Source organism: Camelus dromedarius, unplaced genomic scaffold (genome assembly GCF_036321535.1).
Source record: "Camelus dromedarius isolate mCamDro1 unplaced genomic scaffold, mCamDro1.pat HAP1_SCAFFOLD_114, whole genome shotgun sequence".
Lineage (NCBI taxonomy): Eukaryota > Metazoa > Chordata > Mammalia > Artiodactyla > Camelidae > Camelus > Camelus dromedarius.
Window position 1 is genome coordinate 5,917,410 of NW_026989787.1, and position 144,179 is coordinate 6,061,588.

Genomic DNA, 144,179 nt, shown 5'->3' on the forward strand with positions numbered 1-144,179 from the left:
AAAGTTAAGGGCATGAAGCTTTGAAAGTTTTCCATGTTATCAATTATACCAGTATTTCCTGATATAACCAGCCACCTGGTAGTTAGCATTGGCTACCATGAAAACATTCTTAAGCATGAATCATTCTCTCCTGCTAGATTATCTCCTTTTTTCTCACTTCTATCTCTCTTGAAACCTCTTATTCCTTGCTCCCAACTTCTTTTTTTAGTAAATACATACCTTAACAACTCCTCTTTTTTTTTTTTTTTTGGAAATACTCTTTCTTTCAAGATTGAGAAATAGTATGAAATATTTGATTTTCAATACTGACGTTTAATAGCAGTGTGATCTCATCGAAGTTTTGTCTCAGTCAGATTCAATCTGAAAATGAAAACAAATATGAGTATTATGTGAAAAGGGGTTAGATATGTGATAGCACTTCCCCATATTGTGTGTATTGCTGGGGTCATAAATTTCTAAAAGGGAGAATTGGAGGCTCATGGAAAAGACAATAACCAACCCTTTGAAGTAAAGCAGTTTGGGCTGCCCAAGTGGGTCTGCAAAGGAGACCTGGTGCAAAAGATTATGGAAAGCTGCTGTCTCCACATATCTGTTGGGTCTCAGTGGCTCTTGGTCAGCAAGATTTTCATTTGGGAAGATGATGTGGGTGTGGAGCCAAAGACAGCAAGAACTAGCTAGAATCCACATGTATCTCTTTGTTACTCGTACCTCTAAATTAACAGATTTCAGATGAGCTGCTTTATTTTCCCCTTCCAAAATTTGTAAAAAGAATTTCTTATTTGGGCCAGTTAACAAACTATCATACAGGATAGGGGATTCTTGTAAACTATTCTAGCTTAGCCAAGATGACAGTATAAAAAAATTGCTGCAAGTCAATTAATTTTCCTGTCCTTTAATTTCTTTATTTCTAAAATGTTTGATTTTGCTTCAGCAACTCAGTGTCATAGTTGTTGGAATCACATGTGAATATACACTGAAAATTACAATAATGATAAAAATTATTGTTGTTTCAAAGTAATTGTGACAACATATTTTAAAATGATTTGCCTAAACACATCAATCTGTGAAAATAAATATTTCATACATTTTAAAAATAGAAGCCTCTTGAAACAGTGTGGGCTTAAGTTGTCTTGTGTATATCTGCTTGTTCTATAGTCTATGATTGTAGATTTCAAATTTTTACAGTGCAGTATGCACAATTTACATAAAAAATTCAATAATCATCTGTTAACTAAATCCTTACTTGTGACTTATAAGATAATACATTAATAATTTAATGTTCATGACACATACAGACAAAGAGGTGGATAGCTTACAAATTCTATTACATGGAATTCTGAAGTTCTTGTACTACCAAGAAAATTATAAATATAGATTTGAATTTTATGTAACTGCTGCTCTGATAAAATTAGTTGGAAGGAAATTCAGTGCTTTGAGTTTTTAAAAGTTATGATTTTTAATACTTATTTACTTCAATTTTAGCTAATGAACAGTGGAGACCAAAACACATTTAAGCTGGTAATTTCTACTTCTGGCCAGAAACACATAGGAACTGTGTATAAATAAATGCAAATGCCATTAATGTATAGATATTTAAAGTTCTACTATATTTTTCTTGGAAATGAAGAGAACTTTCAAAATTATCTTTCCTAATCCTATCATTTGATAGATAAAAAAAGAAAATTACCCAGAAAAAGTAAGAAAAATTATATAGATCATAAATAAACTTTTTGTATAAGTTACTGAACTTTTCCTGTGCCTGCTTTATTTTATTATTGCTTTTTGTAATACAACTGACTACTTACACCAACCACCAATTGGTATATATTTTACCAATTGTGCACATATTTCTATGATTCAGTCATACAAATGTTGATTATGGTTTGTTCCAAATTCATTTGGATTTGCAAACCTAATCATAACTAAAACAACTGAGGAATTAGAAATTCATTTTAAACAAAAATCAAAGGAGACCTTGCAAGATACTATCCCAATCAAACCTATGGCCCTATTGCAGAAAACAGATTTTAACAAATCTGGGCTAGGCCTTGTTATGTACATGGTATATAGACTGAGGTTCAAACCACAGTGCCTGACGTTGGGAGTATGTGGTCTTATTAAGATAGTGAAAGACATGTAGTCAGTAGTTACAGAGCAGTGCAAGTATTTGACAATGACTGTTTCATAGGAGAGGCAGTGAAGAATTCATTTCTGTGTTTTCATCAGAGACATAGAGTTCAAAACAATGACTTTGGTCCTAAACTTAGGAGATTTTATACTACAATAAATAGTAGTAAGGAGGATGTGTGGATACATTGTGTTGTGCATGTGGGGGCACACACACACATGCCTGTTGTGGGCAAAGGTATGTGTTATTGGCAGGGTTAGCTCGTTTAGCCAATACTAAAAACAAGGGGTGGGACATAGATCCCAAGTGACTTTGTGATTTTTACTATTAATAATTCTAAAGAAAAACACTGGCAAAATAAGTAAAAATTACAGAGTTTTTCTAGTTTTTAAATCCAAAATCTGTTTATTTTTTCAAGCTACTGTTATTCTTAGTGAAGGGGAATAACAGTTCCTGCCTTTTACAGTGAAGGAATAGAGTATTCATGATGTGACTTTTCATTAAAATATGAAATTTTCCATCCTAAGGTCCTCAAAAATGAGTTATTCTACCCTGATCAGAAATGGTCCTCTGGGCATTGGCTCATATGGGATAATTTAATGGAATTTCACATTCTGTAATTGAGACTATATGTTCATCTAATGATGCCAAGCATATTTTAAAAACCCCTCAATGCTGAAGTTTCAGTCTCCTGCCATGATTGTTCATACCTCTCAGTGGATTAGTAATTCTAAATGACAATGCAAATCAAAGTGAATTTTCATATTGTGTTTACACCATTAGTGAAAATCTAATTAAATATCTAATAATTAATGCAACTCCTTCCAGGAGAGTTAATACATTAGAGAATGTCAATGGGGAATATCCAGTGGGAATATTACCTTCATTGTTGTGTTTCATATAGTGAATTGAGTGAATTATAGTGTATATTATATTTTATATGCATATTTTTTAAAAACTGTGTGGGCAAGACAATCCAGTTCTTGGTACAGTAATGTAACTTTCTTTTAGTTGGACATTATTATATTGATGTCTTACACCAGGTCACCCAGTCAGCTAGCCAGTAAACATTTAGAGAGTGCCTAATACGTGACCAGCACTGTGTTAAATGTTAGTGATATAGAAAGTGTTAATATAGAGACCTTTTTCTCAAAAGGATCTTTTCTTAAATTACTAACCATTATAATTAACTTAAACTTCTAATTTTCAGTGGGGAACTTTTGAGTGGAATTCAGAGAAGGTTATGGTGTGTATTACAATATCCTTTGGCATTCTATTTCCACATGAGGAGTATTTATCTTCTCCTACTTTTGGGCTTGAACTTGTAACTTGCTTTGGCCCATAGGCTATCAGCAGATATGATGTGATGCAAGCCAAGGCTTTGAAATGTGCTTATGCACTGGGCTTTCTGTCTTGTACTCTACCTCTACCATGAGGACATGCTGAGTAGACTGATTGGCCTCAAACAATTCAAAGGCATTTAGATTAGACCTGAACTGAACCCATGTCCTGGAACTAAACCTAAGTGAGGGCATCAGAGTTCTCAGCAGAGCTAGCCCAGTGGGTCAGCAGTTTGAGGTAGAACCCCAGATGAACAATTAGTCAGTGCATAAGAATACTTAGCTTTATAAGCCTCTAAGCTCTGGGATGTTTTGTTGCAGACCCATAGCTGACAGAAACAAATGAATCTGTGGTTTATAGTGATTGCAATAACAGATCTGTTTTTCTTTTTAGATCTTGTATTTAAAAATATTTACAAGAGTATAAATATGTGTTCTCTGTTTTAAGGAAACAGAGGCTTCATCATTATTTAACTATAATTTAAGAACCAAGCAACAAAGGCAGAAACAGTGAAAACATCAATGGTGTAAATGTAATAATATGAATGATTCTATTCTGCCAAATGTATCCATGACAATTTCTTAAGTGATCATCAAAGTATACGCAAATTATTCTCCTCGGAAGGCCCTGTAAGCTCCCTGTGTAGTTAACCAGTTTACATAAACATGGAAGACAGTGATGGAGTTGCTTCTTGATTTAAAAAAAAAGTTGTGTCAGCGTGTTTAGGTAATTTTTTAAAGTTGTGTTTGTGTTTCATCTGAGTTGGCTCAAAAAATGACAAATAGGCAACATAAATATAAAAATTCAAGGCCACTAAGTGAAAGAAATATGTGCTAGACTTAAAGCCATTAATATGCAATTGTTAACTCCTTAAAATAAAGCACACTCTTATTTTATATTATACACCTCTAGTCCTTAGAGCTATGTCTTTCATGATGTTGGTATATCATGTATGAGCAATAAATAGTATTATGTGACTCAAACAATGATCACACATAAATATATTACTAATGAAAAGTTAAATGTTTAGGGACCTTTGTATTGTTAGTCCTTGTATAAGTTACTAAATTTACTAAAACAACCTTTTCATGTACATATGTACATTAATAATAGAAAGTCATCTGGCATAAATTAACTGTATTTTCAGTGATTATAGTCACACCTCAAATCTCTGGAAGCAGTTATTTGGTACACTTTGACATGGACCTTTTAAAAACTAGATTAAATTATTAGTAACTGTAAAATCTCTGACAAGAAAATGCTTCTTTCAGGACGTTATATATAAATATAAAATTGAAAGAAGGACGTACCCTCCTGTGAGAAAAGCAAATGTAAATATCCATTTGTGTGGATTAGGTGAAGCAAGGCCCTAGCGTTCACTCTACATACTTTTATAGTGGGCGTTTTTTCACCGTGACTCTTTCACCTCAGGTTGACTAAATGTGACTTGTTCACAACTCAAAATTTAAATAGTTTGAGCTCATGTACGCCTTATGAAAAAAGCGAGATTCAGCATTGCATATTTAACTCTTAAAGTGTAAACTGTCTCATATTTACTATCACACAAAATAACAGAACAAAAATAGGTAAATACAATAGAAAAATATAAATCTGTAGGCAAAATTGACCTGTAAAAATAAATGGGATTATTCCAACAATGCAAATTAATTTGCCTGTATACAATAAATTAATGTAGTATGGCAAATTAATAGATTACAAAACTACAAGGGGAAAAGCAATTGATCATTTCAGAAGATGCAGAGAAAATACGTGATTAAAGTCCAATACTGGTCCTAATAAAAAGCTCTTAGAAAACAAGAAATGAAAGAACTTCTTTATTCTGACAAAGAATACCTGAAAAAAAAAAAAAAAACAACAAAGTAAACTATTGTGATGAATACAAAAAAGGTAAAAAAATAACTTCAAAATTAGAAACAAGTTAACAATAACCTCTATGACCTTTTCCATTCATCATTGTAAGGGAGGTACTTAAGACCTTAGTAAGAAACAGAATCAAGTGTATTATTTACTAGAATCTGAATGAAATAATCTAAACTGTTTATGTTAAAAAAACCAAAAAGATAGGTATAAAAAGAGTAGTTTTCAGAGACTAAGTATCAGGTGTATTTCTATGCCTAGAAACAAAATGTTAGAAATGCAATAAACAGATACAATTTTAACCACAGAAAAATATGAAGAAAAGAAATTCACCAAATAAAAGTCTTGCATGCCATCCGAAAAAAAAAAATTATGACTGTGTGGAAATGCATTAAAGATACAAAAGTAACTGGATAAATATAGCTTCTTCATGAATATGGAAAGCCAATATCTTAACCATATAAAATCTTACCAAAGTGATTCAGATTTAATCTCTATGATTAAATTCTGGCAGAGGTTTGAATGGTACTCAACAAACTTACTCTAAAATTTATATAGAAAAAGACACAGCCAATAATAGTCAAGTTATTCTTGAAGAAAATTAGGTGAGTGTAAATTCCAGCCATAAATATTAGCCAGTAACACTTAGCAGAAAAGATAGAAAAACACACAAATGTGAAACTTTAAGTTTAAACTTTAAACTTTAAGTACAAGAGATGTGGTGTTGGGGCAAGGAATAGCGACTTTATTTGGAAAGCTGGCAGACCGAGAGGATGGCCGACTAATGTCTTGGAGAACCATCCAGATCCAGTCACAATACAGGCTTCTTTTATACAAAACAAAAACAAAAACAAAAAACAAAAAACAAACAACAAAAACAAGGGAGGGTGTATGGTTGGTTGTTGCAAACTTCTTGCTGTAGAAATTCTTTGTTCTTGCAGCTGTCCATGTGGGTCAGTTCATGGTGTCCCTGTAAACCTCCAACAAACAAGTGTTATTCTCTATTCTGCAGCTTCTTATCTTTATGTGAGTGCAGAGCTAGCAAGACTAAGCCTTGGAAACAGGACACAGTGGTCAAAACTAAAGGAACAGATCTAATATAGAGTCAGATTTGTTCTCCTCTATTACATTAACTTCAGAAAATTATAATATCCTTATAAATTAAAGGTGTACACACACGAACTCCAGCAATTTTTTTCCTAAGTTACCTTCAACCTTCTGCATGTGTTCTGTGTTCACCAAGATAAATATACAAGTATGTTCATAACATCATTGCTTATAGTAATCAAACATTGTAAATAGCTCAAATATCCACTTTTTGGAAAATGGATTAATGGAGTAATTTCTAAGTTGCATTCTAAAAATTTCAGTTTTATAAAAACTAATAATTCTAAATATAAAAATTGTAGAAAAGTGAATGTTTCAGGGGAAATTGAACAAAAATATAACATTTAATAAATATAAATGGCAACTTAAACTAAATGATATCATTTTATTGATATATATGTGTGTTCAAGAAATTATAAAGAAAAGCAGGAGAATGCATTTTAAAATCTCAGGATACCTCCATAGTGAAGAAAGAGAGGTAAATAGGATAAAAATAAAAGCACATTAGGGGCTTTAATAATAAAGTACATGCTTTAGTTAATTTCAAAAAGAAGGTTCATAAATTTCAGTTAGCCAGACAATTATCCACTTTTGTTGTTTAAATTTTATCTTAGTTATTTTTGTGAAAATAGTACAACTTTAGCCTTATGAAATTTGTGGACACTTCCTTTCTGACTTACTACATAGTTACTTTTTGTCAATTTTATATGTACCTTTAAAAATATATATTCTGTGAGGTGTACAAATTGTTAGACAAAAGTTGGAAACTCTATAAGAAAATCCTCTCTATAACTTTTTTGTCTAATTAATCTACAAAGTTTCAAGGGATTTGTTTGTTTTTATTACTGTAAATCCTCTCACTTTAATTTTGAGTTTCTCAATATCCTGACATTCTTTTTATCAGTCTACCCTATATCTACATATATGAGAGGAACAAGACCCTGATGCCACAATCATTCTTCCCAGAGGAAGCCCATGTCCTGGGATCTATAGGACCCAGCAGCATATATAATTATATATTTATCTACACTGGCACATTATAATCACTCATAATTACCTTTGGACTCACTCTTGGTGTTGAATACTCTATATGTCTGGACAAGTGTACAATGGTATTTATCCACTATTACAGTACCACACACAATTGTTTCACTGCCCTAAAAATCCTCTGTGCTTTACCTAATCAATCTTCCCTTTCTCAAAACACTTAGCAATTTTTCATCTTTTTATTATCTCCATAGTATTGTTTTTTCCAGAATATCATGAGGTTGGAACCATATAATACATAGCCTTTGTAGATTGGCTTCTTTCACTTATCATTATACATTTAAGGATCTATATTATCTTTCTATGGCTTAATAGCTCATTTCTTTTCAGCACTGAATAATAATCCATTGTCTGATTGTACTATGGTTTATCCATTCTCCTACTGAAGGATATTTTTGTTGCTTCCATGTTTTGATAATTACAAACAAACCTGATGTAAATATCCTTGTGTAGGTTTTCATGTGGACATAGTTTTCAGCTCCTTTATGTAAACTGCAAAGAGTTGACTTGAAGGATTTTATGGTAAGAGCACATTTAGTTTTGTAAGAAACTGCCAAACTATCTTCCAAACTGTTTTAATCATTTTGTATTTCCATCAGCAATAAATAAGAGTTCCTGTTGTTCTACATCTTGGCAGGATGTTTGGTGTTGTCAGTGTTCTAGATTTGGTTAGTCTAATAGGTATGTAGTAGTAACTTATTGTTTTAATTTGTAGTTTCCTAATGACATATAATGCTGAACATATTTTCATATGTTTGCTTGCTATCTGTTATCTTCTTTGGTGAGGTGTCTGCTCAGGTAAATTGCTCATTTTTTAAATCAGGTTGTTTAATGTTCTATTGTTGAGCTTTTTAGAATTCTTTGTATATTTTGGCTAATAGTCTTTTATCAGATATATTTTTTGCAAATACATCCTCCCAATCTGTGGCATGTCTTATCATCCTTTTGACAATGTCTTTTGCAAAGAAAACAAATTGTAATTTTTTTAAAAGTTCAGCTTTGAAATTATTCCTTTCGTTGATCATGCCTTTGGTGCTTTATCAAAAAGAAAAGTGAACAAAGTCAAAATATGGACTAGATAATCCTTTAAATAACAGAACCAAATTTCCAAAGATGGAGCAAAATACCATAATGTACCTATAATATAAAAACCAGTTAAAATGACTAGTTTCTTGATATAAAGTAGAAAATACATAAAAATATATAATTAGAAAAAATTTAACTACAGAATAATAACTATCAGGAAAAAACAACAAACAGGTTGTTTTTTATATAATATTGGCAAAACTGGATTAAAGAAGACAGCTTCTTGAAATTTATGTTTTGTAGAAAAGTCATCCTGAATTTTATATTCTAGAAATAGCCAAAATATTATACAAGTATGAAATAAATGAAGTTATCTTCAGTGATATAAAGAATGAGGGGTTTAATGCCTGAAAAACACATCTGAAGGAAAAACAAAAGAAAGTCACACAAAAAAATGAAAATAAATGAACAAAGTTTTATGTGGAAAACAAAATAGACAGTCATAAATAAATTAGTCAATAATACATATGGATAAGCCTAAATTGAGTCAATTTTCCTATTAAAAGACATTAAAATGCATAGATTCTCAGATATTTGGGGGGAATCTCTATGATATTTGCAAGAGGAACACTAAAACATGCTACAAAAATTATTGAAAATAATATATGGAAAAAGAAACATCAGAAAGAAATACCTATTACTATAAAAAGTAGTTATATCAGTTTTAGATTTAAGCAACATAAAAGAGCAAGGGTAAATATATTGGAAATGTCATGTTTTATTTCTCAGTTTGGGTGGTAGAGTAATGGATATATATTTTATAATCATAACCTGTATGTATCAAATGTTTCATAATTTAGAAATGCAAATAAAATAATATAATCAAATCTTACTGTAATGTAACAAATAATTAAACTTTTTTTGCATGTAATTCCTGGGTATTAGTTATGTGTGTGTATGTTATATATATGAATGTTTTTGTCCTAGAATCAAATTATGCACACAATTTTGCTCTATGAACATTAGACATTCTATATTGAGAATCCCTTATGGTTTTAAAAGACTTTAAATATAATTAATAACAAAGTAAATTTTTATTTGTGAAAACCATAAGAAATATAATTACTCAGCTTTACTGATGCTGTTACATTGTTTTTAATGCTTCACACTGGCATTTTTCTATTAAAATAACCATTCTAATATCTCTTTATTTATGCATTTGAAACGACTTTAACTTTGTAATTAAATTCTCAAAAATCTTTAGTGAATAATATAGGTTATGAAATTTAGAGACAGAAAAAATATTACTCACAAGCCCATAATTAACTAAATTTAATCTTTGATATAGAGACTTCCAGAACGGAATCATTAAAAATATACTCAATATTGTAATCATAAATTTTGCACAGAAATTTTAAAATGTTTTACATATCCAAGAAGTCATTAACTCTGTTTTCCTTTTCTTCTTTTTCCCCACTACTTATACCTGATATGGATCAGTCTTGAAGGGATCATCAAGAGGACATGACTGCTGGAATGTGTTTCACTTGCCTTCTCTGAAGAAGCCCTACCAAGTACTTAGCCTTGTGACAGTAATGTGCTTGTTGCCAAGACTATCCGGACAGTATTTTAAAGCTTCTATATAAACTTTTAAGATTCTGGTGGGGTTGCGAGGAGACTCTTGTGGCTGCTCAAGACAAGTCTCATAAGTAAGTTATCTTGCTGATAAGACCTGTCACCCACTAAAATGCAGTGCTCTGCTTCTTTCTATGGCCTCTCCTTCCCCTCTGTGTTGGACCAGTTCGTGGATCATCAAGCAGACTGGGCTGAAGTACATCCTCCAGCAATTCTCTCTGTGAAGTTGTCTGGGTGTAAATTTTTTGGCATCCTTTTTATTTCTAGAAGTGTATTTGGTTATTATTCTCACAACTGCTAATTTGTCCAGATGCATAGTTTTAAGCTTAGAGTGATTTATCTTCCATTCATCATGATGAAAATGTCTCTCCTTACACAGATTCATTATCACGGTGGCCCAGTTTTTTTTTTTTTTATTTCAATTCGAAATTATATAGGCAGAGGTATCTTTTCATCAATTGTGACATCAATGTTTTGAACAATTTTAATATACATGCTGTTTACTGAAATAAAATTGTATAACATAAGAGTTGTGGGTTAAGTTTTATTTGGGGCTAAATGAGGACTATAATCTAGGAGACAGCACCTCAGGTGGCTCTGAGGAACTTTTCTGAAGAGGCAGGGGGAAACTCAGTATTATATATGTAATTTTAGTGAAGGGGAGTATGTGCAGTCAAACACACATTGAGTTCTTTTGCCAGTTATGAGGAGCAGACATCACTGTTAATGAATTTAGTGCTCTTCTAGATATAAGGAGATGCAAGAATTGGGGCTCATAAAATTTTCTCCTGAAAACATCTATCTGAATCTCTATTTTGTCAGTTTTCCCACAGCACAAAGTGCCCCATTCCTAATCTCCACCGTGAACTTTCAGGGAGTGTTGGAGGTCAGCGGCTACAGTGGCTCGTGATTGGTTACAGTACCAAGCAGAAGTAGATGGCAAATGGTATAAATGATTATTCTCCTTAACATTTTTATTTGAATTATTTTTGATCACTTTTTTCTCCATTATAATTTTATATTTTACTTGAAAATATAAAGACTTATGATTGATAAAAATTCACTGTTAAATCTTTTATTTGTAAATATTACAAAAGAAAGTTATTTTTGCTATCTCAACTTTTTTATACATTTTCTTTTAATTGTATCTGTGTTATTAACCATATAATAATCAATAATGCAAATTGATATAAAGTAACATGCATTTACAAAATCAAACAAGTTAGACTGAAATATCATTTTAAGAATTATTTTTATTTATTGGCATTTATTTTGAAATATTTTCAAAATAGACGTGATCCTCACTTTGTCTACCTGTAGATTCAATACCCTTTAACATAGCATTTATATAATCTTGTCTTACTTCTTACATTTTAAAAAATGTATCCTTTTCTTAGTACTTACTATTATTTTTTTAGGATAAATATATAGTTACCATTCCTTCTGATTCTTTGAATGTCTTAGTATTACTTTGGCTTAACTACAAACATAACAACCTTAGTGGTAACACAATTATAGAATTATAATATTTTCCTCAAAGCTTTATAGCTATTTCCATAATATATTGTGGCTAGTCAGTCTTTAATAGAAGAAGACAAGTCTATTCTTTGTTTTCTCTAGAGAAGTAATTTTGTTTATATTTTTTTCTGGTCCACTTTTAAATTTAACATTTTGAAATAGATATAGAAAATATCTATTTTGCATTATAATTAAGCTTTAAACATGGTATATTCTTTTACTTATGTTGCTATGCCTATTCCCTGCCCTGGGAACAGATCTGGGTATCCAACAGTTTGGCACATTTTCTTGGTTGTTCTCTGATTGCTAAGAGTCAGGTCATACCCATACTTTAGCAACTGCACTGGATGACTGAATTTCTAATGTTATTTCCTTCTTTTGAGCTGCAGTTTCATTAAATTTATGTATTATTTATTGTAGAAGCAAATAAAAGCTTATATTTATAGGTAAATGGCATAAGTTTTAGTGGAATGTGGAGGTCACAATACACATGTTTAGTTGATATAGATCTTTACTCTAAATAATGATGAAATTTTTTGATGTTAAGTTGCCTTCCTGCTTTCCTTCCCTCTTCTTTTCTTTCTTTTTGATTGGTATTTTTTGCTCTAAAGTTTATTTTTTTGGCAAAATCTTATTTGAATTGATACAGAGATGAAGGATACACACACACACACATAAATGTCTATATAAACTCTACTAAATAAATAATCATAAAATCCCTGTTTCTCAAATCAATTCAAAATATTTTAAGAATGCTGCTTTCCTTGAATTAAACTTAATTCTTCTCCTCACTTATTTATTAAGCAGCATTCCTTTGTCATGCAGTGACTATAGCTTTGTTCTTCCTGTAAGTAATTGTGTTTTATAAAGTTGTAAGCAACCAGAGTGATTTCAGAATTTGTTAAAGATTTACAAAAAATTGACATGATCTTAACCACATGCTGCTATTGCCAATATGCCCTTTAGAGTGATGTTTTTACTAAAAGCAATGTCTGACTCCTTCACGTTCCTACAATAATGGCCTTATTATTATACTACAAAAGATGACATCTTCAAACAAAAAATGTCTAACTCTATAACAATATTCCATGAATTCACTTATTACACAATATTAACAAACTGCTTAAAGAATGAATCAAAACCATGTAAGATATTATTTCTCATGTATTGGAAAAAAATTATACGATGAAGTAAATTAAATCTAGTAGTGTGAAAACATTCTAAGCCTTTCTAATGATAAAAACTTTAAACATAAAATATTCTACTTCAAATATGCTTTCAGAGATGTTATAAATGGTGAGAGGATGTATATATCATATATAGTTTTCTGTTTATGAGTTTGATTATATTATAGCAATGGAACAGTGTAATATTAAATTTTAAAAAATGCATATCAATTGAAGATATAAATTAACCTCAAATTTCGGTTGTAAATAATTTTATATTTAGCTTTCAGTTTTCTTTATGTGTTTTTATATAATTTCAGGAAAATAATTATCATATATAAATGTACACATCTGAGTCTTTATCTAATATGTCTCAATCTCAAGAGTTCTAAAACCCCTCAATTTCCTTCTTTCCTTCCTTCCTCTTTCCTTCTTTCCTTTCTTCTTTTCTCCCTTCTTTCCTATTCCTTTATTGGTAATTTGGGGTATAAAAGTTAATTGTTGGCAATATTTTATCAGAACTTTTAATGTGAATGAAGGATGAGATATATATACATATATACACACACACATATAGTGATGATCCAACTTGGAATAAATATTCCCATATTTCTATGAAAAATTATGAATGCATTTAACTATAGTATGTTATTCCTTAACATTTTTCATAATATACAGTATATGTACTTACAACTTTATACTGTGAACTTAATTGTTTAATAACTACCTTCATGCATGGAAGAGTTTTTATCTTATTATAACGTATACTTTAATAATGTGATAAAGGAGAATGACATGGTGTTAAGAAATTATGTTAATGTAATGGGCTTTATGAATTCACAAATTAGCTGAGCACTGAGAGTGATTGGAATTAGATAGGCAAATCTCTTGAGGGGAGTAGGGCATTGATGTGTAAAAGATTATTTCTGATAGTGAGAATACCATGTGTATGGCCCTGTAGCATGAGGGAACATTGTAAGTACGAGGATTGTAAGACGTATATCTATGGTAATGATCATGAAGGTGAACAAGGAGTGATTTGAGGCAACTAACAAGGGTAAGGCCAAATATATAACAGTCAGCATATTACAGCAGGCTGTCCGGCGAGCCGGCCCTCCGCCCGCGCCGCGGGGTGGGCAACCGCCCCGCGGGGGTCTCGGGCTCCCAGCCCACTGCCCAGCCTCCCCGCCACCCGCTAGGCGTCGTCCGGGGACGCCCCTCGCCGAGAGAGACCCTCAATCACAAGTCACCCCGCCCTCCCCACCCTCCTCGCCGTGCCACGCAACCCCGCCCCCGAACCGCCCTCCCGATCTCCCTGCAGTACCCCTCGCACCTCGCCGGGAAGAAGTGACTCCAGCAGCCGTGGCGGCTATTTGGGCCCAAGGGGCGGGCGCGGCAGCCATTGGCGGAGGCCGCTGCCTCCGGCTGTCAATCCCGCGACCCGGCCCCGCCCCACCGGCGGAGCGTGGCAGGACGCAGGGCCGCGGGGGCTGTCGGGACGGCTCCAAGATGGCCGCGCGCTTGGGGTCCGCACCTGCTGGCGGCCTCGAGCCCCGTTCACTGCCACCGCTGCTGACCGGAGCCGCCAGTAGGCCTGGCGACTCCGTGGGCTGTCCCCGCGGGGCGGGAGGCCGCCATGGCGACCCTGGAAAAGCTGGCGAAGGCCTTCGAGTCCCTCAAGTCCTTCCAGCGGCCGCCGCCTCAGCCCCCTCAGCCGGCACCGCCGCCGCCTCAGCCGGTACCGCCGCCGCCTCAGCCCCCTCAGCCATCACCGCAGCAGCCGCCGCCGCCGCCGCCTCAGCCCCCTCAGCCGGCACCGCAACCGCCGCCGCCGCCTCAGCCGGCACCGCAGCCTCAACCGCCACAGCCGCCCGTCCACCGTGGGTCAGGAGCCGCTGCACAGACGGTGAGTCCCTGCGGGTCCCTCCCCAGCCCTGCGCGGGTCTCCGTCCCTCCCTCGGCCTCCCCCGAAGGCCCCGAGGCGGTCCGGGCCCCAGGCCTCTGCTTTCCGGGCTGCGAAACTCGGGAAGGAACGGGGCTGTGTTGTGATCCGAGGCCGCGCGTCCCGTTCGGCTTCCTCTGGGCCACTCCCCACCCCTCTCCTTCTCCGGGCCAGGTGTAACATTTTGTCTTCCCTTTTCAACTGAGGGTTTAAAACAGTGTTTCAGATAACTGTCAAAACGCTATGCATGCAAAACCCTAGGTTAACTTAAGGGAAGGAGTAGGAGAGAAGAGGGGAAGGAGCGAAGTTCACTGGTCACTTCTGTGGGGGTGGGTTAGATGGTCACAGTGGTGAACGCTTAACTGCTACATGGCCCCGTGCGCTTACCAGCATAGTCGTTACTGTTACTAACCCCGGACAGCACTGGTGTTAAGGAGGCATGACCACGGACCGTGTGCTCATTGAGCTTAATTTTACACAAACTAAGATTTCCACAGAATCAAGACAGGCAGTAAACGCCAGCTGCAGAGGACAGCTTGTGCAGGGTTGGGGAACAGCATGGCATGATCAGAACTTTAGTTTGACTGGCTTGAAATGTAGAGAGAAAGGGAAACTTCACACTGATGAATCAGAGAGGAGATAGCTGTTTTTATTAAACTAAAATGGTTAAATGAGCCTTGTTGGTTAATGATTTGCCTTAGCAATGTGAATTTGGATTCTGAAAGTATTTTATAAGTTCTGTAAGAAGCTTGTTTTAAAATTTCAAAACTCTTAAGATATTAGAAGTTCAGTTTTATTTTATAAGAATTTTTTAAAAAGTGTTTATTTAACTCAATTAGAACTGAGTTCCTTTAACATAGACTTTATTATCTCATGTATTAATACCCTCTAGAGGTACACAATGAAAAATGTGATTTATAAACAGACACATACAGACACAAGGAAAACAGAGTATGTAGCTTCAGTAACAGTTTAAGAGAAAAGTCAGAAACAGAAATTTTCCCTGGTCAAAATATCAAAAAAAGCATCTGGGGCTTATATCCTTTAATTGATTTGAGCTCTAAATGGACAAATACACAATTTTTTTTTTAAATTGCTAAGAACAAGATTCTTTTTCACGTTGAATAATGATTTTGAAGTTTAAATAAATACCAACAATAGAGCTATGAGGGAGGAAAAATATAAAATACTGATTTTTTTTTTTAATCTCACCGTAAGGTGCATTCTTAAATACATAGGAGAGAACTGTCATGATTTGCGCAACTCGCTTGCAAATAGTTCAACAGTATTAACAATGATTGAATTTAGATGGTGGGCATATGGGAATTTATCATCCTATTAAACAGTTTTCTGTACTTCTGAGACTTAGAATAAAACATTGGAAAGAACCTGTTAGACATAATGCTCTATGTGAAGTAATTTGTTCCCTTTGTGAAATTCTAGGAAGGTTAAAATGCATGTTCATAACATCAAGAAAATCACAAGCATTTACGATGTAATCAGAACTACCTGAGGATCTGTGAAACTTGTTGAGTTGGTGAATTTTTTAAAATGTCTTAAAACATTTTGTTTTTACAAAGATTACAGGAGTAAGAGAAGATAAATTTTAATCAACTCTTAATATTTTTTTCCTGGTTGATGTGATATAATTAAATGTGGGGACAAAAGGTAAATTCTAAAAGGAGACACTACCTTGATGGTTTTCTATGGAGGAAACTCAAGCAGGAGGAAGTTTAATTTAAAAACATAAATTACTGCTCTTTATAATACATTCTAAGTTGTCACTCTTTTGAATGCCTTCCTTTCCAAACAGGTGTGTTATTCTGGGAGATCATCAGGACTTCTGGGTGTTTGGAGGTACTGACCTAACCAGTGGAACTGCTGATTTATAAGAAGTTGCCCAGAATTTTGGAAAACTGATTAGTAGAGGTAAATAATGTTTCCTGGGCAAGTGATGACAGAAAGTGACTTGAGTGAATTTTCCTTTGTTTTTAGGCAGATGTACCTAACCATGTATGTTAACAATGATTACAGGCTGGAGACCGAGAAGAACTACCATTTTTGCCAGCTGGGATGCAGAAAAATTTGGACTTCTGGGTTCCACAAATGGGCTGAGGTAACTAAGACAGAAAACGTATCTTCTTGGTCAACATGTATCTCAGGGTAATCACAGATGTGTTCCATTACCTGATATTGTTTTAATTTGGATAAATACTCAAGAAAATTTAAGAAATAGAGTTTGCTTTTGCTTTTACATCAGTTTGGTAAAACAGAACAACCTCTTAATTACTAAGTACAAACCAAGTTTTTCATTATTTTTAAAATATTTTAGTTTCTATTTGTATTTGTTTTGTGATAAGTAAGTAAAATCTGTAAGCTCAGAAAATAGTCAAACCTAGGAAGCTGCTTCTGACAAGTGAATTAGCTTATTGAAAATCTGATATAGATCCTTGGCATTAATTTTCAAGTTTTTACAGTTTCCTTGGATTTCTTCTATCTAGGAAAACAACATGCTCTTTTAAGATGGTTATACTCTGATTATAGTCTCTCCTTTATGGATTCCGTACTAAATTGTAACCATAGGTATATTTTACCATTTACAAAAGTGCCTGATTGGGAAGTATAATACAATGATTTTGTAAATTGAATTACTCTAAAATTTCAAGGATTTATTTTTAATTCAATTATGATTAATTTTCATTTGTCACTGGCTCTTAATGCTTTATTTTAAAGTGTCTTTCATAGGCCCCCTTCTTTCGTCTTCTTCCCTTAGGCTCTCTGTCCAGTAACTCTAAGTTCTTACATGTTCATGGTAGGCTTGTGTGTTTTTTTTAAAGGCAGGTGCACCAAAAAGCACTTTCCTGTGACTATCCTCTGTTTTGTTCATCATTTATGAGTCCAAATTTTATAGAATTGATTTGAAGGATGTCATATCTTTCTTATCATTGTGTCTGGTTTTTAAAATGCTTTCCTTCTGACTCATTTCTGCATACTTTAAAATAATAATATGAATCAAATAAGTATGGGAATAAAATCACAGTTACTTGTATCACATTTGATTCCATGTATATTGCAAAGCCTTATTATTATGTTGGTGTTATGAACATGCATTTCATAATACACTTATTTACATGAATCAGATCTTATTCATTAAGGTCATTTACTTTTAGAAATATGTAATTTCTTGTGAATACATGTATATAGAAATACATGTGTCTTTCTATAATTTAAGCAGCTTAGAATACAGATAAAATAAATCCAAGATACAAGATAATATGCCTTACATTAATTTAAATTCATGTGAGTTAAAAGACAATTTGAATATTGTTTCCCATTTTCTACTAGCTTCTTGATCATATTCAGCAGCACATTTACCTTTACATATATTTAAGGAATCTTTTTTATTTCTACTGTAGCTCTGTCATAATGGAAACTCTGCAGCAGAATCAGCTGTCATCTATCCCGTGTGGCCAAGTGCAGAGGTGAGAATTCTCATTTGTGGGATGACCACTCACAGCTTTAAATGTTTTTACTGTAACTGCTCTTATAAGGTAGCAAGCTAGAGAGAGAGAGAGAGAGAAACAGAGAGAAGAAGAGAGTTCTCTCTGCATATTCCCATGTGTGTGATGGCATTAGTCTTCTTCTGCTGTATTTTTCTAGAATGTGTGTGCATGTGTGCATGTATGTGTGAGGGAGAAATGTCTTGTCTTTGTCCTAATAGCCACTCTTCTCTCCCTCTAGTTTTTTCTCTATCCTCCCCTCCTTTCTTTTTCTTTTTCATCAATATCTTCTCTTTCAAAAAATTCTTGATAAATCAATTTTCCAACTTCCTCACTTTTAATATGGTAAAGTTACTTGGATCCCCAACGTCAAGGGATCTCATACTTTAATGTCTGTAAGGATTGCCAGGGACACCTTTTAAAAGTACACATTTCCAGGCCTTACTTTGAGCAGTTCTCTTCCAGTAGATCCAGGGTGAGGCTGAGCATCTCCGAGCCTTCCCCCTTCATATTATGGTGCAGGGGATCAGGGGCAGTTTTCCTCTGGGTCTCCGTGCTGTTGCTATGAAAAGTGGCTACAGCATCACTAATATTTTTCTTTCTTGTTTTAATTGCATTAATATTATCAAGCAGTTAATAGCATTTTCTTAAAATTATGGTCAAAGGCATAGGCGTTTGATTTATAATGGTACCTGCAAACCACTCTTTTACTGAATTAATTTGTTTGTTTTGCTTGTATTTCCACAATTGTAAATGCTGTGAGTTAAGTGACTGGTTTGCTTCAACTACAGGAGAATGTGAAAACACTCCAGGAGAGAGAGGTTGCATATATCAATGCAGACTCATACACAGAAGGTAAATTTTATTTCAGATTGTCATTAAATAGTATACCAGTATTTAAGTCTATCAACTCCAACTCATAAACTAGGATTATCCTCTTTCTATGAGATGCCTCAATAATACCTCCATTTCTCCATTTTACCAGAGAGAACATTATTATGATTCAAATGAATCAATATGATTCATAACTAAGCTATTGATCCTAATTTCTTTAGAATATTTCCCATTTGCCTATCTTGGATTACTACTTAAACCTTTAGTACTTTTGACATTCTTCCTGTGGAGCTATTTTTAAAAGTTGGGGTAAAATATTTCATACAGAAATAGTTCCTGTATGTATTGGACCAACTCTGAAATAAGCACCCACTACAGACTTCCTTTTGACCCTGACATGTGGCATGTGCATCTGTAGGCTTTCATCATATTATGGTTATTTCTAGGTAAGTGTCACAGGACACATGTTAGTTACTGACATGCTCTAGTCTAAAGTCTTGATATTGAATTGAATGAATGAATAAAAACATGAACATTATGGCCTTACCACTTCCTTTGCCAAAGACCCCTAGGTACTGCTGCCGTAATGAGCAATGGCCCTTACTGTTACTGCAGGAGCTGCAGCCTTAGCAGCAGAGTCCGCCTCTGCAGTCTCCTATCCCGAGTGTGTGCTGCAGCCTCTCTGGCTCCTGAAGAGTTATTTCCACCTTGTGTTTTAGTTTTAGCCAGACTGTTTGTCTGTCTGTCTATTTATCTACCTACCTATCTATCTATTCTAAAATCTTATTTATTTGTTTTTACTGAAGTACATTTGATTTATAATATTAGTTTCAGGTGTACAGCAAAGTTACACAGTTATATACATATACATATACATATACATATACATATACATATACATTTTTAGATTCTTTTCCATTATAGGTTATAATAAGATACTGAATATAATTCCCTGTGCTATACAGTAGGTCCTTGTTGTTTATCTGTTTCATATATAATAGTGTATATCTGTTAATCCTGAACTCCTAACATCTCTCTTCCCTTCCCCCTTTCTCCTTGGGTAACCATAGTTTCTTTTCTATGTCGTGAATGTATTTCTGGTTTGTAAATAAGTTCATTTGTATCATTTTTTTGTTTGTTTACATTCCACATATAAGTGATATAATTTGATATTTGCCTTTCTCTGTCTGACATCACTGAATATGATAATCTGTAGGGTCCACCCTATTTTTAATTCTCCAGGAATGATGCCTTCAATTTGAAATCTGTTATATCTTGTTTATAATTAGAAAATAAAGTTAGAATTAAATACAGGTTTGAAGTCCATTTGGAGGTGTTAAAATACTCTCTTATTTATTTTGCAGGCAATTATACCCTCAGAGTTGACTGTACACCTCTTCTTTTCCAGTTGGTATATAAACTGACAAAAGAGGTATGTAAATAGATCTGTCATAATGTTTTCTGTTTAGTAGATAAGTCAATAACTTTTGTTTTCTAAATTACTAATATTTAAACTGGTGACAGACATAGCTGATTTGTATAAATAACAAATCAGAATGAGCTTTAATACACTTCTTACGTGACATAACTATGAGAACAGTAGTGCTAGTCTCTGTTCTAATAATAGTTCCTAATAATTGTATACATTTGTTAAAATGTGCAGGGTCTATTGTTTCATGGGGCAGAGTCTCTTTGATATAACAGAAAGAATACTGAGCTGGGATGGGGAAGCCTTGGCTGTGAAGATTGCCTTGGCTATTCATTCATTCATTCATTCATTCAGCAAGTATTTATTGTGTGGTTACTATGTATCAGGTCCTATGAAATGAATTCTAGCAGCTACAGTGATAAAAGCACAAGGTTTCTGAATCCAAATACTTTATAATCTAGAGAGGCCACAGACCTGTAAATGAGGACTCATACTTCACTTGAATATTGGATACTATATACAGTGGAGGACAGTTGTGGAGGAGAGAAGTTAAAACCCTGGGGTAGCTGGTGAGGTTGGAAAGCATTAGAAGGTGTTTACAGAAGGATTAGTGGTTAGGCTGTAAAATGGAAGGATGTGAAAGTGGGGAGAAGGTTTCTCCTCAGAGGACACAGGACCTAATAAAGACATGGATGTGTGAAAGAACATTTCCCGACCTCTGGGTAATGCAATATAACCTAAATGTAAGGTGTTGGTGAAAAAGCTGGCAAGAAATGGGGCCTGACACATAGGCCTAAGTGTTCATAAATCTGGTGATGGAGAAATTAAAGAATCTTTAACAAGGTTGTATATTATCATTTTTATTCATTAGAAAAATTACTCTGTATCAGTGCATTGAATAGGTTAAGCTGTAGTAAGTCTAAAAGCAAAATGGAAATAATTCCACATAATTATTTAGCGCACAGGAGTTTATAAATACTAGTTATTGATGTAAAAAGTACTCTGAAAATGCTAATGCACTCTGAATCTCTAAAAATTATGTGATCTACTCATTGAGTATATGTGTGCTTCATTTAAATAACCCCCCATTATAGAATTTAACTGTAAAAATATTTCTTTCAAGTAGGTATCACTTAGATGACAGTGGGAAGTAGATGTCACATCTCTGTGGTCCTGTTTCCCAATCGCCCTTCATCTTGCCCTGTCCTTTTCACTGTTAGTGTCTTTAACATCTCATCCTCCCAAGTGAGCATTCTCCCATGCCCATCACAACTCCCACCAAACTGGGAAGCTTAGGTCCTTGATCCTTTTATTGAAATGTCCCATAAAAACATCTTATCTAAAAGCACGCTGTAAAGACAGCCCTTGTTGGGGAATCCTTCTCAGGAGATACACTTACACTCTGTCCTACAGAGGAGGCTCCTGCCTTTATAGGAGGGGTAGTAAGAATTTTAGAGCCAAGAAGGAGAAGCTTAGGTCTATCCCCTTTGTACATTTATTTAATAAGTATTAAATGTGTAAGTGGTTACCATAATGACAGGATAAATCAAACAGAGATTCTGCTATTAGTGTGTTACCTGTGTAGCCAGGAGAGACTATGATCAAGAATTTTCAAATCCAAGATAGAGATTAATATCACCAAAGTGAATACAGATAAAAGTGTGGGAAGCAAAAAATAAATATCTTAGTTTATTATTTTACATGTTGGAATTAAACAGCCTGCTTAATGGGAAATTGCAAGTTTTTTTCCCATTTTAAAGCCTCTTTTATGTTAATTTGAATTTAATTTTCATGCCACTTTATATACAATATTTTTGTCTTTCAGAGTTTTTGTTTTAGGTAGTTTTTTAACAGTTTAACTGGGAAATTAAAATGTATCTTTAGAAGTTACATTATCAGGATGAACTAATTAATTGTCCAGAAGAGAAGAGTGAGATTTTATAATCTTTTTTGATTTGATTGTCAGTGGAGGAATCAGACATCATTCATCTGGAGAAATGCTGTTGGTTGCTGAGGGCTCAATCCCAAACTGGATGATTTGATTTAGAGACATTTGGCCCATTGGCTTCACCACCAATTTGTCCATCTCTGAGTGAAGATGGGAATCCTTCTATTTTGTACAAATGTTCTTTGGTAAACACGTGAGCCTTGTTCCACCTTTGGAGCCTTGTGTAAGTCGGTTTGCCTTTCTGCACCTGAATATTCTCATATATAAAATCAGTTTGACCAAGACAATCATTATGAAACTGTGCTCCAGTGCGGTGCCTCAGCATCTGGTGCAAGGTCAGGGTGGTGGACACTGAATAGGCAAAGCTCTAGCTTCCACACGTGACCTCACCTCTTCCTCAGCTGAGTAGTGTCTATTGTATTTCTTTTATATAGAAGAAGGTTCCACTGCTGTATCCTTCTCCCACCCTTAAAAAATTAAGAAACCACTGGACTAGACCATCTCTAAGGTCCCCACTTAGCTCTAAACTTTTCACTACTATATATATATACTATATATATATATAGTATATATATATATTAAATGAGGTTTACAAGGAGTAGTTGTGGCTGATAATCACAAAAACTGTATTTGAAATCTGAAAGCTTGGGTTCTGCTTCTGATTCAGACCTTTTTAAAAAAAATTTCTTACTTTTAGCAAGTCATTTAACTACTTCTTAGCTTCAATTTTCTGCTCCTTGAGGGCACAGAATTAGATTCTTGAAATAGTCTGTATTCTTCAGGTTTCTAGTGTGTTTTAGAAATATTTGTTAGGGGAGCTAGAACAGACAGGGCTTCCACTTCAGCAGTGCAGTTATGTTTTTACCTTTTTAGAATTAGAGATTGAGAAATCATTTCATTTGAAAACAATGATTCCATTTATTTTTTATGAAAAGTTTAAAATCCACAGGATTAGATTATAAATTGCCCTTTATTTCTGAAATTTAATATATTTATGTATACAGATTAAGTGGTACAATGAAGACTGCAGTACAGAATTTCTTTCTCTTATAATATAGTGTGTTAGTTTTCTTTGCTTCATGAAGGAGCTGTATGAAGCTTGTTAATAACAACACAGTATATCTTTGATAGAGTTCAACTTTTCTTCTTCTTTTTTCCTTTTTCTTCTTAGTCTTTCCAAATTAGGATAATTGTGGTCTCTGACTTTTTTCCAGTTACATTTTTAAAATATACTTTTATTTTTTACATTCTACAATCACTTTAGACTTTTGGAATTAATATAAGATAGAGACAGGTAGGCAGACAAAACCAAACACTAAATGATAGTATTTTCTTCTAGGAAGTTAAATTTTGGTTATAATTATTCCAGGGGGGAAAAAAAAACTTCCTAAGACAGTGGAAACTACTGATAACTTTGAAAAACTAAGTCAGTTTATGCGAGTCATGCCTCCTTTCATAAGCATGTCATTATTAACAGGAAGTTTGTTGGCTGTGATTTATTCTGTGTTCCTATTTTACAGGTTTATTTAACGCTTTTGGTGAAAATCATGACAGCCACATAGATTTTAAGGAGATATCCTGTGGGTTATCAGCTTGTTGCAGAGGACCTCTGGCTGAAAGACAGAAATGTAAGTGTGTTAAACATCACACAATTTGGAAGCTATACAGAGAAATAAATTAGCATCCATTCATGTAAAAAATCATCTGATTAAAGCTTGAATTTTCATCCCTTTGGCAAATAGCAATCTCTTGCTGAGGTTTTACTGAGGTCAGTGTAAAGTTCAGTCATCTGTTCTTTTTTACTGTGGAGTAATTTAAGATCTTTGTTATTAATAATGGTTGATTTTCCAGATGAATGTACAATTCATGATAAATGAACTACATCATTCATGATGTGTTTGAAAATGTTAAGCATATAGAAAATATTTTCTGGTAGTCTATATAGAAAATTTGTCTTGCTTAACTTGAATTCCAACTTATTTTCTAGCACTGTGTATATTGATATTTTATTAGCAAAATTAAATTTATGATAAAACAATTTTATTAAATACTAAATTTATCTTTTAAACCTAGCTAAAATATTATAGCATAATTTATAAGCATATTACATTAATAAATCTTAAACATATTTGGTTAGGAAAATGCAGCAGTTTACATTTAATTGGAACCTAATTCTTATATATTCACTAGGGTCATTATCTCTGCATCTTTGTAAAATACAGCTTCACAAATACTGCATATTTTGGGTATGATACTTAATAGTTCAATATTCTTTAGTAATGTTGTACTGTGATGCACTCAATTTAATAGCATAATTGTTACACGGGTGTGTGAAGTAGATAATTATTTAATCTTAAAACTTTAGATTTCTTTTATCTTCCCTGATAGTATACCATTACTCTAACCTAGCTTTGTGACAGATTATATTTTCACATTAAATTTCTGGTATTAAAGAGGCTGAAGTCTTTTTTTCTCAATTGAGGTTAATTATTGTCTTAAATTTTTTTTAATTTATTTTTTGCCAGTGGACTAGTGGAAGTTAACCAACTAGACTAACTAGCAATTTTGCTGATATTGATGTTAATTAGCAAAGTGCTGATATTTCGGATTTTTAGCTTGTTGTATATAAACTTCATTGAAGATTTGAAATTGTTCTTAGGCAAAAATATTGGGTGCACATTAATTACATTGGAGAGGCAAAATCTTTATACAGTCATCTCTCATTATCTGCTGAGGATTGGTTCTGAGACCCCCTCAGATACCAAATCCATGGATGCTTAATTCCTTATGTAAAATGGCATAGTATTTGCATATAACCTATGAACATCATCCTGTATACTTTAAATCATCTCTAGGTTACTTGTAATACCTAATATAATGTAATTATTTGTAAATACAATGTAAATGATATGTAAATAGTTGTCAGTGCATAGCAAATTCAAGTTTTTCTTTTGAGAACTTTCTGGGAAAGTTATATATATATATATATTTTATATATATATATATATATATATATATATATATATATATATATATATTTTTGATCTATTGTTTATACCTGTGAATTCAGAACCAATGGATACAGGGGGCTTACTGTACCAGCTTTTTGTTGATTCTTAATGTAGATGGAATATTTTCAGCATTGTAAGAATCAACTCTGAAGTGATCACTTTTAAATATTAGAAATTAATTTAAAAGCTTGAATTACCTTCTCAAAATCTGTGAGATATTGTATAGTAACTTGGCCCTTTTTCAGTTTGCAAGAAATTTAACTTTAGATTTAGGTGAAGGATAGAGTTCTCTAAGCTGGCTAATGATATAAGGAGAGAGACTTGTGAAGTTTACAGGAATTCCTACAAGTTCAAAGGACTTTAATGACACAATCTCCTCCAAATAAGAACTTAATCCAGAATGTAGTTGTTTGAGGAAGTAAGTAATTTTACTAGGGCAGCTTGTAATAAAATGTATTATACTTCAGAATATGAAAGTAATTTCCCTCCATAAGGGTTTCTTTTCTTTAGTTTGCTTCAAGGTATTTGATGTTGACGGTGACGGAGTTCTTTCTAGAGTTGAACTGAGAGACACGTGGTTGCACATTTAGAGGTCTGGAAGGACAACTGCACCGATGATATCCTGGTAAATTCTGATTGCATACATCTTCTTGCATGTAAACTTCCAACAGGAACATAGAGTGAAGAATTTTTTAAAGGAGGTTGAGAAAAAGATTTCTTACTACTTCTAGGTTCTATATTATGCTACTCAAAATATTCATAGCCAAAGATGCAAAATTGGGAAGAGAATTTGCCTTAGAAAATTTAATAAACTGAATGTATTATTTAAAAAAAAATTAAACCATTGGAAAATTGTCATAAATTTTTAAGGTAAACAAGCAATCTATTTCTGTAATTAAAAAAAAAAAAAAAGAAAAACCTTGACCGAAAATACTTTATACTTCAGCTACTGGCTAATAAAAATGATACCTTCTCCTTCCTAACTACTGATTTGTGTTTCTGGATTTAAAGGAATTACACGTGGATGTATCCAACATTGTAGAAGACCCATAGAATGCGCATGATACCACAAAGGTGAGTCTAGCAGAGACTAATTTATTCTTTTCTAAAAATACATTATATTCTGAATTGCTATACATACCTTACGTATACATACTTGAATCTCTTCTACATCATCCCTGCTAAATGCTTATTTGGACCTGTCGTTAAAATACCTCCAAGTTGTCCCTAAGGAAAGCCCATTCCACCTTCAAACAACTCCATTAAGTGTTATTTACATAAAAACATTATATTTTATAAGCTAGGCATTTTATAAAAATTAAGTAGAGACAGCCCTTGCCATTTGTAGTTTATAATCTTTACTTCTCCCATTTTAATACATTATGGTAAGACAAAACTTATATTGAGCAAAAGAAGCCACAGAATAAAAGAACACATTGTACAATTCAATTTATATGAAGTTCTAGAGCAGAGACAGAACTAATGTTAATAAGTGTTACAATAGTGATTTTGGAGATGGGTGATTTAACTGGGAAGGACCATAGGATATCTGGGATGATGGAAATTATTTTTTATCTCAATCTGGGTGGTGTATATTGTTTAAAAAAATTTTTTTCAATAATATTGGTGAGGGTCTGTCCTAAGTTCTTTAATAGCAGCCAGAATAATTGTATAATAGCAGAAACGAGCATGTACTTTACAAAGAATAAAGCCTTGAATTTTTTTAGTTTCACAACATTTATTAAAGATATTATAATAGGTTTGCCTTAATGTCTATGTATCCCTGTGAAACTGAAGATAATCCATATATGTGAGACACATATGAGTTAATTTGACCCTTTCTATTCAAATGTTGACATGTACCAAGTAGCAGATGGTAGGATGTAGACCATAGTGGTCTTATACAGGCTTAGAAAAATAAGTAACATTTTTTTTTAATCACAAATCCAGAAGAAATCATCATAGTCTTATTAACTGACACTCAATAGAAATAAATAATAGAAATGAATTTTTCAGGGCTTGATCTTTGTTTGGCAATTCAGATAACCATCTTCATTTACTTTTCTGCCCAAAACTAAGGTAGCCATTTCTATTTGGTATATATGAAAACAGAAACATAGGAAAGTTTCTGTTAGGAAATACCTTATGTAGAGATACAATTTCCATTGCCTTTTTTCTGGGTGTTTGATAAGTATGGAGGTTATCATTGCTGTCTATTTTTGTGTAAGACCGAGTTTCTTCTTATGACTGTACTTTTGAACATTAAAAAAAAAGATCATTTAGCTGCTCCATCTCCGTGTAACCATAATAATGAAATGGTAAAAATTTAGAATACAATTTGGACCTTTCAACCAAACCTATTACCCATATTCACTGGTGACTAGACTGTGACAATATTACCCATTATTTTGTACCATTACATTGGTATTAATATACTTTAATGGAAGTTGCATCATGAAAGCCAATAAGTACCATCACAGTGCTTTAAAATCTTTTCTTATAATGAATGGTATTATATATTGAATGAATACATGAATATCATTAATAATAAATAATATTAAGTATCATTAAATAATAAATCATTAAATAATAAAAATATAATTAAGTAATAAATGCTAAGAACATTATTATTCATCTAGGATTGTTAAGGTGATTGTTCAAAACATGAAGTAAGAGGCATTTGGTTATATTTTTGCCTCCCAAGAAATATTGTCTACTGTATATAAATGTAATTTTTGGTACACTTTGACACCAAAAAAAAAAAAAATACTGCTTTACTCAACTTGTGAAAGTAATGTTAAATTTTATTTTGAGGAAATGTTAATATAGATACTCACTTATTATATATATTTAGTTCTTTTAAATCTCTTAAGAAGTCTAATAATGCCAGATGTTTTAAAGAAGATCTTAGAAAATTGTTAGGGTCAAAGGGCATAATCCAGAGAGTTTGGAAAAATGCTTTCAAAGTTAGTAAATAATCCTTTTTCTCTACCCAGAACCTTTTGTGGGTTCTGTTAGTAAACTTCACCTTGAACCAGAAGATACTGTGAGTTATTTCCCAGGTCTTACTGGAGGAAGATTTTTGGTGATAAATTGCCCAAGTTATGACTCACTACTTCAGAGTTGGGTTACTTTTGAACTTATTTTTGCTGGGCTACTTTTAGATGAACACATAGCATCTACATTAAATCATTAGTTTTCTTTCAGGCAAATGACCATTGCAAGTTTAATAAAACAGATTTTATTCAAATAATATAAGAAAATGAAGATTTAAGATGTTCTTATATATTGTTTCTCTTTCAGAATGGCCATCTTAACTCTAGAAGAATATCAGATCTGGAGTGTGAAAAATGTTCTTGCCAATGAGTTTTTGAATCTACTTTTCCAGGTATGTTTAAGGTAAATGACAGAGACCGAGGGCAGTGGTACCAGTAGTTCTACATCTTTTCCATTATGTAGTAGTTAGACAACTAGACTACAAACCATATATTGTCAAAAGAACTGCATTAACCTGTACACCACCTGCAGATGGTAAGTTAGAGCATGTGTGCTTCTCAGAGTCACAATGTGCATGATAGGAAAGTAGAGTATAGCTGATAATGTTTATCTTAGTAACTCATGATAGAGCAGATTATAAACACATAGAAAAGAATTTAAAATGTAAAAGCCATTATAATTTGCTATTTTTCTTTACTTTTTTTTTTTTTTAAGACCCTTCCTAACAAGTAACGCAGTGTGGACAGAGACATAGATCATAAGTTGGCAGCTGTAAATTTTTCACAAAGTATACAATCTTTCCAGTTAGGAGGTTATTTTAGATGCAAAGCTGTTTCTTAGTTTTCTTTTTTTTCTTTCTTTCTTTCTTTTTTTTCTTTTTTTTAATTTAATTCTTTAGAAGGCCCAAAAAAGATTGAAGGAGAAAGGAGGAAAGAAAAGCTGTCAGGGGTGAACATGAAATCATAAAACTTGCCAGATTTTAACTATTTTCCCAGTTAAAGTAGTTCTCTTTGCTCCAATTTAAAGAAACAACTTATAGTTTCCCATTTTTCATAGTTCTTCATAAATATATGTTGATTTAATAGTATTTTACAGGGTGTGAGTAGGGACAGACTGGAAGTTCAAGATTTGTAAATACTGACAGTATATATAGAATAGATAAACAAGTTTATACTGTATAGCACAGGGAAATATATTCAAGATTTTGTAGTAGCTCATGGTGAAAAAATATGAAAACAAATATACGTGTATTCATAAAGGACTGAAAAATTGTGCTGTACACCGGAAATTGACACAACATTGTAAACGGACTATAACTCAGTAAAAAAATAAAAATGAAGATAAAACTTTTAGAACACTATAAAAAAAGTAGTATTTTAAATTTTTTTTATTTTATTCTCCTTTTCTTATAAAAGCACCCGTATGAAGATCAATAAGACTTGATATCTTTATATCTATCATGATCCTCCATTGTAAATACAGAGTAAACTGCCTGTGACACAGCTATGTTAGAATAAATGAAAATTGAACTCTTCCTGACAGCTAATAACTAATGTATATTTAAAGCATATGAAATCTGATAAGCCTATGATACCCATTTAAATCAATCTGTTGCTCTACTGTCAGTTATCAGCCAGGATCTAAGTTGATGTCTTTATAAAACATAAATACATATAAAAATAATATAAACCTACTGTAAACAGAAATGACTTGCTTAGTAATATGAAAATGGTGCAGCTATTTTAATCTCATTTAAAATGATGTCCTCAATTACTTTAAGTTATCATTAATTATATAAACATTTTGACCACTTAAGTTTGTGTCTGAGTCATCTTGCAGCTCTTACATAGCAAAGCATTTTGAACTTTTATATTGCCTTTCCTATTTTCTAATGCTTATCAGGGACTTGCATAGGCACTATTTTTTCTATGACTCTATAAACAGATGTATGCCTGAGATTTTCTTTTGTGTCTCAGTGTCTCTAGCATTATATTACTGACAGATTTTTTGTTGGTTATCAATCTAATTTTTTCTTGGTATATATAGTCCTTTCAAATATATATATATATGTAGTCAGTTTACACTGTTGTGTCAATTTCTGGTGTACAGCACAATGCTTCATTCATACATGAACATACATATATTCATTTTCATACTCTTTTTCACCATAAGTTACTACAAAACAGTATTGGATATAGTTCCCTGTGCTATACAGTATGAACTTGTTTATAAATTGGGAGTTTGATTTGCAGGTACTAAATATTAACATTACATTTTATGATGCTCACTTTATCCCATATTCAGACATGCTTTTAAAACTTTATGTTCACTTAATATATAAGTAAGCAGACTTACTCTAAATTGTTTTATTTTCTGTCTGTTTCTAAAATAGAATTAGCTAGTAAATTCAATGATAAAAGCTTGAATTATACTTTTATTTTATTTGCCAAGATTCCACTCCTGGCTGACCATTTTGGGTATTTAAGTATAAAGTAAGTAAATGTCAGTAGAATTAGGAAACCATTCCTGTGGTAATATTATTTTCAGTCCTTTCAAATAAACTCAGTGCCCAATATTTTGCAGAGGAAGCATTCTAAACATGATCAGGGTCTTCTATCTTGTACGTTAGTCAGAAAGCGTCAAATGTTAAACAGTTTGATAAACAGAATAGTGCACCACACTGACCCCTACCTATATCCATGCTCTAATCCTGAAATCTGTGAATATGTTATTTTATATGGCAAAGGGGATTTTGCAGATGTATCAGGTTAAGGACTCTGAGACAGGGAGATTAGCCTGGATTATCTACATGGGCCTAGTCTAACAACAGGAGTCCTTAAAAATTGAAAATCTTTCCCAGCTGTGGTCAGAAAGATATGACTTTGGAAGAGGGATTAGAAAGCTGTAAAGCTGTTAGCTTTGAAGATAGAGGAAGGGCCATGGGTAAAGAAGTGTGGGTGAACTCTAGAAGCTGAAAAAGACAAGGAAATACATTCTTCCTTTGACCTACAGAAGGGCATAGTGCTGCTGACATCTTGATTTTTAGCCAAGTGATACCTGTTCCTGACGACCTACAGAACATTAAAACAATAAGTTTGTGTTGCTTTAAGCTGCAAAATTTGTGATAATTTGTTACAGCAGTGATAAAAATAAGTATAGGGGAGATAATCCAAATTTATGGATTGGAGGGCTCAACATTTTAAAGATGTCAGTTCCCCTTCAACTGATTCAAAGATTTACATGTGCACATCAAAATCCCCAAAAGTTAATTGTTGTTACTGTTTTTTTGTAGAACTTGACAAGCTGATTCTAAATACATGGAGAAGCGTGAAGGGCCAATAGCCAAGATGATATTAAAGAACAATGTTAAAGGACTTATTATAAAACAATATTAAGTCTATGTGATAACTACCTAAAGTTAGACATATAGACCAATGGAACAGTATTGAATTAAACCCTGTACCATACATGAACAGTAATTTTAGATAGATTATAAATCTAATAAATTTGAAACATAAAGCAAAGCATCTGGGGGAGGGTAAAGCTCCGGTGGAATGTGTGCTTAGCATGCATAAGGTCTTGGGTTCAACTCCCAGTACCTCCGTTAAAATAAATAACCTAATCCCCCACCAAAATAAAGCATCTAGAAAATAGTGTAGGAGATATTTTAATGACTTTGAAGTGGCAAAGAGTTCTTAAACAGGACACAGCACTAAACATAAAAGAAGAGTTTTAAGTTGGACTTCAGTAAAATTAAGAATTATTTTTATCAAGAGATACCATTAAGAAAGTGAAAAGCTAAGCCACACGGTGGGAAAATATATTTGCTATACCTATATCCAACAAAAGACTTGTATCTAGGGCATATAAAGAACAAAAACCAGTGGAGAAAAAGGCAGAACCTTAATATTAAAATGTGCAAAAAAATTGAACAGGTGCTTCTCACACACATAAAAAAATCCACATAAGCTATGAAAAGGGGCTGACCTCTTTAGTAATAATGGAAATACGTACTAAACCCACACTTGGAACACCATTAGGCATCCACTAGAATAGTTAGTTGTTAAGTGATACGAAGCATTGGTGAGGGCAACAAGCAATGGGGACTCTTACACATGGCCAGTGGGAATATAAATTCTTACAAATACTTTGGAAATAGGCTTTTTGAATGAAAGTTATATATGTATATGTGTGTGTGTATATGTGTACACACACACACACACACACACCCTATTACCAAGGGTAATCCATGTGTGTACCCTTCAGAAACTTCTTCATCTGAGCACCAAAGGACATCCAGAAAATTCTCATAATCACTATTTGTTATACCCCCAAATAGAAAATGACCCAAACACTTTTCAACAATACATGACCATAAGTGGTGGCACATGCATACAAGTTGTATACTTTAAAGCAATAAAAATAAATATACTAGTTTACAGAAAACACTAGTGGATGAATCTTACATAATTTTGAGAGGAAAGTATGGGACCAAAAATTTCAAAAGCAAAAAAGCCAATCCATGGTGGCTGAATTTAGGATGGTGAGTCCATCAAAGGGGTGCCATAGTATCTGGGAAGAAACCCAAAGTGGAACAGCAATGTTCTGTTTCTTGACTGGATGAAGGTTACATAGATGTGTTTACTTTGTGAAAAATCACTGAGCTGCATACTTAAGATGTGTTCACATTTAAGCATGTATATTATATTTTCATTTTTTAAAAAAATGTTTGCTTGCAAAAAAAGATATCCAAAGCCTAAGTATTTATTAGTAGGAGGATGGATAAAACAAATGATAGTATATTCAAATAATGGAATACTATTCAACAATAAAAATGAATCAACTACTGATACAAGGATGAACCTCAAAAGCCTAATTTATACATCTCATTGTCAGGTAAATTTTAACTCAGAAGGTAAACAAAACTGTAAACAGGCATGTGCCCTGGGGGGAGGGGTGCTTTAGCCTTTGTCTCCTCAGACCTGTGCCATTACTGGCACATCCCGCAAGAAGAGAGGCAGGGCTCAGCAACAGCTACCATCTCCTCCTGTGCATAGTGCCCGGGCGGGGGCATGGCTGAGGCCTGAATCTGCACGTGGGGGCTCCACAACCTCCTAGGCAGGACTGAGACTTGTTTATAGCCTGAGGCAGGGAGGATCTTTCTACCCTGACACCTCAGAGAACTTGTGCTGCCAAGAGAAACAAGGAGCTCAGATTTGGCACAGAGCGTAGGCGGGGCTGTTCCGCGGTCTTCCCCGAGCCCACCTACAGACCGCCTACCCGAGGCAGAGCAGGCAGCTGCACAGAGCAGCGGAGTGACCAGCACCAGGAGAGGGCACAGCACCTGACCACGGTGCTGGGATGGGGTGTGATCTGCCCACCTGCCTCCCCCTGAGCCCAGCATCTGACTGTGACATCAGGAGGGGGAGTGACCTGCCCGCCCACCGGGTAAGAGCTCAGCTCCTGACCTAGTGTTAGGAGGGGGCACAATCTGCTAGCCAACAGCCACTGAGAGCAGCACAGATGAGGGCGCCAACAGAAGGCCTATGAAACAGCAAGCTGAGTTCGCGAAGCAGGACGAAGACACAAAGACCTCTCGATCAAATCATTAAGGGCACACCATCTCCAGGTTAATTAGGTAACTGATACTCCTTAAGCCACGGTGCCAGAGAGATATGAGCAATGTGAATAAACAGAGAAACCACTCCCAATTAAAAGATCAAGAGAAATCCCCTGAAAGCATGATCAAGGAAATAGACATTGATGGCCTACTAGATCAAGATTTCAAGAAAAGAGTGATCAAAATACTGAAGGAACTAAAAGAAATATGGTTTAGGGATATAAAATATGTCAAAAATGAAATAGAAACTATAGAGAAGAACCAAGTAGAATTAGTAAACTCATTGGCTGAGATGAGAGCTGACCTAAAGGCTGTGCAAAGCAGACTAGAAAATACAGAAGAACAAATATGTGATCTAGAAGACAGGACAACAGGAAGCACCCAATCAGAACAGCTGAGAGAAAAACAAATAAAAAACAATGAAAACAATATATGTGACCTATGGGGTAATATAAAGTGTGCCAATCTATGCATAATAGGAGTTCCAGAAGGGGAAAAAGAACAAAGGGGATTGAAAAGGTATGGGAAGGACTCATGACTGAAAACTTCCCAAACCTAAAGAAGGAATCATATCCAAGCACAGGAGGCTCAGAGGGTCCCAAACAGGAAGAACCAAAACAGACCCACACCAAGGCACATCCTAATCAAGATAGCCAAAGTCAAGGATAAAGAAATGATCCTAAAGGAAGCAAGAGAAAAACAGAGTGAGTTACAAGGGAACCCCCATAAGGTTTTCAGCTGATTTCTCTACACTGTTTACAACAGCTAAGACATGGAAACAGCCTAAAATGTCCATCAACAGATGACTGGATAAAGATGTGGGATATTTATATGATGGGATACTATTCAGCCACAAAAACTGACAACATAACGCCATTTGCAGAGACATGGATGCTCCTGGAGAATGTTATTCTAGGTGGAGCAGAACAGAAAGAGAAAGAGGAATACCATATGAGATCACTCATGTGTGGAATCTTAAATATATGCAAGATCTTGTGGTAACTCACAGCAAAAAAAAAAAAGTGATAATGAATATATGTACGTTCATGTATAACTGAAAAATTGTGCTCTACACTGGAATTTGTCATAACATTGTAAAATGACTATTACTCAATAAAAAATGTTTAAAAATAAATAAAATAAAATATAACCTTTAAAATACTGTATAATGAGAGGTGTGATGTTCTAGTATCTGTTCTAAGAAGTACGTTAGACACACATAATAGCCAATGGTCAGAAAGATCACATGTTATCAGCTACCACCCCATGCAAATTAATGGCATTTAGTAGATATTCATATATGTGTGTACATATATAAAATGTGTATTAGTATATATGTAAATCAAATAAAATAATTATATTATAATCTAATGTAAAATCATATCAGCAAGCACACTGTGCTGACATTAGTGTCTTGGTGTAAACAGATTACAATTTTTCATTGAGTTTTCATAATGGGATAATATTGTGAACCAAGTGGAAATTGTAAAAAAATGTTACCCAAAAAAAAAAAAAAAATCCTGACTACATGAAAAGATGCACAGTTACTATAAGGGCTCCCCCCTTATTTACTATCAGTGTCAGAAAGTCTCTTGGAATAAGTTAGCAGAATTAAAAACTCTAAAAAGACACAAGAATGCACTCTCTGTTAAAGAAACCAAAAGAAAAAACAAATGAATGGACAATTAAGATCCTACAGACAAAAATACCAATTTTTATGGGAAATAGCCTTAATATAAAAAATAAGGAGATTATATTCTAATTTCACTTTTTGAATAAAGATATACAAAATTTAGCTGAATACTTTCGTATTTTGCACTTATGAAGAAAAAATGTATTTGCAATGAAAAAGCAGCCATTATCCTGCCTTTTGAGTATTCTAAAGTTTTAGGTTTGAATATATTTCATCTTAAATGGTCTTAAGCACTATGCACTGGTTGGTGTTTTAAAAATACCAGTGTGTGTGGAACTTCTAAAAGTGATTCAAAAAAATTTATATTTTTGTAATAATTTAGTAACGGCCCGGATATTATTTTTAACAAGACTACTCACCATGGAATGCTGCAAGATTTTTTCAATGAGTTTATATTCACACATGTTGAAGATTGTCACTATATTTTGAGAAAATGTCAACCATGGCAGTATTTTGACTTGAAAACGAGATAAGATGAGAAGCATATTTTAAGTATAAAATAAATGATTGCATGCCTTTAAAGACAAGAATGTAAAAGCATGATAAACTCTGACTTTGACACACTTAAAATATAAAAATTAACATAATGTGATTTTACACACTTGTCTTTAACCCTTTCAGTACTTTCTCAGCCCCTTTTCCATTACACCTGCGTCCCCGCTCCTGACCCGCGCAGTGTACACACCTCCAATCACACGGGGGAAGGGGGACCCGGGCGGTGAGGACCAGGGTCGCGGACACTCACACCCGCATCCCGGCTCCTGACCCTTAGTGTACACACCCCCTATCACACGGGGGAGCGGGGGCCCGGGCAGTGTGGACCAGGGGCACGGACACTCCAGCGGCCCGGATGGACGCGGACACTCACCCGCTCCCGGCGGGCAAGGAGAATAGTCGAAGCGGGCCCGCCAGCGCACCCGTCCCCTCCTGCCCAGCCGGCCGGGACCCCAGCTCGGTCAGGTCCACACACACCCCGGCAGAAAGCGGGCTCAGGCCGTGGGAAACCGGCGTAAGTTCAGACAGCGGGCGGGGAGTGTCCTCCTCCCGCGGACACGCAGGCAGCGCTGTCCTGGAGCCTCCATGGCGCCGCCCGCTCAGTCCTGAGGAAAACAAGCTCAGCCCCCAGGGAAGACGCTGGCTGCTGATGCGAACTGCGCATGCGCACCGCCACCTAAGACACGCTGGCTTCGCGCGCCCCCTGCAGGTCCTCGAGGGCGGTGCAGGATACTCAGAACTCACTGTAGAACACATGACCCCTCCCAGCCAGGATGCTAAATCACTGGAAATCTCAGTGCCCTGGCCTCTTTGTTGATGGCACTGGCGATGCTCTCATCCAGCCATGCCTGCTCTCTTGCCTGACACATGCCTCAGTCCTTGGAATCCCGCCTGAATCAGATTCTGTTCTGGAGGAAGGACAGGTGCAGAAGAATCTCAAAATTCCAAACTTAGAAGATGATCAGGAACCCAAACTCAACTCTGTCAACTCCCTGGGGTCCCCTGAGGAGTGTGGTTTTCTCAGACCATCTGCCCTGTGTCAGGAGCAGACCAAGCCTCAGGTAGCTTAGAGAGACTATCATGCAGCACATGCTTTGGACGGTTCTCAGTTCTGACCTGCATGATCTTGAGACCCTTTTGTAACTCCTAACACTGTTTTCTCATACCTATAGTGATGGTTATTGATGACTGAGTTAATCCTCTTACAATGCTGAGGTGCTGTTGTTCCTTGGATAACCGAATATTTTGAAGGGATCAACTGTTTATCACTTCCCCCTAATTAAGTATGTTTTTAAAACTAGAAATGTTTCAGGGGGCACTCAGGTCCTCCTCTTGCACCAGTTCCTGGTGTTGGCAGTTTCTGCTCTGAGCTCCAGATCCTGATCCTGCCGGTGGTCTATGGTGATGCCAGTGTGTGCATGCTCTTCCTTGTGCACTGGTGTGGAAAGGAGGCAGCCCTTCCCCTACATGAGGCTGCAACATGCTGACATTCAAAGCAGGCACAATGAAGAATCAGCTAGAGTTCCCGGTACCAGCTGTCCCAGGTAGAAACATCATTTTCACCACAGTGTTCCTGTGCTCCTATCAGGCCTTCACTACTCCCAGCAGGCCATGCATGAGCAATGTGACAGGTGACTGCCTGTCCCAGCACAGCATGGTGGTGATGATCCCACTTTATCTGTTTGTCTTTGGAGTGTCCCCACACCTCTCTGAGCTTCACTTTGCTCTTCTCACAGGCAGGCTTGTACAGGCATGAACCTCACAGGATTATGGTAGGTAGTCATGGTAGCTGCTCACCCATTGGCAGGCTCTGCCGAGAGGGCTGCTGGGAGTGCTGTGTGTCTTCACACTTGTCCTTCACTCTCCCCAATGAAAACACTATTGGCCTTATCCTTCCCTGGCCTGTGGCCTTTCTGTGTTTGCAAAAGAACATGGAAACAATCTGTTTGCAAAGAAGTTTTGAGGTTCTGTCCATCTGGTCCAGGAAATGCTGACTCTGCTAGATGTGCTGTTGGGTGAGCTCTCATGGGAGAGGCTTGGGCAGGATTTCCCTTGGCAATAAGCTGCCCCACCCAGGCCTTTCCATGATCCAGACTCCTGGGACCAGGGTGCAAATCCCCAGCTCCCCACTTGTCAACAATGTGACCTGGGCAACTTTCTCAAACCCAAGCTTTTTCCAACCAACGTCATCAGAGATGGGGGATAACAGGATGTCCTGCACAGAGTGTCTGTGCAGATTAAGTGAGGTAGAACAGACAGAACAGTGGTGGGGCCTGGCCCATTGGTTGGCAGAAGGGAGCTCACCATGTGCAGCTTTTTCCGCGGGTCACCCAGCAATCTGCCCAGAGGCTTAGCCACTCCATCACTATCATGTATCTGAAGTCCACTTAACCACATGGGAGAGAAACAAACACATATTCTGAGTGTAGCTGCCACAGGAAAAAGTGCATCTGAGCGGGGAGTAATACCAGAGGGTGATCAGGATGGTGGAAGATGCCCCCTTGGATTGAGCAGAGTGGAGCTGCACTCTGGAGCCTGGGGTTAGTGAGGATGGGCATGTAGAAATGCCCCTCTCCTTTACCCATCAATGCTGTGTCCTGCGGGTACTGAGTCCCACAATCGGTGTGCTGCTAGTGCCCTCAGCACAGAGAAAAACCCAGGGGTTCCCACAAGGCTTCGGCCACGTCCTCTGCTTCCTGAACTCCCATTCTGGTGACCGCACCTGGGATGCAGAAATGAGGTGAGGCAGGGGCTTGTGCTGTCAACACCACTGCTCTACCCTGGGAATCTGACACACAGTAGGTGCACGGTAAGTCATTGTTGAATGAACAGCAATACTGGGTCAAGTTTCTGTGGGTGTCTGTGCCCCCAGATCAGGGACCCCTCAGGGCCCACCTCACAAGTGACATGAAAATAATAATGCCACCAGGAGCAATAAGAGTTGCTCAGAATAAGTGGGCTTTTCCAAGCACTCTCCACCTGTTGCAAAGGCCTCCCAGCAGGGAAGGGGGCTGTCAAGGGCAACACTGCACTCTCCACTGTAACAAGGAGAAAGCCAAGGGCCACAGAGAGGAGTGCCTTTCCAGTGTCACTGCTCACTTTCCCACCTTTTGGGAGACTGGGAGTCTTTTCTACTACATTCTGGCTCTGAAGCCCCAATATTGTTTGGACATGTCTCCCTCCCTGGAGCAGGGAACCACTAAGTGTCCTGTCACTTGTCACCAAGCAGTCAGGCTCATTTCAGCTCATTGTGCCACCTGCAGTTTGTGCTAGTAGCAGGATCCTCTGGGAGACATCACACTCTCCCAACCTGAAAACAGGTGAACAGCTCACAGGTTTCCTGGAGAGGATGGTCACATGGCCTTGATCTGGCCAATCAGCATTTTCCATCCTCCCTGGCCACTGTGATTGGCTCAGGGCTGGGCACCAGCCCAATCAGGCTCCACGGAGGTCAGGCCTAGTTGCTGGAATCCTGGGAGCAGAGAAGTTCTATTTCAGTTGGGAGTTGAGGGGTGGTGATGTCAGCCTGTGGCAGTTGGTGACTATCTTGCTCTCGTAAAGGCAGAGCCATGTGAAGATGACACCAGTGGCAGAGCCCAGAGGTGGGGAAAGATGACTTCTGCTGATGTCACTGAGCACCAGGTACAGCCCTGCCTGAAGCTATCTCCCTGTGGATGTCTCAGTTAGGTAAGTCATTCTCTCCTGCCCTGTTTGCTTCTTTAAGCCACTTTTGTTTTCTGTCACTGGTTTTAAGAAAAAGTTTGACTATTCCTTCAAGCTGGCTAAATGGAGACCCTGGAACTGCAACAGTGTGGTGACAGGCAACAATGTGGCTAATAGACTCCAGAGGCCTCTGTTCAAACAGGGGATTGTAAATGACAAGGGAGAGTACACATGGCCTCAGTGAACAGACTTGCTAGTGGTAGCTCGCAGTTCCTGGATATTAGAGTGCATGCACTCAGCCAAGTCTCAGCCCTGCTCTCACACCTGCTAACCCATACATCTCCTCTCCCACCTGCCTGGCCTAGGGGCCTGGACACCCCCAGGCACCTGAAACAGCCCAGGGCTTTGTGTTGTAATTTACACAGGCTGCCCCTACTTCTGAGGGTGAGGGTGACTGGGTTCCAGTTTACAGAGAAAACAGACTAGACGGTCTCACTGGTGAGCTGTGGGGGTGGGACCCCAATCTACCATCTGACCTATGACTTCAGAGTGGACAGCCTCCCCACCCTCAGCCAGGATGCTTGCTAAGCCTAGGGGCTCAGGAGTCCTGCTCCCTCCAGCACCCCTCCTGGAGGTGAGAGTGGGGGGGGCTCTGCCCTATACAACATTCACCCCTGCAGGGGCACACGTGTGACCTCACAGTCTGTCATCCCTTCCTTATGACCTGGACCTCCTTGGCAGGGCATGAGAGGTGCCTTGATGTGTGAGAACTGCAGTTCATGGGTGCACATGTGGGCAGGTGCACCATGACTGAGAGGACAGCACCCCAATTTAAGCCCCCTGCATGCTCAGATGATTACATCCTGGAATTGAGGGGTTCCCAGGAGTCAGGTGGCCAATTCTGGCCTTAGGGGCAAATTCTTTTCACCCAGGAGGCTAATTTTTAAATTAAATTACACATTTACAATTCAATAGTCAAGCCCCTTTCTCAGCAGCCTTGTAGCCTCTCAGCTTTTACCTCTCGCTGTGACCATGTTCTTAGCTTCAAATTGAGTGCCATTATGGACATGAACATATCCCTGTCATGTGTCACCTTCAGAGTAAGGGGCCACCCAAAACTCCCCTCCCTTCCCCTTGTCGATACCTCCACACAGGGAGTAGGGCCCTTTCGATGCAGTTGTGCAAATGTGTGAGCTAAGGGTTTAGAATGACCAGGCTAGGAGGGGTCTGCCCCACATGGCATGGCAGGTGGGCTGGCAGGGGGTGATGGTTCACTTGTAAAACTCAGCTGGTGTCAGGCAGCGACAACAGACTGGCAGCCAAGGGCTCAGCTGGTGAAGAGTAAGCGGATTAAATGTGTTCACCCAGACGCCTCGGGGATGGCAGCCCTGGAGTAAGACTACAAGTGAGGAAGGTGGAGGGTCCCCAGTGCCTGGACCTCCACCTTGTAAAAATCAGGACTGAGATGTGGCTTTGAAATCAGAACACTGGAGTTCAAAGCTTCCCCCACCACTTGGTCAATAATTCAAAGCAAATGAGCCTCAGTTTTCTCATGTGTAAAATCGGAACATTGAAGCCTCTCCCTCTGAGGGTGTGGAGGGAAGTAAATGCGGTGACAGCAGAGCACAGGAGCTGTCTGGGCTGAGCCTGCACACAGGCAGGCCGTTGTTGCTGCCATGACCACCGTCTTCCAGGGCAGGGTCTGCACACTCTCCCTGTGAAGGTCCAGACAGTAAACATTCTAGGCTTTGAGGGACCTACAGTCCCTGTCACAACTACCACCCTCTGCTGTTGGAGGGCAAAGGCAGCTCCTGCAGTAGGTAGTCCAGGCTCGCACCCCCGCTTCCTGGGATAAGTATTCCTGAGATACAATTGTCACATAACTTTGCTGGCTTTAGGTGTGCAGCATAATGGCTTGTTACATGTGCATATTGTGAAATGATCACTGCATTAAGTTTACTTGACGTCTGTCATTACACATATTCACACCCTATTTTCCTTGTGATCAGAAATTTTAAGAGGTACTCTCTTAACAACTATCATATGCACAGTGCAGTGTTGTTAACTACAGTCACCTTGCAGTACATTATGTCCCCAGGACTTGTTTATCTTCTAACTGAAAGTTTGTACATTTTGATTATCTTCCCGTATTTCAATCACCCCCTGACTCACCTCTGGCAACCACCAACCTGATCTCTGTTTCTATGGGTTTCGGTTTATTTTATAGATTCCACATGTAAGTGAGATCATAGGTATTTGTCTTTCTCTGTCTTATTTATTTCACTTAGCATAATACCCTGAAGGTCCATCCAAGTTGTCACAAATGGCAGGATTTCATTTTTATTAATGTCTGAATAAGATTCCATTATATATACATATATATGCGTCACGTTTTCTGTATCCATTCATCTGTTGATGGACACTTAGGTTGTTTACATATCTTGGTTATTGTAAATAATGATACAGTGAACGTGAGGGTGCAGTTGTCTCATTGACATAGTGATTTCATTTCCTTTGGATATATTCCCAGCAGTGGACTTGCTGGATCATATGGAAGTTCTAATTTTAAATTTTGGGGGAGTCTTCTTACTCTTTTCCAGAGTGATGGCACCAATTTACATTCCCACCAACATTGCAGAAGTTTCCCTTTCCTTCACACCACCACCATCACTTGTTATCTCTTGTATTTTGATGACACCCACCCTGACAGGTGTGAGGGGATATCTCATTGTGGTTTTGATTTGCATTTCCCTGATGGTGAGTGATGTTGAGCACCTTTTCATGTACCTGTTAGACATCTGTGTGCCTTCTTTGGAAAAATGTCTATTCAGTTCCTCTGCCCACTTTTTAAATCAGATTGCTTGTTTTTTTTGCTGTTGAATTGTAAGAGTTATTTATATGTTTTGGGTGTTAACCCCTTATCAGATACATAGTATGAAAATACTTTCTCCCCTTCTGTCTGTTACCCTAACCTCTGCTTTCTGGATGACAGGGGTCCAGGCACTTGGGAATCTCTGCTTCTCACATGTTTCCAATGGTGGGTGGGTGAGGGCTGTGTTCTGATAAAACTGTGCACAACCGTGGGTCACTACCCCTTCTTTTAGAAGGTGGGCTCTGAAGAGTGCAGTGTGGGCAGGGATGTTTCCCTGAAGTCATCATTTGGATGGTCATGTGCCCTGGAACTCACATCTTCTAGCCCGGATGTGATGGGGGAATTTGCAAAGGGAGGACCTTGCAGTTAAGTGACTGACCAGGTGTTCTTGTGTCTTGTTGGAAGCACCTGGAAGAAAAGTTGTGTGGAACAGGGACTCCTCCAGGTCACAAGGCTCATTTCAGGCTTCTGGGATGCAGAGACCTGCTCTGAGCCACTGTCACTGAGGAGGGAAGTGCCTCAGGCAGGAGGGAGGGGTTGCTGGATTTCACTTGCCCTGTTTGTCAAGTATCAGCTCTGGTGATGTGTGGAACATGGGCTTAGCTTTGGGCATGTAAGAGGAGAGGTTCCTGGGGAAGGGCTGGCTTTTTCCTCTGATTGAGGTCCTACTGTGTGCCAAGCACAGCAGTCCTCTGAGTCAGAGCTGGAAAGCCAGGCACAGAGAGGTCAGGGAGTTTCCAGGTCACACAACATTAGGGGCATCATTAGGGTCTGATGCAGACCTGACGCCCAGCCTATATTCTCTCTCCTTTCCCAGGGCCATCATGATCCCACATGTCAGCATCACCCAGAGAGGCCCAGGTATGGGCACTGGGACCTTTCCTGCCTAACATGCCAGGAGCCTTAAGAGGGAGGACAAGACACTTCCTGAGTCCATGATGCCCAGAGGCTGCTCTCAACGAGAGGCCCAGCACACACTATTGGATGAATCCTAGCTCAGTCCTGAGTCACTCTGTCCTCCCTGCCTCATTTCTTCTGCCCACATGGGGCTGGAAACAGCAGCCACTTCACAAGGGTCTAAGGAACCTCCAGGATCCTGGAAGCAGCACCCTCACACAGGGAGCACGGTGGGGTCAGCCTCCATTGTCTCCTTAACTTTTCGTCACCTCTTTGCTGGATGAGGAGCCCTAGCGGGGCCCTGGCTTGTCCCAATTCTCACCACAGATCAGGGTTCAGCAGGGGGTGGTGTCCAGGCTGGACTCTGTCCTCTGCCCCTTCTGGGCACCCTCATTCCCCACAACTTGGCTGCCTGGACACTGTCTTCCAGGGGCCACTCTGTGCCTCCCACACCTACCTAGCATCCACCCACCCTGGGTTACTCCATCGCCCTCTGGCCCTTGGACACACACCTCCGTGTTTAGTGGAAATGAGGTGACGGACATGCTGGGCCTCCTGGACAGTCTGGGGGAGCCTGATATCCCCATCCTGCCCACCGCCCCAAGAGCCCAAGTTGGGGAGAGGGTGTGCCTCCATTCATACTCTGATTTGCTCAGATTCTCAGCATCTAATTTGCTGGGTGGATATGGAGGCAGAGGGATGATGTAAAAGCAGGAGACCTGGACAGCACAGCATGAGAAGGGGGCTAGCCCAGGCTGGTCTCATAACCCCCTTAGCCTTGGCTTTCTCATCTTTAAAGTGGGACAGACTATTTTGAGTTGAGCAGGATCCTTACCCATAGCCAGGCACTGTCCTACACGCATAAGAGATCACTGACTCCTCATGAAAATCTGTGGGGCAGGGACAGGCGTTATCACCCATTTCTGCAGAAGTAACTGAGGCACAGGGAGAACAGGGGAGGTGACCACTCCAGATTACAGAGCCCAGGCCATCTGGTTCCAGTGTCCAGGCTCATGGTCAGTGCCCACTCTGGGTTTCCTTCCTCCCTTCACCCTCCACTGGGACCCATGGCTGCAGCCTCATCTCAGTGTGATTGTTCATGGGGAGCAGGATGGGGGCTCTGATGGCCCGTTTCTCTGAGCACTGCTTTCCCAGAAGGCTCAAGGGGTTGACTGTATTCACTACTGGACACCCAGGCCTGGGCCCAGGCCAGCCACACTGCAAGGCCTGAGTCAATGATTGTTGAGTGAATACCTGAACCTCTGCATGTACCTGCATGTTGCTCCCATTTCCTCATCTCCACAGCTGGCTATCTGGCCAACACCTTATGTCATCAGGCCTCAGCCAGGGACAGTCAAGGGGACCAGAGCTGCTCATCTGGGGACAGGGAGCCTCAGGGGCCCTGTCTGTCCCAAGTATCTCCTGGGCCAATTCACATGGAAGCCCAGCCAGCTTCCAGGAACAGCAATCAGGTCCCAATCCTAGGGGTGTAGAGTAGGTCTTGAGGGGTGTTTCCTGAGACTGACTTTGTGTATGAAGTCGTCCTGGGTGTCAGGCTGCTTTCAACCTCCATTCCAGGCCCACACCCCTGCTGGCAGCATTGAGCTAGTAATAAAGGACACAGGCCGTGGGGCCAAGGCTATAGCAGGGCTCTGCTCCCTCTCTGTGGCTCAGTGTCCTCATCTGTAACAGAGAACTAGTAACAGGGCCAAGGGAGGGCTCACTGAGACCCTCCTCTGTAGCTTTGGTTGGACACTGCCCTCCCTCTGCTCAGTGCCCTTCTCTGTAATAGAGAACTAATAACATTTTTCTTAGCCCCTTTTGGCCCCATTTTTCTGAGTCTCTTTCCACATTGGGCCCAGGGCTTTCACAGAGATCACAGACTTGGGAGGTAATCAGAGTGTGGTCTCAGCCCTAGTGGTCCCAACTGAGGCCAGAGGAACTTCAGGAGGGGTGGGAATCCAGAAGTGCTTCATGGAGGAGGTGAGATCTGAGCTGTGTCCCCAAGGATGAGCTGTCATCCAGCTGAGGCCTGGCACTGAGCAGGACCCATGTACATGGTGAATGAGGGTGTGAATGAATGAATGGGCACCCCTCTAACAGAGAGTGAGGGGGAAGTCCCCCAGGCCAAAGCAGGAAACACAGGGCACCCTGGGGGAGCAGAGGGCGGGGCTGCAGTGTGATGCCTGCCTCACCCTTTATGGGTGTCTTGCCTCCACTTTAGCCTGTGTTCTGGTGGATTGGGAGCCCTTGCCTCTCCTCTGCTCCAGGATCCTACTCTTCATTCCCAGCAACACCCACCTTTGTCACCTCAGTGTCCCCAAGTGGACCTGGACCTGTCTTGTGGGAGATTGTGAAGAGGGATTTGGTGTGCAGCCCAAGACTGAAGTGGGAGGGAGAGGATAATAGGGACCTCCAGAGGGGATCATGGGCTGGGGGAAATCGGAGGGGTGGGGAAGGCAGAGACTCAGGGCTGAAGGATCCTGCTAATGGTGGCTCCTTCACAAGGGGCTTCACAGGGAGGAAGCATTCATGGGGTAAAGGCAGAGCTCAGTTTGGGGCTCGCTGACATGGAACAGCTCATCACAGAGACGTCCAGAGGAGCTGGATATAGGGAACAAAGGTGCCACTGATATCAGGGTCAGAGCCTGAGACCCAGATGAGGTGGGGTGGTGGTGCAGGGGAAGGGGCTTGAGGATGTCAAGATGTTCATTCATTGGGGTCCTCAGGGTGGGGACCTTCATGTTCATTTCACAGCCACCTGGTGCCTGACAGAGCTATGCTTAGGGAGGTCACTGAGTAGACACGTGCTGACAACCTAGATTCTCCTGTTTTCACATAAAGTCCCTGGTGTGAAGCCAGGTGGCACTCTTTAGAGTCATACACCCTCACCCCTGGGCTCTCTGTGTGCCTAGAGCCCAGTGGCACCTTACCTCCCACTCCCCACTGCAGGACCCTTTGCACACCTGCATTTCCACAAGCTATAAAACATCTTCTCTTGCTGTGTGTTTACCCTATGAAAACTCATTGCCCTAGGAAGAGAGGCCTCACATCCTGCCCTTATTAAAGTGGTAAAGCCTGTTGTTCAGAGAAGCCCCTGACAGATCTCACAACCAACCAGGTACCTGTGCATGAATTGATCATGCAGCCCCCTCCTCCTTGTGTGAATAGCACCCCCCCAATAACAGACCCCACACACTCAACCTTGGCGCTTGTGTAGGCACCTCTTGCCTGTGTGGCCTGATGTTGCCTATAGCAGTGTCCCTATTAAACTTTCCTAGACCCTTCTCAGACGCTGGTAATTCTTTACCAACCCAAGTAACTAGCCCGCCATTGTGCCCACAACACCTGAAACAGAATTGGCTAAATTATGCAGATTGATGATGCAGTTTAATTTGCTTTAAAGGTGAAATCAAGGTTTACAAATAAAAGCAACATACGTACTCAAGGCAGGACTAAGAACTCACATGGATAACTAAGACCCTCCACGCGCATCCCACTGTGGCCTCAGGGCCTTTGCGCTGGCTGCTCTTTCAGCCAGGATCTCTCTCCGCCTGCTTCTTGAACACCTTCAGGAATCTGCTCAAATGTCCTCCCTGACCTTATTTTTCTCCATGGAACATATCGCCTCCGGACATTGTGTATATTATACTTAATTTTCTCTGTGTCCCCCACCAGGCTGTCTGCTGCATGAGAATGGAGACCTGCCTGCTTCACTCCCTGCTGTGCCCGGTATATGGAACCCGCCCAACACACAGTAGGACCTCAGCGAATGTGTGACGTGTGTGTGATCACTGTAGGCCACAGACAAAGGTCTTCCCAGCAGTGATGGTAAGAGTCATTCATTCTCTACTTACTGAGCCCTACTGTGCACTGGATACTGACCTGGGTGGGAGGCATGCAGTGGATGAGACACAGTGAGCACACACAGCATGTTAGGAGGGACACGTGCTCTGGAGAGCACACAGGGCTGGGGGAGTGCAGGAGTGGAGGAGAAGAGGGTCAGGTGGAGACAGTGGTGGCAGAAGAGACAGAGAGGTGGGGCCCAGGTCGTGCAGGGCTTGATGGCTCCTGTGAGGGCTTTTCCTCAGGGCAGCGGAACCATGGCTGGGCGTGGAGCAGGGGCCCGGTTCCTGAATGCTAAGCAGGAGATGGAGCAGGTGTCTGCTTTGGAGATGTGCGTGGAAGAGGCTGTCCCTGTAGACTGTGCAGGCAAGGAAGGCTCCTCTGAGGGGGTGACATCTGAGCTGAGCCCTTGTATGGACCATGTTTCCACCTTCTGTAGACTGGATGCTTTCGTCTGCCCTGCAGGCCTATGCAGGACACACCCTGTTCTCAGTCACCTGGGCTTGGCCTCCTGCCTCCATTATGGGCCTTCCCACCCCAGAAGGAGTCCTTCTAGATCTAACACACTACCCCCTCCACTGGACTTGGACTCACACTGAGCCACTGTCCACCTGCCCAACTCACCCAGAGTCAAGTCCAGACACTTGGGGGAGCCCCTCCACCCCAGAGCCCATGAACTTACTCAAATGGCCAGTCCTCAGCCTGCTCACATGCCTCACCCTCCCCTCCTGCAGAAACCCTGTGACAGATCCTGTCCACAGCACCCTGCTCCTCCGATCCTGACCCCAGGCTTTCCCATGGGGTGTGACCCCGCATGGGGTGCAGTCCCCTCCTCCAGTCTGGTGAGTAGAAACTACCTTTTCTTTTTTCTTTTGTTAATATATTTATTTTTTAATTTTTATTTTATTGAGTTATAGTCAGTTTGCATTGTTGTGTCAATTTCCAGCATAGAGCATAATTTTGTCAATTGTGTTTACTCTTTCAAGAAACCATCTCTTGGCTTGATTTTTTCAAATGTTTCTAATATCTCTATTTTATTTATTTCCTCCCTGATCTTTATTATTTCCTTCCTTCTGCTTACTTTTGTTATTTTTTGCTCTTCTTTTTCTAATTCTTTTAGGTGGTAAGTTTGATTGTTTATTGCAGTTGTTCCTCTTTTTTGAGGTAGACCTGATTCTCTCGCTATAAACTTCCCTCTAAGCACTGCCTTTTCTGGATCCCATAGGTTCTGTGTGGTTGTGTTTTCATCATCATTTGTCTCACTGTGTTTTTTTATTTCTTATTGATTTCATCATCCACCCTTTTTTTTTTAAAGTAGTATGTTGTTTAATCTCCATGCTGTCATTTATTTCTCCTTTATTTTTCTGTAGTTAATTTCTAGTTTTATGGTATTCTGTTCAGAAAAAGTTGCTTCAAATATTTTCTATCTTCTTCAAATTGTTAATGCTTCTTTTGTGCCAAAGTATATGATCTATCCTAGAAAATGTGGTACGTGCACTTGGGAAGAATGTATATTCTACTTTATGGAAATATAATGTTCTGAAAATATTAACCAAGACAAATTGTTCTATTTTATCATTTAATTTCTGTGTTGTCTTATTAACTTTATGTATGGAAGATCTGTCCAGTGATGTTAATGGATAGTTAAAGTCTTCTACCATGACTGTATTCCGATCAAATTTTCCCTTTTTATCTGTTATGTATTTAGGTGCTCCTATGTTGGGTTCATATATGTTAATGAGTGTAATATCTTCATCTATGACTCCTTTAATCATTATAAAATGTCCTTCTTAATCTTTCTTTATAATCTTTGTTTTAAAGTCTATTTTATTTGAAATCACTGTTGATATTCCTGCTTTCTTGTCATTTCCATTTTTGTGGAATATCTTTTTCAATCCTCTCACTTTCAATCTATGTGTGTCCTTCTCCCTAACGTGAGTCTCTTGTATACAGTGTATTGTAGATACTTGCTTTATTATCCACTCTGCACTCTATATCCTTTGATTAAAGCATTTAGTCCATTGACATTTATAATAAATATTGATACATATGTGTTTATTATACTTTGAACTTTGTTTTGCAGTTGATTTTGTATTTCCTCTTTGTTCCTTTCATTTTCTTTTTGTGGTTTGATAATTTTCCTTTTTATTATCTTGGTGTCTTCTTAGTTTTGTGACTCTATTGTAACTTTTTGGCTTGTGGTTACCCTACTTTGTACATATATTAACCCATTACTATATCTGTTTGTTTTAAACAGATAGTAATATAAGCTCAAACTCATCCTACCAAGAACAAAAGAGAGAGAGAGAGAGAGAGAAACCTGTACATTTTCTTCTTCGCCTCCCCCACCCTTAATGATTTAGTTGTCCTCTTTTATGATTTCATGTTTATTCTGTTGTAATTCATTGTAGCAATCACCTTTCCAATCATGGTTTTCTCCTTTTTGTAGCATCCTGCTTCTTTTCTGTTTAGAGTAGGTCTTTCAATATTTCCTTTAGCATAGGTTTAGTGTTGCTAAATTCTTTTAGTTTTTGCTTGTCTGTGAAGTTCTTTATCTCTCCTTCTATTCTAAAGGATAGCCTTGCTGGATAAAGTATCGTAGGCTGCATCATTTTTTCATTCAGGACTTTGAATATTCCTTGCCCCTCCCTTCTGGCCTGTACTGTTTGTGTAGAGAAATCAGCTGAAAATCTTATGGGGGTTCCCTTGTATCTCATTCTTTGTTTTTCTCTTGCTGCCTTTAGAATCATTTCCTATTCTCAACCCTGGTCATCCTAATTGTAATATGTCTTGGTGTGGGTCTGTTTGGGACCTCCTTGTTTGGGACGCTCTGTGCTTCCTGTACTTGGATATCTGATTCCTTCTTTAGGTTTGGGAAGTTTTCAGTCATGATTTCTTCAAATACCTTTTCAATCCCCTTTGTTCTTTCTTCTCCTTCTGGGACCCCCATTATGAGTAGGTTGGCATGCTTTATGTTATTCCATAGGTCCCTTATATTGCTTTCATTGGTTTTTATTTGTTTTCTCTCAGCTGTTCTGTTGTCCTGTCTTCTAAGTCACATATTCATTCCTCTCAATTATCTAGCCTACATTTTACAGCCTTTAGCTCAACTCTCATCTCAGCAAATGAGTTTTCCAATTTTCACTGGCTCCTCTTTAGAGTTTCAATTTCGTTTTTTGACATATTCTCTGTCTCTATAGACAATCTCTTTTAGTTTCTTCAGTACTTTGATCAGTCCTTTCTTGAAATCATCTAGTAGACTATCAATGCCTATTTCATTGATTGTTCTTTCAGGGGATTTATCTTGTTCTTTTAATTGAGAGAGGTGGCTCTGCTTCTTCATCTTGCTTATATCTCTCTGACACTATGGCTTATGGAGTATCAGTTATCTACTGTCGTCCTTTAGGAGTTTATTTATTTATACAAAGTGGATGCAGAAATAAAACTAAGCACAAAGAAATTAGTTTTAAAAGCAGTATAATCAATAACAGAAGAACATATTGAAACAAGTTAACAATTGATTTGGGATGAATTTTTAAAACATTAAAGGAAGAAAAATATTTGAAAACAGAGTATAATCATAACAGAAGAACAAAACAAAGATAAAAATGAAATTGGACAAATTGAAAGATAATAATAATAGTATTTTAAAAGAAAATTTTAAAAGGGATTAAAAATAGAAATATAAAAATTATTTAAGAAGTAACATTTAAAAAGTAAAAGAAAATGGAACAGAAAAAGAAGAGAGGATGTTCACGTGGAGATTGTGTGCCCTTAATAATTTTATCAAGAGGTCTTTCTTAAATAAGTGTGGTTGCCAAGTCTTACTTCTGTGCCTTTTGTCTGTTATCCCTTTGGTTACGGATGTGGCCGTTAACCTGTTAACCAGAGCCTACCCTGACTATTGAATGGGGACTCCTATTTGTTTTGTGGTTGTCACAGCTCCTGCCCCTGCCTTGTTTCATGAACTCAGCTCATTGGTTCCAGAGACCCTCTGGTCACACCCTTGGTCTGTGCTGCTCCCAGTGCCTGTAGGTAGACATGTCACATCTCCTCCCAATGCTGCATCTTGGTGCTGCTCTCCTGCATGGTAGGTGGGCAGGGTGTGCCCCTTCCCAATGCCATGTCCAGGTGCAGCAGTCCTGCACAGTAGTTGGGTTGGTTGCTCCCCTGTTCAGTGCTACTCCCCACTCCACATCTGTTCCACACTCTGTAGGTGGGCTTGAGGCAATTGGCCACACCAGCCCTAGTCCCTGCTCTTTGCCAGAACTCTGCTCCTTGTTCATTTGTCTTAGAGGTGCGAGTTCATAGACGCACCAGGACAGAACCTTCCTATATGTCTGGGGATGTAAACAAGTCTCAGTCCCACCTATGAGGCTGCAGAACTGCCAGGTACATATTTAGGTTTCAACCCTGCCTCTGCCTGGGTGGGTATGATGGCTGTGGCTGAGCCTCATCTCTCTTCTTCTGAGAAATCACCAGTTATGTTGCTGTGGGTCAGCAGAGACAAAGGACAAACCTCCCCTTCCCTCAGGCAAGCCAGCAAAGTTGCCTTGTTTATTTTTTTTTCTTATTTTATGGGGGGCCCAGGCTGTTCTGATCTGTATACAATCCAAGCAGTTGTCCACAGCACACTGTAGTCCCCCAGGGTTACCTCTGTACAGTCAACCAGAGTCTGCTTGTATCCAGCAGCCTGTTCCTTCCCATCCCTGATTCACTTCTAGGTTTGGGGGTTGTTGACACACTTTGTGCCCATATAACTTAATTCTGTCAGTCAAGGGCGGTTCTGTACACATCTGAGCCTCAGAGGTACCCTGTCCATACTGCTGACCTCTCCGTTGGAAAGGGGGAGACCCAGTCAACCAGCACTATCCCTCCTTTGCTGCTCCCTCTTCAAAGGACCAACCCCAAGCCATTTTGCATTTTCTTCCTTCTTTTTTCCGTTTCTCCTACCAGATTGGTGGCACATTTCGTCTTTTGAAGATGGCAATGTTTTATCAAAGTTCAGCAGATGTTCTGAGTGGATGGGTGTGTCTGTGAATGTCAGTCTTGGTGTATTTATTGGAGAGGATAAGATACAAGTATCCTTCTACTCCACTATCTTGGCCTTTCTCCAAGAATATGCACTCTTAATAATTTTGTCATAAGGTTGTTTTTAATTATGGGTGGTTGCCAAGTCTTCCTTCCATGCCTTTTGCCTGTTATCCCCTTTGTTGGTGGTGTGGCTGGTGTTCTGGTGGCCTGAGTCTGCCCTGGCTATTGAGCAGGAGCTCCTTTTTTTCCTGTGGTTGTCACACTCCTGCCCATATTCTGCTGTGAAAACTCCACTTGCTGGTTCCAGAGGCCCTCCAGTCGTGCTCCTGGTCTGTGTCCCAGCATCAGTTTGTGGGTGGTCTGCACCCCCACCAGATGCCTGGTCCCAGCACCACACTTGTGCAAGGTAGTTGGCAGGTAGCTCCCCTGCCGCATTAGGTCCATGCTTCATAGGTGGACTCAGAGAAAACAGCTGCACTATCCCTCATCCCTGCTCTGTTCCAGAACACTGCTTCTTGTCCATTTGTCTTAGAAAAGCCAATTCAGAGAGGCATCGGTGTGTAATGGTCCCCTCTGCTTGGGACTGTAAACAAATCTCAGTCCCACCTATGAAGCTGTGGAGCCCGTAGGTAGGGATTCGGCTTTTGACCCCTCCTTCACCTGGGAACCATGAACCAGAAAATATGGTGGCTATGGCTGAGCCTTGACTCTCTTCTCCCAAGAAGTCTCCAATAATGGCACTGTGGGTCTGTGGACACAAAGGCTACGGATCCCCTTCCCCCCAGGGCACACCAGCAGTGTTGCTTTGCCTTTTTTTTTTTTTTTTTTTTTTGGATTTTATGGGGGACCCAGTCTGTTCTAATCTGTATACTCTCCCAGCCATGGCACACAGAACATTGCAGTCCCCCAAGGTTTCCTCTGTACAGTCAGCCCGAATCCTCTGCTCGACTCAGACAGCCTGTCCCATCCCACATCTGTTGGTTCACGTCTAGGGCTGGGGATCATTGGGACTCTTTGTGCCCAATTAACTTAGTTCTGTCAGTCAAAGGCTATTCTGTACAGATCCGAGCCACAGATGTTCCCACTCCATCTTGCTGAACTCTCCATTGGAGTTGGGTAGACCCAGTGTATTAATGCTATTACTCCTTTGCAGCTCCCTCCTCATTGGAATGGTCCTGAACTATTTTCCTTTTTCTTCTTTTCTCCTACCAGATTTGTGGAAAATTTTATCTTTTGAAGAAGGCAATATTCTGTCAAAGTTCAGCAGGTGTTCTGGGTGGTGGGTGTGTCTGTGGATGTCACTCTTGGTGAATTTGTGGGAGAGGGTGAGCTCTGAGCATCTTTTTTACTCCACCATCTTTCCTCCTCCTTCACTTTTTCTTTTGATTGGAACACTTAGTCCATTGACATTTATAGTAGTTATTTTATAGATGTGGTTTTATTGCCATTTTGAAATTTGTTTTCCAGTTGATTTGGTATTTCTTATTTGTTTCTTTCTTTTAATTTTTTTTTTCATTTTTGTCATATGATAAATTTCTTTTCTATAAGCTTGGTTTCTTTTTGGGTTTTATGACTCTTTATATACTTCTGATTTGTGGTTATCTTGTCTTTCAAGTATGGTAAACCCTTACTTCATCTGTTTGGTTTTAGTTGATAGTCATGTAGGCTCAAGTGCATCCTAAAAAGAAAGAAGACAAAAAGAAAGAAGAAAAAAAAAAACGGAACAAAATCTATATTCTCTTGCTCTCCTCTTTCACCTTTTATGACTTTGCTATTCTCTCTTTCTTTCTTGCTTTCTTTATTGACTTACTGACTTATTTATATCTTCATGTTTTCCCTTGCAATTCACTGTATTTATTGCATTTCCAATTATGGTTTCCTAATTTCTATAGCTTCCTGTTTATGTTTTATTTAGATTAGTACTTTCAATTTTTTTTTTACATTAGATTTAGTACTGCTGAATTCTTTTAGTTTTGCTTGTCTGTGAAATTCTTTCTCTCTCTTTCTGTTCTAAAGGAGAGTCTTTCTAGATAGAATATCCTAGTTTGCAGCCTTTTCTCATTCAGGACTTTGAATATATCTTGCCACTCACTTCTGGCCAGAAGTTTTTATGTAGAGAAATCTGCTGAATGCTTATGGGGCTCCCTTGTAACTAACATTTTGTTTTTCTCTCACTGCCTTTAGAATATTTTCTTTATCTTTAACTTTAACCATTTCAATTATAATATATCTTGGTGTAGGTCTGTTTGGTTTCTTCTTGTTTGGGACCCTCTGTGCCTCCTGTACTTGGATAATTCTTTCCTTCTTAAGGTTTGGAAAGTTTTCAGTCATGATTTCTTTAACTATATTTTCAATCCCCTTTTCTCTTTCTTCTCCTTCTGGGACCCACTATTATGCATAGGCTGGCGCACTTTATGTTATCTTGCTTTAATTGGTTTTTATTGGCTTTTATGTCTGCTGTATTGGGTTATTTCTTTTATCTTGTCTCCTAAGTCATTTATTCATTCCTCTGCATTATCTAGTCTGTTTTTGATTGCCTGTAGTTGAATTTTCTATTTTTAACTAGCTCTTCTTTATAGTTTAAATTTTCTTTTCAAAGTTTTCTGTCTCTATTGATAGTCTCTTTTAGTTCTTTCAGTGTGTTGATCATTCCCTTTTTGAAGTTTAGTAGACTATCAATCTATTTTACTGTTTGTTCTTTCAGGGGATTTCTCTTGTTCTTTTAATTGAAAGTGGTTCCTCGGCTTCTTTATTTACTTATATTTCTCTGGCTCTATGTATTTCTTCTAGACCCGTTTCTGAGCTGTGGTGTGTAGTAGGCAGTGTGGGAGCACGTCAGTTGTGAAGAAAAATAGGCAGGAGATTTCCACTGGGGAGTTCCCTCTGTGGTGTTGTCTGTCACCTGTTATGCAGACTTACAAAGTACTATTTGTTGATGTTGGCTTTATCACTGCTTTAGCTATGGGAATGTCAGCCACCTACTCTGGTGCCCCTCAGGTTCTGAGCCCCAGGAAACATCAGTGCAGATCCAGCAGTGTCAGTCCCTTGGACCTGCCTTAGCAAGTGTGTAGTCACACACATGAATTTGTGGTCCACTACAGGTTCAGCTCAAACCCCAATCCCGCATCCACATATGGAACCATACACCACCCTGTTGTAAATACCCTCACTGGCCACCCTTCTTGAGTCAGAACTCCACTCACTGCCTGTAAGTCCCAGAGGTGTGGATCCACAAAGTGACCAGAGAGAGCAAATCCACCCTCTCTGCCTGGGGCTGTAAACAAATCTCAGTCCCGCCTGTGAAGTTGCAATGGCACAGGATATAGATTCAACATTCAGCTCTGCCTTTGTGCAGCAGTGTTGACTATGACCAAGCCCCATTTCTCTTCTCATGAGAACACACCAACAATGGAGCCAAGTGGAGAAAGTGACTTTGGCACAGCCATGCATCATTCCTCCCCCATTATACCAACATTGGTGCTTTTTTATGAGAGTTTCAGTCTGTTCTGTTCCACACACACACACACACACACACACAGCCAGAGCTCACACTGCCCTCTAGTTTCCTGATGCTGCCTCTCTGCAGTGTGACCCAGCCCTCTGCCTGGGCTCTTCACTGAATCCAGTAGCCAGTCCTGGCTCATCCCTGCTAGTTCATGTCTAGGGCTGGTCATCACAGGGACCCTCTGTGTCATTATTCCCCAGTTCTGCCTGCCATGCAGTTGCCACTGTGTCCTCCAAACCTTGGAAGCTCTGCTTCTTTCCTAGCTGATCTCCCAGCTAGAGAGGTTGTGTCCCAGTGTGAGGGTGCCTTTCTTCCTATGCTACTTTTTCCCTGCAGGATCAGTCCTGCACTGAATTTGTCTTTTTTCTTTTTATTCCTTACCATATTTTGTGAGAATCTTCCTGTATTTCAAAATGAGAGACACTGTGCCAGAGTTCAGGAGGTTTCTGTGCAATTCAATGTTTTTGTAGATGTAATTCTTTGTGTATTTGTGGGAGATTTCAAGCTGTGGGTCTTTCTACTCTGTCACTTTGACTCCTTCAAATTTTAAAATAGGGCTAGGTCTTTCTTAATTACTCTCAACAAGCTGTTGTAGTTTCCAGCGTACATGTTTTGTAATTTTTCCTTGCCTCTATTGGATGCTGATTCAGAACATACACAACCTTCTAGAGAAACCTGTCCCACCCTGCCATTTGCTGCCAACTAGCTGGCCTGTGTCTGAGTCACCAAAAGGTTTTGTTCTTTATCTGATTCTTAATTCTTTAGAATTTATCATTTTACTCTCATAAATTCTGATTGTACTTGTAACAAATACTTTAAAATAAAAATAATAAACTTTATGCTGTGGATTCAATATGAATGAATCTCAAGTAACATATGCTTTAAATACCTTAGAATTAGTAAAGCAATATAGATACATTATGAACACTTGAAATGTTGCCTAAAGGAAAAGTGCAGAGATTTGCAAATCCCACCCCCAGAAGTGACCGTCATGAATGGCTTGGTGAACATCTCTCAGTCTCTATCTCTCTTATTCTCTCTGCCTCTGTCTCTAACACACCACAAGATTCATTTACATCTATGATGATTTGACACATATGTGGTCATAGATGGCATCTGGGATGTAGATGAAAGATTAACAAGCATCCAAACTGAGAGCTTCCTTGACATCAGGTAAAGACCTAGCAGTCATTTTTCCAGCTGCACAACAATCATTCCTCGATGTGAACCAGAACTGATGAATCCCACCCCCTCTCCATGAACATTAGTGTTGCTTCCAATCTCCTACTAGTTAAACCAGAACTGTGATGAACATCCTTGAAAAGACATCTTTGAAAAATTGTGCAAGAATTTTAGTATGATCAACAATAAGCATCAGCACTACTCGGAAAGGGGTGAACTTGTGGAACTGTAATTTATCCTCCATACTGTTCTCCCAGAGAGGAGTGTCTGTTCACTCTTCCCTCCAGGGGATCTACTGTGGCCTCTGCCTCCTCATGTTGTCACTAGAGCTGGTTGTAACCAGGCTAAAGTCCTGCCAGTGTGATGGTGACCAATGCTGTCTCCAAAGTGTGTACATCTGTGTGCATCCTCACTTGAGAGGTCAAGCACCTCTAATATACACTGGCCACCTGCATTTCCTCTTGTTGGAATTGCATGTGTTTGTTCTGTTTCTGTTTAGAACACAGTGTTTCAAGAAGTTTTTGGACCACAGGGATGTGAAACCTTTCTCTGACTTTAGGTTATGAAAAATGATTTTTCCAGGTTGTGGTTTGACTTTCATGGCTTTTGAATATTATTATTTTTTATTTTGTAGGTTATGTTTTGCCACAGGAAGAGCTAAGCATCTCCCTTCTGGCTCTGGTATCACACATAGAATAGCAGTGCCTATCTCGAGATTATGCATATAGTTACTAAAAATTTTCATTTTGTACATCTCATGTTTAATCCACCTGGGTTTCCCTTTCAAATAACCAAAATACTACTTCAAGTTAAAAAAAAAAAAACCAGTCCCTTGTTAAAATATGAGAGCAGACACAAACAGCCACCTTTTGTATGATTTCATTGATAGGGAACATCCAGGGTAGGGAAAGACACACAGAGAGAAAGAGGATTAGGGCTTGTCAGGGGCTAGGGGAGGGAGAAAAGAGAATGTGTGGTTTGGATACAGGGTTTTATTATGAGGAAAGAAACAGTCTGAAACTAGACAGTGATGATGGTTACACAGCATTGTGAATGCACTTAATACTCCTGAATTGCACAATTTAAAATGGAAAAACATCTAAATTTTATTATTGTAAACTTAAAACATAAAAATAGATGATACGCTAAATGACATGAAAGAAAACAAGGAAATTACAGAAAAAAACAAACAAAAATGATTCCAGGAGAAGGGAAGTAAAGTTCGGGTCTGGGAGTGGGTTGATTCTGAGAATTAGATGACAGTGTTGGTGTTTGCAGAGGCATCTCAGCCCGTAGGGGTGGTGATGCCTGAATTGGCTCTGGGTCTCATAGAAGTGTGTGTGTAGGTGCAGGAGGAGCTACAAGATCAGGCTCAGGGTCTCCCTGCAGGACTGGTAATGTAACCTGGCTCTAGGTCTCCTGTAGGGCTAGTCTTACAGTCTCCCTGCAGAGCTGGTGGGATGTGACACGGTTCTGTGTTTTTTGCAGGTGCAGGTTCGGGTTCCCCTGCAGGGTTGGTAGAATGGGACCCAGTCCTGTGTCTCCTGCAGGATCCAGCTCAGGATCTCATGCAAGACCAGGCTCAGGGTCTCCTTGTAAGGCTTGTGGAATGAGACCCCATCCTTTTTCTCCTGCAGCAGCAGATTCATGGTGTCCCTGCAAGGTTTTGCAATTTCACCCTACTCTGTATCACCTGCAGGAGCAGGCTCAGACTGTCCCTGCTGGGTTGTTGGAATATGACCCATCTCTGATTCTCTTGCAGAAGCAGGCTCAGGGTCCCTCTACAGGGCTAGTCAATTTTGTTCCAGTCCTAGGTCCCTTGCAGGTGCAGGATTGGGGTCTTCTTTCAGGGCTGGTGAAATGTGACTCAGCTGTTGGTCTCCTGCAGAAACAGGCAGAGTTTCTCCCTGCAAGCATTGTGGAATGAGACCCAGTGCTGGGTCTCCTACAGGAGCATGCTCGGGGTCTCTATGCAGGGCTAGTGGAATTGGACCTGGCTAATGGTCTCCCTGCAGTGCTGTTGGAATTGGTCCAATTCTTGGGTGTCTTGAAGGTGCAGGCTCTAAGTCTCCCTGCAATGTTGGTGAAATGTGACCCAGTTGTGGTTCTCCTGAAGGAACAGTCTCAGGGTTTCCCTGCAGGGCTGGTGGATGGGACATAGTCCTGGGTCTCCTGGAGGAGCAGGCTCTGGGTCATTCTAGAGCTGTTGCAATATGACCAATCTCAGGTTCTCCTGTAGGAGTAGGCTCGGGGCCTTCCTGCAGGCCTAGTGGAATTGGACACGGCTCATGGTCTCCGTGCAGTGCCATTGGAATTGGTCCAAATCTTGGATCTTTTGAAGGTGTAGGTTCTAAATTTCCCTGCATTGCTCATGGAATGTGACCTGGCTCTGGTTCTTCTGCAGGAGCAGGCTGATAAATTACCTGTAGGGCTGGTGGAATGTGACATGGCTCTTAGTCTCCTGCCAGAGCTGATTCAGGGTCTTTCCACAGGGCTGGTAGAATTGGTCCCAGGCCTGGGTCTCCTGCATGTGAAGGCTCAGGTATCCCTGCAGGGCTTGTGGAATGTGACTGGGTTTCTGTTTCCTGCAGGGGCAGGTTCAGAGTCTCCTTGCAGTGTTGCTGGAATGGCACATGGCTCTGAGTTTCCTGTAACAGCAGTCTTATGTTCTTCCTACAGGGCTAGTGGAATATGACTCAGACCTTGGTCACTTGCAGGAGCAGGCTAGTTTTCTCCCTGCTGGGATGGTGGAATCAGACCCTGTCCTGGGTCTTCTGCAGAAGCAGGCTCCAGGTCTTCCTGCAGGGCTGTTGGAACATGACCCCATCACTGGTTCTGCTTCAGGAGTAGGCACAGGGTCTCCTTGCAAGGATAGTGTAATTGGACCCAGCTCAGGGGTCACTACAGGGCTGATGGAATGTGACCTGGCTCTGTGGCTCCTGCAAGTGTAGGTTCTGTGTCTCCCTTCAGGGTTGGTTTAATGGGACCCATTCCTGGGTCTCCTGTAGAAGTAGGCTCAGAGTCTCCCTGCAGGGCTGGTGGAATGTGACCCATCTCTGGGTCACCTGCCAGAACAGATTTGGACACTACCTTCAGGCTGGAGGAATTGGGCCTGTTCTTGCATTTCCTGCAGGAACAGGCCTTGTTTCTTCCTGGAAGAATACTGTAATATGACCCATCTCTGGTTCTCTTGCAGGAGAGGCTCATGGTCTCCCTAGAAGGTTAGCAGAATTTGTCCCATTCCTTGGTCCAAGGCTCAGGGTATCCCTGCAAGGTTGGTGGAATGGGACTTAGTCCTGTGTCTCCTGCAGCAGCAGGTTCTGTTCTCTTTGCAGGGCTGGTGGAATGTGACTCCACTCTGTAGTATTTTTTGCAGATGCAGGCTTAGGGACCTCACCAGAACTGATGGCTCTTAGTCTGCTATGGGAGCAGGTGAGGGATTCCCTGCAGAGCTGGTGGAATTCATCCCAGTCCTCAGTCTCTTGCAATTGCAGACTCAGTGTCTCCCTGCAGGGTTTGTGGAATATGACTTGGCTGTGGGTATCCTGCAGGAGCAAGCTCAGTGTTTCCGTGCTGGGTTGGTGGAATGAGATCTAGTTCTGGCTCTCCTACAAGAGGAAGCTGGGATTCTCCCTGGAAAGGCTGATGGAATTGGACTGGGATGTCTGTCTCCTGCAGGAGCAAGCCTAGGGATTACCTGCAGAGCTGGTAGAATGTCACACATCTCTTGTTCTTCTGCAGGAGCTGGCTTATGTTCTCTGTGAAGGGCTTGGTCTCCCCCAGGAGCAGGTTTGTAGTCTCGCTACAGGGCTGGTGTTATGTGACCCACTCTGTTTTCTGCAGATGCAGTCTCCGTGTTTGACTGCAGGTTTGGTGGAATGGGACGAAGTCCTGGGTTTCCTGGAGTAGCAGGCTTACAGTCTCCCTTCTGGGATATTGGAATGTGACCCAGTCATGTGTTTCCTGCTGAAGTGGCCTCAGGATATCCCTGCAGGGCTGTTGGAATTGTGCCTCACTCTGTATCACCTGCAGGATCAGGTTTGTGCTCTCCCAGCAAGGCTGGTGGATTTGGACCTATTCCTGGGTCTCCTGCAGGAGCAGGTTTTCAGTCTTCCTGCAGGGCTTCTGGAATATGACATATCTCTAATTTTCCTGCAGGATCAGGCTTGTGGGTCACCCAGCAAGGCTAGTGGAATTGGACCCACTTCAAAGTCTTAGTGCAGAGTTGATGGAATGGGAACCATTCCTGGGTCTCCTGCAGGAATTGGCTCAGAGTCTCCCTGCAGGACTGGTGAAATTGGACCCATTCCTGAGTCTCCTGCCGGAGGAGGCCCTGCATCTTCCTGGAGGGATGGTGGAATATGACAGAGATCTGGTTCTCCTGCAGGAATAGGCTCAAGGTCTCCCTACAAGGCTAGTGGAATTGGACACATTCCTGGATCCATTGCAAGTGAAGGCTTGGGGTTCTTCCTACACAGCTGGTGGAATGTGATTTGGCTCTGAGTCTCCTGCAGGAGTAGGCTAAGGGCCTCCTTGAAAGATTGGTGAAATGGGACACAGTGCTGTGTCTCCTGCAGTAGCAGGCTCAGGTTCTCCCTACAGTGTTGGTAAAATTGGACCTGGCTCCAATTCAACTGCAGTAGCAGACTGAAGGTATACCTGCATGGCTGGTTTAGTGTGAAGGAACAGCAAGTCTTAATACATTGGCCCACTCCTGGGAAAAGTATAAACAGGGCTTGGTGCATGGTCTCTTGTATTGTCTGAAAAAGCCCCTTGAGATGTGTTGATTATGATGACCTCTTCCAAGAACTTGAACACTTATAGAATCTCTGCCAACTCATCTTGTTTAGACTGAAGGTATCTGCCTTTCATCAGTTCTTGGAATAGAGATCAACACAAAATGAAAGAGGAAAGAAAAAATTACCAATCTATCTATTAAGAAATCAGCTGAAGACATTAGAAAGTTCTCTTGCAATGCACTTGTTTCTATTTTGGTGCATTTAGAATCATTTCTTTATTATCAACTTTGGCCATTTAAATTAGAATATATATTGTTGTAGGCCTACTAGGGTTCATTATGCTTGGACCCTCTGTGCTTCCTGTGTTGAGATAGCTGGTTCTATCTTTGGTTTAAGAAAATTTCAGTCTGATTTCTTCAAATATCTTTTCAAACCATTTGCCTTTCTTCTTTTCCATGTGGGTTCCCTATGAGTCATAGACTGCTATGTTTTCTCTTATCCCAGGTTTCAATTGCATTGCTTGCATTGGTTTTCACTTGCTTTTCTATGTCGTGTTCTGACTGAGTGATTGCGGTTATCCTGCTTTCGAAGTCACTTATTTGTTCCTCTGCATTATCTAGTCCGATTTGGACTGTCTTTAGCTTAGTTATTCTCACCATTGAGTTTTCTGATTCTATTTGGCTCATCTAAAGTGTTTCTCTTTCCATTTATACTAGCCTGCATTTGTATTCATAGACTCAAGATTTCCTTCAGTGTTTTTATGTCCTCCCTTTTCAAGTCATGTTCTAGTAAATTTTGGTGGTCTAATACATTTCATGTTCTTTCAGGAGACTCCTGTCTTTTGAAAATTTGGAATGGTTCTTTTAATTTTATTATATCTCTCTATCGCTATGGGTTAAGGAATATCAGTTATCTATTATAGACTTGAACAGCTTTTGTAAGTGAAATCATTTCTGTGCACATTTAGTATTAATGCTGTGAGGATTGTTTTTGGTATGTAATGATGCCATGCATTCCTTCTGTGTCTGTTGCCTGTTATATCTATGATTGCTAGTGTGGTTTTTGTTGTGGTGAATACAACCTATTCTAGTAAAGTTAGCAGAGTGTCATTTTGGTTAAATGCTTATCATAGCTCTGACAGTGCTGGGACTAGTAATTTTTGCTGGAATACAGGCTTCCAAATGGTTTCTGGGCTGCCGGCTGGATATGTGGATAGGGAATGGTTCCAATACACTCTCATGAAAGTGCATTCGTCCTTACTATTGCCACGGAAAAGTCAAAACTTTATAATGTGTTCCCTCAGGTTCTCTGTAAACAAAAACAAAAGTGGGAACAAATCTAATGATGTCACACGTTAGAACCTGTTGAAGCGTGCAGTGCCACAGTTGGGTCCTTAGTGTAGTACTGGGTCAGCACCTCAACTATTGTTGCATTAGCATGTGGTAGTCAAGTCTGACGGAAAGGCTTCAAATTCACATATTGTTCAGCAGATCTCTGCTCCAAGAACTCTTGCAATAAGGCATTGGAACTCAAAGGCAAGCATGGGGCATTTCAAAAACCTCTGCTTTGGACAATAATAAATTTCAATCCTGCCTATGAAAGTTGCAGATCCTTGGGCTATAGAATCTGATTTCAACAATAAATTGCCCTGGATTCTAGAAACTAGATGAAGATGGCTCTGAATGAGACCCATTTCTCCTTTATGGAGAAAATGAGCAATTATACCGTGGATGTGGAAAGACTGTGACTAAGGCCCTGGGTTACTAAGCTAATCCACAACACATATGCCAGCAGATTTAATATTAAGAGAGGACCCAGGCAGATCTGTTCTCTAGATAGTACCAACCACAGCCCAAAACAATCTGCAAACCCCTGGGAATAAATTTGTGACATCAGCCACAGCCCTAACACACAGATTCCACAGGCACTCCTAGCTCAAAATTAACAGGTGGAGTATTGGTCTGGGAATGAATTGCAGAGAAATTTTGTGATTATTGCTTTCAGATATGTCAACCAAACGTCCACTATGCACTCTTTTAACCCTCAGCACATTGTCTTCCATCTCAAATGACCTGTCCACTTTAGAGTGTGCATTCCAGTAAAACACAGTTTCCCCTTTACTGCTCCCTCACCAAAGGTCAGGTCCTGCACTGATTTCCATTCTCTAATTTGCCTTCTACTCTTTCCAGGTTATGTGAGAATTTTCTGACTTTTGAAGTAAGAGATGTTTGGGCATTTTTCAGCAGGGTTCCTGAGTCAAGGGCTGGGAGAGTGTATGTTTATCTTGCTGTATACACGGGAGAGAGTGGGCGAAGTTTGCACTGGTACTCTGCCAGTTTGGCATGGATAAATTAACACAATTTAGTCATAACTCACAGACACTTGATTCTTGTTTAGCTATTTTTCTGTATATCAGTTGTGGGAGGATGTGTCCGAAAACTCCAGGTCTGACAATGTGTTCATACCTCATTGCAGACTTTCAAATAATAAACAGAATTAAATTACATACATGGGAAATGTATCAAAATAAATACAGTTTTAGAAACATACTATATCTAACTATAAGACAGAGTTGCCAAATTTAGGTACCAGCTTGAAATATCCAAATAAGAAAAATGCACAGAAAATATAAATTAGCAGCCAAAAGTCATGAAGGAGGCAGGTCAACAGTTTTCTCTTCGTGCCTCCAGCACTAACAGAAACAATGAAATAATTCTTAGAACCATTAACAACCACAACCCTAGGTTTCCATTGTGCATGTGGTGCCCTTTCCTAATAATGACACATACTGGTCAATGTTGGCGATTCAAGGGGAAAAATTATTATTTAGGAAACCACAAAGAAACCCAAACAATGTATTTTTACATAGGCTTGGTTTCAATAGCACTTAGAGATATTATAGATATGAGAACACTGCCGCAGCTTTGCTAGGCTATTTAGAATCATGTGCTCGTCTATCAAAGATGAGAATGTTTAATCGACTAATTATGTTGAGAAAAGCAATTTAACCCAAAAAATACAGCAATCACATTATATCCTGCTCCTGGGACTTGACAAAAGGGAAAAGACGGTCCACAAAAGAAGTGTCACTACATATCTATCCCAACAATTACACTTCATTTCAATAACTGAATTATAATAGTTACAAATACTGTTTTGAAAAAATGAGGATAAATAAATATCCAAATTCAGGCAAAAAATTCACTCACTTACAAAACTCCCTTCACACCAAAGTAGACATAAGCCCAGCATTTGCTGAATCTAGGGGAAGATCATCATTTCAAGGTGTGAGCGAAGAATTCAATACCAATCTATTTTAGTCGAGAGTAGTTGACAATGGAGGAGTTCACTGTTGTGCACAGAATGTGAAGGAGGAGGAACTCTGATACAAGGAGTGGCTTGCTCAGCTCCTACTGGCTTCATTGCAACTCAAGTGCTGATTCTTTGAAATGGATACATGAGGGGAGGGGAGGGAAGAGCAAGTGCTTGGTACCAAGGGCCAACCCTGGGAAAAGGCTTACCTGTGCTTCGTGCTTGGTCATCTGAGTGGTTTATAAATGCCCCTTGGGACGTGTGGATTCTCACGATCTCTTCCAAGAACATGAGCGCTTTTATCATCTCTGCCATCTCTTCTCTTTTAGACGTCAGTAATCTTGGACCCGTTCTTGGAGCAGAGAATTGAGTACCTTCCTAAAGTGCACGTTGACACTCCATATGTTTCTGCCAGTATCAGCGAGGTTCAATATGTCTCATGAATGTTTTTTGAGCCTGGTATTCTCAACAGAAGTCTCCATGCCAGTATTCTCCATTGTAGCAGAACAACTCTCATCAATGTGTTCGCATCTCACCTCAATTTGTGCAGCCAGCTTTTCTGCCAACTTCCTTCATGTCTCCTATAAAGTCAAATTCTAAAGGACAGGGCAAGTCTGAAAGTACCTCGGAGCCTCACCTGTAAGCTGATGACAGGCAGATCTTCCACTATCTGCCCTTTCAGATTCTGGAAACTGACCCGTGAACTCAGGCCATTGCGCAGCACGAGTATCTCGAACTTACACAGATTCCAGAAAAAGAGACTTAAGCCAAGCTCCATAGAGGGCGGTACCGCCTCCATGACACTGATCCACCCACAGAATTCTGCCCAGTTACCTTGGATCCACCAGCCACAACAATCCTGGCAGAACACACCAAGATTCCACCTGGAATCCAACCGGTAACTGCCATCCCCAATGGTTGCTGCATCTTGTCAGTGTTGGGGGAGGGGCTGCATCAGACGAGAGGTTCCAAAGGTAAATGTGATTCTCTCCATTAGCGTCCCATGATCAGTTTTTTCTTCCCTCTATCCTTTTGTACAGATCTGTATACACAGTACAAACGGAGGGAATTCTGTCCATGTTGTTTATGGTTTCACACGTCTTTAAACTTTCTAACTGTTAACATTACACAAAGACCCACTATAAGAATCTTTTGTTTGTGTAATATCCATTCACCCACAATGCATATCCGTCTGTTGCTTTTCTGCTGAAATACACACTCTCTCAGAAATTGGATCCATTTGTTTCATGGGGGCTGAAATTCCTAGAAGTGAAACCAATCCCAATGTACACTTTCCTGTCAGTCTCTTTTGCTCTTAGTACAGTTTTGCAGAGCTACTAGTCTTTGTTATAGGTGTATGCCATTTATTCTCTACGTAGGGTTGAATATGCCATTCATTGTTCCTGTTGGAAGACTTGTAAACCTATATCACGGACTATGACTCCATCTTATTCAAAATCGGTATTTGGGTTACGTCACGATATGCTCTTTTGAATCAATATTTATGAATATTAATGCACGCGTCTGTGTTCTGAATACATGTGTGTTGATTACATGCAAGCCTCGATACTGGGTCAATGCAGGCTGAATCATCCTTGACATCACTTTGAGTAATTTATTTTGAATTATCATGTTTCCTTTGGATAGATGTCAGCCAACCGTACACTTTTTGTGTTTATTTGTTTGATTGTTTGTTTGCTTGTTGTTTGTTTTGCAAACACATTACGCCATGAATCTCTCCGTTTGCTTCAGAGAGTTATGTAAGCTGATTTACTTAGTATAGTGCTGAAAATCACCTATGATTTCCTGCTCCCCACTTCCATCTTCAGGATTTTGATTTCCTCATTGCCTTTTTGTTTATTCTTTGAAACTCATTGCTCTTCTTGCATTTCCAATAATGGTTTTCTTATTTACATTTCTACTTGCTACTTTTCGATTCAGGGTGGAATTCTCAATCTTCCTTTAAGGATAAGTTCCTAACTGCTGAATTCTTCTAAGTTTTGCCGGTCTGTGAAATTATCTAGCTCTGCCTTTAATAGGAATGGCAGTCTTGTAGCATAGGCTACCATAGATTGCAGCTTTTTCTTATTCAGGATTTGGTCTATGTCCTGTCACTCCTTCTATCCTGCAATATTCCTCTCGAAATATAAGCTGAAACCCCTCTGGAGGTAGTGTTGTGACTAAGTTGTTTTCCTCTAGATGCATTTAAAATCACTCGGTTGATCATGAACTTTGTTGATTTGAATAATACTGCTGAATGTAGGTGTATTGGGTTTCCAACTCCTTTGGTATGTGTACTTTCTGATTTCGTATACCTCATTCTTTCTTGTCTTTCAGCAAGTTACAGTCTGATTTTTCTACAAATATCTTTTCAGACTTTTTTTGTTAATCTTGCTTTTCCATCTGGGACTCTTACGAATCTTACTCTTTCATGCTTTGTCTTACCCCAGGCTTCAACAGCAATGTTTGCATTGGGTTGCACTTCTTTTTCTATGTCTTCTTCTGATCGAGGGATTTCTGTTCCCCTGTCTTCACAGTCTTTCACGAGTCCGTCTGCATTATCAAGTCTGCTTTGGACTGACTTTAGCCCTGATATTATCTCATCCTTGAGTTTTCTGATATTATTTGGCTCGTTTTTAGAGTTTCTCTTCCCCTTTCCTGGATAACTGCCTTTTGTGATTCTGAGACACTGTTGTACTTCATGTTTTCCTCACCTCAGTTTTCAATACATGCTCTGGTAGCGTTTTGCAGTCTAGATGTTTGAAAGCTTATTTTTTGGGCCTTCAAACACTTTGGAACTGAAAATGGTACTTCCTGTTTCTTTTACTATACTTCTTTATCTCTACTGGTCAAGTAATATCAGATATCTAATATAGATTTATAGGGCTTTGTTAAGTGAAAATTTTAGACCATTGGGTGTACAAAGTTCCATGATATTTCTGTGAGGGCAATTTTCCCTAGGCATTGATGCCATGTCCTGTTCCTGTGTGTGTTGTCTGGTATATCTCTAATTGCTGGTGTTGCCTTTGTTGTGATGAACACACCATATTTTTTCAATTAGTAAAACTTCGTTTTATTGCACTTACCTCACAATTCTGAAAGTGCAGAGTACACTTCCTGTTCTGGAAATGAAGCTTAAAGGTTTTCAGCACGGCATTCTGCTGTATGTCATATTGGAGTCTTTCCAAAACAGCAAACTGAGAGTGTGCTTGTGCTTTCTATTGCCATGGGAATGTCCCAACGTTACCAGTTCTTCCCAGAGCTCCTCTGTCTACAGAAACACCAGTGGAAACATATGTATGGATGTCATACATCAGGGCCTGCTTGAATGATCCCGCAGACCGATCTTTGTGTCCTCTGTGCAGTACCATGTCAGTGCCATCCAAAATGTAGCATCTGCATTTGGGAGATAATGCTGAAGGAAATGCTTCAACTTCTCACGTTGTGGACTTTGACCACTCTTCCTTGATCCCTCATCCTTGGGTCATGGGTGCACGAATGCAACCACAGAGCTGTACCGAATTCTCTTCCTCAAACCAATCCATAATCCCTGTCCAGGTTATGACTGTAGCAGATCCTAAAGGTTTTCATACTGATTTCAAGCCCAAGGGCCACTGAATCCCTCAGACCAGATGCACGACAACTCTGATTGAGCCCCACACGTGCTCTATTGGCAAAATGCCAAATTGATCCTGGGCCTGCAAAATGCAGTGTATGTGGCCATGGCACATATCGAAAAACTCAACCTCACACGCCAATGTGGTTGCTTACTTAATGGGGTAACAGGTCGGTTTGCTCTCTTGATAGAACCCACCACAACCCACAATGCACTCCAGATCCCTGAGACTCAGCGTGTGCCATTATCTGTAGCTCTATACCTCATTTTCCGCTGCCTCTGCTGGTTCAAATTTGGCAGATCGGTTCTTTGTCTCAGAATCAATTGTGGGGATATTTTGTGCTGATTTCTATGAGTTATGTCAGCCAAGCATCTGCTGTGCACTCTTCTAACACTCAGCGCATTACCTACAATCCCATCTGTGCTGTCCGCTTGAGAGTGTGCGTCCAAGTAAAAGAGAGTTTCACCTTTGCTGCTCCATCAGCAGAGGTCAGATCCTGCACAGATTTCCATTCTCTACTTTGCCTTCTCCTGCTTCCAGGTTTTCTGAGGCCTCATCCTGTCTTTGGAAGTAACAGACCACACTTCGGAAAGTGTCCTGTGCCAAGGGCTGGGTGAGTGGATGTTTACATTGCTGTGTACATGGGTGGGAGTGAGCGCAGGTTGCACTGGTTCTCTGCCAACTGGGCATCGATAAATCAACAGTTTACAGATATAATTCACAGAATTTTGATGTTTGTTTAGCTCTGTTTAATATGCAGCCATGGTGGGAGGGTTTGTCCGTAGCCTCCAATTTTCACATTGTGTTGATAACTCAGTTGCAGTTTTTAAGAAGTTTAATAGAATTGATTTACATGTTTTGGGATTTATAAGAAAATGAAGGTAGATTTTGAAACATACTAAATCCACCTAGATGCCAGACCTGTCAATTTTGTAACATTATGTCAACTATAAGAAAAATATAGACAGTTATAAAGTAAAATCACTGTCCAATAATTTGAAGGGGATATGTCAACTATTTACTGTTGAAGCCTCCAACACCAACCGGAACCATGAAGTACCTATTGGAACCACGAAATAACCGAGAACCTGGGTTTCCCTTGTGCATGTGGTTCCCTTTACTCACAATGACACATACTGGCCAATGTTGGCATTTCAAGGGGTAACATTCCTCTTTAGGAAAATACAAGAAAAACCAAACAAAATTATACATTTAGGCTTGATTCCAAAGCACCTAGAGGCATTTTAGCTATGAGAACCCTGCTGCAGCTCTGCTAGGCAATTGAGAACCAATTGTTCTTCTATCATTGATGAGAACGCTTAATCATCCGATCATATTGGGTAAATAAATTTCACACAACCAAGTGTGCACCCCCATGATATCGTGCACCCGGGGCTTGTCTGAAGGGAAAGATGCCCCACATAACCTGTGTCTTTAATATCTTTCACGAATTTTACTGTTCAGTTCACTATCTGACTTATAATATTTGACTATACTGTCTTGAAATACTGAGGCCTAATACATTTTTAAGTTCAGTCAAAGATTCCCCTCACCTACCACACTCCCTTCACCCGAAAAACACTTAACCACAGCATTTGCTGAATCTACGGGAAGGTCATCATTTCTTTGTGTGAGCTGAGTATTAAATTCCTATCTATTTTAGTCGAGAGTATTTGACCTTTAAGGAATTCACCATTCTTCACAGAGTGTGAAGTTGGAGGAACTCTGATTCTAGGAGGGGCTTGCTCTTCTCCTACTGGCTTCATTGCAGCTCAGGATCTGATTCTTTAAAATGGATGACTGAGTGGAGGGGTGGGAAGTGCAAGTGCCTGATAGCTATGCCCAAACCTGGGAAAAGGCTTACCTGGGCTTGGTGCATTTTGGTCTGAATGGTTTGTAAATGCCCCTTGGGACCTGTGGATTCTCGTGACCACTTCCAAGAACATGAGCGCTTTTATCATCTCTGCCATCTCTTCTCTTATAGACGTCAGGAATCTTGGACCCGTTCTTGAAGCAGGGAATTGAGTAACTTTCTCAAGTGCACGTTGACACTCCGTATATTTCTACCAGTATCACCGAGGTTCAGTATTTCTCATGAAAGAATTTCGAGCCTGGAATTCTCTAGAGAAGCCTCCATGCCGGTATTCTCCATTGTAGCAGAACAACTCTCATCAATATGTTCGCATCTCAGCTCAATCCATCCAGCCAACTTTTCTGCCAGGTTCTCTTCGTGTCTCCCATAAAGTCGACTTCAACAGGACTGGGCAAGTCTGGAAGTAACTCTGAGCCTCACTAGTATGCTGATGACAGGCAGATCTTCCACTGTCTGCCCTTTCAGATTCTGGAAACTGACCCGTGAACTCAGGTCTTTGGGCAGCAGCAGTAACTCGAACTTGCACAGCTTCCCGAGCAAAAGACCAAAGCCAAGCTCCACAGAGGGCGGCAGACCCTCCATCACACTGATCCACCCACAGAATTCTGCCCAGGTACCTTGGTTCCATCAGCCACAACAAGCCTCGCAGTACACAGCAACATTCCTTCTGGAATTCCATCCGGTAACTGCCATCCCCAATGGTTGATGCATTATTTCAGTGTTGGGGGAGGGGCTGCATTAGACTAGAGGTTCCTAAGGGAAACGTGATTCAATCCACTGGCGTCCAATCGTCCTTTTTTCTTCCCGCTTTTCTTTGGTCCAGACTGTATACAGAGTACAAACGGAGGGAAGTGTGTCCATTTTTAGTTTATGTTTTCACACGTCTTGATACTTTCTAACAGTTCACATTACACGGAGACCCACTAAAGTAAAGTCATGTTTGTGTAATATCCATTCACCCAGAATACATATCCGTCTGTTGCTTTCTGCTGAAACATCCACACTCTCAGATCATGGATCCATTTGTTTCATGGGGGCTGAAATTCCTCGAAGTGAAACCAATCCCAATGTGCCCTTTGTAGTCTGTCTCTTTTGCTCTTAGTACAGTTTGGCAGAGCTACTTGTCTTTGCTATAGGCTTATGCCGTTTCTTCTCTACGTAAGGTAGAATATGACATTCGTTCATCCTGTTGGAAGACTTGTAAGTGTATATCACGTTCTATGAACCAATCATATTCAAAACCGTCATTTGTTTTGGGTCACGATATGCACTTATGAATCAATATTTATGAATATGAATGCACGCATCTGTTTTCCGAATACAAGTGTGTTGAGTACATGCTAGCCGCCATACTGGGTCGGTGCGTGCTGAATGATCCTTGACATCACTTTGAGTATTTTGTATCGAATAATCATGGTTCTTTTGTATATGTCAGCCAACTGTAACCTTTTGGTGTTTGTTTGATTGTTTGTTTGTTTTGCAAACACATTAGGCCATGCATCTCTCCTTTTGCTTCAGACAGACAATAATATAAGCTGATTCACTTAAGATAGTGCTTAAAATCACCTATGATTTCCTGCTACCCTCTCCCATCTTTAGGATTTTGATGTCCTCCTTGCCTTCTTCTTGTTTCTTCTTTGCAACTCATGCTCTTCTTGCATTTCCAATAGTGGTTTTCTTATTTCCATTTCATCTTGCTACATTTCTACTCAGGGAAGGATTCTCAACTTGTGTTTTAGGATCAGTTTCAAACTGCTGAATTCTTTTAAGATTTGCTGGTCAGTGAAATTCCCTAGCTCTGCCGTTCTTAGAAACGGCGGTCATTTGGCATTGGTTACCGTAGATTGCAGCTTTTTCTCATTGAAGATATGGCCTATGTCCTGGCACTCCTCCCTGTCCAGCAAAATTTCTGCCGAGATATGAGCTGAAACCCCACTGGAGGTTCTATTGTGATTAAGTTGCTTTCCTCGAGGTGCATTTTAGATCACTGGGATGATCATGAACTTTGTTTATTTGAATTCTACAGCTGCTTGTTGGTGTATTGGGATTTCACCTCCTTTGGATGCTGTGTACTTCCTGAATTCGTATAGATGATCCTTTCTTGGCTTTCAGCATGTTTCATTGTGATTCTTCTACAAACACCTTTTCAGAATTTTTTATTTTATCTCTTGCTTTTCCTTTTGGGACTCTTATGAATCCTATTCTTTCATGCTTTGTCTTACACCAGGATTCAACAGTGATGTTTGCGTTGGTTTGCACTTGCTTTTCTATGTCTTTATCTGATCGAGGGATTTCTGTTCCCCTGTCTTCACAGTCATTCACGAGTCCCTCTGCATTATCTAGTCTGCTTAGGACTGACTTTAGCCCAGTTATTATCTCATCCATTGAGTTTTCTGATATTATTTGGTTCTTCTCTAGAGTTTCCCTTCCCCTTTTCTGGTATTCTGACTTTTGTGTTTCTGAGACTCTGTTGTACTACAGTGATTTTATCACCTCCGTTTTCAAAGCTTGCTCTGGTAGAGTTTTGCATCTAGTTGCTTGAAAGCTTATTGTTTGGGCCTTCAATCTCTTTGGAACTGAAATGGTACTTCCTGTTTCTTTTACTATATTTCTTTTTCTATCTTCGTCAAGTAAAATCAGGTATTTAATATAGACTTATAAGGCTTGGTTAAGTGAAGAATTTAGACCCTTTGGTGTACGCAATTCCATAATATTTCTGTGAGGACAAATTTCCCTAGATATTGAGGCCATGCCCTGTTCCTGTGTGTGTTTTCTTGTATATCTCTAATTGATGGTGATGCATTTGTTGTGATGAACACACCATACTGTTTCAGTTAGTAGAACTTCATTTTTATTACACTAATTGCACAATTCTGAAAGGGCACAGGGCACTTCCTCTAGTGCAAATGAAGCTTCTATAGGTTTTCAGCTCTGCATTCTTCTGTATGTCATTTTGAAGTGTCTCCAAAACAGCCAACATAGAGTGCGCTTCTACTTTCTACTGCCATGGGAATGTCCCATTGTTACCAGTTCTTCCCAGAGCTTCTCTGTCTACAGAAACACCAGTGGAAGCATATGTATGGATGTCATACATCAGGGCCTGCTGGGATGATCCCGCAGACCGACCTTTGTGTCCTCGGTGCAGTACCCTGTCAGTGCCGTCCAAAATGTAGCATCTGCATTTGGGTGATAATGCTGTAAGAAATGCTTCATCTTCTCATGCTGTGGACTTTGACCACTCTTCCTATTTCTCCCTTTCTTGAGTAATGTGTTCATGAAGGCAACCACAGAGCTGTTCCGCATCGTCTGCCACAAACCAGACTGTAATCCCAATCCAGGTTATGAATGTAGCAGATCCTAAATCTTTTAATACTTATTTTAAACCCAACGCCCCCTGGAACCCTCAGTCCAGATGCATGATAACTCTGATTGAGCCCCACACGTGCTCTATTGGCAAAATGTCAAATTGGACCCTGGTCCTGCAGATGCAGTGGATGTGGCCATAGGACATATCGAAAAACTCAACCTCATGCGCCAGTGCGGTTGCTGTCTAACTGAGGTCACAGTTCCCTTTGCTCTCTTGAAAGTACCCACCAAAACCCACAACGCACTCTAGATCCCTGAGTTATGCGAGCGCAATCATCCTTAGCCCTATCCCTCTTTTTCCGCTGCCTCTGCTAGCTCAGATTTGGCAGCTCGGATCTTGGTCTCAGATTCAATTGTGGGGATATTTTGAGCTGATTTCTTTGAGTTCTGTCAGCCAAGCATCTGCTGTGCACTCTTCTAACACTCAGTGCATCACCTTCAATCCCATGCCTGCTGCCCGCTTGAGAGTGTGCTTCCAAGGAAAACAGAGTTTCACCTTTGATGCTCCATTACCAGAGGTCAGATCCTGCACTTGTTTCCATTCTCTACTTTGCCTTTTCCTGCTTCCGGTTTTTCTGAGGCCTCATCCTGTCTTTGGAAGTAACAGAACACTCTTAGGCAAGTGTCCTGTGCCAAGGGCTGGGTGAGTGTGTGTTTACCATGTTTTGCTTATGGTAGCTAGTGAGAGCAGTTTGCACTGGTTCTCTTCCTACTGGGCATCGACAAATCAACTCTTTTCACAAATAATTCACAGAAATAGGATATTTGTTTCGCTCCGATTTCTTTACAGCCATCGTCGGTGGGATTTTCTGAAGACTCCAGCATTGACTTTATGTTGATAAGGCAGGTGCAGCCTTTCAGAAAGTTAACAGTATCAATTTACATGTTTTGGGATTTATATGAAGGTGAAGTTAGATTTTGAAAATAACCAAATCAACCTAGAAGCCACACTTGACAGTTTCTGTAAGATTTTGTCAGCTCTAAGGGATAAACAGACTGTCTCAATGTAAAATAACAGTCCAAAACTTTGAAGGGGACATGCCAAAACTTTCCTTTTGAAGCCTCCAACAACAAAGGAAACAATGAAATAACTATTGGAACCATGAAATAACCCCCATCCTTTGTTTCACTTGTGCACCTGGTGCCCTTTAATCCCAATGACACATACTAAGCAATGTTGGCATTTCAAGGGGTAACATACCTCTCTAGGAATATACAAGAAAATCTAAACAGAATATATATATTTAAGGTTGATTCGAAAAGCACCTAGAGGCATTTAACTATGAGAAGCCTGCTGCAGCTATGCTAGGCTATTAAGAACCAGGTGCCCTTCTATCAGTGCTGAGAAGGCTTAATCATCCAATCATGTTGGGCAAAGCAATTTAACACAACCAAGTCTGCACCTCCAAGATATCGTGCACCCGGGGCTTGACGGAAGTGACTGACTGTCAACATAACCTTTGTCTTTAATTTGTTTGGCGATTTTACAGTTCAGTTCACTATCTGACTTCTAATATTTTCCTGTACTGTCTTGAAAAACTGAGGCCTAATACATATTCAAGTTCGTTCAAACATTCCCCTCACTTCCCACACTACTTTCAGCTCAAAGAATACATAACCCCAGCATTTCCTGAATCTAGGGGAAGGTCATCATTTCATTGTGTGAGCTAAGTATTCAATTCGTATCTATTTTAGTCGAGAGTATTTGACCTTTAAGGATTTCACAGTTGTTCACCGAGTGTGAAGCAGGAGGTACTCTGATTCTAGTAGGGGCTTGCTCTCCTCCTACTGGATTCATTGCAGCTCAGGTTCTGATCCATTGAAATGCATGACTGAGTGGAGTGGAGGGAAGAGCATGTGATTGATATCTGGGCACAAACGTGGGAATAGGCTTACCTGGGCTTGGTGCATTTCGGTCTGAATGATTCTTAAATGCCCCTTGGGATGTGTGGATTCTCACGACCACTTCCAAGAAAATGAGCGCTTTTATCATCTCTGCCATCTCTTCTCTTTTAGACGTCAGGAATCTTGGACTCGTTTTTGAAGCAGATAATCGAGTAATATTCTCAAGGTCACGTTGACTCTCCGTATGATTCTGCCAGTATCAGCGAGGTTCAGTAGGTCTCATGAATGTCTTTCGAGCCTGGTATGCTCTAGAGATGTCTCCATGCAGATATTCTCCACTGTAGCAGAACAACTTTCATCAATGTTTTCGCACATCTCCTCAATCCATGCAGCCAGTGTTTCTGCCAGCTTCTCTTCGTGTCTCCCATAAAGTCGACGTCAACAGGACTGGGCAAGTCTGAAAATATCTCAGAGCCTCACCATTAAGCTGATGACAGGCAGATCTTCCACTGTCTGCCCTTTCAGATTCTGGAAACTGACCCGTGAACTCAGGTCTCTGGGCAGCAGCAGTATCTCGAACTTAAACAGCTTCCCGTACAAAAGACCTAAGCCAATCTCCACATAGGGCAGCAGACCCACCATCAAACTGATCCACCCACAGAATTCTGCACATTTACCTTGGATCCACCAGCCGCAACACGCCTCGTGATACACACCAACATTCCACCTGGAATCCAACAGGTAAGTGCCATCCCCTGTGGTTGATGCATCAAGTCCGTGTTGGGGGTGATGCTGCATTAGACGAGAGTTTCCTAAGGAAATGTGATTCTATCCAGAAGGGTCCCATGGTCCTTTTCTCTTCCCTCTTTCCTTTTGTTCAGATCTGTATACACAGTACAAACGGAGGGAAGTGTGTCCATGATCAGTTTATGGATTCACACCTATTATACTTTCTAACAGTTCACAGTACACGGAGATCCACTCAAGGAAACTCATGTTTGTGTAATATCCATCCACCCAGATTACATATCCGTTTGTTGCTTTCTGCTGAAACACCCACACTCGCAGAACATGGATCCTTTTGTTTCATGGGGGCTGAAATTCCAAGAAATGAAACCAAACCCAACGTGCACTTTCCTGTCTGTCTCTTTTGCTCTTAGTACAGTTTTGCAGAGCTACTTGTCTTTGTTATAGGCTTATGCCATTTCTTCTCTACGTAGGGTAGAATTAGGCATTCGTTCATCCTGTTGGAAGACTTGTAAGTCTATATCCCGTTCTCTGACCCACTGTTATTCAAAACCGTCTTTTGGGTTGGCTCAAGATATGCACTTCTGGATCAGTATCTATGAATAGTAATGCACGCGTCTGTTTTTGGAATACAAGTGTGTTGAATACATGCTAAAAGCGAAAATAGTTCGATGCGTGCTGAAGGATCCTTGACATCACTTTGAGTATTTTGTCTTGAATAATCATGGTTGTTTGGTATATGTCAGCCAACTGTAACCTTTTGGTGTTTGTTTGTTTCATTGTTTTGCAAACACATTAGGCCATGCATCTCTCATTTTGCTTCAGACAGACAGTCATGTAAGCTGATTCACTTAAGATAGTGCTTAAAATCAACTATGATTTCCTGCTACTCTCTCCCATCTTTAGGATTTTGAGGTCCTCCTTGCCTTCTTCTTCTTCCTTCTTTGCAACTCAGGCTCTTCCTGCATTTGCAATAATGGTTTTGTTAATTCCATTTCATCTTTCTACTTTTCTACTCAGGGTAGGATTCTCAATTTTTGTTGTAGGATCAGTCTCAAACTGGTGAATTCTTTTAAGTTTTGCCTGTCAATGAAATTCCCTAGCTGTGCCGTTGTTATAAACGGCGGTCATTTGGCATAGGCTACCCTAGATTGCAGCTTTTTCTCTTTCAGGATATGGTCTATGTCCTGGCACTCCTCCTCGTGCTGCAAAATTTCTGTCGAGATATCAGCTGAAACCCCTCTGGAGGTTCTGTTGTGACTAAGTTGCTTTCCTCGAGGTGCATTTTACATCACTGGGATGATCACGAAATTTGTTTATTTGAATTATACAGCTGCTTTTTGGTCTATTTGTATTACACCTATTTTGGATGCTGTGTACTTCCTGAATTCGTATAGATGATAATTTCTTGGCTTTCAGCAAGTTTCATTCTGATTTTTCTACAAATTCTTTTCAAGAATTTATTATTTTATCACTTGCTTTTCCATTTGGGAATCCTATGATTCCTATTCTTACCTGCTTTGACTTAACCCAGGATTCAACAGTGATGTTACCGTTGGTTTGCACTTGCTTTTCTGTGTCTTCTTCTGATGGAGGGATTTCTGTTCCCCTGTCCTGACAGTCATTCACGAGTCACTCTGCATTATTTAGTCTGCTTAGGATTGACTTTAGCCCAGTTTTTATCACATCGATTGAGTTTTCTCATACTACTGGGTTCTTCTTTAGAGTTTCTCTTCCCCTTTTCTGGTATTCTGCCTTTTGTGATTCTGAAGCACTGTGGTTCATCAGTGATTTCCTCACCTCCATTTTCAGAGCTTGCTCTGGTATCGTTTTGCCGTCTAGTTGTTTGAAAGCTTATTTTTTGGGCCTTCAATTTCTTTGGAACTGAAAATTGTACTTCCTGTTTCTTTTACTAAAATTCTTTTATTCTACAGGTCAGGTATTATCATGTATTTAATACAGACTTATAGGGCTTGGTTAAGTGCAAATTTTTGACTCTTTGGTGTATGCAATTCCATGGTATTTTTGTGAGGACAATGTTCCCTAGACCTTGATGCCATGCCCTGTTCCTGTGTGTTGTCTGGTATATCTCTAAATCCTGGTGTTGCCTTTGTTGTGATGAACAAACCATACTGTTTCAGTTAGTAGAAACTCATTTTTTTACACTAATCTCACACTTCTGAAGGGGCACAGGGCACTTCCTCTAGTGGAAATGAAGCTTCAATAGGTTTTCAGCTCTGCATTCTTCTGTATGTCATTTTGAAGTGTCTCCAAAACAACCAACATTGAGTGCGCTTGTACTTTCTACTGCCATGGGAATGTCCCAATGTTACCAGTTCTTCCCAGAGTTTCTCTGTATACAGAAACACCAGTGTAAGCATATGTATGCATGTCATAATTCAGGGCCTGCTGGGATGATCCCGCAGACCGACCTATGTGTCCTCGGTTCAGTACCCTGTCAGTGCCGTCCAAAATGTAGCATCTGCATTTGGGTGATAATGCTGTAAGAAATGCTTCATCTTCTCATGCTGTGGACTTTGACCACTCTTCCTATTTCTCCCATTATTGAGTAATGGGTTCATGCCGTCCAAAATGTAGCATCTGCATTTGGGTGATAATGCTGTAAGTAATGCTTCATCTTCTCATGCTGTGGACTTTGACCACTCTTCCTAGTTCTCTCATTCTTGAGTAATGGGTTCACGAAGGCAACCACAGAGCTGTTCCGCATCCTCTGCCTCAAACCAGAGTGTAATCCCAATCCAGGTTATGAATGTAGCAGATCCTAAATCTCTTAATACTGATTTCAAACCCAACGCCCCCAGGAACCCTCAGTCCAGATGCATGATACCTCTGATTGAGCCCCGCACGTGCTCTACTTGCAAAATGTCAAATTGGACCCTGGTCCTGCAGATGCAGTGGATGTGGCCATAGGACATATCGATAAACTCAACCTCACGCGCCAGTGCGGTTGCTGTCTCACTGGCGTCACAGTTCTCTTTGCTCTATTGAAAGTACCCACCAAAACCAACAACGCACTCTCGATCCCTGAGTTGAACGAGAGCCATCATACGTAGCCCTATTCCTCTTTTTCCGCTCCCTCAGCTAGCTCAGTTTTGGCAGCTCGGATCTTGGTCTCAGATTCAAATTTGGGGATATTTTGAGCTGATTTCTTTGAATTCTGTCAGTCAAGATTCTGCTGTACACTCTTCTTACACTCAGCGCATCACCTTCAAGCCCATGCCTGCTGCCCGCTTGAGAGTGTGCTTCCAAGGAAAACAGATTTTCACCTTTGATGCTCCATTACCAGAGGTCAGATCCTGCACTTGTTTCCATTCTCTACTTTGCCTTTTCCTGCTTCCGGTTTTTCTGAGGCCTCATCCTGTCTTTGGAAGTAACAGACCACTCTTCGGAAAGTGTCCTTGCCAAGGGCTGGGTGAGTGTGTGTTTACAATATTATGTTTATGGTAACTAGTGAGAGCAGTTTGCACTTGTTCTCTTCCTACTGGGCATCGACAAATCAACACTTTTCACAAAAAATTCACAGAAATTGTATATTTGTTTCGCTCCATTTTCTTTACAGCCATGGTCGGAGTGTTTGTCTGAAGACACCAGCTTTGACCTTATGATGACAAGGCAGTTGTAGTCTTTAAGAAGTTTTATAGTATCGATTTATGTGTTTTGGGATTTATATGAAAGTGAAGTTAGTTTTTGAAAATTACCAAATCAACCTAGAAGCCAGACTTGACAACATGTGTAAGAATTTGTCAGCACTAAGGAAAAAACAGACAGTCTCAATGTAAAATAGCAGTCCAAAAGTTTGAAGGGGACATGCCAACCCTTTTCTCTTGAAGCCTCCAACAACAAAAGGAACAATGAAATAACTATTGGAACCATGATATAACCCCCAACCTGGGTTTCCCTTTTGCACCTGGTGCCCTTTATTCCCAATGACACATACTAGGCAATGCTGGCATTTCAAGTGGTAACATTCCTCTCTAGGAATATACAAGAAAATCTAAACAGAATATATACATTTAGGCTTGATTCCAAAAGCACCTATAGGCATTTAACTATGAGAATCCTGCTGCAGCTATGCTATGTTATTGAGAGCCAGGTGCTCTTCTATCAGTGCTGAGAAGTCTTAATCATCTGATCATGTTGGGTAAAGCAATTTAACACAACCAAATCTGCACCTGCAAGATATAGTGCACACGGAGCTTGCAGGAAGTGAATGAATGTCCACATAACCTGTGTCTTATTGTGATTGGTGCCTTTTAAATTTCAGTTCACTATCTGAATTTTAATATTTTCCTGTACTGTCATGAAAATCTGAGGCCTAAAACATATTCAAGTTCACTCAAAGATTCCCCTCAATTCCCACACTCCTTTCAGCCCAAAGTATACATAAACCCAGCATTTCCTGAATCTACGGAAAGGTCATTATTTCTTTGTGTGAGCTAAGGATTAAATTCCTATCTATTTTAGTGGAGATTATATGACCTTTAAGGAGTTCACTCTTGTTCACCGAGTGTGAAGGAGGAGGAACACTGATTCTAGTAGGGGCTTGCTCTCCTCCTACTGGATTCATAGCAGCTCAGGTTCTGATCCATTGAAATGGAAGCCTGAGTAGAGTGGAGGGAAGAGCATGTGATTGATAGCTAGGCACAAACGTGGGTATAGGTTTACCTGGGCTTGGTGCATTTCGGTCTGAATGATTCTTAAATGCCCCTTGGGATGTGTGGATTCTCATGACCTCTTCCAAGAACATGAGCGCTTTTATCATCTCTGCCATCTCTTCTCTTTTAGACGTCAGGAATATTGGACCCGTTCTTGGAGCAGAGAATCGAGTAGTTTTCTCAAGGGCACGTTTACTCTCCGAATGATTCTTCCAGTATCACCGAGGTTCAGTAGGTCTCATGAATGTATTTCGAGCCTGGTATGCTCTAGAGATGTCTCCAAGCCGATAATCTCCACTGTAGCAGAACAACTTTCATCAATGTGTTCGCACATCTCCTCAATCCATGCAGCCAGTGTTTCGGCCAGCTTCTCTTCGTGTCTCCCATAAAGTCGACGTCAACAGGACTGGGCAAGTCTGAAAAAAACTCGGAGCCTCACCAGTAATCTGAAGACAGGCAGATTTTCCACTGTCTGCCCTTTCAGATTCTCGGAACTGACCTGTGAACCCAGGTCTCTGGGCAGCAGCAGTACCTCGAACTTACTCAGCTTCCCGAACAAAAGACTTAAGCCAATCTCCACATAGGTTAGCAGACCCAATATTAAACTGACCCACCCACAGAATTCTGCCCAGTTACCTTGGATCCACCAGCCGCAACACGCCTCGTGGTACACAACAAAATTCCACCTTGAATCCAAACGGTAAGTGCCATCCCCAGTGGTTGACGCATCAAGTCCGTGTTGGGGGTGATGCTGCATTAGACGAGAGTTTCCTAAAGGAAATATGATTCTATCCAGAAGGGTCCCATTGTCCTTTTCTCTTCCCTCTTTCCTAATGTTCAGATCTGTATACACAGTACAAAAGGAGGGAAGTGTGTCCATGATCATTTTATGAATTCACACTTATTATACTTTCTAAAAGTTCATAGTACACAGAGACCCACTCAAGGAAACTCATGTTTGTGTAATATCCATTCACCCAGATTACATATCCGTCTGTTGCTTTCTGCTGAAACACCCACACTCTCAGAACATGGATCCATTTGTTTCATGGGGGCTGAAATTCCTAGAAATGAAACCAATCCCTACGTGCACTTTCCTGTCTGTCTCTTTTGCTCTTAGTACAGTTTTGCAGAGCTACTTGTCTTTGTTATAGGCTTAGGCCATTTCTTCTCTACGTAGGGTAGAATTAGGCATTCGTTCATCCTGTTGGAAGACTTGTAAGTCTATATCCCGTTCTCTGACCCACTCTTATTCAAAACCGTCATTTGGGTTGGCTCACGATATGCACTTCTGGATCAGTATCTATGAATAGTAAAGCACGCGTCTGTTTTTGGAATACAAGTGTGTTGAGTACATGCTAACAATGATAATAGGTCGATGCGTGCTGAAGGATCCTTGACATCACTTTGATTATATTGTCTTGAATAATCATGGTTGTTTGGTATACGTCAGCCAACTGTAACCTTTTGGTGTTTGTATGTCTGATAGTTTTGCAAACACATTAGGCCATGCGTCACTCCTTTTGCTTCAGACAGTCATGAAAGCTGATTCACTTATGATAGTGCTTAAAATCAACTATGATTTCCTGCTAATCTCTCCCATCTTTAGGATTTTGATGTCCTCCTTGCCTTTTTCTTCTTACTTCTTTGCAACTCAGGCTCTTCTTGCTTTGCAATAATGGTTTTGTTATTTCCATTTCATCTTGCTACTTTTCTACTCAGGGTAGGATTCTCAATTTTTGTTGTAGGATCAGTCTTAAACTGCTGAATTCTTTTAAGGTTTGCCGGTCAGTGAAATTCCCTAGCTCTGCCGTTGTTATAAACGGCAGTCATTTTTCATAGGCTACACTAGATTGCAGCTTTTTCTCATTCAGGATATGGTCTATGTCCTGGCACTCCTCCCCGTGCTGCAAAATTTCTGCCGAGATATCAGCTGAAACCCCTCTGGAGGTTCTGTTGTGACTAAGTTGCTTTCCTCGAGGTGCATTTTACATCACTGGGATGATCATGAAGTTTGTTTATTTGAATTCTACAGCTGCTTGTTGTTCTATTGGTATTTCACCTCTTTTGGATGCTGTGTACTTCCTGAATTCGTATAGATGTTACTTTCTTGGCTTTCAGCAATTTCATTCTGATTTTTCTACAAATACCTTTTCAGAATTTATTATATTATCACTTGCTTTTCCTTTTGGGAATCCTATGATTCATATTCTTACCTGCTTTGTCTTAACCCAGGATTCAACAGTGATGTTAGCGTTGGTTTGCACTTGCTTTTCTGTGTCTTATTTGATGGAGGGATTTCTATTCCCCTGTCCTCACAGTCATTCACGAGTCCCTCTGCATTATGTAGTCTGCTTAGGATTGACTTTAGCCCAGTTTTTATCTCATCCATTGAGTTTTCTGATACTATTGGATACTTCTTTAGAGTTTCTCTTCCCATTTTCTGGTATTTTGCCTTTTGTGATTCTGAGGCACTGTGGTACATCAGTGTTTCCCTCACCTCCATTTTCAGAGCTTGCTCTGTTATCGTTTTGCTGTCTAGTTGTTTGAAAGCTTATTTTTTGGGCCTTCAATCTCTTTGGAACTGAAAATGGTACTTTCTGTTTCTTTTACTTTACTTCTTTTATTCTACAAGTCAGGTAATATCATGTATCAAATATAGACTTATAGGGCTTGGTTAAGTGCAAATTTTAGACTTATTGATGTATGCAATTCCATGGTATTTCTGTGAGGACAATTTTCCCTAGGCCTTGATGCCATGCCCTGTTCCTGTGTGTGTTGTCTGGTATATCTCTAAATCCTGGTGATGCCTTTGTTGTGATGAACACACCATACTGTTTCAGTTAGTAGAACCTCATTTTTATTACACTAATCTCACAATTCTGAAAGTGCACAGGGCACTTCCTCTAGTGGAAATGAAGCTTCTACAGGTTTTCAGCTCTGCATTCTTCTGTATGTCATTTTGAAGTGTCTCAAAAACAGCCAAAATGGAGTGCGCTTGTACTTTCTACTGCCATGTGAATGTCCCAATGTTACCAGTTCTTCCCAGAGCTTCTCTGTCTACAGAAACACCAGTGGAAGCATATGTATGGATGTGATACTTCGGGGCCTACTGGGATGATCCTGTACACCGACCTATGTGTACTTGGTGCAGGAACCTGTCAGTGCCGTCCAAAATGTAGCATGTGCGTTTGGGTGATAATGCTGTTAGAAATGCTTCATCTTCTCATGCTGTGGACTTTGACCACTCTTCATAGTTCTCTCATTCTTGAGTTATGTGTTCACGAAGGCAACCACAGAGCTGTTCCTCATCCTCTGCCTGAAACCAGAGTTTAATCCCAATCCAGGTTATGAATGTAGCAGATCCTAAATCTTTTAATACTGATTTCAAACCCAACGCCACCAGGAACCCTCAGTCCAGATGCATGATAACTCTGATTGAGCCCCACACGTGCTCTATTGGCAAAATGTCAAATTGGACCCTGGTCATGCAGATGCAGTGGATGTGGTCATAGGACATTTCGATAAACTCAACCTCATGCGCCAGTGCGTTTGCTGTCTCACTGAAGTCACACTTCCCTTTGCTCTCTTGAAAGTACCCACCAAAACGCACAACGCACTCTAGATCCCTGAGTTGTGTGAGAGCCATCATCCGTAGCCCTACCCCGCTTTTTCCGCTGCCTCTGCTAACTCAGATTTGGCAGCTCGGATCTTGGTCTCAGATTCAATTGTGGGGATATTTTGAGCTGATTTCTTTGAGTTCTGTCAGCCAATAATCTGCTGTGCACTCTGCTAATACTCAGCACATCACCTTCAAACCCATGCCTGCTGCCAGATTGAGAGTGTGCTTCCAAATAAAACAGAGTTTCACCGTTGATGCTCCATTACCAGTGGTCAGATCCTGCACTGGTTTCCATTATCTACTTTGCCTTTTCCTGCTTCCGGTTTTTCTGAGGCCTCATCCTGTCTTTGGAAATAACAGACCACTCTTCGGAAAGTTTCCTTGCCAAGGGCTGGGTGAGTGTGTGTTTACAATGTTTTGTGTATGGTAGCTAGTGAGAGCAGTTTGCACTTGTTCTCTTCCTACTGGGCATCGACATATCAACAATTTTCACAAAGAATTCAAAGAAATTTGATATTTGTTTCGCTCCGTTTTTTTACAGCCATCATCGGAGGGATTTTCCGAACACTCCAGCTTTGACCTTATGTTGACAAGGCAGTTGCATTCTTTAAGAAATTTAACAGTATCAATTTATAAGTTTTCAGATTTATATGAAAGAGAACTTAGTTTTTGAAAATTACCAAATCTACCTAGAAGCCAGACTTGAAAATTTCTGTAAGAATTTTTCAGTTCTAAGGAAAAACAGACAGTCTCAATGTAAAAGAGCAGTCCAAAAGTTTGAAAGGGAAATGCCAACACTTTCTCTTGAAGCCTCCAACAACAAAAGGAAGAATGAAATACCTATTGGAACCATGAAATAACTCCCATACTGGGTTTCCCTTGTGCAACTGGTGCCCTTTAATCCCAATGACACATACTAGGCAATGTTGGCATTTCAAGGGGTAACATTACTCTCTAGGAATATACAAAGAAATCTAAACAGAATATATAGATTTTGGCTTGATTCCAAAAGCACCCAGAGGCATTTAACTATGAGAAACCTGCTGCAGATATGCTCGGCTATTGAGAACCAGGTGCTCTTCTACCAGTGCTGAGAAGTCTTAATCATCCGATCATGTTGGGGAAAGCAATTTAACACAACCATGTCTGCACCTCCAAGATGTAGTGCACCCGGGGCTTGACGGAAGTGAATGACTGTCCACATAACCTGTGTCTTTAATGTGTTTGGTGACTTTTACAGTTCAGTTCACTATCTGACTTCTAATATTTTCCTGTGCTGTCTTGAAAAACTGAGGCCTAATACATATTCAAGTTTATTCAAAGATTCCCCTCACTTCCCACACTCCTTTCAGCCCAAAGAATACATAACCCCAGCATTTCCTTAATCTAAGGGAACGTCATCATTTCATTGTATGAGCCAAGCATTCAATTCCTATCTATTTCAGTCGAGAGTATTTGACCTTTAATGATTTCACAGTTGTTCAACGAGTGTGAAGGAGGAGGAAATCTGATTCTATAAGGGGCTTGCTCTCCTCCTAATGGATTCATTGCAGCTCAGGTTCTGATCCTTTGAAATGGATGCCTGAGTGGTGTGGAGGGAAGAGCATGTGATTGATAGCTAGGCACAAACGTGGGAATAGGCTTACCAGGGCTTGTTGCATTTCAGTCTGAATGGTTCATTAATGCCCCTTGGGATGAGTGGATTCACACGACCTCTTCCAAGAACATGAGCGCTTTTATCATCTCTGCCATCTCTTCTCTTTTAGACGTCAGGAATCTTGGACCCGTTCTTGGAGCTGAGAATCGAGTTACTTTCTCAAGGTCACGTTGACTCTCCTTATGTTTCTGCCAGTATCAGCGAGGTTCAGTAGGTCTCATGACTGTCTTTCGAGCCTGGTATGCTCTAGAGATGTTTCCATGCCGATATTCTACACTGTAGCAGAACAACTTTCATCAATGTGTTCGCACATCTCCTCAATCCATGCAGCAAGTGTTTCTGCCAGCTTCTCTTCGTGTCTCCCATAAAGTCGACGTGAACAGGACTGGGCAAGTCTGAAAATACCTCGGAGCCTCACCAGTAAGCTGATGACATTCAGATTTTCCACTGTCTGCCCTTTCAGATTCTGAAAACTGACCCATGAACTCAGGTTTTTAGGCGGCAACAGTATCTTGAACTTACTCAGATTCCCGAACAAAAGACCTTAGCCAATCTCCACATAGGGCAGCAGACCCACCGTCAAACTGATCCACCCACAGAATACTGCCCAGTTAAGTTGGATCCACCAGCCGCAGCAAGCCTCGTGGTACACACCAATATTCCACCTGGAATCCAACCGGTAACTGCCATCACCAGTGGTTGATGCATCAAGTCAGTGTTGGGGGTGAAGCTGCATTAGACGAGAGTTTCCTAAGGGAAATGTGATTCTATCCAGAAGGGTCCCATTGTCCTTTTCTCTTCCCTCTTTCATTTTGTTCAGATCTGTATACACAGTACAAACGGAGGGAATAATGTCCATGATCAGTTTATGGATTCACACCTATTTAAACTTTCTAACAGTTCACAGTACACGGAGACCCACTCAAGGAAACACATGTTTGTGTAATATCCATTCACCCAGATTACATATCCGTCTGTTGCTTTCTGCTGAAACACCCACACTTTCAGAACATGGATCCATTTGTTTCATGGAGGCTGAAATTCCTAGAAATGAAACCAATCCCTACGTGCACTTTCCTGTCTGTCTCTTTTGCTCTTAGTTCAGTTTTGCAGAGCTACTTGTCTTTGTTATAGGCTTATGCCATTTCTACTCTACCTAGGGTAGAATTAGTCATTCATTCTTCCTGTTGGAAGACTTCTAAGTCTATATCCCTTTCTATGACCCACTCTTATTCAAAACCGTCATTTGGTTTGGCTCACGATATGCACTTCTGGATCAGTATTTATGAATAGTAATGCACGCGTCTGTTTTCAGAATACAAGTTTGTTGAATACATGGTAACAGCGATAATAGTTCGATGCGTGCTGAATGATCCTTGACATCATTTTGAGTATTTTTTCTTGAATAATCATGGTTGTTTGGTATATGAAAGCCAGCTGTAATCTTTTGGTGTTTGTTTTTGTCTGATTGTTTGTTTTGCAAACACATTAGGCCATGCATCTCTCGTTTTGCATCAGACAGTCATGTAAGCTGATTCACCTAAGATAGTGCTTAAAATCACCTATGATTTTCTGCTACCCTCTCTCATCTTTAGAATTTTGAGGTCCTCCTTGCCTTCTTCTTCTTACTTCTTTGCAACTCAGGCTCTTCTTGCATTTGCAATAATGGTTTTGTTATTTCCATTTCATCTTGCTACTTTTCTACTCAGGGTAGGATTCTCAATTTTTGTATTAGGATCGGTCTCAAAGTGCTGAATTCTTTTAAGGTTTGCCTGTCATTGAATTTCCCTAGCTCTGCCGATTTTATAAACGGCGGTCATTTGGCATAGGCTACCCTAGATTGCAGCTGTTTCTCATTCAGGGTATAGTCTATGTCCTGGCACTCCTCCCCGTGCTGCAAAATTTCTGCCGAGATATCAGGTGAAACCCCTCTGGAGGTACTGTTGTGACTAAATTTCTTTCCTCGAGGTGCATTTTACATCACTGGGATGATCATGAAGTTTGTTTATTTGAATTCTACAGCTGCTTGTTGGTCTATTGGTATTCCACCTCTTTTGGACGCTGTGTACTTCCTGAATTCGTATAGATGATAATTTCTTGGATTTCAGCAAGTTTCATTTTGATTTTTCTACAAATTCCATTTCAGAATTTATTATTTTATCTCTTGCTTTTCCATTTGGGATTCCTATGAGTCTTATTCTTACCTGCCTTGTCTTCACCCAGGTTTCAACAGTGATGTTAGCGTTGGATTGCACTTGCTTTCCTGTGTCTTCTTCTGATCAAGGGATATCTGTTCCCCTGTCCTCACAGTCATTCACGAGTCCCTTTGCATTATGTAGTCTGCTTAGGATTGACCTTAGCCCAGATTTATCTCATTCATTGAGTTTTCAGATACTATTGTGTTCATGTTTACAGTTTCTCTTCCCCTTTTCTGGTATTCTGCCTTTTGTTATTCTGAGGCACTGTGGTTCATCAGTGTTTCCCTCACCTCCAATTTCAGAGCTTGCTCTGGTATCGTTTTGCCGTCTAGTTGTTTGAAAGCTTATTTTTTGGGCCTTCAATCTCTTTGGAACTGAAAATTGTACTTCCTGTTTCTTTTACTATACTTCTTTTAATATAAATATCAGGAACTGTCATGTATTTAATATAGAATTATAGGGCTTTGTTAAGTGCAAACTTTAGACACTTTGGTGTACACAATTCTATGGTATTTCTGTGAGGATAATTTTCCCTAGACCTTGATGCCATGTCCAGTTCCTGTGTGTGTTTTCTGGTATATCTTTAAATCCTGGTGTTGCATTTTTTGTGATGAACACACCATACCGCTTCAATTAGTAGAACCTCAATTTTTTACACTAATCTCACACTTCTGAAAGGGCACAGGGCACTTCCTCTAGTGGAAATGAAGCTTCTATAAGTTTTCAGCTCTGCATTCTTCTCTATGTCATTTTGAAGTGTCTGCAAAACAGCCAATGTAGAGTGCGCTTGTACTTTCTACTGCCACGGGAATGTCTCAATGTTACCAGTTCTTCCCAGAGCTTCTCTGTCTACAGAAACACCAGAGGAAGCATATGTATGGATGTCATATTTCAGGGCATGCTGGGATGATCCCGCAGACAGACCTATGTGTCCTCGTTGCAGTACCCTGTCAGTGCCGTCCAAAATGTAGCATCTGCATTTGGGTGATAATTCTGTAAGAAATGCTTCACCTTCTCATGCTGTGGACTTTGACCACTCTTCATAGTTCTCTCATTCTTGAGTTATGGGTTCACGAAGGCAACCACAGAGCTGTTCCTCATCCTCTACCTCAAACCAGAGTTTAATTCCAATCCAGGTTATGAATGTAGCAGATACTAAATTTTTTAATACTGATTTCAAACCCAACGCCCCAAAAACCCTCAGTCCAGAAGCATGATACTTCTGATTGAGCCCCACACGTGCACTATTGGCAAAATATCAAATTGGATCCTGGTCCTTCAGATGCAGTGTATGTGGCCATAGGACATATCGATAAACTGAAACTCACGCTCCTGTGCGGTTGCTGACTCACTGAGGTCACAATTCTCTTTGCTCTCTTGAAAGTACCCACCAAAACCCACAACGCACTCTAGATCCCTGAGTTGTGCGAGAGCCATCATCCGAAGCCCTACCCCGCTTTTTCCGCTGCCTCTGCTAGCTCAGATTTGGCAGCTCGGATCTTGGTCTCAGATTCAATCGTGGGGATATTTTGAGCTGATTTCTTTGAGTTCTGTCAGCCAAGCATCTGCTGTGCACTCTGCTAATACTCAGCACATCACCTTCTATCCCATGCCTGCTGCCAGCTTGAGAGTGTGCTTCCAAGTAAAACAGAGTTTCACCTTTGATGCTCCATTAACAGAGGTCAGATCCTGCACTGGTTTCCATTCTCTACTTTGCCTTTTCCTGCTTCCGGTTTTTCTGAGGCCTCATCCTGTCTTTGGAAGTAACAGACCACACTTCGGAAAGTGTCCTTGCCAAGGGCTGGGTGAGTGTGTGTTTACAATATTTTGTGTATGGTAGCTAGTGAGAGCAGTTTGCACTTTTTCTCTTCCTGCTGGGCATCGACAAATCAACACTTTTCACAAATAATTCACCGAAATTGGATATTTGTTTCGATTTTATTTTTACAGCCATCTTCGGAGGGTTTTTCCGAAGAGGCCAGCTTTGACCTTATGTTGACAAGGCAGTTGCAGTCTTTAAGAAAGTTAACAGTATCAATTTACATGTTTTGGTATTTATATGAAAGTGAATTTAGTTTTTGAATATTATCAAATCAACCTAGAAGCCAGACTTGAAAATTTCTGTAAGATTTTGTCAGCTCTAAGGAAAAACAGACAGCCTCAATTTAAAATAGCATTCCAAAAGTTTGAAGGGGACATGCCAACTCTTTTCTCTTGAAGCCTCCAAAAACAATAGGAAGAATGAAATAATTATTGGAAACATGAAATAACCCCCATTCTGGGTTTCCCTTGTGCACCTGGTTCCCTTAACTCCCAATGACACATACTAGGCAATGTTGGCATTTTAAGGGGTAACATTCCTCTCTAGGAATATACAAGAAAATCTAAACAGAATATATATATATTGGCTTGATTCCAAAAGCACCCAGAGTTACTTAACTATGAGAATCCTGCTGCAGCTATGCTAAGCTATTGAGAACCAGGTGCTCTTCTATCAGTGCTGAGAAGGCTTAATCATCCGATCATGTTGGGGAAAGCAATTTAACCCAACCAAGTCTGCACCTCCAAGATATAGTGCACCCGGGGCTTGACGGGAGTGAATGACTGTCCACATAACCTGTGTCTTTAATGGGTTTGGCGACTTTTACAGTTCAGTTCACTATCTGACTTCTAATATTTTCCTGTATTGTCTTGAAAAACTGAGGCCTAATACATAATCAAGTTCGTTCAAACATTCCCCTCACTTCCCACACTCCTTTCAGCCCAAAGAATACATAAACCCAGCATTTCCTTAATCTAAGGGAACGTCATCATTTCTTTGTGTGAGCTAAGTGTTCAATTCCTATCTATTTTAGTCGAGAGTATTTGACCTTTAAGGAGTTCACTGTTGTTCACCGAGTGTGAAGGAGGTGGAACTCTGATTCTATTAGGGGCTTGCTCTCCTCCTAATGGATTCATTGCAGCTCAGGTTCTGATCCTTTGAAATGGATGCCTGAGTGGTGTGGAGGGAAGATCATGTGATTGATAGCTAGGCACAAACGTGGGAATAGGCTTACCTGGGCTTGGTGCATTTCTGTCTGAATGATTCGTAAATGCCCCTTGGGATGTGTGGATTCTCACGACCTCTTCCAAAAACATGAGCACTTTTATCATCTCTGCCATCTCTTCTATTTTAGACTTCAGGAATCTTGGACCTGTTACTGGAACTGAGAATCGAGTTACTTTCTCAAGGGCACGGTGACTCTCCTTATTTTTCTGCCAGTATCAGCGTGGTTCAGTAGGTATCATGGCTGTCTTTCGAGCCTGGTATGCTCTAGAGATGTCTCCATGCCGATATTCTACACTGTAGCAGAACAACTTTCATCAATGTGTTCGCACATCTCCTCAATCCATGCAGCCAGTGTTTCTGCCAGCTTCTCTTCGTGTCTCCCATAAAGTTGACGTCAACAGGACTGGGCAAGTCTGAAAAAACCTCGGAGCCTCACCAGTAAGCTGATGACAGACAGATCTTCCACTGTCTGCCCTTTCAGATTCTGGAAACTGACCCGTGAACTCAAGTCTTTGGCAGCAGCAGTACCTCGAAATTACTCAGCTTCCCGAAAAACAGACCTAAGCCAATCTCCACATAGGGCAGCAGACCCACCATCAAACTGATCCACCCACAGAATTCTGCACATTTACCTTGGATCCACCAGCCGCAACAAGCCTCGTGGTACACACCAACATTCCACCTGGAATCCAACCGGTACCTGCCATCCCCAGTGGTTGATGCATCAAGTCAGTGTTGGGGGTGATGCTGCATTAGACGAGAGTTTCCTAAGGGAAATGTCATTCTATCCAGAAGGGTCCCATTGACCTTTTCTCTTCCCTCTTTCCTTTTGTTCAGATCTGTATACACAGTACAAACCGAGGGAATAGTGTCCATGATCAGTTTATGGATTCACACCTATTTAAACTTTATAACAGTTCACATTACAGGGAGACCCACTCAAGGAAACTCATGTTTGTGTAATATCCATTCACCCAGATTACATATCCGTCTGTTGCTTCCTGCTGAAACACCCACACTCTCAGAACATGGATCCATTTGTTTCATTGGGGCTGAAATTCCTAGAAATGAAACCAATCCCAACGTGCACATTCCTGTCTGTCTCTTTTGCTCTTAGTTCAGTTTTGCAGAGCTACTTGTCTTTGTTATAGGCTTATGCCATTTCTTCTCTACCTAGGGGAGAATTAGTCATTCATTCATTCTGTTGGAAGACTTCTAAGACTATATCACTTTCTATGACCCACTCTTATCCAAAACCGTCATTTGGTTTGCTCACGATATGCACTTCTGGATCATTATCTATGAATAGTAATACACTCGTCTGTTTTCGGAATACAAGTTTGTTGAGTACATGGTAACATCGATAATAGCTCGATGCATGCTGAATGAAACTTGACATCACTTTGAGTATTTTGTCTTGAATAATCATGGTTTTTTGGTATATGTCAGCCAGCTGTAATCTTTTGGTGTTTGTTTGTTTGTCTGATTGTTTGTTTTGCAAACACATTAGGCCATGCATATGTCGTTTTGTTTCAGACAGTGATGTAAACTGATTCACTTAAGATAGTGCTTAAATCACCTATGATTTCCTGCTACCCTCTCCCATCTTTAGGTTTTTGATGTCCTCCTTGCCTTCTTCTTCTTACTTCTTTGCAACTCAGGCTCTTCTTGCATTTGCAATAATGGTTTTGTTATTTCCATTTCATCTTGCTACTTTTCTACTCAGGGTAGGATTCTCAATTTTTGTTTTAGGATCAGTCTCAAACTGCTGAATTCTTTTAAGGTTTGCCTGTCAGTGAAATTCCCTAGATCTGCCGTTCTTATAAACGGCTGTCATTTGGCATAGGCTACCCTAGATTGCAGCTGTTTCTCATTCAGGTTATGGTCTATGTCCTGGCACTCCTCCCCGTGCTGCAAAATTTCTGCCGAGATATCAGCTGAAACCCCTCTGGAGGTTCTGTTATGACTAAGTTGCTTTCCTCGAGGTGCATTTTACATCACTGGGATGACCATGAAATTTGTTTATTTGAATTCTACAGCTGCTTGTTGTCTATTGGTATTCCACCTCTTTTGGACGCTGTGTACTTCCTGAATTCGTACAGATGATACTTTCTTGGCTTTCAGCAAGTTTCATTCTGATTTTTCTACAAATTCTTTTTCAGAATTTATTATTTTATCTCTTGCTTTTCCATTTGGGAATCCTATGATTCCTAAACTTACCTGCCTTTTCTTCACCCAGGATTCAACAGTGATGTTAGCGTTGGTTTGCACTTGCTTTTCTGTGTCTTCTTCTGATCGAGGAATATCTGTTCCCCTGTCCTCACAGTCATTCACGAGTCACTCTGCATTATGTAGTCTGCTTAGGATTGACTTTAGCCCAGTTTTTATCTCATCCATTGAGTTTTCAGATACTATTGGGTTCATGTTTATAGTTTCTCTTCCCCTTTTCTGGTGTTCTGCCTTTTGTGATTCTGAGGCACTGTGGTTCATCAGTGTTTCCCTCACCTCCATTTTCAGAGCTTGCTCTGGTATCGTTTTGCCGTCTAGTTGTTTGAAAGCTTATTTTTTGGGCCTTCAATCTCTTTGGAACTGAAAATAGTACTTCCTGTTTCTTTTACTATACTTCTTTTACTCTACAGGTCAGGTACTATCATTTATTTAATATAGATTTAGAGGGCTTCGTTAAGTGCAAATTGTAGACTCTTGGTGTAAACAATTCCATGGTATTTCTGTGAGGACAATTTTCCCTAGACCTTGATGCCATGCCCTGTTCCTGTGTGTGTTGTCTGGTATATCTCTAAATCCTGGTGTTGCCTTTCTTGTAATGAACAAACGATACCGCTTCAGTTATTAGAACCTCATTTTTCTTACACTAATCTCACAGTTCTGAAAGTGCACAGGGCACTTCCTCTAGTGGAAATGAAGCTTCTATAGGTTTTCAGCTCTGCATTCTTCTGTATGTCATTTTGAAGTGTCTGCAAAACAGCCAACGTATAGTGCGCTTGTACTTTCTACTGCCACGGGAATGTCCCAATGTTACCAGTTCTTCCCAGAGCTTCTCTGTCTACAGAAACACCAGTGGAAGCATATGTATGGATGTCATACTTCAGGGCCTGCTGGGATTATCCAGCAGACAGACCTATGTGTCCTCGGTGCAGTACCCTGTCGGTACCGTCCAAAATGTAGCATCTGCATTTGGGTGATAATGCTGTAAAAAGGCTTCATCTTCTCATGCTGTGGACTTTGACCACTCTTCCTAATTCTCTCATTCTTGAGTTATGGGTTCACGAAGGCAAACACAGAGGTGTGCCTCATCCTCTGCCACAAACCAGATTGTAATCCCAATCCAGGTTATGAATGTAGCAGATCCTAAATCTTTTAATACTGATTTCAAACCCAACGCCCCCAGGAACCCTCAGTCCACATGCAAGATACCTCTGATTGAGCCCCACACGTGCTCTATTGGCAAAATGTCAAATTGGACCCTGGTCCTGCAGATGCAGTGGATGTGGCCATAGGACATATCGACAATCTCACCCTCACGCGCCAGTGCGGTTGCTGTCTCACTGTGGTCACAGTTCTCTTTGCTCTCTTGAAAGTACTCACCAAAACCCACAACGCACTCTAGATCCCTGAGTTGTGCGAGAGCCATCATCCGTAGCCTTACCCCGCTTTTTCCGCTGCCTCTGCTAGCTCAGATTTGGCAGCTCGGATCTTGGTCTCAGATTCAATTGTGGGGATATTTTGAGCTGATTTCTTTGAGGTCTGTCAGCCAAGCATCTGCTGTGCACTCTGCTAATACTCAGCGCATCACCTTCAATCCCATGCCTGCTGCCAGCTTGAGAGTGTGCTTCCAAGTAAAACAGAGTTTCACCATTGATGCTCCATTACCAGAGGTCAGATCCTGCACTGGTTTCCATTCTCTACATTGCCTTTTCCTGCTTCCGGTTTTTCTGTGGCCTCATCCTGTCTTTGGAAGTAACAGACCACACTTCGGAAAGTGTCCTTGCCAAGGGCTGGGTGAGTGTGTGTTTAAAATGTTTTGTGTATGGTAGCTAGTGAGAGCACTTTGCATTTGTTCTCTTCCTACTGGGCATCGACAAATCAACACTTTTCACAAATAATTCACAGAAATTTGATATTAGTTTTGCTCCGTTTTTTACAGCCATCTTCGGAGGGATTTTCCGAAGAGTCCAGCTTTGACCTTATGTTGACAAGGCTGTTGCAGGCTTTAAGAAAGTTAACAGTATCAATTTACATGTTTTGGGATTTATATGAAAGTGAATTTAGTTTTTGAAAATTACCAAATCTATCTAGAAGCCAGACTTGACAATTTCTGTAAGATTTTGTCAGCTCAAAGGAAAAACCGACAATCTCAATGTAAAATAGCAGTCCAAAATTTGAAGGGGACATGGCATCTCTTTTCTCTTGAAGCCACCAACAACAAAAGAAGAATGAAACAACTATTGGAACCATGAAATAACCCCCATTCTGGGTTTCCCTTGTGCACCTGGTGCCCTTTAATCCCAATGACACATACTAGGCAATGTTGGCATTTTAAGGGGTAACATTCCTCTCTAGGAATATACAAGAAAATCTAAACAGAATATATACATTTAGGCTTGATTCCAAAAGCACCTAGAGTTATTTAACTATGAGAAACCTACTGCAGCTATGCTAGGCTATTGAGAACCAAGTGCTCTTCTATCAGTGCTGAGAAGGCTTAAGGATCCGATCATGTTGGGTAAAACAATTTAATAGAACCAAGTCTGTACCTCCAAGATATAGTGCACCCGGGGATTGACGGAAGTGAATGACTGTCCACATAACCTGTGTCTTTAATGTGTTTGGCGAAATTTACAGTTCAGTTCACTATCTGACTTCTAATATTTTCCTGTACTGTCTTGAAAAACTGAGGCCTAATACATATTCAAGTTCATTCAAAGATTCCCCTCACTTCCCACACTCCTTTCAGCCCAAAGGATACATAACCCCAGCATTTCCTTAATCTAAGGGAAGGTCATCATTTCTTTGTGTGAGCTAAGTATTCAATTCCTATGTATTTCAGTCGAGAGTATTTGACCTTTAAGGATTTCATAGTTGTTCACCGAGTGTGAAGGAGGTGGAACTCTGATTCTAGTAGGGGCTTGCTTCCCTCCTACTGGATTCATTGCAGCTCACGTTCTGATCCATTGAAATGGATGCCTCAGTGGAGTTGAGGGAAGAGCATGTGATTGATAGCTGGGGACAAACGTGGGAATAGGCTAATCTGGGCTTGGTGCATTTCGGACTTAATGATTCGTAAATGCCCCTTGGGATGTGTGGATTCTCACGACCTCTTCCTAGAACATGAGTGCATTTATCATCTCTGCCATCTCTTCTCTTTTAGACTTCAGGAATCTTGGACCCGTTCTTGGAGCTGAGAATCGAGTTTTTTCTCAAGGGCACGTTGACTCTTCTTATGTTTCTGCCAGAATCAGTGAGGTTCAGTAGATCTCATGACTGTCTTTCGAGCCTGGTATTCTCTAGAGATGTCTCCATGCCGATATTCTCCACTGTAGCAGAACAACATTCATCAATGTGTTCGCACATCTCCTCAATCAATGCAGCCAGTGTTTCTGCCAACTTCTCTTCGTGTCTCCCATAAAGTCGACGTCAACAGGACTGGGCAAGTCTGAAAATAACTCGGAGCATCACCAGTAAGCTGTTGATAGGCAGATTTTCCACAGTCTGCCCTTTCAGATTCTGGAAACTGACCCGTGAACTCAGGTCTTTGGGTAGCAGCAGTATCTCGAACTTACTCAGCTTCCCGAACAAAAGACCTAAGCCAATCTCCACATAGGGCAGCAGACCCACCATCAAACTGATCCACCCACAGAATTCTGCACATTTACCTTGGATCCACCAGCCGCAACAAGCCTCGTGGTACACACCATCAGTCCACCTGGAATCAAACCGGTAACTGCCATCACCAGTGGTTGATGCATCAAGTCAGTGTTGGGGGTGATGCTGCATTAGACGAGAGTTTCCTAAGGGAAATGTGATTCTATCCAGAAGGGTCCCATTGTCCTTTTCTCTTCCCTCTTTCCTTTTGTTCATATCTGTATACACAGTACAAATGGAGGGAATAGTGTCCATGATCATTTTATGGATTCACACCTATTTAATCTTTCTAACAGTTCACCGTACACAGAGACCCAATCAAGGAAACTCATGTTTGTGTAATATCCATTCACCCAGATTACATATCTGTCTGTTGATTTCTGCTGAAACACCCACACTTTCAGGACATGGATCCATTTGTTTCATGGGGGCTGAAATTCCTAGAAATGAAACCAATCCCAACGTGCACTTTCCTGTCTGTCTCTTTTGCTCTTAGTTCAGTTTTGCAGAGCTACTTCTCTTTGTTATAGGCTTATGCCATTACTTCTCTACGTAGGGTAGAATTAGGCATTCGTTCATCCTGTTGGAAGACTTCTAAGCCTATATCACTTTCTATGACCCACTCTTATTCAAAACCGTCATTTGGGTTGGCTCACGATATACATTTCTGGATCAGTATCTATGAATAGTAATGCACGCGTCTGTTTTCGGAATACAGGTTTGTTGAGTACATGCTAACAGCGATAATAGGTCGATGCGTGCTGAATGAACCTTGACATCATTTTGAGAATTTTGTCTTGAATAATCATGGTTGTTTGGTATATGTCAGCCAACTGTAACCTTTTGGTGATTGTTTGTCTGATTCTTTGTTTTGCAAACACATTAGGCCATGCATTTCTCGTTTTGTGTCAGACAGTCATGTAAGCTGATTCACTTAAGATAGTGCTTAAAATCAACTATGATTTCCTGCTACCCTCTCCCATCTTTATGATTTTGATGTCCTCCTTGCCTTCTTCAACTTACTTCTTTGCAACTCAGGCTCTTCTTGCATTTGCAATAATGGATTTGTTATTTCCATTTCATCTTGCTACTTTTCTACTCAGGGTATGATTCTCAATTTTTGTTTTAGGATCAGTCTCAAACTGCTGAAATCTTTTAAGGTTTGCCTGTCAGTGAAATTCCCTAGCTCTGCCGTTGTTATAAATGGCGGTCATTTGGCATAGGCTACCCTAGATTGCAGCTTTTTCTCATTCAGGATATTATCTATGTCTTGGCAGTCTTCCCTGTGCTGCAAAATTTCTGCCGAGATATCAGCTGTAACCCCTCTGGAGGTTCTTTTGTGACTATGTTGCATTCCTCGAGGTGCATTTTACATCATGAAATTTGTTTATTAGAATTCGACAGCTGCTTGTTGTCTATTGGTATTCCACCTCTTTTGGACGCTGTGTACTTCTTGAATTCGTATAGATGATACTTTCTTGGCTTTCAGCAAGTTTCATTCTGATTTTTCTACAAATTCTTTTTCAGAATTTATTATTTTATCTCTTGCTTTTCCATTTGGGAATCCTATGATTCCTAAACTTACCTGCCTTTTCTTCACCCAGGATTCAACAGTGATGTTAGCGTTGGTTTGCACTTGCTTTTCTGTGTCTTCTTCTGATCGAGGAATATCTGTTCCCCTGTCCTCACAGTCATTCACGAGTCACTCTGCATTATGTAGTCGGCTTAGGATTGACTTTAGCCCAGTTTTTATCTCATCCATTGAGTTTTCAGATACTATTGGGTTCATGTTTAGAGTTTCTCTTCCCCTTTTCTGGTGTTCTGCCTTTTGTGATTCTGAGGCACTGTGGTTCATCAGTGTTTCCCTCACCTCCATTTTCAGAGCTTGCTCTGGTATCGTTTTGCCGTCTAGTTGTTTGAAAGCTTATTTTTTGGGCCTTCAATCTCTTTGGAACTGAAAATGGTACTTCCTGTTTCTTTTACTATACTTCTTTTACTCTACAGGTCAGGTACTATCATTTATTTAATATAGATTTATAGGGCTTCGTTAAGTGCAAATTGTAGACTCTTGGTGTAAACAATTCCATGGTATTTCTGTGAGGACAATTTTCCCTAGACCTTGATGCCATGCCCTGTTCCTGTGTGTGTTGTCTGGTATATCTCTAAATCCTGGTGTTGCCTTTGTTGTGATGAACACACCATACTGCTTCAGTTAATAGATCCTCATTTTTATTACACTAATCTCACAGTTCTGAAACTGCACAGGGCACTTCTTCTAGTGGAAATGAACCTTCTATAGGTTTTCAGCTCTGCATTCTTCTCTATGTCATTTTGAAGTGTCTGCAAAACAGCCAACTTAGAGTGCGCTTGTACTTTCTACTGCCACGGGAATGTCCCAATGTTACCAGTTCTTCCCAGAGCTTCTCTGTCTACAGAAACACCAGTGGAAGCACATGTATGGATATCATACTTCATTGACTGCTGGGATGATCCCGCAGACCGACCTATTTGTCCTCGGTGCAGTACCCTGTCAGTGCCGTCCAAAATGTATCATCTGCATTTGGGTGATAATGCTGTAAAAATGCTTCATCTTCTCATGCTCTGGACTTTGACCACTCTTCCGAATTCTCTCATTCTTGAGTTATGGGTTCACGAAGGCAACCACAGACCTGTTACGTCTCCTCTGCCACAAACCAGACGTTAATCCCAATCGAGGTTACAAATGTAGCAGATCCTAAATCGGTTAATACTGATTTCAAACCAAACGCCCCCAGGAACCCTCAGTCCAGATGCATGATATCTCTGATTGAGCCCCAAACGTGCTCTATTTGCAAAATATCAAATTGGACCCTGGTCCTGCAGATGCAGTGGATGTGGCCATAGGACATATCGATAAACTCACCCTCACGTGCCAGTGCGGTTGCTGTCTCACTGTGGCCACAGTTCTCTTTGCTCTCTTGGAAGTACCCACCAAAACCCACAACACACTCTAGATCCGTGAGTTGTGCGAGAGCCATCATCCGTAGCCCTACCCCGCTTTTTCCGCTGCCTCTGCTAGCTCAGATTTGGCAGCTAGGAACTTGGTCTCAGATTCAATCGGGGGATATTTTGAGCTGATTTCTTTGAGTTCTGTCAGCCAAGAATCTGCTGTGCACTCTGCTAATACTCAGCGCATCACCTTCAATCCCATGCCTGCTGCCAGCTTGAGAGTGTGCTTCCAAGAAAAACAGAGTTTCACCTTTGATGCTCCATTAACAGAGGTCAGATCCTGCACTGGTTTCCATTCTCTACTTTGCCTTTTCCTGCTTCCGGTTTTTCTGAGGCCTCATCCTGTCTTTGGAAGTAACAGACCACACTTCAGAAAGTGTCCTTGCCAAGGGCTGGGTGAGTGTGTGTTTACAATGTTTTGTGTATGGTAGCTAGTGAGAGCAGTTTGCACTTTTTCTCTTCCTGCTGGGCATCGACAAATCAACACTTTTCACAAATAATTCACAGAAATTGGATATTTGTTTCGATTTTATTTTTACAGCCATCTTCGGAGGGTTTTTCCGAAGAGGCCAGCTTTGACCTTATGTTGAAAAGGCAGTTGCAGACTTTCAGAAAGTTAACAGTATCAATTTACATGTTTTGGGATTTATATGAAAGTGAATTTACTTTTTGAATATTATCAAATCAACCTAGAAGCCAGACTTGTCAATGTCTGTAAGATTTTGTCAGCTCTAAGGAAAATCAGACAGTCTCAATGTAAATTAGCAGTCCAAAAGTTTGAAGGGGACATGCCAACTCTTTTCTCTTGAAGCCTCCAACAAGAAAAGGAAGAATGAAATAACTATTGGAACCATGAAATAACCCCCATTCTGGGTTTCCCTTGTGCCCCTGGTGCCCTTTACTCCCAATGACACATACTAGGCAATGTTGGCATTTCAAGGCGTAACATTCCTCTCTAGGAATATACAAGAAATTCTAAACAGAATATATATATTTAGGCTTGATTCCAAAAGCACCTTGAGGTATTTAACTATGAGAAACCTGCTGCAGCTATGCTAGGCTATTGAGAACCAGGTGATCTTCTATCAGTGCTGAGAAGGCTTAATCATCCGAACATGTTGGGGAAAGCAATTTAATACAACCAAGTCTGCACCTCCAAGATATAGTGCACCCGGTGCTTGACGGAAGTGAATGACTGTCCACATAACCTCTGTCTTTAATGTGTTTGGCAAAATTTACAGTTCAGTTCACTATCTGACTTCTAATATTTTCCTGTACTGTCTTGAAAAACTGAGGCCTAATACATATTCATGTTCATTCAAAAATTCCCCTCACTTCCCACACTCCTTTCAGCCCAAAAAATACATAACCCCAGCATTTCCTTAATGTAAGGGAAGGTCACCATTAATTTGTGTGAGCTAAGTATTCAATTCCTGTCTATTTCAGTCGAGAGTATTTGACCTTTAAGGATTTCATAGTTGTTCACCGAGTGTGAAGGAGGTGGAACTCTGATTCTAGTAGGGGCTTGCTCTCCTCCTACTGGATTCACTGCAGCTCAGGTTCTGATCCTTTCAAATGGATGCCTGAGTGGAGTGGAGGGAAGAGCATGTGATTGTTACCTAGGCACAAACGTGGGAATAGGCTTACCTGGGCTTGGTGCATTTCGGTCTGAATGATTCGTAAATGCCCCTTGGGATCTGTGGATTCTCACGACCTCTTCCTAGAAAATGAGTGCATTTATCATCTCTGCCATCTCTTCTCTTTTAGACTTCAGGAATCTTGGACCCGTTCTTGGAGCTGAGAATCGAGTTACTTTCTCAAGGGCACGTTGACTCTCCTTATGTTTCTGCCAGAATCAGAGAGGTTCAGTAGGTCTCATGACGGTCTTTTGAGCCTGGTATTCTCTAGAGATGTCTCCATGCCGATATTCTCCCCTGTAGCAGAACAACTTTCATCAATGTGTTCGCACATCTCCTCAATCCATGCAGCCAGTTTTTCTGCCAGCTTCTCTTCGTGTCTCCCATAAAGTCGACGTCAACAGGACTGGGCAAGTCTGAAAATACCTCGGAGCATCTCCAGTAAGCTGATGACAGGCAGATATTCCACTGTCTGCCCTTTCAGATTCTGGAAACTGACCCGTGATCTCAGGTCTTTGGGCAGCAGCAGTATCTCGAACTTACTCAGCTTCCCGAAAAAATGACCTAAGCCAATCTCCACATAGGGCAGCAGACACATCATCAAACTGATCCACCCACAGAATTCTGCACATTTACCTTGGATCCACCAGCCGCAACACGCCTCGTGATACACACCAACATTCCACCTGGAATCCAACCGGTAAGTGCCATCCCCAGTGATGTGTGATGCTGCATTAGACGAGAGTTTCCTAAGGGAAATGTGATTCTATCCAGAAGGGTCCCATGGTCCTTTTATCTTCCCTCTTTCCTCTGTTCAGATCTGTATACACAGTACAAACGGAGGGAAGTATGTCCATGATCAGTTTATGGATTCACACCTATTATACTTTCTAACAGTTCACAGTACACGGAGACCCACTCAAGGAAACTCATGTTTGTGTAATATCCATCCACCCAGATTACATATCCGTCTGTTGCTTTCTGCTGAAACACCCACACTCTCAGAACATGGATCCTTTTGTTTCATGGGGCTGAAATTCCTAGAAATGAAACCAAACCCAACGTGCACTTTCATGTCTGTCTATTTTGCTCTTAGTACAGTTTTGCAGAGCTACTTGTCTTTGTTATAGGCTTATGCAATTACTTCTCTACATAGGGTAGAATTAGGCATTCGTTCATCATGTTGGAAGACTTGTAAGTCTATATCCCGTTCTCTGACCCACTGTTATTCAAAACCGTCTTTTGGGTTGGCTCAAGACATGCACTTCTGGATCAGTATCTATGAATACTAATGCACGCGTCTGTTTTTGGAATACAAGTTTGTTGAGTACATGGTAACTGCGATAATAGTTCGATGCGTGCTGAATATCCTTGACATCATTTTGAGTAATTTGTCTTGGATAATCATGGTTGTTTGGTATATGTCAGCCAACTGTAACATTCTGGTGTTTGTTTGTTTGTCTGATTGTTTGTTTTGCAAACACATTAGGCCATGCATTTCTCGTTTTGGGTCAGACAGTCATGTAAGCTGATTCACTTAAGATAGTGCTTAAAATCAACTATGATTTCCTGCTACCTTCTCCCATCTTTAGGATTTTGATGTCCTCCTTGCCTTCTTCATCTTACTTCTTTACAACTCAGGCTGTTCTTGCATTTGCAATAATGGTTTTGTTATTTCCATTTCATCTTGCTACTTTTCTACTCAGGGTAGGATTCTCAATTTTTGTTTTAGGATCAGTCTCAAACTGCTGAATTCTTTTAAGGTTTGCCTGTCAGTGAAATTCCCTAGATCTGCCGTTCTTATAAACGGCGGTCATTTGGCATAGGCTACCCTAGATTGCAGCTTTTTCTCATTCAGGGTATGGTCTATGTCCTGGCACTCCTCCCCGTGCTGCAAAATTTCTGCCGAGATATCAGCTGAAACGCCTCTGGAGGTTCTGTTGTGACTAAGTTGCTTTCCTCGAGGTGCATTTTACATCAATGGGATGCTCAAGAAATTTGTTTATTTGAATTCTACAGCTGCTTTTTGTTCTATTGGTAGTCCACCTATTTTGGACGCTGTGTACTTCTTGAATTCGTATAGATGATATTTTCTTGGCTTTCAGCAAGTTTCATTCTGAATTTTCTACAAATTCCTTTTCAGAATTTATTATTTTATCTCTTGCTTTTCCATTTGGGATTCCTATGAGTCCTATTCTTACCATCCTTGTCTTCACCCAGGATTCAACAGTGATGTTAGCGTTGGTTTGCACTTGCTTTTCTGTGTCTTCTTCTGATCGAGGGATATCTGTTCCCTTGTCCTCACAGTCATTCACGAGTCCTTTTGCATTATGTAGTCTGCTTAGGATTGACTTTAGCCCAGTTTTTATCTCATCCATTGAGTTTTCAGATACTATTTGGATCATGTTTAGAGTTTCTCTTCCCCTTTTCTGGTATTCTGCCTTTTGTGATTCTGAGGCACTGTGGTTCATCAGTGTTTCCCTCACCTCCATTTTCAGAGCTTGCTCTGGTATCGTTTTGCCGTCTAGTTGTTTGAAAGCTTATTTTTTGGCTTTCAATCTCTTTGGTACGGAAAATGGTAGTTCCTGTTTCTTTTACTATACTTCTTTTACTCTACAGGTCAGGTACTATCATGTATTTAATATAGACTTATAGGGCTTGGTTAAGTGCAAATTTTAGACTCTTGGTGTACACAATTCCATGGTATTTTTGTGAGGACAATTTTCCCTAGACCTTGATGCCATGCCCTGTTCCTGTGTGTGTTGTCTTGTATATCTCTAAATCCTGGTGTTGCCTTTGTTGTGATGAACACACCATACTGCTTCAGTTAGTAGAACCTCATTTTTATTACACTAAACTCACAATTCTGAAAGTGCACAAGGCACTTCCTCTAGTGGAAATGAAACTTCTATAGGTTTTCAGCTCTGCATTCTTCTGTATGTCATTTTGAAGTGTCTGCAAAACAGCCAACGTAGAGTGCTCTTGTACTTTCTACTGCCACGGGAATGTCCCAATGTTACCAGTACTTCCCAGAGCTTCTCTGTCTACAGAAACACCAGTGGAAGCATAAGTATGGATGTCATACTTCAGGGCCTGCTGTGATGATCCCTCATACAGACCTATGTGTCCTCGGTGCAGTACTATGTCAGTGCCTTCCAAAATGTAGCATCTGCATTTGGGTGATAATGCTGTAAAAATGCTTCATCTTCTCATGCTGTGGACTTTGACCACTCTTCCTAATTCTCTCATTCTTGAGTTATGGGTTCACCAAGGCAACCACCGAGCTGTACCGCATCCTGTGTCTCAAACCAGAATGTAATCACAATCCAGGTTATGAATGTAGCAGATCCTAAATCTTTTAATTCTGATTTCAAACCCAACACCCCCAGGAACCCTCAGTCCATATGCATGATACCTCTGATTGAGCCCCACACGTGCTCTATTGGCAAAATTTCAATTGGATCTTGGTCCTGAAGATGAAGTTGATGTGGCAATAGCACATATCGATAAACTCAACCTCACGCGCCAGTGCTGTTGCTGTCTCACTTAGTTCACAGTTCTCTTTGCTCTCTTGAATGTACCCACCAAAACCCACAACGCACTCTAGATCCCTGAGTTGTGCTACAGCCATCATCCGTAGCCCTACCCCGCTTTTTCCGCTGCCTCTGCTAGCTCAGATTTGGCAGCCTGGATCTTGGTCTCAGATTCAATTGTGGGGATATTTTGAGCTGATTTCTTTGAGATCTGTCAGCCAAGCATCTGCTGTGCACTCTGCTAATACTCAGCGCATCACCTTCAATCCCATGCCTGCTGCCCACTTGAGAGTTTGCTTCCAAGTAAAACAGAGTTTCACCGTTGATGCTCCATTACCAGAAGTCAGATCCTGCACTGGTTTCCATTCTCTACTTTGCCTTTTCCTGCTTCCGGTTTTTCTGAGGCCTCATCCTGTCTTTGGAATTAACAGACCACTCTTCGGAATGTGTCCTGCCAAGGGCTTGGTGAGTGGTTATTTACAATATTTTGTGTATGGTAACTAGTGAGAGCAGTTTGCACTGGTTCTCTTCCTACTGGGCATCGACAAATCAACACTTTTCACAAATAATTCACAGAAATTGGATATTTGTTTCGCTCCGTTTTTTTACACCCATCGTCGGAGTGTTTTTCCGAAGACTCAATTTTTGACATTAAGTTGACAAGGCAGTTGCAGTCTTTAAGAAATTTTACAGTATCAATTTGCATGTTTTGGTATTTATATGAAAGTGAAGTTAGTTTTTGAAATTTACCAAATCAACCTAGAAGCCAGACTTGACAATTTCTGTAAGATTTTGTCAGCTCCAAGGATAAAACAGACAGTCTCAATGTAAAATAGCATTCCAAAATTTTGAAGGGGACATGCCAACTCTTTTCACTTGAAGCCTCCAACAACAAAAGGAACAATGAAATACATATTGGAACCATGATTTAACCCCCAATCTGTGTTTCCCTTGTGCACCTGGTGCCCTTTACTCCCAATGAAACATACTAGACAACGTTGGCATTTCAAGGGGTAACATTCCTCTCTAGGAATATACAAGAAAATCTAAACAGAATATACAAATATAGGCATGTTTCCAAAAGCACCTAGAGGCATTTAACTATGAGAAACCTGCTGCAGCTATGCTAGGCTATTGAGAACCTGGTGCTCTTCTATCAGTGCTGAGAAGGCTTAATCATCCGATCATGATGGTAAAACAATTTAACACAATCAAGTCTGCACCTCCAAGATATAGTGCACCCGGTGCTTGACGGAAGTGAATGACTGTCCACATAACCTGTGTCTTTAATGTGTTTGGCGAAATTTACAGTTCAGTTCACTATCTGACTTCTAATATTTTCCTGTACTTTCTTGAAAAACTGAGGCCTAATACATATTCAAGTTCATTCAAAGATTCCCCTCACTTCCCACACTACTTTCAGCCCAAAAAATACATAAACCCAGCATTTCCTTAATCTAAGGGAAGGTCATCATTACTTTGTGTGAGCTAAGTATTCAATTCCTGTCTATTTCAGTCGAGAGTATTTGACCTTTAAGGAGTTCACTGTTGTTCACCTAGTGTGAAGGAGGAGGAACTATGATTCTAGTAGGGGCTTGCTCTCCTCCTACTGGATTCACTGCAGCTCAGGTTCTGATCCTTTGAAATGGATGCCTGAGTGGTGTGGAGGGAAGAGCATGTGATTGTTACCTAGGCACAAACGTGGGAATAGGCTTACCTGGGCTTGGTGCATTTCGGTCTGAATGATTCGTAAATGCCCCTTGGGATGTGTGGATTCTCACGACCTCTTCCTAGAACATGAGTGCATTTATCATCTCTGCCATCTCTTCTCTTTTAGACGTCAGGAATCTTGGACCCGTTCTTGGAGCTGAGAATCGAGTTACTTTCTCAAGGGCACGTTGACTCTCCTTATGTTTCTGCCAGAATCAGTGAGGTTCAGTAGATCTCATGACTGTCTTTCGAGCCTGGTATTCTCTAGAGATGTCTCCATGCTGATATTCTCCACTGTAGCAGAACAACTTTCATCAATGTGTTCGCACATCTCCTCAATCCATGCAGCCAGTTTTTCTGCCAGCTTCTCTTCGTGTCTCCCATAAAGTCGACGTCAACAGGACTGGGCAAGTCTGAAAATACCTCGGAGCATCTCCAGTAAGCTGATGACAGGCAGATATTCCACTGTCTGCCCTTTAAGTTTCTGGAAATTGACCCGTGATCTCAGGTCTTTGGGCAGCAGCAGTATCTCGAACTTACTCAGCTTCCCGAACAAAAGACCTAAGCCAATCTCCACATAGGGCAGCAGACACATCATCAAACTGATCCACCCACAGAATGCTGCCCAGTTACCTTGGATCCACCAGCCGCAACAAGCCTCGTGGTACACACCATCAGTCCACCTGGAATCCAACCGCTAACTGCCATCACCAGTGGTTGATGCATCAAGTCAGTGTTGGGGGTGATGCTGCATTAGACGAGAGTTTCCAAAGGGAAATGTGATTCTATCCAGAAGGGTCCCATTGTCCTTTTCTCTTCCCTCTTTCCTTTTGTTCAGATCTGTATACACAGTACAAACGGAGGGAATAGTGTCCATGATCAGTTTATGGATTCACACCTATTTAAACTTTCTAACAGTTCACAGTACACGGAGACCCACTCAAGGAAACTCATGTTTGTGTAATATCTATTCACCCAGATTACATATCCGTCTGTTGCTTTCTGCTGAAACACCCACACTTTCAGAGCATGGATCCATTTATTTCATGGGGGCTGAAATTCCTAGAAATGAAACCAATCCCAACGTGCACTTTCCTGTCTGTCTCTTTTGCTCTTAGTTCAGTTTTGCAGAGCTACTTGTCTTTGTTATAGGCTTATGCCATTTCTTCTCTGCGTAGTGTAGAATTAGTCATTCATTCATCCTGTTGGAAGACTTCTAAGTCTTTATCCCTTTTTATGACCCACTCTTATTCAAAATCGTCATTTGGGTTGGCTCACGATATGCACTTCTGGATCAGTATCTATGATTAGTAATGCACGCGTCTGTTTTTGGAATACAAGATTTTTGTGTTCATGGTAACAGCGATAATAGTTCGATGCGTGCTGAATATCCTTGACATCATTTTGAGTAATTTGTCTTGAATAATCATGGTTGTTTGGTATATGTCAGCCAACTGTAACCTTTTGGTGTTTGTTTTTTTGTCTGATTGTTTGTTTTGCAAACACATTAGGCCATGCATCTCTCGTTTTGGGTCAGACAGTCATGTAAGCTGATTCACTTAAGATAGTGCTTAAAATCAACTATGATTTCTTGCTACCCTCTCCCATCTTTAGGATTTTGATGTCCTCCTTGCCTTCTTCATCTTACTTCTTTACAACTCAGGCTGTTCTTGCATTTGCAATAATGGTTTTGTTATTTCCATTTCATCTTGCTACTTTTCTACTCAGGGTAGGATTCTCAATTTTTGTTTTAGGATCAGTCTCAAACTGCTGAATTCTTTTAAGGTTTGCCTGTCAGTGAAATTCCCTAGACCTGCCGTTCTTATAAACGGCTGTCATTTGGCATAGGTTACCCTAGATTGCAGCTTTTTCTCATTCAGGATATGGTCTATGTCCTGGCACTCCTCCCCGTGCTGCAAACTTTCTGCCGAGATATCAGCTGAAACGCCTCTGGAGGTTCTGTTGTGACTAATTTGATTTCCTCGAGGTGCATTTTACATCACTGGGATGATCATGAAATTTGTTTATTTGAATTCAACCGCTGCTTGTTGGTCTATTTGTATTCCACCTCTTTTGGACGATGTGTACATCCTGAATTCGTATAGATGATATTTTCTTGGCTTTCAGCAAGTTTCATTCAGATTTTTCTACAAATTCCTTTTCAGAATTTATTATTTTATCTCTTGCTTTTCCACTTGGGAATCCTATATCCTATTCTTACATGCTTTGTCTTAACCCAGGATTCATCATTGATGTTAGCGTTGGTTTGCACTTGCTTTTCTGTGTCTTATTTGATGGAGTGATTTATGTTCCTCTGTCCTCACAGTTATTCACGAGTCACTCTGCATTATTTAGTCTGCTTATTATTGACTTTAGCCCAGTTTTTACCTCATCCATTGAGTTTTCAGATACTATTTGGATCATGTTTAGAGTTTCTCTTCCCCTTTTCTGGTATTCTGCCTTTTGTGATTCTGAGGCACTTTGGTTCATCAGTGTTTCCCTCACCTCCATTTTTAAGAACTTGCTCTTGTATCGTTTTGAATTCTAGTTGTTTGAAAGCTTATTTTTTGGGCCTTCAATCTCTTTGGAACTGAAAATGTTATTTCCTGTTTCTTTTACTATACTTCTTTTACTCTACAGCTCAGGTACTATCATGTATCGAATATAGACCCATAGGGCTTGGTTATGTGCAAACTTTAGACACTTTGGTGTATGCAATTCCATGGTATTACTGTGAGGACAATTTTCCCTAGACCCTGATGCCATGCCCTGTTCCTGTGTGTGTTGTCTGGTATATCTCTAAATCCTGATGTTGCCTTTGATGTGATGAACACACCATACTGTTTCAGTTAGTAGAACCTCATTTTTATCACACTAATCTCACAATACTGAAATTGCACAGGGCTCTTCCTCTAGTGATAATGAAGCTTCTATAGATTTTCAGCTCTACATTCTACTGTATGTCATTATGATGTGTCTCCAAATCAGCCAACATAGAGGTCGCTTGTAGTTTCTACTGCCATGGGAATGTCCCAATGTTACCAGTACTTCCCAGAGCTTCTCTGTCTACAGAAACACCAGTGGAAGCATATGTATGGATGTCATAATTCAGGGCCTGCTGGGATGATCCTGCAGACCGACCTATTTGTCCTCGGTGCAGTAACCTGTCAGTGCCGTCCAAAATGTAGCATCTGCATTTGGGTGATATTGATGTAAGAAATGCTTCAACTTCTCATGTTGTGGACTTTGACCACTCTTCCTAGTTCCCTCATTCTTGAGTTATGGGTTCACGAAGCAACCACAGAGGTGTTCTGCATCGTCTGCCTCAAACCAGAGTGTAATCCCAAACCAGGATTTGAATGTAGCAGATCCTAAATATTTTAGTACAGATTTCAAACCCAACGCACACTGGAACTCTCAGCCCTGATGCATGATACTTCTGATTGAGCCCCACACGTGCTCTATTTACAAAATGTCAAATTGGACCCTGGTCCTGCAGATGCAGTGGATGTGGCCATAGGACATATCGACAAACTCAACCTCACGCACCAGTGCTGTTGCTGTCTCCATGAGGTCACAGTTCTCTTTGCTATCTTGAAAGTACCCACCAAAACCCACAACGCACTCTAGATCCCTGAGTTCTGTGAGAGCCATCATCCGTAGCCCTATCCCAGTTTTTCCGCTGCCTCTGCTAGCTCAGATTTGGCAGCTCGGATCTTGGTCTTAGATTCAATTGTGGGGATATTTTGAGCTGATTTCTTTGAGATCTGTCAGCCAAGCATCTGCTGTGCACTCTTCTAACACTCAGCACATCACCTTCAATCCCATGCCTGCTGCCCTCTTGAGAGTGTGCTTCTAAAAAAACAGAGTTTCACCTTTGATGCTCCATTACCAGAGGTCAGATCCTGCACTGGTTTCCATTCTCTCCTTTTCTTTTCCTGCTTCCGGTGTTTCTGAGGCCTCATCCTGTCTTTGGAAGTAACAGACCACTCTTCGGAAAGTGTCCTTGCCAAGGGCTGGGTGAGTGCGTGTTTATAATATTTTGTGTATGGGAGCTAGTGAGAGCAGTTTGCACTAGTTCTCTTCCTACTGGGCATCGACAAATCAACACTTCTCACAAATAATTCACAGAAATTGGATATTTGTTTCGCTCCGTATTTTTACAGCCATCGTCGGAGGGTTTTTCCGAAGACTCCAGCTTTGACCTTATGTTGACAAGGCAGTTGCAGTCTTTAAGAAAGTTAACAGTATCAATTTACATGTTCTGGGATTTATATGAAAGTGAATTTAGTTTTTGAAAATTACCAAATCAACCTAGAAGCCAGACTTGACAATTTCTGTAAGATTTTGTCAGCTCTAAGGAAAAACAGACAGTCTCAATGTAAAATAGCTGTCCAAAAGTTTGAAGGGGACATGCCAACTCTTCACTTGAAGCCTCCAACAACAAACGGAAGAATGAAATACCTATTGGAACCATGAAATAACCCCCATTCTGGGTTTCCCTTGTGCACCTGGTGCCCTTTACTCCCAATGAAACATACTAGGCAATGTTGGCATTTCAAGGGGTAACATTCCTCTCTAGGAATATACAAGACAATATAAACAGAATATATATATTTTGGCTTGATTCCAAAAGCACCTAGAGGCATTTAACTATGAGAAACCTGCTGCAGCTATGCTAGGCTATTGAGAATCAGGTGCTCTTCTATCAGTGCTGAGAAGTCTTAATCATCCGATCATGTTGGTTAAAACAATTTAACACAACCAGGTCTGAACCTCCAAGATATAGTGCACCCGGTGCTTGACGGAAGTGAATGACTGTCCACATAAACTGTGTCTTTAATGTGTTTGGCAAATTTTACAGTTCAGTTCACTATCTGACTTCTAATATTTTCCTGTATTGTCTTGAAAATCTGAGGCCTAATACATATTCAAGTTCATTCAAAGATTCCCCTCACTTCTCACACTCCTTTCAGCCTTCAGCCCAAAGAATACATAACCCCAGCATTTCCATAATCTAAGGGAAGGTCATCATTTCTTTGTATGAGCTAAGTATTCAATTCCTATCTATTTCAGTCGAGAGTATTTGACCTTTAAGTATTTCACTGGTGTTCACCGAGTGTGAAAGTGGAGGAACTATGATTCTAGTAGGGGCTTGCTCTCCTCCTACTGGATTCACTGCAGCTCAGGTTCTGATCCTTTGAAATGGATGCCTGAGTGTAGTGGAGGGAAGAGCATGTGATTGTTACCTAGGCACAAACGTGGGAATAGGCTTACCTGGGCTTGGTGCATTTCGGTCTGAATGATTCGTAAATGCCCCTTGGGATCTGTGGATTCTCACGACCGCTTCCTAGAACATGAGCGTTTTATCATCTCTGCCATCTCTTCTCCTTTAGACGTCAGGAATCTTGGACCCGTTCTTGGAGCTGAGAATCGAGTTACTTTCTCAAGGGCACGTTGACTCTCCTTATGTTTCTGCCAGTATCACAGAGGTTCAGTAGTTCTCATGACTGTCTTTCAAGCCTGGTATGCTCTAGAAATGTCTCCATGCCTATATTCTCCTCTGTAGCAGAACAACTTTCATCAATGTGTTCGCACAACCCCTCAATCCATGCAGCCAGTTTTTCTGCCAGCTTCTCTTCGTGTCTCCCATAAAGTCAACGTCAATAGGACTGGGCAAGTCTGAAAATAACTCGGAGCCTCACCAGTAAGCTGATGACAGGCAGATCTTCCACTGTCTGCCCTTTCAGAATCTGGAAACTGACCCGTGAACTCAGGTCTTTGGGCAGCATCAGTATCTCGAACTTACACAGTTTCCCGAAAAAAAGACCTAAGCCAATCTCCACATAGGGCAGCAGACCCACCATCAAACAGATCCACCTACAGAATTCTGCCCAGTTACCTTGGATCCACCAGCCGCAACAAGCCTCGTGGTACACACAAATATTCCAACTGGAATCCAAGCAGTAACTGCCATCTCCTGTGGTTGATGCATCAAGTCACTGTTGGGGGTGATGCTGCATTAGACGTGAGTTTCCTAAGGGAAATGTGATTCTATCCAGAAGGGTCCCATTGCCCTTTTCTCTTCCCTCTTTCCTTTGTTCAGATCTGTATACACAGTACAAACGGAGGGAATAGTGTCCATGATCAGTTTATGGATTCAAACCTATTTAAACTTTCTAACAGTTCACAGTACACGGAGACCCACTCAAGGAAACTCATGTTTGTGTAATATCTATTCACCCAGATTACATATCCGTCTGTTGCTTTCTGCTGAAACACCCACACTTTCAGAACATGGATCCATTTGTTTCATGGGGGCTGAAATTCCTAGAAATGAAACCAATCCCAACGTGCACTTTCCTGTCTGTCTCTTTTGCTCTTAGTTCAGTTTTGCAGAGCTACTTGTCTTTGTTATAGGCTTATGCCATTTCTTCTCTACGTAGGGTAGAAATAGTCATTCATTCATCCTGTTGGAAGACTTCTAAGTCTATATCCCTTTCTATGACCTACTCTTATTCAAAACCGTCATTTGTGTTGTCTCACGATATGCACTTCTGTATCAGTATCTATGAATAGTAATGCACGCGTCTGTTTTCGGAATACAAGTGTGTTGATTACATTGTAACAGCGATAATAGTTCGATACGTGCTGAATGATCCTTGACATCATTTTGAGTATTTTGCCTTGAATAATCTTGATTGTTTGGTATATGTCAGCCAACTGTAAGCTTTTGGTGTTTGTTTGTTTGTCTGATTGATTGTTTCGCAAACACATTAGGCCATGCATCTCTCGTTTTGGGTCAGACAGTCATGTAAGCTGATTCACTTAAGATAGTGCTTAAAATCACCTATGATTTCCTGCTACCCTCTCCCATATTTAGGGTTTTGATGTCCACCTTGCCTTCTTCTTCTTACTTCTTTGCAACTCAGGCTCTTTTTGCATTTGCAATAATGGATTTTTTATTTCCATTTCATCTTTTTACTTTTCTACTCAGGGTAGGATTCTCAATTTTTGTTTTAGGATCAGTCTCAAACTGCTGAATTCTTTTAAGTTTTGCCTGTCATTGAAATTCCCTAGATCTGCCGTTCTTATAAACGGCGGTCATTTGGCATAGGCTACCCTAGATTGCAGCTTTTTCTCATTCAGGATATGGTCTATGTCCTGGCACTCCTCCCGTGCTGCAAAATTTCTGCCGAGATATCAGCTGAAACCCCTCTGGAGGTTCTGTTGTGACTAAGTTGCTTTCCTCGAGGTGCATTTTACATCACTGGGATGATCATGAAATTTGTTTATTTGAATTCTACAGCTGCTTGTTTGTCTATTGGTATTCCACCTCTTTTGGATGCTGTGTACTTCCTGAATTTTTATAGATGACAATTTCTTGGCTTTCAGCAAGTTTCATTCTGATTTTTCTACAAATTCCTTTTCAGAATTTATTATTTTATCTCTTGCTTTTCCATTTGTGAATCCTATGATTCCTATTCTTACCTGCTTTTTCTTACCCAGGATTCAACATTGATGTTAGCGTTGGTTTGCACTTGTTTTTCTGTGTCTTCTTCTGATCCAGGGATTTCTCTTCCCCTGTCCTCACAGTCATTCACGAGTCCCTGTGCATTATATAGTTGGCTTAGGATTGACTTTAGCCCAGTTTTTATCTCATCCATTGAGTTTTCTGATACTATTTGGTTCTTCTTAAGAGTTTCTCTTCCCCTTTTCTGGTTTTCTGCCTTTTGTGATTCTGAGGCACTGTGGTTCATCAGTGTTTTCCTCACCTCCATTTTCAGAGCTTGCTCTGGAATCGTTTTGCCTTCTAGTTGTTTGAAAGCTTATTTTTTGGGCCTTCAATCTCTTTGGAACTGTAAATGGTACTTCCTGTTTCTTTTACTATACTTCTTTTACTCTACAATCAGGTACTATCATGTATTAAATATAGACTTATATGACTTGGTTAAGTGCAAACTTTAGACTCTTTGGTGTACGCAATTCCATGGTATTTTTGTGAGGACAATTTTCCCTAGACCTTGATGCCATGCCCTGTTCCTTTGTATGTTGTCTGGTATATCTCTAAATCCTGGTGTTGCATTTGATGTGATGAAAACACCACACTGTTTCAGTTAGTAGGACCTCATTTTTATTACACTAATCTCACAATTCTGAAAGTGCACAGGGCACTTCCTCTAGTGGAAATGAAGCTTCTGTAGGTTTTCAGCTCTGCTTTCTTCTGTATGTCATTTTGAAGTGTCTGCAAAACAGCCAACGTAGAGTGCGCTTGTACTTTCTACTGCCACGGGAATGTCCCAATGTTACCAGTTCTTCCCAGAGCTTCTCTGTCTACAGAAACACCAGTGGAAGCATATGTATGGATGTCATAATTCAGGGCCTGCTGGGATGATCCCGCAGACCGACCTATGTGTCCTCGGTGCAGTACCCTGTCAGTGCTTTCCAAAATGTAGCATCTGCATTTGGGTGATAATGCTGTAAAAATGCTTCATCTTCTCATGCTCTGGACTTTGACCACTCTTCCTAATTCTCTCATTCTTGAGTTATGGGTACCAGAATGCAACCACAGAGCTTTTCTTCATCCTCTGCCACAAACCAGACTGTAATCCAAATCCAGGTTATGAATGTAGCAGATCCTAAATCTTTTAATACTGATTTCAAAACCAACGCCCACAGGAACCCTCAGTCCAGATGCATGATACCTCTAATTGAGCCCCACACGTGCTCTATTGGCAAAATGTCAAATTGGACCCTGGTCCTGCAGATGCAGTGGATGTGGCAATAGGACATATAGATAAACTCAACCTCACGTGCCAGTGCGGTTTCTGTCTCACTGAGGTCACAGTTCTCTTTGCTCTCTTGAAGGTACCCACCAAAACCCACAACGCACTCTGGATCCCTGAGTTGTGCGAGAGCCATCATCCATAGCCCTACCCCGCTTTTTCCGCTTCCTCTGCTAGCTCAGATTTGGCAGCTCGGATCTTGGTCTCAGATTCAATTGTGGGGATATTTTGAGCTGATTTCTTTGAGATCTGTCAGCCAAGCATCTGCTGTGCACTCTGCTAATACTCAGCGCATCACCTTCAATCCCATGCCTGCTACCATCTTGAGAGTGTGCTTCCAAGTAAAACAGAGTTTCACCTTTGATGGTCCATTACCAGATGTCAGATCCTGCACTGGTTTAGATTCTCTACTTTGCCTTTTCCTGCTTCCGATTTTTCTGAGGCCTCATCCTGTCTTTGGAAGTAACAGACCACACTTCGGAAAGTGTCCTTGCCTAGGGCTGGGTGAGTGTGTTTTTACAAAGTTTTGTGTATGGTAGCTAGTGAGAGTAGTTTGCACTGGTTCTCTTCCTACTGTGCATCAACAAATCAACACTTTTCACAAATAATTCACAGAAATTGGATATTTGTTTCGCTCCGTTTTTTTACAGCCATCGTCGGAGTGTTTTTCCGAAGACTCCAGCTTTGACCTTATGTTGACAAGACAGCTGCAGTCTTTAAGAAAGTTAACAGTATCAATTTACATGTTTTGGGATTTATATGAAAGTGAATTTAGTTTTTGAAAATTACCAAATCAACCTAGAAGCCAGACTTGACAATTTCTGTAACATTTTGTCAGCTCTAAGTAAAAGATTCAGTCTAATGTAAAATAGCTGTCCAAAAGTTTGAAGGGGACATGCCAACTCTTCACTTGAAGCCTCCAACAACAAAAGGAAGAATGAAATACCTATTGGAACCATGAAATAACCCCCATTCTGGGTTTCCCTTTTGCACCTGGTGCCCTTTACTCCCAATGATACATACTAGGCAATGTTGGCATTTCAAGGGGTAACATTCCTCTTTAGGTATATACAAGTAAAACTAAACAGAATATATATATTTTGGCTTGATTCCAAAAGCACCTAGAGGCATTTAACTATGAGAAACCTGCTGCAGCTATGCTAGGCTATTGAGAACCAGGTGCTCTTCTATCAGTGCTGAGAAGGCTTAATCATCCGATCATGTTGGGGAAAGCAATTTAACAAACCAAGCCTGCACTTCCAAGATATAGTGCACCCGGGGCTTGAAGTAAGTGAATGACTGTCCACATAACCAGTGTCTTTAATGTGTTTGGCGACTTTTACAGTTCAGTTCACTATCTGATTTCTAATATTTTCCTGTACTGTCTTGAAAAACTGAGGCCTAATACATATAAAAGTTCATTCAAAATTCCCCTCACTTCAAACACTGTTTTCAGCCCAAAGAATACATAACCCCAGCATTTCCTGAATCTAGGGGAAGGTCATCATTTCATTGTGTGAGCTAAGTATTCCATTCCTATCTATTTTATTTGAGAGTATTTGACCTTTAAGGAGTTCACGGTTGTTCACCGAGTGTGAAGAAGGAGGAACTCTGATTCTAGTAGGGGCTTGCTCTCCTCCTACTGGATTAATTTCAGCTCAGTTCTGATCCTTTGAAATGGATGCCTGAGTGGAGTGGAGGGAAGAGCATGTGATTGATAGCTAGGCACAAACTTGGGAATAGGCTTACCTGGGCTTGGTGCATTTTGGTCTGAATGATATTTAAATGCCCCTTGGGATGTGTGGATTCTCAAGACCTCTTCCAAGAACATGAGCGCTTTTATCATCTCTGCCATCTGTTCTCTTTTAGACGTCAGGAATCTTGGACCCGTTCTTGGAGCTGAGAATCGAGTAACTTTCTCAAGGGCACGTTGACTCTCCGTAAGTTTCTGCAGTATCACCGTGGTTCAGTAGGTCTCATGAATGTCTTTCAAGCCTGGTATGCTCTAGAGATGTCTCCATGCCGATATTCTCCACTGTAGCAGAACAACTTTCATCAATGTGTTCACACATCTCCTCAATCCATGCAGCCAGTTTTTCTGCCAGCTTCTCTTCGTGTCTCCCATACAGTCGACGTCACAAGACTGGGTAAGTCTGAAAATACTTCGTAACCTCACCAGTAAGCTGATGACAGGCAGATCTTCCACTGTCTGCCCTTCAAGATTCTGGAACCTGCCCCGTGAACTCAGGTCTTTGGGCTGCAGCAGTATCTCGAGCTTACTCAGTTTCCCGAACAAAAGACCTAACCGAATCCCCACATAGGTCAGCAGACCCACCATCAAACTGATCCACCCACAGAATTCTGCCCAGTTACATTGGATCCACCAGCCACAACAAGCCTCGTGGTACACAGCAAAATTCCACCTGGAATCCAACCGGTAACTGCCATCACCAGTGGTTGATGCATCAAGTCATTGTTGGGGGTGATGCTTCATTAGACGAGAGTTTCCTAAGGGAAATGTGATTCTATCCAGAATGGTCCCATGGTCGTTTTCTCTTCACTTTCCTTTTGTTCATATTTGTATACACAGTAAAAACGGAGGGAAGAATGTCCATGATCAGTTTATGGATTCACACCTATTTAAACTCTCTAACAGTCCACTGTTCACAGAGACCCACTCAAGGAAACTCATGTTTGTGTCATATTATTCACCCAGACTGCATATCCGTCTGTTGTTTTCTGCTGAAACACCCACACTCTCAGAACATGGATCCATTTGTTTCATGGGGGCTGAAATTCCTAGAAATGAAACCAATCCTAACGTGCACTTTCCTGTCTGTCTCTTTTGCACTTAGTTCACTTTTGCAGTTCTACTTGTCTTTGTTATAGGCTTATGCCATTTCTTCTCTACGTAGGGTAGAATTAGGCATTCGTTCATCCTTTTGGAAGACTTGTAAGTCTATATCCAGTTCTATGACCCACCCTTATTCAAAACCGTCATTTGGGATGGCTCACGATATGCACTTCTGGATCAGTATCTATGAATAGTAATGCACGCGTCTGTTTTCTGAATAAAAGTTTGTTGAGTACATGCTAACAACGATAATAGGTCGATGCGTGCTGAATGAACCTTGACATCATTTTGAGTATTTTGTCTTGAATAATCATGGATATTTGGTATATGTCAACCAACTGTAAGCTTTTGGTGTTTGTTTGTTTGTCTGATTGTTTGTTTTGCAAACACATAAGGCCATGCATCTCTCCTTTTGCTTCAGACAGACAGTCATGTAAGCTGATTCACTTAAGATAGTGCTTAAAATCACCTATGATTTCTTGCTACCCTCTCCCATCTTTAGGGTTTTGATGTCCACCTTGCCTTCTTCTTCTTACTTCTTTGCAAATCAGGCTCTTCTTGCATTTGCAATAATGGTTTTGTTATTTCCATTTTATCTTGCTACTTTTCTACTCAGGGTAGGATTCTCAACTTTTGTTTTAGGATCAGTCTCAAACTGGTGAATTCTTTTAAGGTTTGCCTGTCAGAGAATTTCCCTAGCTCTGCCATTGTTATAAACGGCGGTCATTTGGCATAGGCTACCCTAGATTGCAGCTTTTTCTCATTAAGGATATTACCTATGTCTTGGCACTCTTCCCCGTGCTGCAAAATTTCTGCCGAGATATCAGCTGAAACCCCTCTGGAGGTTCTGTTGTGACTAAGTTGCTTTCCTCGAGGTGCATTTTACATCACTGGGATGATCATTAAATTTGTTTATTTGAATTCTACAGCTGCTTGTTGGTCTATTGGTATTCCACCTCTTTTCGACGATGTGTACATCCTGAATTCGTTTAGATGATACTTTCTTGGCTTTCAGCAAGTTTCATTCTGATTTTTCTACAAACTCCTTTTCAGAATTTATTATTTTATCTCTTGCTTTTCCATTTTGCAATCCTATATCATATTCTTACATGCTTTTCTTAACCCAGGATTCAACAGTGATTTTAGCTTTGGTTTGCACTTGCTTTTCTGTGTCTTATTTGATGGAGGGATTTCTGTTCCCATGTCTTCACAGTTACTCACGAGTCCCTCTGCATTATATAGCCTGCTTAGGATTGACTTTAGCCCAGTTTTTATCTCATCCATTGAGTTTTCAGATACTATTGAGTTCATGTTTAGATTTTCTCTTCCCCTTTTCTGGTTTTCTGTCTTTTGTGATTCTGAGGCACTGTGGTTCATCAGAGTTTTCCTCACCTCAATTTTCAGAGCTTGCTCTGGTAACGTTTTGCCGTCTAGATGTTTGAAAGCTTATTTTTTGGGCCTTCAATATCTTTGGAACTGAAAATTGTATTTCCTGTTTCTTTTACTATACTTCTTTTATTCTACATTTCAGGTACTATCTTTTATCTAATATAGTATCATTGGGCTTGTTTAAGTGCAAACTTTACACACTTTGGTGTACGCAATTCCATGGTATTTCTGTGAGGGCAATTTTCCCTAGTCCTTGATGCCATGCCCTGTTCCTGTGTTTGTTGTCTGTTATATCTCTAAATCCTGGTGTTGCATTTGATGTGATGAACACACCACACTGTTTCAGTTAGTAGAACCTCATAATTATTACACTAATCTCACAATTCTGAAAGTGCATAGGGCTCTTCCTCTAGTGGAAATGAAGCTTCTGTATGTTTTCAGCTCTGCATTCTACTGTATGTCATTTTGATGTGTCTCCAAATCAGCCTGCTTAGAGTGCGTTTGTTTTTTCTACTGCCATGGGAATGTCCCAATGTTACCAGTTCTTCCCAGAGCTTCTCTGTCTACAGAAACACCAGTGGAAGCATATGTATGGATGTCATACTTCAGGGCCTGCTGGGATGACCCCGCAGACCGACCTATCTGTGTGTGGTGCAGTAACCTGTCAGTGCAGTCCAAAATGTAGCATCTGCATTTGGGTGATAATGCTGTAAGAAATGCTTCATCTTCTCATGTTGTGGACTTTGACCACTCTTCCTAGTTCTCTCATTCTTGAGTTATGGGTTCACGAATGCAACCACAGAGCTGTTCTGCATCGTCTGCCTAAATCCAGAGTGTAATCCCAATCCAGGTTATGAATGTAGCAGATCCTAAATATTTAATACTGATTTCAAACCCAACGCCCACTGGAAAACTCAGTCCAGATGCATGATACCTCTGATTGAGCCCCACACGTGCTCTATTGGCAAAATGTCAAATTGGACCCTGGTCCTGCAGATGCAGTGGATGTGGCAATTGGAAATATCGATAAACTCAACCTCACGCGCCAGTTCTGTTGCTGTCTCCCTGAGTTCACAGTTCTCTTTGCTCTCTTGAAGCTACCCACCAAATCCCACAACGCACTCTAGATCTCTAAGTTCTGCGAGAGGCATCATCCGTAGCCCTATCCCAGTTTTTCCGCTGCCTCTGCTAGCTCAGATTTGGCAGCTCGGATCTTGGTCTCAGATTCAATTGTGGGGATATTTTGAGCTGATTTCTTTGAGTTCTGTCAGCCAAGCATCTGCTCTGCACTCTTCTAACTCTCAGCGCATCACCTTCAATCCTGCTGCCCGCTTGAGAGTGTGCTTCCAAGGAAAACAGAGTTTCACCTTTGATGCTCCATTACCTGAAGTCAGATCCTGCACTGGTTTCCATTCTCTACTTTGCCTTTTCCTGCTACCAGGATTTCTGACGCCTCATCCTGTCTTTGGAAGTAACAGACCACTCTTAGGCAGGTGTCCTCTGCCAAGGGCTGGTTGATTGGATGTTTACAATGTTTTGTGTATGGTAGCTAGTGAGAACAGTTTGCAGTGGTTCTCTGCCTACTGGGCATTGATAAATCAACACTTTCCACAAATAATTCACAGAAATTTGATATTTGATTCACTCCGTTTTCTTTACAGCCATGTTCGGAAAGTTTGTCCGAAGACTCTAGCTTTGACTTTATGTTGATAAGGCAGTTGCAGGCTTTAAGAAGTTTTGTAGTATCGATTTACTTGTTTTCGTATTTATATGAAATTGAAGTTAGTATTTGAAAATTACCAAATCAACCTAGAAGCCAGACTTGACAATTTCTTAACTTTTTGTCATCTCTAAGGAAAAAACAGACAGACTCAATGTAAAATAGCAGTCCAAATGTTTGAAGGGGACATGCCAACTCTTTTCTCTTGAAGCCTCCAACAACAAAAGGAATAATGAAATACCTATTGGAACCATGAATTAACCCCCAACCTGGGTTTCCCTTGTGCATGTGGTGCCCTTTGCTCCCAATGACACATACTAGGCAATGTTGGCATTTCAAGGGGTAACATTCCTCTGTAGGAATATACAAGACTATCTAAATAGAATATACACATTTAGGCTTGATTCCAAAAGCACCTAGAGGCATTTAACTATGAGAAACCTGCTGCAGCTATGCTAGGGTATTGAGAACCAGGTGTTCTTCTATCAGTGCTGAGAAGTCTTAATCATCCGATCATGTTAGGTAAAGCAATTTAACACAACCAAGTCTGCACCTCCTAGATATAGTGAACCCGGGGCTTGACGGAAGGAAACTACGGTCCACATAACCTGTTTCTTTAATGTGTTTGGCGACTTTTACAGTTCAGTTCACTATCTGACTTCTAATATTTTCCTGTACTGTCTTGAGAAACTGAGGCCTAATATATATTCAATTTCAGTCAAAGATTCCCCACACTTTCCACACTCCTTTCAGCCCAAAGAATACATAACCCCAGCATTTGCTGAATCTAGGGGAAGGTCATCATTTCTTTGTGTGAGCTAAGTGTACAATTCCTATTTATTTCAGTTGAGAGTATTTGACCTTTAAGGATTTCAATGTTGTTCACCGAGTTTGAAGGAAGAGGAACTCTGATTCTAGTAGGGGCTTGCTCTCCTCCTACTGGATTCATTGCAGCTCAGGTTCTGATCCTTTGAAATGGATGCCTGAGTGGAGTTGTAGGAAGAGCATGTTATTGATAGCTAGGCACAAACCTGGGAATAGGCTTACCTAGCCTTGGTGCATTTCGGTCTGAATGATTCGTAAATGCCCCTTGGGATGTGTGGATTCTCACGACCTCTTCCAAGAACATGAGTGCTTTTATCATCTCTGCCATCTCTTCTCTTTTAGACGTCAGGAATCTTGGACCCGTTCTTGGAGCTGAGAATCGAGTAACTTTCTCAAGGGCACGTTGACTCTCCGTATGTTTCTGCCAGTATCACCAAGGTTCAGTAGGTCTCATGAATGTCTTTCGAGCCTTGTATGCTCTAGAGATGTCTCCATGCCGATATTCTCCACTGTAGCAGAACAACTTTCATGAATGTGTTCACACATCTCCTCAATCCATGCAGCCAGTTTTTCTGCCAGCTTCTCTTCGTGTCTCCCATAAAGTCGACGTGAACAGGAGTGGGCAAGTCTGAAAATACCTCGGAGCCTCACCAGTAAGCTGATGACAGGCAGATCTTCCACTGTCTGCCCTTTCAGATTCTGGAAACTGACCCATGAACTCAGGTCTTTAGGCAGCAGCAGTATCTCGAACTTACTCAGCTTCCCGAACAAAAGATCAAAGCCAATCTCCACATAGGTCAGCAGACCAACCATCAAAATTATCCACCCACAGAATTCTGCCCAGTTACATTGGATCCACCAGCCGCAACAAGCCTCGTGGTATACAGCAACATTCCACCTGGAATCCAACCGGAAACTGCCATCCCCTGTTGTTGATGCAACAAATCACTGTTTGGGGTGATGCTTCATTAGAAGAGAGTTTACTAAGGGAAATTTGATTCTATCCAGAATGGTCCCATGGTCATTTTCTCTTCGCTCTTTCCTTTTGTTCAGATCTGTATACACATTAAAAAACGAGGGAAATGTGTCCATGTTCAGTTTATGGATTCACACCTATTTAAACTTTCTAACAGTTCACAGTACACAGAGACCCACTCAAGGATACTTATGTTTGTTTCATATCCATTCACCCAGATTACATATCCGTCTGTTGCTTTCTGCTGAAACACCCACACTCTCAGAACATGGATCCATTTGTTTCATGGGGGCTGAAATTCCTAGAAATGAAACCAATCCCAACGTGCACATTCCTGTCTGTCTCTTTTGCACTTAGTACTATTTCGCAGAGCTACTTTTCTTTGTTATAGTCTTATGCCATTTCTTCCCTACGAAGCGTAGTATATGGCATTCATTCTTTCTGTTTGAAGTCTTGTAAGTCTATATCCCGTTCTATGACACACTCTTATTCAAAACCGTCATTTGGGTTGGCTCACGATATGCATTTCTGGATCTATATCTATGAATAGTAATGCACGCGTCTGTTTTCTGAATACAACTGTGTTGACTATATGCTAACAGCGATAATAGGTCGATGAGTGCTGAATGATCCTTGACATCACTTTGAGTATTTTGTCTTGAAAAATCATGGTTGTTTGATATATGTCAGGCAACTGTAAACTTTTGGTGATTCCTTGTTTGTCTGATTATTATATTTGCAATCACATTAGGCCATGCAACTCTCCTTTTGCTTCATACAGACTGTCTTGTAAGTTGATTCACTTAAGATAGTGCTTAAAATCACCTATGATTTCCTGCTATCCTCTCCCATCTTTAGGATTTTGATGTCCTCCTTGCCTTCTTCTTCTTACTTCTTTGCAAATCAGGCTCTTCTTGCATTTGCAATAATGGTTTTGTTATTTCCATTTCATCTTGCTACTTTTCTACTCAGGGTAGGATTCTCAATTTTTGTTTTAGGTTCAGTATGAAACTGGTGAATTCTTTTAAGGTTTGCCTGTCAGTGAAATTCCCTAGCTCTGCCGTTGTTATAAACGGCGTTCATTTGGCATAGGCTACCCTAGATTGCAGCTTTTTCTCATTCAGGATATTATCTATGTCCTGGCACTCCTCCCCGTGCTGCAAATTTCTGCCGAGATATCAGCTGAAACCCCTCTGGAGGTTCTGTTGTGACTAAGTTGCTTTCCTCGAGGTGCATTTTACATCACTGGGATGATCATGAAATTTGTTTATTTGAATTCTACAGCTCCTTTTTGGTCTATTGGCTTTCCACCTCTTTTGGACGATGTGTACATCCTGAATTCGTATAGATGATACTTTCTTGGCTTTCAGCAAGTTTCATTCTGATTTTTCTACAAATTCCTTTTCAGAATTTATTATTTTATCTCTTGCTTTTCCATTTGGGAATCCTATATCGTATTCTTACATGCTTTGTCTTAACCCAGGATTCAACAGTGATGTTAGCGTTGGTTTGCACTTGCTTTTCTGTGTCTTATTTGATGGAGGGATTTATGTTCCCCTGTCCTCCCAGTTATTCACGAGTCCCTCTGCATTAAATAGTCTCCTTAGGATTGACTTTAGCCCAATATTTATCTCATCCATTGAGTTTTCAGATACTATTTGGTTCATGTTTAGAGTTTCTCTTCCCCTTTTCTGGTATTCTGCCTTTTGTGATTCTGAGGCACTGTGGTTCATCAGTGTTTCCCTCACCTCCATTTTCAGAGCTTGCTCTGGTATCGTTTTTCCTTCTAGTTGTTTGAAAGCTTATTTTTTGGGCCTTCAATTTCTTTGGAACTGAAAATGGTACTTCCTGTTTCTTTTACTATACTTCTTTTACTCTACAGGTCAGGTACTATCATGTATCTAATATAGACCTATAGGGCTTGGTTATGTGCAAACTTTAGACACTTTTGTGTACGCAATTCCATGGTATATCTGTGAGGACAATTTTCCCTAGACCTTGATGCCATGCCCTGTTCCTGTGTTTGTTGTCTTTTATATCACTAAATCGTGGTGTTGCCTTTGTTGTGATGAACACACCATACAGTTTCAGTTAGTAGAACCTCATAATTATTACACTAATCTCACAATTCTGAAAGGGCATAGGGCTCTTCCTCTAGTGGAAATGAAGCTTCTATAGGTTTTCAGCCCTGCATTCTACTGTATGTCATTTTGTTGTGTCTCTAAATCAGCCAACGTAGAGCGAGTTTGTTGTTTCTACTGCCATGGGAATGTCCCAATTTTACCAGTTCTTCCCAGAGCTTCTCTGTCTACAGAAACACCAGTGGAAGCATATGTATGGATGTCATACTTCAGGGCCTGCTGGGATGATCCCGCAGACCGACCTATGTGTCCTTGGTGCAGTACCCTGTCAGTGCCGTCCAAAATGTAGCATCTGCATTTGGGAGATAATGCTGTAAGAAATGCTTCATCTTCTCATGCTGTGGACTTTGACCACTCTTCCTTGTTCTCTCATCCTTGAGTCATGGGTTCACGAAAGGAAACACAGAACTTTTCCTTATCCTCTGCCTCAAACCAGACCGTTATCCAAGTCTAGGTTACGAATATAGCGGATCCTAAAACTTTTAATACTGATTTCAAACCCAACGCCCCTTGGAACCCTCAGACCAGATGCATGATATCTCTGATTGATCCCCACACGTGCTGTTTTGGCAAAATATCAAATTGGTCTCTGGTCCTGCAGATGCAGTGGATGTTGCCATAGGACATATCGATAAACTGAACCTCACGCGCCAGTGCGATTGCTGTCTCACTGAAGTCACAATTCTCTTTGCTCTCTTGAAAGTACCCACCAAAACCCACAATGCACTCTAGATCCCTGAGTTCTGCTTAGGCCATCATCCGTACCCCTATCCCTCTTTTTCACTGCCTCTGCTAGCTCAGATTTGGCAACTCGGGTCTTGGTCTCAGATTCAATTGTGGGGATATTTTGTGCTAATTTTTTGAGTTCTGTCAGCCAAGCATCTGCGGTGCACTCTTCTAACACTCAGCGCATCACCTTCAATCCCATGCTTGCTGCCTTCATGAGAGTGTGCTTCCAAGGTAAACAGTGTTTCACCTTTGATGCTCCATTACCAGAGGTCAGATCCTGCACTGGTTTCCATTCTCTACTTTGCCTTCTCCTTCTCCCAGGTTTTCTGAGTCCTCATCCTGTCTTTGGAATAACAGACCACTCTTATGCAAGTGTCCTGCGCCAAGGTCTGGGTGAGTGCATGTTTACAATGCTGTGTGTATGGGAGCGAGTTAGAGCAGTTTGCACTATTTCTCTGCCTACTGGGCATCGATAAATCAACACTTTCCACATATAATTCACAGAAATTTGATGTTTGTTTATCTCCGTTTTCTATACAGCCATGGTCCGAGGTTTTGTCCGAAGACTCCTGCTTTGTGGCTAGGGGAGGCTGGGTCACATGTTTCCCTCCATCCCCAGCCCAGCTGGAAGCCTGAAAGATGCCCAGGTCAGCCCGTGGCCCATTTTCCACCCTGCTCCACCCTGGCCTGTCCAAATGCCACATGGCCCTGTCATACATCTGGCTGGCAAGCGTTTCTTGGGGTAGAGCATCTATCCCCTCTTCTCCACATTTGCCCCCTGCCTGGTGCCCCTCTATATCTGCCCTCCCGCTCTCCCGGCCTCTCAGTGCCATCTCCCCTCTTCCTCCCCATAGTGTTTCAACGTTTTCCTGCCTTTGGTGAGATGGGGCCATTTCTCTCACGGGTCGTTTTAAATATGCAGATTTTTAAATTTTTATTTTATTGAATTATATTCAGTTTACAATTTTGTGTCAATTTCTGGTGTACAGCTCAATGCTTCAGTCATACAATAACATTCGTATATTCATTTTCATGTCCTTTCTCACCATGAGCTACTACAAGATTTTGACTATGGTTCCCTGTGCTGTGTGATATAAACTTGTTGCTTTATTTTATATTTACCACTCACTATCTGCAAATCTTGAACTCCCAGTCTATCCTTTCCCACCCTGTTCCCCTCTGATAACCATGTTTGTTTTCTAAGTCTGTTTAATTTTAGATTCCACATGAGTGTTGTCATATGGTGTTTTTCTTTCTTTCTGGCTTACTTCACTTAGAATGATGTTTTCCAGGGCCATCCATGTTGCTCCAAATGGCATGATATTATTTTTTATGGCTGAGTAGTATTCCATTGTATACATGACATGGCTTCTGTATCCAGTCATCTGTTGCTGGACATTTAAGCTGTCTCCATGTCTTGGCTATTGTAAATAGTGCTATGAATATTGGGGTGCTGGTGTCTTTCTGTATTAATGCTTCCTTTGGATATATGCCCAGGAGTGGGATTATTGTATCATATAGTAAGGGTATTTTTAGTTTTTTGAGGACTCTCCATACAATTTTCCATAACTGCTGTACCAAACTACATTCCCACCGACAGTGTACAAGGGTTCACTGTTTTCCACACCCTCTCTAGCATTTACCATTTGAATATTCATGCTTTAATTATTTTATTGCAGCAGCAACATGTTAGAATGAAAAAGTGGCATCCTGGTGGCTGGGGGATGAGCCTGTGTGTGTGTCCCTGTGCATGTGTGTATGTTCCTGTATGTGTGTACATGTCCCTGTGTGTACATGTGTGCCCTCCATGTGCCTGCATCGGGGTGGGGAGTGGGGCTGGAGCCTGTGTGTGTGACTGACATCTCAGGCACGTGGGCCTGGAGGGGTGTGCGAGGCTGTGATGCTGGGCTGAGAGGCTGTGACCTGACCAAGGCCACACATCCCATCTTGGGGCCCAGGGCCCCACCCTTGCTTCCAGGCCTGTCACCAATCAGCTGGGGTGTCCCCTGCCGTGACACAGGGCTTGGAGTCCTGACCCTAAGGGCCCCACAACTTCCCTCAGGAGGAGGGGTCTCGGGGGCAGGAGGAGGTGGCTGGGCTTGGCATGGGGAGGGGGGAGCAGGGAATCCAAGGGGGTGAGCATGGCTCTGGAGTTTGGGGGTGACCATCAGCAGTGAGGTGAGGGGAGTAAGAAGGGCCTCCTCACCAGGACTGAGTTTGTCACCCTGGCCAAGGGAGCCGCTCTTCTGCACAAGGGCCAATTTAGAAAAATGTGGAAAACCAAGTTTCAGGCTCCATAGTAGATAAGTCCCATTCCAGACGGAAATAGCAGGATGTGACCCCATAAAAAGTGGTGAGCACACGTGAGCCACCGCCTCGCCAAGAAAGGAATTCCCCCGAGAGCCAGAGCTCACCCCACACCCACCCAGGGAACTGGGAGTCCTGGAGTGATGGCCCTGCTGGGGTCCCACTACCCAGGAAGATGGGGAGAAGGGCCGCTGGTCATACAGTCGAGGCCCAAGGAGGGGAAGAGACCTGCCCAGGTCACCCAGCACAGGAGGGCAGTCGGGTGGGACCCAGGACTTCGGGCTTGTCATAGGCCCCCTTCTTAGGAAAGGGGCACAGGCCTGCCTGGGAAAGAAGCATCGGGTAAGTGAATAACCCTGCAGACAGGGCCAAGTTGGCTGGCTGGCCGAGCCTCAGTTTCCCCTCTGTGGAACAGGGGACGGGAAGGCGCCTGCACACAGGGTCTCTGTGAAGCTAGAGATGGTGCTGCTGTGGTGCTGGGGAGAGCCCTCCTGGTCCTCCTTACCTTGGAAGTGGCCAGAGGGCCCTTCCTGAGGGCCGATGGCGCCTGTCTAGCTGGGCGGGCTGCTGGTCCCTGCGGCCCTGACAGTGGCAGCTACACGGCTTGGTGAAGGATGGGCCAACTCCCCTTCCCAGGCACCCTGGCCCATCGTCCCCCACCACGCACCCTGGGCTGGCTCCCTCTTTCCTTCCTGCCTCCTCTTGTCTCTGCTTCCCCCCACCTGGTGTCCCTCTCTTGTCACCTCCTGTCCCTCTCTAGGACTTGACCCCCACATTCTCTCTCTCACTCACACACTGTCTCTCCCTGCGTGTGTCTTTCTCTGCCTCTCCCCCAGGCCCTCAGGCCCTGAGCTCAGGTCTAGCCCTGTCCAGGGCCACAGAGCCACAGGGCCACATCTCTCCCAGCACTCCCACCCTCACAGCGATGTTCCAGCCCCAGCTCTGCTCACAGTGGAGGAGCCTGGTTACAGAGCTGCTCCTGCTGGCATTTGCTGCTGCATCGCTGATCCCCCCCAATTCCCAGGCAGCGCAGCAGTCTCACCTTGACATGTTTGTGGCCCAGCCTGGACCCCAGAGCTGCTGCAGGGCTGGCTGCCTCCCCCACCTGGAAGGAGGGAGGGCCCCGTGGGCTCCAGGGACAGCTGGCGCAGAGTGGAGTGGACTCTTTTTATGCCCAACACCTTCTCCCTGGCAGTGGTGGCACCCCAACCACTGACCCTGCCCTGCCCACCTCAGAGTCAGGAGGCTGTGGGAGGATGAAGAGCTCTCATGGGGCCCACTGAGAGCACTGCCACCCTCAGCCCCCCTCAGGGTCTGCCTGGAGCCGGGGCTGCCGGGCAGCTAATGCGGGGCAGGGGCATGGGCCTGGTCAGTGCAGGGCCTCTCGCTGGACGCCCATGGCCTCCCTGCACCTCATCCGTTCCTCACCATGAGACACGGCCACTTCATTCTGGTCATCTAGCTCATGACCGGACACCCCTGTGACTGACAGGCCCCACATGCCCAGTGAGTGTTTACCGACTGAAGCAGCACAGCCATCACTAGATCTAGACACAGGCTGTACCCACCACCCAGGAGGAGCCCCAGGGCCCCTGTGGTCACTGCTGCCCTGAAGGGGTAACCTTGCATCTGCCCTGTCATCTTAGTTCCTGCTGGTTTGTGAGTTGTGTGCCCGTGAATCACTGCGTGCCCTCAAGAGGGTGTGACCATTAGTCCTCCAGGAAGCAGACACTGACACAGAGAGAACTGTGACAATTTCATTAGGGGTGACAATAGGAGAGAATAGCAGAGTGGGCAGGTTGGAGCAGGGAAACATTCGGGCCGTAATGCACCTCTGACATCTTCTCTAAACACATCATTGCCACAGCTGAGGGGCCCCTTCATGTGGCAAATGGACTGTGCTGTAAGGCAAAAAGAGTTATTTATTTTAATAGTATCTTATTTTTTCCTGATTTTGTCTTCTCTAATGTATATATGGTCTCTGACGGACACTGTAGTCTGTGTGTGCATCTCCCTGTCTATACAGAATGAAAATAATTATTTTCACATCTCAGACACAGATCTCAAAATGTGCACATTCTCATTATTTTATTTCCTTCTTTAACTAGTAAGACCTAATATTTAATAGAAGAAAGGGACCTTTTGCCTTATGTTTAAAGCAGAGAATGGTAAGCTCTGGGCCTGAGCTCTTATATCTTCAGTTTAATTTAATGTACTTCCTAAGGTCTCTTTTGATGATTCTGTGTGCAGACACTTTCTTTTAAACTATGAGAATGCTGAGTGAGAAATATGTCCCAGTCATTTTGCAAAACAATGTGTGTGCTTGACCCAACCCTCCTCACAATGACGTCAGGGACCAGCGTTACCCCCGGCTCACAGAGAACAACGCTGAGACCCTGTGGGGGCCCCACTGAGTCTTGGTGTTAGGGGATGAACTGCAAGAACTCAAAGAATCAGAAATTGGATCTTGTGACATAAATGTGGAGATGCCAAGCTGACAGTGGGCATGGTGACAGGAGGGAGCAGTGGTGTAGGGACAGGGGTCCTACAGGGTGTCTCCTGATCACCCCTGACTTCCCCCAAAGAACCTGCCTCATGCTGAAGGGCAAGGCACCTGCTCAGCTGATCTAAATCCTGCCTGCACTTTTCAAATCACTGGGGCAAAAGAAAACTTCAGCCACACAAATTACCCTGAAAAAAACAAGCTAAATTTCAGTTTCTCTGATATCCAGAGATTTCATCCAGACCCAGAACTTTCAGAAACCCTAGAGAACAATCATCTTTATATGAGGTTGTGAACTGAGGGCTTTCTGGAGGCACTGGGTTCTGAAGGGGATACGTGCATGGCTGCACTGAGTCCCCTGCACACACACGTGGCTCTCAGTGGACCTCACGCCGCATTCACACGGCCTGCCTGAGCTGCCCGCCCTGCCAGGAGTGACCTTCCAGCTCCATCTGAGTGAACCCAACAAACGCCCACTGGGCAGCCCTTCAATTTCTTTCTTCCCCTCCACACCCTCTTATTCACTCCTGTGTGGCTCACGTGTCCCTCTTCTGCACTCTGAGGCCCTGCACGGGCACATCTGCTTTGGTGACAAGCTGTCTGCTGTGAATGTCTCTCTCCTTCGCTCGCTCCCTTACCCCTCGAGGCAACCCCATGAGCCCCTGAAGTTAGGGGTGTGCTTCACCCCTCACAGAGCACATCACATGGTCCATGCAAGAGGCACATCTGCCAAACTGGGACTTCAAATTCATTTGATATTCTGTCAAAAGTCTCTTCTGTTCTATACAAGAGACATCTGCTTCCCAGGTCAGGATGGGGAAATGACACAGTCCATCAGATGTGTGTGCTGGGAAGCTAGACAGACGTCACAATGTCCCAAGTCAGATTTCCTCAGGCATCGCAAGGCCCTGGAGTGCCATCTCCCCTTCTGCAAAGACTCGACAAGGGAGCAGAAGCACATGCTCTCATCTTACAGAGTGCTGTAACTGGTGGTGGTGGTGGTGGTGGTGGGTGAGACTGCATAGGCCACAACAGAGGTGGGGGTGGCGGTGATGAATAGCCTCTGAGAAGTGACGCTGGGTGTCCCATCGGGTGAGGCACACCAAGTGGTCCTGCACAAGTACCGGGACATCGGGAATCCACAGTGACCTGCAGAACAGAAGAGAGAGCTGTGTTGGATGACAGACAAAAGGAACAACACCTACAGAACCTGAAACCCAATGCAGCAGCTGTCAGCACCGGGCACCCTCCCCTCCACCGGGTGCCCAGACAGCAGCACAGGGCCACACAATCGACCTTGGGGATAAAACACTGTTGCCACATGACACCGCCAGTGTCTGTAAGTGGAGGAAGGCGAGAGTCCTGCCTGAGATGATGTACAGAGGTTCCAGCAAATTGATAAAGTAGGACCTCCGAAACAGGAAGCCTCTCTGTGCAGGACAACCCACCATGACACCTTCCCCAGCTCCACAGAAGCATGGTCTGCATGAACCAGAAACACAGAGAAAGAAAGGAAGTGAAGGCCTGGTTTTCCACATAGAATCAGAGCCGCACCTGGGTACTTGCTCTATCTGCAGGACCCTGCCAGACCCTCTCTACTCCCTGATCACAAAGGGCCCTCCTCTGCCAGCAGGAGCTTCCCCTGGGTGCAATGAGCTCTGAGGAGCTGGGCATCCCGCAGTCCTGTGGGGGAGCTGGCAAAGTGCTTCTGAGGGGACAAGGCTGTCCTCAGAAGGGAGTCAGTCTCCGCTACAATCATCCTTATTCGCAGGGATGTCTGGATTTTAAGTTCGCTAGGAAAAGCACACTACGTTTGTCATATGGGAAAGGGAAGGGGGAAGTCTCAATCCTGCAAATAACACCAACGTGATTTTAGCTCATGTGGAAAATCCCACGGTGTGTGATGAGACAGAGAAGAAGATGTGACAGCTTCCAGGGCAGAACCGACCCACCGCGGGATGGAGAACATGATGCCAGGACTGTGGTGCAAATTGGTCCTGCAAGGAAGTAGGCATTTTCATGGTGGGCACTTGCCCTTCTAGCCTCAATTCCCTACTACAAATGCACCATCTCTGAGAGTCAGGCTTTTCTGCCCAAGAGTACAACTGGAGGCAGAGGTGAAGGCACCTTTACCACCCCAGAAGAGACAGTGATGGCCTGTGATATTACCAAACCCAGGAAGACTCAAAGTTGCACAAACACCACAGTGTAAGGCTGGAGGGGTGGCTTAGATCAGTTTTCAGTTACAAGGAATTGAATGGGCATTATACAAAGGAGAAGCCCACAGATTGAGCCAGGAAACCATTCAAAGAATGACAACAGGAACCGGTCTCAGTGAAACAGGAGCAATTCCAAGAGAAGAAGGAAAAAAGGAGTTAACCAAGCCAGGAGAAGTCAGTATGGAGCAAGGGCTCATCATTCTTATGCTATTTTAAGAAAAACACTGTCAAAACCTGAGGTCTTCAGCCCTCATGCACTCCCTCGCTGATGGCTTCTGCAAGTAACACTCAAGGTGATGGGGGAGAGGAAAAGCCAATGGAAACTGGGCAAGAGTTTGAATTTGAAAACAAAAAGAAATGACAGACTCATAACAGAACAAACATCCTGCAGACGAGGCCACAAGAGGCTGCTGCAAAAACAAAAAGAATAAATATCCCAGAAACACATTCACCAAAAAAGACCTCCCAATTTATCTAGGCCTCCGTGGTCGCCTCAGGAGGGTGGGAGTTACCGTTGAACACAGGAGACACACGAGGTTCTGAATCGGAAAAAAAACACAGAAAGGATGGAGGATTAGGCTAATCAGAGCAGACAATATTAGAGGAAAACTAAAATTTGAGCCTTCCTTCCCATATGACAATCGCTCTCATATCAAACCGAGTGGAGACAGGTCACAGGACCCTTGACTGAAGAGACCACAGGCCCCGGGTTCGGGTGTTTCTTCCATAACCGATCATCGGCTGTGGAAGGTCAGGGCTCCACTCGCTGCAGACAGTGACAGGGGCGGGCTTGTCCTCCAGGGAGCCCGGAACGTGGTGTCTGTTGAAGTCCCGTGTGCAGAAACGACACATCTGCCCTCCGTCAGAGGACCTTCTTTCCCTCTACAACAGACACCTCCATCCCCAGGGCAGGACGGGGAAGATGCGGTCCATCCAGTGCGTCTGCTAAGGGACAAGAGGGACACGGCCGTGAGTCCAGTCACGGCCGCCCGTGCACGGGGAAGCCCCGGAGAGCGATCTGCCCTTCTTCTGCAGTGACTCCAGGAAGAAAGAGAGGACTATGCTTTCCTCTTACCGAGCGGAGCAGCTGGCGGTGGGGGGCGAGGTTGCACAGGGCACCAAGGGGGACCAGGTGCAGGTGTCCAGCTGGGCGACGACGGGCCGCACCCAGGGCAGGCCACGCAGGCTGGTCCTCGGAAAGTTTGGGGCCCTCCGGCCCATGGGGTGACCTGAAGGACAGAAGGGAAGGCTGGGTTGGATGACAGACAAAAGCGCCAACACCGACAAGAGACGAAACCCAAAGCAGCAGCCGTCGGCACCGGGCACCCTCCAATCCACCGGGTGCCCAGAGAGCAGCACGGTGCCACACACTCCGCCCAGGCCTCTGGGGCCTGCCTGCAGCCTGGGCCCCAGAGGGGGACACGGGGATAAGACCCTGATGCTGCACGTCGCCGCCGTCACTGTCTCCAAGTGGAGGAAGCCAAGGGTCCTCCTGCCCGAGTGGCTGCACACAGAGCTTCCAGCACACGGACATACTAGCACCGTCCCAACAGCCAACCGCTCTGGGCGGGACGTCCCTCCCCGCCACCTTCCCCACCTTCATGCAAGCTTGCCCGGCGCGGACCTGGAACACGGACACGGGACGGAAGTGAAGAGCTCATTCTCCACACGAGCAAGCAGAGCTGCACCAGGGTCACCGCTCTGCCTGCAGGGCTCTGCCTTCAGGGCTCTGCCTGCAGGGCTCTGCCTGCAGGACTCAGCCAGGCCCTCTCTGCCCCCTCCTCACAAAGGGCCCTCCTCCTCCACGCAGGGGCTGCACCTGGGCGCAAAGAGCCTTGGGGAGCTGGGCATCCAGGAGTCCTGCGGCGGAGCTGGCCAAGGGCTCCTGAGGCGACAAGGCTGTCCTCAGAAGGGACTCAGGCTCCGCTACAATCATCCCTAACCTCAGGGACGTCTGGATTTTACGTTCGCTACGGAACGCACCCTACATGCGTGCTACGGGAGAGTGACGTGGGGAGTCTCAACCCCACACCTGACACCAAAGGGACTGTACCAGCTCGTGCGCAAAATCCCACGGTGTGCCATGAGACCGACGAGCAGCTCTGATAGCTACCAGGGCAGGCCCGACCAGGCGCAGGGTGGGGGACAAACACAACGTACGCACTCTGGTGCACATCGGAATTCCCCCGGAGGGAAGGAGGCATTTTCACGGCGGGCTCTTTCCCTTCCAGCCTCTATTCCCTACTACAAATGCACCATCACCGAGAGCCAGGCATTTCTGCCCAGAGTACAAATGGAGGCAGCGGCCAAGTCACATTTACCTCCCGAGAAAAGACAGTGTCGGGCTGTGACGTTTACCACATCCAGGAAGAATCCAAGTTGCACAAAGAACACCGTACAAAGCTGGAGGGAGGGCTTTGCCCCTTTTCCAGTTACCAGGATCTGAATGGACATTCTAAACAGGAGAATCACCTGGCCTGAGCCGGGAAACCAGTCAAAAGAACGACGACACAGAAATCCGTCTCAGTGACCCAGGAGCAACCCTAGGTGCAGGAGGTCAGGAAGGAGTCAGCCGAGCCAGGAGAAGTCAGTGTGGAGCGAGGGCTCACTCTCCTCACGCTGCTTCGAGAAACCCACAGTCAAAGTCAGCGACCCCGGCTCCTAAGCACTCCCTCATGGCTCCTGCAGGCACCAGCCAAGGCGAAGGGGTCCCGGAAGATGCAGCCCACTGGCTCCTGGGCAAGAAATTTGAGTATGAATAAGGCAGCGACACGCCACGCCAGACTCGTCTCAGGACACACAGTCTGCAGACGAGGCCAGGAACAGCTTCCGGGAGGACGTGAAGATCACCTTTCCCAGAACAAGGCCCAACAGAGCATGACCAACCCAATTCCCTGGGCCTCCGGGGCCGCCGCAGGTGGGCGGGCGCTGCCGGGCCACACCGGAGACGCGCCAGGTCCCGCGTCGGTTAAGAACCACAGAAAATGATGGAGGATTAGGCTTTCCTGCGAAGACACTGCTGAAGCGAAACAAAACCTTTGCGCCTTCCTTCTTTCCTTCCTTCCTTCCCCGTATCACACTCGTTTCTTGGAGGAACTGGATACTGACCCCAGGAACTCCTGCATGCTACGCCCGCATTCTCTCTACTGCTGAGCTACATATAACCTTCCCCTAAGAGCACAATAGTTTCTAGGCACAGAGAACAAGAAATGCCGGCCACGTTCACTAACTTACCCAGTGTATAATAAGCTCCGTGTGCTCCACCAACAGAGGTCAGTGTTTTATGATCCGTCAGCTCCTGTGGAGCCACTTCTACAGTCCCAGAAGCGTACTCCGGTTTTGTAATTTCGCGATAGTCGCCCCTTCCTAGGAACACAAAACAAGATAAATCAGGAACCGAACTTCAGATCATGTGCCTACGCTTAGTCAGTCAGGTAGACAACAGTTATTTACCGAAGATATCAGAACATAAGCCCTATCCTGGGAGAAGCTGGAGGTACAAATAAAAGGCAGATTCTCCTCTCTGTTCTGCCAGAGGCACAGGATCCATGAAAACAAATCAGCACAGAAAAGGTTCAACAGCTCTACAACTGAGGTGAACGGGTACAGTAACGCCACAAAGGACATGAGAGTCCGCTGCACGTGGATAGCTCAGGGAATGCTGGGAAGACCGCACTGTTTCGTAAAAGAGAGATCCAGTGCAGAGGTGGGTTGTGGAGGGGCTTTGGGGAAGGGCAGCCTGAGTAAAAGGAGCAGGTGGGAAACAGCGTAAGGAACAAAGGAAACTAGACCACTGTTACTGGCGTTGAAATGGGAAGACAAAACATGCTGCCTTGAAAATGAAACATCACTGAATTAATTTCAAGTGAGGACGGCTAAAACAAAAACCAACACCAAGATGCACCTAACTTTCCCAGGGATGAATTTCTTTTCAATATCCTCTAGTGAACTGTAAGGGAAAGACCCTGAAATCAAGAATGCCCATACAGACACTGGCTTCAATAGGTGAGTCTGGAAAATGAACTCAGTTGCATTATCCAGTCCTACGGCATTAAGCACAGAATCACATCCTAAACTGTAAGTTAAAAGCATAAGTCAAAAATTCTCATCAGCAGATGCAAACGTGAAGATGCACACTCAAACCAACAACCGGTTTATGTCTCAGAATCCCCTGGTAATTATATAGTCACACAATGACATTAACAACAAGAGACTGTACTTCATCCCAGGAAGATTCTCTTCCTCTCTCTTCTGTAAAGTGGTGCACTGACACACCATCTGTAAAATGTAGTTACAGGTACATTAATGAGAATATTCACGAATGTATAATAAAACCACCATGTGCGTCTATCTCCGTTCGTGGATGTGTCAAAACAAAAGTGGCAGAAAAGACTTTCAAAGAGTTAGAGCATTTTCTGAAAAAAATGCTTAAGTCAAGTTTGGGATATATTTCAAACCAAGTAGTAAGTGGAAAACACGTAAAAAGAATGGATATGGAAGTTGGTTTTGCGCACTATGTATTTCTAACATTTGAAGTTTGCTCTTGTTTTTGTTTTTTCTTTTCTTCTGTTTTTAAATGGAGGTACCGGGAATGAGCACACGGAATTCGGCATGCTAAGCAAGCATTCTATTTACCACTAACCTATGTAATTCCCCGAGTCAACTAGCTTCTCGGCATAGATAAAATAAAATACAAAACACTCTTTCACGGTTCACTGCCTTACAAAATATGTTAGTTTGCTGAAGCGCAAAAGATCTTTGAGGCCTTCTTCCCCGTATCACAATAAGTCTCACATCAGACCGAGTGGGATACAGGTCTCAGGACACTTGACTGAAGAGACCACAGGCCCCGGGTTCGGGTGTGTCTTCCATAACCGATCATCGGCTGTGGAAAGTCAGGGCTCCACTCGCTGCAGACAGTGACAGGGGCGGGCTTGTCCTCCAGGGAGCCCGGAACGTGGTGTCTGTTGAAGGCCCATGTGCAGAAACGACACGTGTACCCTCCGTCAGAGGACCCTCTTTCACTCTACAACAGACACCTCCCTCCCCAGGGCAGGACTAGGAAGACGCGGTCCATCAATTGCGTCTGCTAAGGGACCAGAGGAACACGGCCGTGAGCCCAGTCACGGCCGCCCGTGCACAGGGAAGCCCCGGAGAGCGATCTGCATTTTTTCTGCAGTGACTCCAGGATGAAAGAGAGGACTATGCTTTCCTGTTACCGAGCGGAGCAGCTGGCGGTTGGGGGCGAGGTTGCACAAGGCAACAAGGGGGACCACCTGCAGGTGCCCAGCTGGGCGACGATGGGCCACACCCGGGGCAGGCCACGCAGGCTGGTCCTCGGAAAGTTTGGGCCCTCCGGCCCACGGGGTGACCTGCAGGACAGAAGGGAGGGCTGGGTTGGATGACAGACAAAAGCGCCAACACCGACAAGAGTCGAAACCCAACGCAGCAGCGATCGGCACCGGGCACCCTCCCCTCCACTGGGTGCCCAGAGACCAGCACGGTGCCACACGCTCTGCCCTGCCCTCTGGGGCCTGCTTGCAGCCTGGGCCGCACAGGGGGACACGGGGATACGACCCTGACGCCGCACGTCACCGCCGCCGCTGTCTCCAAGTGGAGGAATCCAAGGGTCCTCCTGCCCGAGTGGCTGCACACAGAGCTTCCAGCACACGGGCAAACTAGCGCCTTCCCAACAGCCAGCCGCTCTGGGCGGGACAGCCCTCCCCTCCACCTTCCCCAGCTCCACGCAAGCTTGCCCGGCGCAGACCAGGAACACGGACACGGGACGGACGTGAAGAGATCATTCTCCAAAGAGCAAGCAGAGCCACACCAGGGTCACCGCTCTGCCTGCAGGGCTCTGCCTGCAGGGCTCGTTTTGCATGGCTCTGCCTACAGGGCTCTGCCTGCAGGACCTTGCCAGGCCCTCTCTGCCCCCTCCTCACAAAGGGCCCTCCTCCTCCACGCAGGGGCTGCCCCTGGGCGCAAAGAGCCCTGGGGAGCTGGGCATCCCGGAGTCCTGCGGCGGAGCTGGCCAAGGGCTCCCGAGGTGACAAGGCTGTCCTCAGAAGGGACTCAGGCTCCGCTACAATCATCCCTAACATTAGGGATGTCTGGATTTTACGTTCGCTACGGAACGCACCCTACATGCGTGCTACAGAAGAGTGACGTGGGGAGTTTCCACCCCACACCTGACACCAAAGTGACTGCACCAGCTCGTGCGCAAAACACCACGGTGTGCCATGAGACCGACGAGCAGCTCTGACAGCTTCCATGTCAGGACCGACCCGGCGCAGGTTTGGGGAAAAAACCAACGTACGCACTATGGTGGCATCGGAATTCCCCCGCAGGGAAGGAGGCATTTTCACGTCGGGCTCTTTCCCTTCCAGCCTATATTCCCTACTATATACGCACCATCTCCGAGAGACAGGCTTTTCTGCCCAGAGTACAACTGGCGGCAGCGGCCAAGACACACTTACCTCCCGAGAAAAGACAGTGTCGGGCTGTGAATTTTACCACACCAAGGAAGACTCAAAGTTGCACAAAGCACACCGTACAAAGGTGGAGGGAGGGCTTTGCCCCTTCTCCATTTACCAAGATCTGAATGGACATTATAAACAGGAGAATCACCTGGCCTGAGCCGGTAAACCAGTCAAAGGAACGACGACACAGAAATCCGTCTTAGTGACCCAGGAGCAACCCTAGGTGCAGGAGGTCAGGAAGGAGTCAGCCGAGCCAGGAGAAGTCAGTGTGGAGCGAGGGCTCACTCTCCTCATGCTGCTTCGAGAAACCCACAGTCAAAGTCTGCGGGCCCCGGCTCCTAAGCACTCCCTCATGGCTCCTGCAGGCACCAGCCAAGACGACGGGCTCCCGGGAGAAGCAGCCCACTGGCTCCTGGGCAAGAGTTTTGAGTATGAAAAAGGCAGCGACACGCCATGCCAGACCCATCACAGGACACACAGTCTGCAGACGAGGCCAGGAACAGCTGCCGGGAGAACGGGAAGAAAACCTTTCCCAGGACGATGCCCAACAGAGCATGACCATCCCAATTCTCTGGGCCTTCGGGACCCCCGCAGGTGGGCGGGCGCTGCCCGGCCACACCGGTGCCGCGCCAGGTCCCGCATCGGCTAATAACCACAGAAAAGAATGGAGGATTAATCTGTCCTGCGAAGACACTGCTGAAGCGAAAAAAAAACTTTGCGCCTTCCTACCTTCCTTCCTTCCCCGTATCACACTCGTTTCTTGGAGGAACTGGATACTGACCCCAGGAACTCCTGCATGCTAAGCCCGCATTCTCTCTACTGCTGAGCTACATATACCCTTCCCCCCAGAGAACACTAGTTTCTAGGCACAGAGAACAAGAAATGCCAGCCACGTTTACTAACATACCCAGTGTATAATAAGCTCCGTGTGCTCCACCAACATAGGTCAGTGTTTTATGATCCGGCAGCGCCTGCGGAGCCACTTCTACAGTCCCAGTAGCGTACTCCGGTTTTGTAATTTCGGGCTTAGTCGCCCCTTCCTAGGAACACAAAACAAGATAACTCAGGAACCGATCTTCAGATCATGTGCCTACGCTTAGTCAGTCAGGTAGACAACAGTTATTTACCGAAGCTATCAGAACATAAGCCCTATCCTGGGAGAAGCTGGCGGTACAAATAAAAGGCAGATTCTCCTCTCTGTTCTGCCAGAGGCACAGGATCCATGAAAATAAATCAGCACAGAAAATTTTCAACAGCTCTACAACTGAGGTGAACGGGTACAGTAACGCCACAAAGGACAGGAGAGTCCGCTGCACGTGGATAGCTCAGGGAATGCTGGGTAGACCGCAATGTTTCGTAAAAGAGAGATCCAGCGCAGAGGTGGGATGTGGAGGGGCTTTGGGGAAGGGCAGCCTGAGTAAAAGGAGCAGGTGGGAAACAGCGTAAGGCATGAACTAAACTAGACCACTGTTACTGGCGGTGGAATGGGAAGACAAAACATGCTGCCTTGAAAATGAAACATCACTTAATTAATTACATGTGAGGACGGCTAAAACAAGAACTAACACCAAGATGCACCTAACTTTCCCAGGGATGAATTTCTTTTCAATATCATCTAATGAACTGTAAGTGAAAGACCCTGAAAACAAGAATGCCCATACAGACACTGGCTTCACTAGGTGAGTCTGGAAAATGAACACAAGTGCATTATCCAGTCCTACGGCATTAAGCACAGAATCACATCCTAAACTGTAAGTTAAAAGCATAAGTCAAAAATTCTCATCAGCAGATGCAAACTTGAAGATGCACACTCACACCAACCCCCGGTTTATGTCTCAGAATCCCCTGGTACTTTTATAGTCACACAAGGACATTAACAACAAGAGACTGTACCTCATCCCAGGAAGATTCTCTTCCTCTCTCTTCTGTAAAGTGGCGCACTGACACACCATCTGTAATATGTAGTTACATGTACATTAATGAGAATATTCACGAATGTATATTAAAGCCACCATGTGCGTCTATCTCCGTTCGTGGATGTTTCAAAACAAAAGTGGCAGAAAAGACTTTCAAAGAGTTAGAGCATTTTCTGAAAAAATGCTTAAGTCACGGTTGGGATATATTTCAAACCAAGTAGTAAGAGGAAAACACGTAAAAAGAATGGATATGTAAATTGGGTTTGCGCACTATGTATTTCTAACATTTGAAATTTGCTCTTGTTTTTGTTTTTTCTTTTCTTCTGTTTTTAAATGGAGGTACCGAGAATGAGCACACGGAATTCGGCATGCTAAGCAAGCATTCAATTTACCACTAAACTATGTAATTCCCCGAGTCAACTAGCTTTTCGGCATAGATAAAATAAAATACAAAACACTCTTTCACGGTTCACTGCCTTACAAAACATGTTAGTTTGCTGAAGCGCAAAAGATCTTTGAGGCCTTCTTCCCCGTATCACACTAAGTCTCACATCAGACCGAGAGGGAGACAGGTCTCAGGACCCTTGACTGAAGAGACCACAGGCCCCGGGTTTGGGTGTGTCTTCCATAACCGATCATCGGCTGTGGAAAGTCAGGGCTCCACTCTCTGCAGACAGTGACAGGGGCGGGCTATTCCTCCAGGGAGCCCGGAACGTGGTGTCTGTTGAAGGCCCGTGTGCAGAACCGACACGTCTGCCCTCCGTCAGAGGACCCTCTTTCCCTCTACAACAGACACCTCCCTCCCCAGGGCAGGAAGGGGAAGAGGCGGTCCATCAAGTGCGTCTGCTAAGGGACCAGAGGGACACGACCTTGAGCACAGTCACGGCCGCCCGTTCACGGGAAAGCCCCGGAGAGTGATCTGACCTTCTACTGCAGTGACTCCAGGAACAAACAGAGGACTATGCTATCCTCTTACCGAGCGGAGCACCTGGCGGTGGGGGGCGAGTTCGTAAAGGGCACCAAGTGGGACCATGTGCAGGTGCCCACCTGGGCGACGACGGGCCGCACCCGGGGCAGGCCACGCAGGCTGGTCATCGGAAAGTTTGGGGCCCTCCGGCCCATGGGGTTACCTGCAGGACAGAAGGAGGGCTGGGTTGGATGACAGACAAAAGCGCCAACAACAACAAGAGCCAAAACCCAACGCTGCAGCCGTCGGCACCGGGCACCCTCCCCTCCACCGGGTGCCCAGAGAGCAGCACGGTGCCACACGCTCCGCCCAGCCCTCTGGGGCCTGCCTGCAGCCTGGGCCGCACAGGGGGACACGGGGATACGACCCTGACGCCGCACGTCGCCGCCGCCGCTGTCTCCAAGTGGAGGAAGCCAAGGGTCCTCCTGCCCGAGTGGCTGCACACAGAGCTTCCAGCACACGGTCAAACTAGCGCCTTCCCAACAGCCAGCCACTCTGGGCGGGACGGCCCTCTCCGCCACCTTCCCCAGCTCCATGCAAGCTTGCCCGGCGCGGACAAGAAACACGGACACGGGACGGACGTGAAGACCTCATTCTCCAAA

General features: G+C 42.1%; 1 protein-coding gene and 2 long non-coding RNA genes across 4 annotated transcripts; all 3 read left to right on the forward strand.

Annotated features, from left to right (window-relative positions):
• Positions 1-16,745: 16,745 nt before the first annotated feature.
• On the forward strand, positions 16,746-35,296 carry LOC116151692 (N-acetylated-alpha-linked acidic dipeptidase 2-like). The gene is made up of 9 exons (XM_064483815.1): positions 16,746-16,904; positions 18,205-18,270; positions 19,080-19,143; positions 20,487-20,554; positions 22,518-22,722; positions 24,020-24,127; positions 26,021-26,135; positions 26,522-26,584; positions 28,814-35,296. Exons 1-5 carry the CDS (start codon positions 16,788-16,790, stop codon positions 22,563-22,565), a joined length of 363 nt encoding a protein of 120 aa, XP_064339885.1. The 5' UTR covers positions 16,746-16,787; the 3' UTR covers positions 22,566-22,722; positions 24,020-24,127; positions 26,021-26,135; positions 26,522-26,584; positions 28,814-35,296.
• A 4,183-nt stretch (positions 35,297-39,479) lies between these two features.
• On the forward strand, positions 39,480-69,585 carry LOC135320696 (uncharacterized). Of its 2 annotated transcripts, none has more exons than XR_010379957.1 (5): positions 39,480-40,002; positions 47,426-47,578; positions 48,328-48,435; positions 65,695-66,339; positions 69,523-69,585. It is a non-coding gene; the product is annotated as an uncharacterized LOC135320696 (long non-coding RNA). The 2 variants fall into 2 exon arrangements; XR_010379958.1 differs by having other exon boundaries at positions 39,494-40,002; positions 65,695-66,263; positions 69,523-69,570.
• Positions 69,586-70,985: 1,400 nt separating this feature from the next.
• On the forward strand, positions 70,986-87,684 carry LOC135320698 (uncharacterized). The gene is made up of 4 exons (XR_010379960.1): positions 70,986-71,537; positions 76,238-76,807; positions 81,620-82,189; positions 86,878-87,684. It is a non-coding gene; the product is annotated as an uncharacterized LOC135320698 (long non-coding RNA).
• The last annotated feature ends 56,495 nt before the right edge of the window (positions 87,685-144,179 follow it).

Bases quoted from the DNA above. Each gene is read 5' to 3' on its own strand.
- LOC116151692 (XM_064483815.1), top strand. From the start codon at position 16,788: ATGTACCTAACCATGTATGTTAACAATGATTACAGGCTGGAGACCGAG. The intron at 18,271-19,079 runs GTGAGAATTCTC...CTTCAACTACAG, and splicing joins CCGTGTGGCCAAGTGCAGAG to GAGAATGTGAAAACACTCCA. The intron at 20,555-22,517 runs GTATGTAAATAG...TTTGATTGTCAG, and splicing joins TATATAAACTGACAAAAGAG to TGGAGGAATCAGACATCATT.